This window comes from Anoplopoma fimbria, chromosome 9 (assembly GCF_027596085.1).
Source record: "Anoplopoma fimbria isolate UVic2021 breed Golden Eagle Sablefish chromosome 9, Afim_UVic_2022, whole genome shotgun sequence".
Taxonomy (NCBI): Eukaryota; Metazoa; Chordata; class Actinopteri; order Perciformes; family Anoplopomatidae; genus Anoplopoma; species Anoplopoma fimbria.
This window is the reverse complement of record NC_072457.1, coordinates 28,118,683-28,253,696: the sequence shown is the minus strand read 5'-3', so window position 1 is coordinate 28,253,696 and position 135,014 is coordinate 28,118,683. Positions and strand designations below refer to the sequence as shown.

The 135,014-nt window shown below is 41.2% G+C and overlaps 4 protein-coding genes across 4 annotated transcripts in view; 3 read left to right on the top strand and 1 right to left on the bottom strand.

The window, feature by feature from the left end:
• The window catches only part of coq7 (coenzyme Q7 homolog, ubiquinone (yeast)), a 4,447-nt gene extending 302 nt beyond the window's left edge, over positions 1-4,145 (top strand). Inside the window, exons 2-6 of the mRNA XM_054604839.1 lie at positions 1,242-1,420; positions 1,840-1,954; positions 2,340-2,479; positions 3,528-3,596; positions 3,808-4,145. Of these exons, the coding sequence (XP_054460814.1) occupies positions 1,242-1,420; positions 1,840-1,954; positions 2,340-2,479; positions 3,528-3,596; positions 3,808-3,885 (581 nt within the window). The 3' untranslated portion in view covers positions 3,886-4,145. The remainder of the gene's footprint in view (positions 1-1,241; positions 1,421-1,839; positions 1,955-2,339; positions 2,480-3,527; positions 3,597-3,807) is intronic.
• Positions 4,146-12,151: 8,006 nt separating this feature from the next.
• Positions 12,152-17,250, top strand: notum2 (notum pectinacetylesterase 2). Its single transcript, XM_054605117.1, has 12 exons — positions 12,152-12,323; positions 12,495-12,654; positions 12,824-12,876; positions 13,446-13,541; positions 13,662-13,722; positions 14,470-14,582; positions 14,677-14,779; positions 15,117-15,305; positions 15,476-15,576; positions 16,066-16,213; positions 16,329-16,376; positions 16,947-17,250. The coding sequence occupies exons 1-12, from the start codon at positions 12,152-12,154 to the stop codon at positions 17,248-17,250; spliced, it is 1,548 nt and encodes a 515-aa protein (XP_054461092.1).
• Positions 17,251-19,668: 2,418 nt separating this feature from the next.
• rps15a (ribosomal protein S15a) lies at positions 19,669-24,431 on the top strand. Its single transcript, XM_054604130.1, has 5 exons — positions 19,669-19,775; positions 20,939-21,076; positions 21,416-21,495; positions 21,846-21,931; positions 24,300-24,431. Exons 2-5 carry the CDS (start codon positions 20,944-20,946, stop codon positions 24,391-24,393), a joined length of 393 nt encoding a protein of 130 aa, XP_054460105.1. The 5' UTR covers positions 19,669-19,775; positions 20,939-20,943; the 3' UTR covers positions 24,394-24,431.
• Positions 24,432-53,459: 29,028 nt separating this feature from the next.
• Positions 53,460-126,368, bottom strand: LOC129096249 (xylosyltransferase 1-like). The gene is made up of 11 exons (XM_054604979.1): positions 126,090-126,368; positions 85,952-86,540; positions 79,502-79,674; positions 79,139-79,341; positions 73,395-73,475; positions 71,628-71,844; positions 71,033-71,209; positions 67,671-67,936; positions 62,682-62,880; positions 56,841-57,174; positions 53,460-53,815 (listed from the first exon to the last, which is right to left on the bottom strand). The coding sequence occupies exons 1-11, from the start codon at positions 126,366-126,368 to the stop codon at positions 53,493-53,495; spliced, it is 2,841 nt and encodes a 946-aa protein (XP_054460954.1). The 3' UTR covers positions 53,460-53,492.
• Between the last annotated feature and the right edge of the window lie 8,646 nt (positions 126,369-135,014).

Sequence of the window (135,014 nt, the reverse complement as noted above, 5' to 3'; positions counted from 1 at the left end):
GACTGTAACAATAGCTTTGTTTTGCATTACATTTCTTAACTGCTGTTTTTTTTATTATTGAGATATTGATATGATATAATAATAATATATATATATATATATATATATATATATATATATTATATTATATATATTATATATATATAATATAATATATATATATATATATATATATATATATATATATATATATATATATATATATATATATATATATACAGACACAGACAATAAATACACATATATACAACTACACAGACAATAAATACACATACTATACAACTACACAGACAATAAATACACATACTATACAACTACAGACACAGACAATAAATATATATAATATATATTTATTGTCTGTGTAGTTGTATAGTATGTGTATTTATTGTCTGTGTAGTTGTATAGTATGTGTATTTATTGTCTGTGTAGTTGTATAGTATGTGTATTTATTGTCTGTGTAGTTGTATAGTATGTGTATTTATTGTCTGTGTAGTTGTATAGTATGTGTATTTATTGTCTGTGTAGTTGTATAGTATGTGTATTTATTGTCTGTGTAGTTGTATAGTATGTGTATTTATTGTCTGTGTAGTTGTATAGTATGTGTATTTATTGTCTGTGTAGTTGTATAGTATGTGTATTTATTGTCTGTGTAGTTGTATAATATGTGTATTTATTGTCTGTGTCTGTGTAGTTGAGCTGCTGCAACACTTGAATTTCCCCATGGGGATCAATAAAGGAATATAATAATAATAATAAATATATATATAAAGCTAGGAGTTGCAGGGTAAAACAAGTTATTTGAAAGTGAGATTTTGTTTGTTAATTTGAATTATGTTTATAACACAGAAGAGCAGAAATGTGTAGCTATGTTGCTTTATTACATTACATCAGCTCACAGTACGGACATACAGTACCAGTCAAAAGTTTGGACACACCTTCTCATTTAATGGTTTTTCTTTATTTTTATTTTTTTCTACATTGTAGATTAATATTGAAGACATCCAAACTATGAAGGAACACATATGGAATTATGTGGTAAACAAACAAATGCTCAACAAACCAGAATATGTTTTATATTTTAGATTCTTCAGAGTAGTTGAATGAGAAGGTGTGTCCAAACTTTTGACTGGTGCTGTACTTTTAGCCGTAACGTTCTTAAAAAGGAGAAAAATATATCCTGCATGGCTTCAATGTCGTTACGTGTTTGTAATTATGTTGTAACCCAAACCTGTATGTAATAGTTCCCCTGCAGCTGAGCTCACGTGCTTACGGTGTAGTCCCGCCCCCACGCGACAGTGAGGAGAAGGAGATGTTGGACCAAATGCTGCGCGTGGACCACGCTGGTGAATACGGAGCCAACCGCATCTACGCCGGCCAGATGGCGGTGTTGGGACGATCCAGTATTGGACCTCTCATCCAGGTTTCTGCAGAATGCCACACATGAAGTCATCTCACGAGCAACAATGTTTACTTGATCTTTAAAATTCATAACTGGTCAATAACCTGCACTAGACAATAGTTGGTATATGGTCCCAAATGTCAACATTTTTGAAAATTGTTCAGTATGCAGATATCATAAGAGAAACTCTCACAACAATATAACCAATGTTGCTGGTTTGGGATGACTTCTCCTGAAGGATGAGTCCTACCATCTACAGAGAGAGGGACTGCTGTTTATTAAGGATATAAAATTCACTTTTAACTTTGATTTAACTCTGCTGAATGTTTAGATCTGACACTAGAATTTGGTTTGGGTAAGAGGGTGAATCGGAAGAGTAGTAATAAGTATATTTTGTGTATCTGCATCATTTAAAATACTCCATGTTTGTTTTTCTTTAGGAAATGTGGGACCAAGAAAAGAAACACCTAGAGAAATTCAATGAGATTCTGGCTGAGAACAGAGTTCGTCCCACAGCGCTGTTACCCCTCTGGAATATTGCTGGATTTGTATTAGGTTGGCACATACGGCAGAGTTCATAATCAAATTATGAGATAAATTACTTTGAAGAACAAATCACAGGCAAAGAAAAACGTTGTTGACACTGTACCTGTTTGGGAGTCCTTCTAAAGTAGCTTAGTTTGTTTTGCTTTGGGTTGTTATAATGCTTCATTTATTGTGAATAAAGTAAGAGCTCTATCTGCTGTAGAATAATCCTAAAATACCTTTGTTTCATTGGTGCATTTGTCCACCGTCACATTAGAACCTGATGTTAACAGGTGTATAAACAAATTATTACCCTATTTAGCGACTTAGTCTGCTGTACTTTTTAGGCAATATGTAGTCAGTTGCTGCTTTATTATTAAATCTTAAATGTGTATTTATTTTGTTTTAAATCTAGGTGCTTCCAGTGCACTACTGGGAAAAGAGGGGGCCATGGCCTGCACGGTGGCGGTGGAGGAAAGTATTTCCGAGCACTACAACAGCCAGATAAGAGCTCTGATGGAAGTTGACCCTGAGAGATACACTGAACTGTTACAAGTGAGTCAGCCACTGTTTTCTCTTTGACTCTGTCACTTACATTGGCATTGTGGTGATACATAAAGGATTCATGGTACAGAGTTTTTATAGTATTACACAGAAACAAACAAGCATCTTAACAAAATAAAGCATTAATGTCAAACATACATGTCACACAGGGGATCAACAAAAAAATGTCAAAATGGAGGAAGAAGCTCTGAATGTAAAACATGATCGATTAGGGAAAACATAATGAAGATATTTGAATGTATTGCTTAGTGGTTATAGATATTGTATATTTAGAGGGATGACCTGAAGACTGGAAATGTTCTCCAGAACAACTCCAGATTGACATATTTGCACAGTGAAAACAATGAGGTTATATCTGTAAAAAAGCACCGTATTTAGATTTGATTGTTGCTGCTCCTGCATGCTGGCAAACTTGTTGCCTTCAACCAGCAGGTTAAATGGTGGATTACATATTTTTCATTTATCTTCATTGAGCTGGTTCAGACTTTACTATAACCGCTATCTCCAAGGTTAAACAAGATTTTACACATTTTGTCTTCATTGTGTTTGCCTTCACTTACATTATCAGGTGGCTTTTGATATTTGGAGCTGGACATTGTCACAAGTAACAGTTTATATCTTTCTTAGTATGGACACATAACCTCAGCAACAATAGCATCGTGAATTTTTACACATCCTAGCACATGGCTTATTCCCTATTTTTTTATCATTTGTAGCGTCTCAGGATACTTTACAGATTGGTCAAACCAGAGAAGCAACAACGCATGAAGATTGACCGAATTCAAAGAGTGCCTCTTAAAGAGTTCATTCAGTTGTTATTATGCCTGATCATGTTACATACAATAATTGGGCTGCATGGTTGATTCATGCAGTTAATATGAATGGAAATTGTTACAATAGCATCAATTTAAACAGCAGTTTGGAGCAGCAAATATGAACCATGTAAATAAGACAACTTTAAAAACGAGGCGCTCTAAAAAGTACAATATAAGCTTCTTGTTGCTGGCCTAATGAATGGTATTGTGTCGCATTTTAACAGGTCATAAAGGAATTCAGAGATGATGAGATGGAGCATCATGATACAGGATTGGAGCATGATGCTGAATCAGTGAGTATAATTTACTTATCTTTCACTGCACCATGCACATAATTACTTTTCACAAAAACTTGATTAGAAGACGTCTTGTTAAATCAAAGTACACTACAAAACATTAATATCAGTAGTCATTTATACCAGTATTGAGCTCTCTTTGCATTGTTTAATTCATGTCATTTAAAGTACCATAATCTAAGCACGTTTTATTTGTTTTTTGTTTTAGGTTCCTGGATACTGGCTACTAAAAAATGCAATACAGCTTGGCTGCAAAGCTGCAATATATGTTTCTCAGCGTGTCTAACATTATATTTACAATAATTGAAAATTTGCTCCACTGTTTGATATGTTGACTCAGTTTGTATAAATGATTTGAATTTGAATTTGAATCCTGCTCCATTGTAAATGAAAACACTTTAAAGTATTGTATACAAACTTCATTCAAAATGAAGTTGCCTACAGGAAGCAAAATTGTACTTCTCTGTAAAGTGTATGATACACAGAATGTTTAAATCAGAGGAGGTTACTCTTCCTGATTAAATAGCAGATCTCTACACTGTTGTCTCAAAGTAAATGCTGTGTCACTTTTTCTTCACACTTCTTCCGTCAAGAGGCGGCTTACCTGGTAAGTGAGGTTAATGAGAACGTTAGAAAAACACTTTTGTAGTAGTGATTCAACTATTAAGAGTAAGCCTGTATTCGCAATTAGCTAATACAATATCTTATTGATTGCTTATTTTCTTCCTTAAGATATCTGAGTGATCTTGCACCTGCTAGTGCAGCAGTGGACAAAAGACAAAGATCTTACATTTCCCGTTCAACAATATATAAATACCTAAAATACATGTAATGAGGTAGTATTGTTACTAGCATAAACAGCCATCATACCCTTCAACAAACTCTCGTTTCACATGTAATGGTTCGTATATATCAAGCTGAGCAATGTCTTGTCATCCTGGCCTAACTGCTAAGCGTCCTCACACAGCTGTTCTGGGTACATTAGGTCACTGAGAAAGACGGATTGACAAGAGTGCTTGTCCAGGGGCCCCTAATCTATTAGGCCTTTCAGCAGGTTGAGCAAAGTGTTCATCCCCCTCTGAGTCAGTATTAGTTTGTCCTCACTGCACATAGAGTACTGACCCAAGGCCCTTTTACCCATCATGCACTGGGGACATATTGATGCAGTGATTTATGGCCAGTGGGTGGGGGGCTGATAGGACTCAAATCCTTTGATGGAAATTCGTCTCCTGGCTCCAGCACGCAGAAAGGGTGGTTCAATTAAAAACCTCATACTATACAATGTATGTGAACAAAGTTGGGTGACAAATTAAAGGAGAAAACAACAATGTATCAAGCAATTGAGTCACAACAGGTCTGTGGATATCTGGAGCGATGAAAACACCATTCTTACAAAATAAATTCCCTTATTTGGTGTGATGATGGTAGTATAGAACCCTTTGTTAAGCCACCACAGGTGTCCAATCTGCAACTATTCTGATAATCGGTTAATAGTTAATTTAAGAAATACGAGCGGCATTGCTCTATGGATGATATGTCGGTCGAATGGTCGGTCGGTCAGCTTATCAGAAGTAGGTTGAAATATGTCAACCACCTTTGGATGGATTGCCATGTATTTTTGTTCTTGATCACTTTTCCTCTTGATCAGCGTCACTATGAGGTTCACGTTTGTGGTTAGGGATGCACTAATCCAACTTTTCAGTCCTGATCCTTGACGGCAGCCTGTTATCGGTGAATAACCTGAAACCTGAATAAAATAGTGACTACCCTACTCCATATCTAGTAATACCTTAACCCCTTTATTTGCATTAATGATTTATCTGTTTTATTAACAATATATTTATCGGTTAGTTTTGCTGATCACAGCGATGCCCTTTTATGATCTCTGTGTTCTGCAAAATTTGTTTCTACATTTTCTAGCTATCAAAACACTCACTGTTTTACCTGCACTTAATAAAACAAGAACAGTTTTTCTTGTGTTGATGTAACAAAAGGGCACATATGTAACTTCAAAAGTCACAAGAGGTCATCCCACTATGCATGAGCAATATGAGACAGTGTGCAGCTTTGCAAATCAGAGGTAGAGGATCATACATTCTCTCTGCCCAGATTAATAGTGCTGACAGTTTAATAGCAAGGTGTAACTGTTTAAATAAAGCAACAAAAGTACAGCTCCATCTGTAGCACCATTTTAGGTGACGAAATTACTGGTAAATAAAAACAGGAGTGATGACTCACTAAACATGCAGGTGTTAATAACCAACTTTACATCTACATTAGCTGCCATTGATATAATACTTTTTAATAGCACCTGTAGTTTTAACTTTACTTATTTAGAAAGTATAATTTCTGTGTCCGTCTACGGCCATCAGGAGTTCATGCGAAGTGTTTAGGTTCATTTCTCAGAATTCAAAAGGAATCTGCTGAAACACTGACTGAGAAATTGGCAGCAAGAATTTTGAGAAAGGCAATAAAACTAAACTGGGTCTGTCTTGCTACCCGTGAAAAATTTTGGTTGTAAATTTTGAGCAGCACGAATAATACAAATCCTTATAAGTCATAAAAGCTTTCGGATACAGATTGAATTGCTTCTTGGCTATATGCAGACTGTCAGTCAGCAGCCCTCTTTCTGGGGTTTATGGTAACGAACAGATAGCACAAGGTCCACCTGAAGCGTTGAGTAGCCTCTGGGGATTGAGTTGATATTGTTTCACTTTAGAATCACTGTAAAACGGTACTGTGGTAGTCCCATAAAGTGCACAAACACACATGGATTTTTATCTCCAATTCGTCCATTTAAAATGATAGAATAAACAGAATAATCATCAAACATCTCCTGGTCTGTGATGACATATAAGCGTATATATCCTTTTTAAAAGTCAGGTTGGAAGAAAAAAACATGCGCTTCATATGCATAGTCCCATTGCAGAGTGTCCTACCCAACATAAATGGCTTTCTTAATGTTGGACCATCATAGTTAATCAAGGTTTAAGCTTTTAGACACTGGCAGGATTGAAGAGACTAGTTCAACAATTTGGGAGCTAAGCTTATTTGGTTGTTACGGAGAGTTAGATGAGAACATCGATAGTGATATCAATGTTCTCATCCAACTCTCAGCAAGAAAGCAAATAAGTGTATTTTTCAAGATGTCTTTATATTGCTTTAAAGTACTGATACTACATCTTTTTGTAATTCCCAAACCCCAAATCGCCTTAATATAGAGAATGATTGTCTTTAATAATAAGGGTCCACATTCAATTTCTCTGTTTGTCCATTATGCTGTAAAAGTCTGTCAACCTGACATGATATTGCTAATCATGGACATAATGATACATAATGCTCAGCCCAGTTGGCTGCCTGGGGCAATAAAGTTAACACAGATGCTAACTGTCATGTCACCATACATTTTATGTGCAAATCACGTGCATACTTATTAGAGTATGCATTGCCTTGATCCTTTAACAAGAGGTTCCAAGAAGTGAGGGCCCATTAAGTCGAACTGACTCACTAGTGCTTTTCATATACTTTTGGTTATTTAGGTCAACTATTCAAATACAGCATGGGCTGAAAAACACCCACACTTAGACAGGCAACTCTATAAATAGTAAACATTTTTACCGTTCCGTGGTATGTCTATACATATAAATACCTGTAGTGTGATGTCACTATCTGCTCTCAATTGCTGTGTTACATATCTAAACTTTGTTCTTGTTTTTACAGAGTTTGTTTTTTGCTTGTGATACATAAGTGAATATTTTAAAATTGTTCTGCTGAAATATGCATGTGTTCATGTCCACGTGCATCTGACTACTTAGATACATGATAAATCTTTTGGGTGACTGAGGGGTGTGTGGCCCGAACGAGCTGTAAACCATGTGTCCACATGTCTTCACAACACATCATGCAAAGGGCTGACATCACTTCAGCTGGAATGTCTGATTTACGGCCTGCCACCCTGTGCCATCTACCAATCGTTTTGAAGAAAGAAAAAACAAACCAAGGTCAGTCTTCGAGGAAGGTTCATCAGTACAACATTTTCAAGATTAATCTTGTGATGTTGCACCATTTTAATAATATCATCACAACAAACAAGCGTGCAGAAAATAAGCAGGACCACAATAATGCCAAAAGAGCCCTGATCATGTTATAGATATTTGACAAGTGCATGCATAATATGTTCTTTTTTAGCAGTTTTACTATGAAAAATGTAGAGCTACAGCAGACACATTTTGATACCATTAAATGTGGATGTAATTCTGCATGTGCACTTAACAAATCATTGCTACAAATCACTTCAAATCAGACGGCAAACAGATTTTTTTGGAGCGTGTATAGTATGTAAACATTTTTAGGGTGTGGCTATAATTTTTTTAGTGACGTGAGGAATAAATAATAAATAAACAAAATGACATGTAGACATATGGTCGGTCTGATCCACCACTTTGGTCCCAACTAAAATTTCCAAACAACTTTTGGATGGATTGGGACAAAACTTTGCTTGGCCTTCACAGTGTTCCCTTAACTTTTGTGCAACATTAACATTAGTGTTACCATTTGGTTAAAGTTGTATGTGTCCAAAACCTATAAAATTACATTTCCATCAGCCTCAGTTATATTTAGCGTTTAATGCTAATTAGCAAGTGCTAGTATACTAGCACACTAAACTAAGATTAAAATTGTAAAAAGTATACTTGCCAAACATCAGTATGTTAGCATTGTCATTAGCATTTAGCTCAAAGCACAGCTGTGCCTAAGGACAACCTCACAGAGCTGTTAGGATGGTTGTCCTGTTGTCACTTTAGTGGAGTAATAAGACATGCAGAACTATATTCCTCGCAAATCACAGCCACACAGCTCAGTTAGCAAGCTGATTTCTGATTTCCATATATTCCAATGTTTTTTAGGGTGTGGACTCTGAGGTATATGTAACAGATATCAAGGTGACATTAGTCTGAATCTTCTCTTATCAGATGGGGCTTGTGCAGCTTTTTCCACCTTGTGCTGTGCAATCATCGTATTGTTGATCAGGTGTGAAGAGATATGTGCAGACCTCTTGTCAAATCCTAGCATGGCGTGACCCCACTGCTGGTATCCATCACTGCACTGACAGGCCTGGTGGTACATCCCGCATGACTCCAAGGCCACGTTGCTGCTCCACTGTGTCACAAGTCCCAAAAGACAGGCTGATCACTCGAGCACAGTATGCACCCACCCCATCCCCCTCCAGAACCAGTGGCCCACTTTGGTAGGAGAAAAGTAGAGAACAAAAACCTTATGGAGAAGATAACATTTATATGCAGAAATTGTTTGAGGAAAAAACAGGGTAGGTACAAGTTGCATGACTTGATAAGTATTTAACTTGAGATTTAGGATTGTCATTGTGGCATTCATATTCGAGGTGGAACATATTTTGCCGGGATGAAGGTGCGTCTGGCATGCCGATAAGGTGGACAGAACGCATAGTTTGGTTGTGAGGGGTTCAGCAGAGTGAGCTGCAGCGTCTCGCAGCACACAAAACGTATTTGCTTGTCAGCTATCCAATGCTATGTCTGTTACATCACCATCCCAACCCTCCTGAGTCCAACACCTTGTATTCCTGCCATCGACCCCTACTCCATCTATCACACTGATGCATTGGCAGTCTGCAGAAGGTTACCACGCAAGGCCTCTTAACACCTGGTTTTAGGGATAGCTTTGCCCACCCCACCTGCTAGCCTCCTGCAATGGCCCAGCATTTTACAGCGATCCCGCTAAGACCCCGCCTGTCGTCCTCACTGATTGAATAGAGAGTGTTACTACAACCAGGTCTCATATCGCTCGCCTGAAGCTCATTTCATGTGGCTTGTAAAGATGCCACTCTTATCTCCTATTACTCATGGGCTTCTTTTCACAGCTATGCTCTCCACTGCTGGTGACAACATAGATTCAGAGGGATGCCGTTGTAGATTGTCAAATTACACGCAACATGGCAGCGGAGGCTGCAAGGCATGATTTTACGATATGGATCACAACCTCATGGAAGGTTTTATTGTTAAATTTTTCTACAAATATGTGTTTTAATGAATCTTATAACAAGAGCTTGTTGACTAAACCACTCTAAGGTCTGAATGTGTTGTTCACACGGTTGGATATTGGACTTTCTTCAGGGCATGAGAATCCAGCACATGACTGCTGTCTCTGGTTCGCTCGTTCTTTGAAGCTATCAGCCGACAAATATTCTAGCTCGCAGCCGGGCCATCAGCTCTTGAGGTCGGTGATGACACACATGCTCAGCAGACAAAGTGCCCAAACCACCCTGGCTTTAGGTGTCCTGACCTTGGAGGTTGGCTGTGAAAAATAACAACACAAGGGGAGAAAGAATGCCTCCTGTGCTGCACAAGAGTCAAGCTGTTGCCCCGGTCAGGGTGAAGTTCAACATGTCTCATAAGCCCCTTAAAACGTATATAAAATGTTTGTTTTCAAAGGTAAAGAGACAAATGTTATAGACTCCAGAAGTGTGTCAGGTCTCACTTTATATGTGTGTGCGTGCGTGTTTAGTGGTGTGTGAGTGTCTGTTGTAGATGCTACGACGGACAATGCTAGACAAGTTGGATGAGTTGAATCACTGGAGGTGTAGCACGCAAATACACTTAATTCCATTGATCTGAAGCCTTCTGTGAAAACTTATCATTCTGTCCAATCCCATATCAAAGAAAAACAAAATAGCAGCAATGCCATCTCTCTGTTCGTGACATTCTAGCGAAATGGTGAGAGATTTACAGCAACTTCTTTCGGTTTTCAGCTATTTGAGGTATCTGTTACAGATTGTTGCATTGATTTCTGGGAAGACAGATGGTGGTGTGCATGCTTCAAGACAACTGAAGGAATGAAGAATTGTTCAGCTCGGTAGATCAAATTCAGTATAGTTATGTCCTTAGAGTACATTTTATTGCGCGTAGGTGCATACGATCTCTCAGACATATTTTTGAGAAGCTTTGTTTTCTGTCTTGCCAAAGTTGAAAGTAGATAAAATAGCTTGAAATGCTTGAAAATGAGACAAAAATACTTATTTTTCTGCCAAAGCAATGAGACAAACCTTGATAAATCTGTCTGCCTTTTTTTGCAATTCTCTCAAAAAACTCATTATTGCAAACAACATTCTGTACAATTTGATTTTCTTCAGCCAAAATAGAATGACATCTTCAAGACACCAACAACAAAGACAAATATTTGATACCAATTTTACTTTACACCTTTGACTTAATCATAATGATTTTATTTAGATGTGAACTGAAGGTTTATTGTCTTTACTCTTTTCTCCTGCAACACAGCACTCCTCTCAGCCCAAGCAGTCTTCCAAGCAATCATTATTGGACGTGATTGACATGTCAGGATGGTGTGCATTTCATTGTTGAGAATTTTCGAGCCCTTGGCCTCATGAACCTTCAGCGATCAGCGGTACGTCACCCTTCAGCCATCCTACGGACACAAGGCTTGATTACCGACTAGGCAAAGTGGGCGACTGCCCAGGGGCAAGAAAAAAAATATTCTGCTTCATGTCATTTACACAATTAAAATCAATTTGAACCAGTGACGTAGATTATCAACTTAGATTATCAACTGTGATGGGTCCTGCATCTCATTGTTTACGAATCAAAATGTCACTGGCAATCATTTTTTGTTTTTTTCTGAGGCTTAAAAATATGAAACAAAATCATTTTTTAAGGAAGACTTGGGCTTGTTGAGTGTCTTGACTAGAGTGTCCACCATCTGTGCCTTGAAAGTGTCCGCTAAATTGTTGACCACGCAGGAAGCCTTATGGTACCATTCATTCCCATGTCGGAAAGTGTTTGAAGTGTGTACTCCAATGACCTCGGGGTCACATACCACACAAAGGGGCTATGCAGTTATGCTGACCATGTAAATGTTTAAATCAAAACACAAGCAATCAAAGATGGACGTTGGAACGGAGAAGGAGAGAGACAATGGGGGAAGGAGAGCTCGTTCTTTAACCATGGTCAGATGGGAGAGAGCTAAGTGGTGGGTGTGTGCAAAGACTTGTAATGTGTTGAAGAGACGCACGCGTGTGTTATCGTTTCTCCTCGCCACTGGCCATCCAGTACCTCCCCTCGCGGTGTGTCGTCATCAGTTTATCTCGGGGCCTGGCTGGAGCTGCAAGTGAAAATGGGAGGAAATCTGATCCATATGGTGGCACTATAAAGCTCACAGCTGATTTGCAGGCTTCATCAAAACCTGGTCAAGGCTTCATTGCTACTCATGACTGGCATCATCCTCTCACACCTGGTTACTGCGATCTGAACTTCTCACTCCGTCTTCAGCAGCACTATTTGTCTGCGTGACCCCTGGGGCGCCTCAGCTACCATCTTCAAAGCTGATTCTTCTGAGAGAAGTAAGTTAATTCCCCGATTGAAAAGTGATGGATTTTAATTTGAAGATTAGGAAGATTTGTTCAAATCATTTTTCATGTTTTTTATGTGCATGTATGATGCCAGATTAAGTATGAGTATGAGTAATTATGCATTGGGTGTGTCTGTTCTTGTGTTGTCTCAGATATGAAGATTCTAGGCAAATTTGCTTTCTTGCTTTTGCTCGGGGGAATCTTGTGTCAGAACAACCGTAATGCTAAAGCTGGTGGCAAGTCCACCAAGAAGTCTGGTGGGAACCAAGGAGGTGATATTGCCCAGTCACCCCCAGTGGTGGATCTGACTCCTGGAGCTGCTGGAAGCACTGTAAGCCCTAGAGGCACTGGAAGCTCTGGGAGGTCTGGAAGCACTGGAAGCACTAGAGGCACTGGAAGCTCTGGGAGGTCTGGAAGTACTGGAAGCGCCAGAGGCAGTGGAAGCACTGGAAGCACTGGAAGCTCTGGAAGCACTGGAAGCACTGGAAGCACTAGAGGCACTGGAAGCTCTGGGAGCTCTGGAAGCACTAGAGGCACAGCTGAAGCAGGGCGGGAGGGTGCTGCAGGACCTCGAGCAGCTGGACAACAGACAGATGGTATGAGGCTGCACTTCCTCAAGAACAACCAAGTAACATGTAATGATGGAACAGCAGCTGGGTGAGACATTCTCGATATTTTTTAGCAGGAAATTATGACAAATCTGCAATTTGCTTTATTTTTGCAGATAATACAGTGATTTTAGAAGCTACATCGAGCATCTGTGTGTCCATACATGGCTGCTTTATCTCCACCATCTCCTCATTCTTGTTTATTTGTGGTTCTGCAGGTTTTACCTTAAGGAGTTCAGAGGAAGCCGCCGATGGCTGTTATTTCTGGAAGGTGAGTTTTTAAAAGCCAACTGGTTAATTTGGTCCTTAAAGGTCAGATTGTTTTGGCGTGACGCCCCCATTGGAATTTTGATGGGGATGTCATCTTGTCCGGTCAACTTCTGTTTTTCTCCTTTTTTGGTTACTGCCTGTCACTTTGACAGACTTATAGTGGGAGACATTTATGTGGATTGTCCTCCAGCTTGACTTCTATTTACCAAGCACAAGCATTTTAACCTGTACTATCTATTACAGGATATATGATTCAGAAGGGTATTATTAAGAGCAGTAGAATCTAATCAATTGATTTTGTTGGATATAATCAAGTCAGATTTTTTTTATGTCAAACCCTATGCATAAGCTGAAAGCCAATCAACAAATGACGTGCTGACAGTTTGCAAATTAAAGGCATCATTCGTCGTTTTTGTCCAACTCTCAGTGAACATATAGCCTTGTTAGCAAACCAGGCTACAGGTGCATTCCTTTCCCTCTCCATTCCTCACGGGCCTTTGTGATGGGCTAACAAGGGTTGCCCTGCTGTGCCTGATGTGAATGTCTAATATTAGTCTCTATTATTTTTAGGTGGCTGGTGCTGCCACAGCAAAGATACCTGTGATTCCAGGTACCAAAATATACCCAGACTGATGAGCTCATCTAGTTGGCCCCAAACAAAAAGAGGTAGGTCAACCAGCCTTGTTTTAAACATACGTCATGCTGTTCTCATGATGTTGCTGGTTTTACGTAACCTTCTGTGAAACAAATGGACATCTGTGTGATCTCTGATTGGTGGATTCACAGGAACTGGAATTTTGTCTTCTCAAGCACAGGAAAACCCACACTGGCATAATGCAAACATTGTGTAAGTACTTATATATCCTCATTGTGTGTCTTACTGTGGCTACTGGATGTGTCACTGGCAGACAATCCTTATTTTTAAATGTTTGTGAGACAGAGACATCTCCTTATCCACAATTCTATATACATTAAAATATGATCTTATGGCTTATGCAAGAAATCTCTTTTGTTTGTGCCTATTGTTGTTTTAATTAATTTTTTACTTAAAAATGCATTCATTGTTTTTTTTGGCACTATGGGTTTTAAAGCTTTTTTAATTAATAGAAAACTGCCTGTTGTGCCTGGAAGAGGGTGGTGATCGTGAACCAAATCAGTAAAGTTGCATGCTGTGAAACCAAAACAATGAGATTAAAAATGTTATAACGCTCCACAGAATTGAGGGGAACTACAGGGTCTTTGTGGATTTAACATTGTGGGTTTGAGTGTCCCAGTTGGCACGATCACTTGATCTAGTGTTAATATGAATATTGCTTTAAAACAAGACTAACTTTTAAAGACGTTTTTAAACACAATCTTCCTCTTAAAAAAATCATAAGCAATAAAATGTACCGATGCTCTATACACTACGCTTTGGGATTTTGCTTCCTCAGCCTTACTTGGTTTACTATAACAAGTAGCTTACTAAGGTTAATACAGGGTTTGTCAATTTCTGATGTATGACAGAAGAGATGAATTTCATGAAGGAGAGGTGGAGTCCTTTTAATGGCCTCAAGCTTTCTTCTAACAAATGTCATTGTCTCCTTTTCTGCAGATTCATCCCGTACTGCTCCAGTGATGTATGGAGTGGCACGGGGGTTGCCCCGACCCCTCCTCCAAGGCTCCGGCAAAGCAGGGAAAAAGAGAGAGATAGAAATACAAATGCAAGTAAGTTTCTTCAGATCCTTAAAGAGTTTTTCTGTTGTTTTTTTCCTGTGTAGTATCGTACTCCCAATCATTTGATGTGTGTATTTGTTATCAGCTGAGTACACCTTCATGGGATCTCTGATTATCCGCGAGGTCATCAAGGACCTCATCCCCAAAGGAATCAAGCAGGCCAAGGTTGTCATGCTGTCTGGCACGAGGTGAGTTTGTTTTATGGCTTATGCTTTAATGCTGACCACAGGTCAGCCTGCATCCATCCCCTGTACCGTCTGGACCATCTCCGTGCAACATTAAACGAGGGAAACTCTATTTATGGGGATTCCTCTTATCAACGATAATTACATAATGTCTTCTAAAGGGCCTTGCCCTGTAAGGGTGAGATTCCTCCCAGGTTAGCAGCATGGTTGTTGGGACTCCCTTAAGACCTAAACCAAGATACACTGTCGGAATGGGAATAGCCGACATGCGCTGTCATTATGATACCCCCAACAAAAATGGCAGTCTCAGAGCCAAAATATTTATTGATTTTCCCTGCAGTGCTGGGGGAACAGGTGTTTTGCTGAACATCGAGAGGGTGGCCAGTCAGCTGGAGCAGCTCGGTGCGGAGGCTCATGTCCGAGGCCTCGTGGACTCTGGATGGTTTCTAGAGAGTAAACAGCAAAGATCACCCAACTGCCCCGAGACTATTTCCTGTTCACCCGAAGATGCTATAAAGATAGGACTGAGGTGAAGTCATGCATTCTTCAATCAGCCTATATGTAAAACAAAAACACATTCCCAGGCCAGATACAGACAGAATCTCTCTTTTGCTGCACAGTGTTGTTATATTTGGTTTTCTTTTTGAAGCGATTGAGCAATAGATTTGTGTGAATTGAAAGTGTGTGTTGTTTTCTCAGGTTGTGGAACGGGGTTGTACCTGACAGATGTCGGCAGCTCTATAAGAAAGGAGAGGAGTGGCAGTGCTTCTTTGGCCACAAACTGTACTCTACCTTGACCTGTGAGTGCTGGCTGGGGCCTAGTGCAGTGCCCTTTTGAACATGCTTGTTCAGAACGGTTTCGAACTCTTGGCCTGTAGTGTTGCTGCTTGCAGAGCTATACACCTGCCATCACATAGTTGCGTCACACATCTAAGTCGTAGCTATACCAGGGACAGATCTAACATATTAGAATTATTTCATATCAGAATTGAAAGCTCAACATTTAACTTTACTTAAGAAACAATTTGTCAAGGCAACAATGCCTTAATCAGAGCTTTTTTCAGCTGCTTGCTACACCTACATACAATCCTGATGAGAGCTGTGAGATTGAACCAAAATTACCGTAATTCTGCTGGTAGTAAAACTGAAAAAATGAGCTGAAAGAAGCTATAAAGCTCCATAGAGATGAGCGTCCGATATCTCATTGCACATAGTCATCTGACCCATTGTTTATATGAATATATTGATAAGAGCACCTTTAAAACTGATCTCTTTGTTTTTCCCTGTAGCCCCTCTGTTTGTTGTGCAGTGGTTGTTTGATGAGGAGCAGCTAAGAGTGGAGAACATCTACATGGGAGGACAGAGTCTGTCTGAGGAGCAGTGGCAGTACATTCAAAACTTGGGCAGGGAGCTCAAGATCTCACTGAGAGATGTCACGTAAGATCCCAAAAACCTATTTGGAAGAAAAGTGGTTATTTGAAACCAGGTGGTTCGAACAAAAGATGGACTGACGTTGAGAGACTGGCTGTATTCTTCTGTTTGTGTTTTTCAGGGCAGTGTTTGCTCCGTCCTGCCTCTCCCACACAGTGATTACCAAAAGGTAAGAATGGATACACGACTCCTGTGGCGGTAATGCACTTTCACGCCCCCCGACCCCTCACTTTATTCTCGACTCTACCAGTGGTCCTCTCTACCTAGTGAGCTCATGCTGCTGTTTGTGTTAGCTCGTTCATCATGCCACATTCTTCATGTCACCAAATGCCATTTCACACTTTCCCTAACCCCTCGGTACCCCTTGAACACACTCATTATTTTGCTGCACAGATGGATATTGATGGGTCAGTGCTCGGTTTACAGAGTTCGGCTAAGTTAGGTGCTTTTAATGAGGGTGAGGATTCCTTCTGTGAGGAGCTGAAGGTCCAGGGTTATGTAGGTAATTTTGCAGTTGCTGTTCTGTGAGGTAACACTTGCTGCAATAAAATAATTAGCCAAAAGTGGACAAAGCAAATTATGAAACTGGTGATCAATCCATGACATTACTGATGACACTTTCCTCGTCCTTACTTTGCTTTCTGCCACCCTTGTCCATAACTTTTTTTTCTTTTTCTTTCTCTACCCTTGCCTCTGTTTATTCCTAATCCCTAACGTCCCTGTCTTGTTGTTCTTCCAGCAACTGGATGAGTTTCCAAGTTAAAGGCACCTCTCTGCCACGGGCCCTGCACTGCTGGGACAGGAGTCTGGAGGCCACCCGCAACAACAGAACCCCATCCAAAGGCTGTCCCTTCCACCTGCTGGACAACTGCCAGAGCCCTCAGTGCAACCCCACCTGCCCGGCCTTGGTGGACCAGGCCACCCAGCAGGAGCTCACCTTTTTCCAGGTGCTGGTCGCCATGGGCCTTAACCTCCAGAAGCTGGGTCTGGATCCCCAGGGAGATGCAGGTTCTCTGGCCAGCATGGTCAGCAACGGTGGCTAAATGTCAAAGTGGATAGCAGCTTGAGAGATAGCCATGCAAAGGCTCAATAGAAGAAATAATGTGTTGAAATTTTAATGTAACCATAGAAATAGTAAAGAAATCTGGTTACTACGTCTCGTGCTGCTCAGCATTCCATTATGCTTCATGTGTCTGTTAAACTGGTGACTTGACTGGTGGGTAAGTGACCGAGTCAGAGTGGTTTGGCTGTCCCTCTACTGGACACTAGAGGAAAGAGCTTTGGGTCTAAATCAAAGGTGTTTCAGTTGTTCTGGTTGAATAGTTGTGAGTTTCAGCAGATGGCCAGACATACTGTAGGCTGCCTCGTTCAACACACTTTCATCCTGATCACTCTACAGGAAACTTTAGAGCAAAGCTATAGAGTTGAACATTTTTAATTCATAGAGGCTCCTTCAAACTGTCAGCACATGTTGCTTTGACAGGACTCATATAAATAAACATTTGCACACTATATACTATAGTAGCTTAGCATTTTAATAGGCTTTAAAGAAAGATTTATGTACCGGTAAGCACTTTCTACAAAACAGTCATACATTTCATACAATAGCAGTTATTCATGATGTGCCATCTTTTGAGTAGTCTGTTTCAGGATTCAACCTAGCCCGATCATTTCTTATCACACACAGTTCCAAAGACACTGATTGTGATTCCTAAGACTTAGGTTTAGTCTCCAGCTCCTGATGGTGAATGTGCATGATGTTCTTCTGTATAGGTTGGCAGGAGTTTAACTATTTGACGTGTGACGTCTGCATTGAATTTATAAAATTGCCTTAAAAACAACGACGCTGTGGTTATTTACCGCTCAGTTGTCATGTTCATCTATCTAGTGACATGCATGGACATAATACAGTATTTGTATTGCAATCCTTAATTGTTGTCAATATTTAAAACTCATGCCGCTTTCACAATGTAATGTTGCATGTTTTGAAGGCATTTTCAGATGTTACTTTAACTGTATGTTTTATTTTCATCGAGGTTATGTAATAAAAATTATTAATAATGTGACAATAATTGTACCTGCTGTTAACAATCTTCAGACTGAGTTGTTTCTCATGTTGAAACAGCAAATAAACATTTTAATTGACTCTGACAACATAGACTTGTTTGTGGTTCATCAAATTATGTTAGTTGATTTTCTTGAAGTCTTCATTGTAACAAACGATCATAATCTATATGTGAAAACTGAGCTAATTAGCAAACATACCTGAGAAGATGCATAAGGTATGATTGCTAATCTCAATTTGCACCAAATAACACACATTTTCTTCAATGGGTAAGGAACACTATTAAAAAGATTGCACAAATTCTGCATGGGGGCATCTTTTTTCTGACCCACCATGACTATACAGGTATTGTGTTTTTGGAAAATTTCACAACAAAGATACCCTAATCTACGATTATTATTCTAAAAAGATAGAAGACAAATTTAATTTGTCCACCTTCCTTTGCTGCCAAATCACATGGTCATATCCTGCCTGTAGATAAATTGACTGTGCATAAACTCACCTCTTCAAGAAGTACTACCCTGAGCTACCCTATTAGTTTGTTTCTGTACTTTTGCTCTGGTTTATGCTTTTAGATGCTTGTTTAAGAAAGGAGATGCACTTATGACTTCTGGTGACTAGTAGTTCTCTTGAATACCTATGTTGAATACACTTATTGTAAGTCTCTTTGGATAAAAGCATCTGCTAAATGACTGTAATGTAATGTAATGTAATAAACCAAAAAATAGGATTTGTTTTTTATTATGCTGAAGATAAATATTGGATTGCACTCTGCAAGCCTTATTGCTCTAGATTAGAAAAGGAAATACGATTGAAAAAAAAATCATGAATATATTTGGCACTAGCTAAATGCAGGGGAATGGTTACAAATAAAAACAATAAAAACCTGTGCAATACATTACACATTACACTGTGCAATAATAGTTAAAAAAGTTAAAAATAGTTGAAATAGTTCAGTTATTTTTTTTTTTTTCTCTGTCTGTAAATATAATATTTCAGTTATTGTTGTTTTTTCTACTGTTTTTTATTGCTTATTTATAATACTTGTTTTATTTTATTTTTATTTTTTATTTTTTAGCTTGTCTTCTTCTACTATGTCTCTTGTGTGCACTTTACTCTATGCTGTTGTAAGCCTAATAAAGGATTATCTTATCTTATCTTAAATGTATGCATGCAATTCTACATCCTTACCACGGGGGGCGCTGCTTTAAATTTGACACATATTTACTAAAGATCCTGCACGTATTTAATAGTAACACCGGGTTTCAATTTAATTTCCATTTGGCCTTTTAAAGCCCTTTTTGGAATGGGCATTAAATGTTCAAACATTCTCTTTATCGTTTAATATTAGCATTAGTGTGCTGTGCGTTACTTATCCTAAACATAAAGCCAGTCATTTCATTGCCGTGTGGTCCATCTCTACTTGAAAAGAGTCTTGGATGTGTTTCCCATAATGCATTGCGGTTTGCTTCCACTTCCTCTTTCCGCCATATTGCAGAACCGGTAAGAAGCCCTTTTTCACTGCCACTGTCAATCTTCTAAGTATCTTATGCATCTGAACGTTATATGTCCCATCTAAGTGATCATTTGAAAGCCAAAGTGCATATGAATGATTTTGGATGATTATCGCGTCGATTGGTGAGACGAGTTAAACACAACTGGACAATACATTTCCCCCGAGCAGTCGCTCTCATCGGCCCTGGGAGATGGTGCGTTCAAGGCGCCTGAGACTGTTAGCGTCGAAACCACATGAGTGTCTTTTCACCTCGGATAAGACGTGAACGCTCTCCGTTGATATGAGAGTGTTTTTACTCTTCTAGGTGGTCGACACTTGGTTGAACACTGTGTATTTAGGGGGATGCTTTGCCGCTTTAATGCTCTAGTCGGCTAGGTAAGGTTAGCCTGGCAGAGCTCATGAAGGACCATGCTTTGTGGGAGTCATGTCTGTTCTGTTACTCAATTAAATGATACAATACTTCACCTGCTGCGCGTAAAATTCAGCTTTTGTGAATGCAAGTTACCCAATGTAACTTACCAGTGTCAGCCTAGTTGTTACCTGTGAGATAAATGTAGTCGTGACTTAATTAGGACTACACATACTTCACTTCCTGTACATTCATTTCTAATATTTAAGAGGTCCCAGTCATATATTATGAAGTATGATGCTGGCCTAACTGTTAGGAAAAGGCTCTTCAGATGGCTGATCTATGTGTATATCACGTTGTGATATATGTATGTTTACTGCACTTATCCTATTCGTAGTAGTTTGTAGCACTTATTATATTCGTATTAGTCTGTTGCAATTATTGTTTTCGTAGTAATTTGCCTCTGCACTATACTTTTGCTCTGGTTTATGCTTTAAGATGCTTGTTTAAGAAAGGAGATGCACTTATGACTTCTGGTGACTAGTAGTTCTCTTGAATACCTATGTTGAATACACTTCCTGTAAGTCGCTTTGGATAAAAGCGTCTGCTAAATGACTGTAATGTAATGTAATGTGAAAACCCAGGTGAAGTCTGTAAAGCATGGACTGTAATGAAGAGGTTTGAGGGTGCTGAATAGTACTCCCACAGTGGGATGTGACTTTATGCCTGGCTTCATTTCTATGCGTTATGGCTCTCAAACATCACTCATCACCTCATGGTTCTCTCCCTGTGTGTCTGCAGGCATCATGGTGCGCATGAACGTTCTCGCGGATGCCCTGAAATGCATCAACAATGCTGAGAAGCGTGGGAAACGCCAGGTCCTCCTCAGGCCCTGCTCCAAGGTTATTGTGCGCTTCCTGACCGTCATGATGAAGCACGGTGAGTGTTTGTTTGTTCTTTGGTTTGAGTCTTGGGTGTTTTTGGTTTAATGAAACACTTAAGATAATAATTTGGCCATGTCAAAGTGGCAGCACTTTGTTCTGTTCATTATATGTACTCTTGTGAAGCTGGAAGGAGATGCAAGTTACAAAAGAGTTTATAGTTAAATAAATGGTCAACATCCAGCAGAAAAGTTTTTTTTTTTTAAAGAAAGGTAATGGCTGTTGAGCTTAGTGTCTCACTGAAATCTGAAACACTAAGCTTGATTCTGGTCAAATCGGTAATGGTTTGAAGTGAGTGTTCTTACTTAATGGTGGTGTTCTGTCATTTGTACCTCAGGTTACATTGGTGAGTTTGAGATCATTGACGACCACCGAGCTGGAAAAATCGTTGTCAATCTCACAGGCAGGCTGAACAAGGTAAAATGTCTAACTTGACCCTGCTATTCATCTGCTTTCAAGACCATTTCAAATAAATGCATTGTTTGATCAATTGTTGGCATTAGGTTTAATGTGAATTATATTAAGAAATTAAACATTTTAAACCTCTCTTGCTGTTTCAAACCAGTCTCTCAGGACATTAGCAAGCCCCTAGGTGTAAAAATGTTTTCTAAGCAGCTACTTTTATTAAACTCACTGTTTTAAAGAGAGCTTTGTTGTTTTTTGTTTGGGAGATGTTAAATGCCGGAGGACACAGATGGTGTATCTTACAGTTTTTAACTACATGTGTGAATGTGAATTGTTAACCAGCATGTTTTTATATCTTTCAGTGTGGCGTGATCAGTCCACGTTTTGATCTCCAGCTCAAGGATCTGGAGAAGTGGCAGAACAACCTGCTGCCATCAAGACAGTTTGGGTAAGAATTGTATTCACTAATATTTGTGTGTTTATATTGTTTTATATATATTATATGAAATACACATAAAATAAACACAACCTGAATGGTGGCAGTGATGTAGTGCTCAACCGACTGGACCTTTTTATGTCCTCCAGTCTTGATCAGTTAGTTGCTGCAGTGGCTTGGCTTCATGCTCAGCTTACCTGCTAGGATGCTTGCCTTGCGTGGTGGTCCTGTGTGGTTGCATTGGAAAATTTTATAAATTTAGTTTTTCACGGTAGTGTTAATGATTAACACTCAGAATCCCAATTTGCTGTATATTTCTATGATTTTTAATGTAAGAAACTTAGAAGGCAGGTTTTTTTTTTTTTCTTCAAATGGAAATGCCCATTCATTCATCTGTAATCTGAGGCAGTTGTATCTTCTGTCTTCAAAGCCAAAAACGGCATTCACAAAACAGAAATGTTATCCTAGAAGAACCCGGGAGTGGCGTGTCTACCATTGATCTGTTAGTTTGCATTCTAGTGTGACTTTCGAAGTCAAATTAATTTTGCCTTCACACAGCTCTTCATTACTTAACTTCATGCAGGTTCTATTGTCTGCAAATTGGGAGTATGCCGATTGCATCTTAGTAACTGTGTAACATTACTACAGACTTTAAGGATGTTTATATTTATACTGCATGTGTAGCAGCATCATCATGCACAAACCTCCGTCTGGTCATGTAGAAAAACATTTTTAGAAGGGCGTTGCAAAATAGAATTTTGATAAAACATTTGTATTTGGACCAAAATGATCCATCCCGATCATGTGCACCCACATACAGAGGCCGCATGCCTTCAAATGGCTCAAGCATCACTATTAACAAGCAATGTATTTCTGGATTTGTAATGGTTATGATTGAAGAAAATGACAGTTGTTACATGGATCGTCAGGGATGTGAATAATGTGAATTCCTGGTCCCAGTCCCACTAATTTTTAATTTTTAGAGTACTAAAGTAGCACATGTCAAGGGAGACTTAGAACATGACTGCAAAAAATGACCCATTTCTGAAGCATTTAAAAATTATTTTAGAAAAAACTATTTCGAGTAATCCTCACATTTTTATGCAACATTTTCTTAAAATGACCTATTTTTTTATAATTTACTTGCATTTGGCAGTCAGTTTTTTTTGGTGGCACGTAACCAGCAGTAACATTGTGACAGCCTCTTTACTGTGGTCCAGACAAAAACACAGGCGACTCGTTTCTTCCACTTTGGCAGTTTGAAAGCACCGATGCTGCAATGCAGTTAAAGATGACAGAAATCCACAGTTTTTTACTAAACTGTTTCCAATGAAGATGCAGTCAAGAGTTATGTCTATAGCTTGGGGCGTCATGAAATTTGACGGAGGCAGTTGCATTGTAATTCTCTATGCGAGAGAAACCTGAATAATAGACCTCGCCTTTAAGTTCTTAGCATAACTTTTTTTGTTGAAGACACTGATGAGCACTGTAGAAAAGAGGCAAGTAATTCTGTTCTCTACTCTAACTATTTTGATCAGCGGTTGAGTCAGAGTAGGTTCTAGTAAGAGGCTGGATGTATGCATGAATGGTGGAAATAATTTCTCAGAAGCAGTGGATATCATTCTGTATCTGCAGGCAGAGTTTACTGCGTTTTAGATACCGATTTTGAGATTAAGCCATGTTTGTATAACTGAAGCAATAAAATGTTTTTAGCAATTGGCTAAGTGTATGTTAATTTGAACCCATTTACTATTTTGGATGACCAGCTACCAATACGCTGAACACATTGAAGAGCTATTTTTTGTTTATAGTTTATCTGAAGAGAAGACGGGGTATATCTGACCTGCAAAAGCTTTTATCTTTGTTGGGGAGTGTGACGTGAGAAAGATCGCCAATAGCTGGTACTTGTTGAAAGTGGGTGGTTTTCTTCTGTAGATGGTCATCAAGGCAGTGATTGGTTTCACGATGCATATTGCCTTCCAGTGTTATGAGTTGTTACCTTGAAGTTGTCTGGTTCCACCCTACTCAAAAAGGCTTCATATCCATTAAATGTGCACTCCATTTAACCAATCTGTCTGGAGTAGGTTTGAGGTATCTGTTATTTACTTGTGGAGCCGTATATGACAAATGCCGTCTGAGATGCATTAAACACACTCGTACTCTGAGAGTATACTACCATTATTTACTTCTTAAATTAAACTGTCTTTCTTTTTTAGATGTAACATGTGTTAGCGATCCTATAGTTTGTACCAGTTTCTTATTGCTCACTTTATAATTGTGATCTATGTGAAGGATATTGAGTTGTGTATCTCCACAGCCTGCTGCAGTGTGATGGATTTATCTGAGTTGTATGGTAACGTGCTGACTTTTGTTTCCACAGATACATTGTCCTGACCACCTCAGCTGGCATCATGGACCACGAAGAGGCCAGACGGAAACACACAGGAGGCAAAATCCTTGGATTCTTTTTCTAAAATGTAAAGAACTGCAAATAAAAAAACACCAGATGAAAGCTTGAAGTCTGCTGTGACTTATTACATACAAATGGGTGTCTGTTTAGAGGTGGCTTCTGAAAGACGGCAGCTCTTGTCACAGGGTCAATAAGTCCTTTGGAAGAGACAGAAATCTTTGTAGAACACACTAAAATGCTGGGAATTTATTTCTCTAAGAATGCAATTTGACACCTGGAACAGCTGTTTGTCCTTAAGAAACCACACAGAAATACACATGTACAGATGTCATGAAAACAACTAATTAAAATTGATGAAACATTTGAAAAGTTGGTTGACAAGGTTAAACATGGTAAAAAAAAAAAATAGAATATGCTCTTTGCTCCCACACTATTTTTATATTAAAAAATGATGATTTGCTATGCAGGATTTTGGTCAGATCTTCATGGTACCAACAAACATCTTTATGGAGCAAAATATACATTTAAAGAAGTCTTGACTATATTTCAATAATGCATGATGTCGATGTGCAGTAGATGTCTGAACTGAAAAGCCATTGGTCAGAACACTAAGGAAAAATTTGGCAAATAAAAAATGAGCAATGGTATAAGCTAGTTCAAATACCATTTATACGTTTTAAAGATTACACAAGACACCCGATCTTGGAGACAAAAGTCCAAAATATTGTAAATTTAATTTGTTGGATTCAAATTGGGCAACATGTTAACATGGGATGCTTTTGAGTGTGAAAGCATATCAACTTTGTCTCCATCCGTGGTCATTCCTCCTCACGTAGTTCAGAGAACAAAAATCATCCTTGGGTTTTGCCTTGAAATGAGAAAATTATAAAATATTTACCTGTTACTCCACTGACAGCAGCTGCTGAAGTAAAAGGTATATGAGAAGCATGCGGATGCCCATTGAGACCACAAATCCATTACAAAAACTGCAAGTTGTTAATGTTAGCGACATGACTGACAGGTCCCTCAGAGAGTTACTTCCATAAACACCATATACCTGACTGTGAAGAGGACTTGTGCTCTGACTCCAGACAAACCTCTAATAAGGACATCCATGTTGCCGCTGAGGGCCCAGCAACCATTAAGCCACATCTTTGCAACACAACTGCCAGCTTGTAAAAAGCCTTGGCTCTTTGCCCCCTGCCATCCTCTCACCAGTGTGACCTTTTTCTGGGCTCCTCTGTGTATTTTGTCTTGTCCCTAACCTCTCTGGAGTCTGGCTGCTGACCTCACATTAGACTCTGAAGAGGAGAGGTAACAGCTTGTTAATGCAACATCTCTGTCCAAGTGCTCCTTGTGGGCTGAGAGCACACACACACACACACACACACACACACACACACACACACACACACACACACACACACACACTGCCTGCCTCCCTCATGGGTTCACAGCACTCAAGCGCTGCCTTGTAAAAGAATGAAAAAACAAACTCTTATGCTGCTGCTGATGCTTTCAAAACCAGGGATACCAGCCAGGATACGATGCGCAGAGAGATCAGAAGAGCTGGAGAAGTACGGCTTTCATGCTCTGTCAGCAGTGACATTTTGACAATAATACATCTGCGGTCAGCTGTCTTGGCAGAAATAAATAAACCACTTGATCAGATAGCTTGTAAACAGTTTGATGGTACTTGCAGTTTTTTTAAGTGGGGGGATTCTGTAAAGTATCAAAGAGCACAGACCAAAAGAAGCAGAGCCAAATACTCCCAAGGAGCAACTTATTGACTGATTTGGTCAAAGGCTTTGACCATCTTGTGAGTTTCAAATCTGTGTGGAACCTTGAAAGCCTCTAACACCCCCTCAATCCCATTTATGCTGTCTTTTTCTTGACTTTGAACTTCTAGTAAAAAAAAATCTGTGAAAGAGCCCTTCACCAGAAATTCATCCAGACTCCCGGGGAAGGACGCTCCCCTGGGGAGAAATTTGTGGAAATCTGCTTTTAAAAACATTTCTCTGGTGAGCTTTGGATAGTGGCATTTACATACCCTTTCAAAGGGATGAAAATAAATAGATTTGAATTTATTACAGCTTAACAAGATTAGTGTGTAACCTTATCTTACAATACAGGTATGAAATGAAATGCCATCAGAAACTGAAGAACTTTAAATATCAAATAGAAATGTAAGTACGACAAATATTTAAGAATTTAAGAATCGTCAGTAATTCTGTGTAATTTATTCTGCATCATTCAAAATAGTCCAGAAATATATGTAAATGTAAAGAAACCTGTCACAGTAATCATCCCATATTAACTCCAGCACCCTTACACTCTGCAACATTTTATAATGATAAAAATACAATTTAATAATATAAATATTTTTATGTTTCTATGCTTTGTTCAGCTTTGTTGTCCGTGTTTTTAGCTGTATGTACATTTCTGTCTATGTATATTAAGTGCAACAGAAGCCTAAGTCAAATTTATTGTATGTGTTCGCATACTTGGCCAAATAAGCTGATTCTGGTTCACAATTTCCAATTTTAACCATAAGCTGAACTGAGAACTGAACTGAGTGAATGAATAGAGCCAATTTTTTTTTTATAAAATCGTATTTTTAATAAAATAAATGAATACAAATTCAGTATAACAGTATAAACAGTATTTTATGTGGTTTATTTTATAATCCTAGATAATGAAAGTAATTTTTTTTTATAAATATCTAATATCAATACTCTCATATTTCTGTTTTTAACAGCATTTAATGAACACTATCTCCCGAAAGCCTGAGTCCAAAGTGAGTTAAATGTAACCAACTTCAAAGAATGACGCGAATCTCGGGTGTTTGCGTAGTTAAAACTGAGATCAGGAGTCCAAGTACCTTAAAAGTAGTCAGCTTCAAATATATTCTTAGATTCTGTAATCAGCCTACAAAACACCCACCATGTGTTATCATTCTTTTTGTTGCCATTTCTTACTGTAAAATTAAACTCCCACAAGGTTGCTTACGCCTGAAACACACCAAGCAGCAGTGAAATGCAACTTTACACAATAATTAAAATTTTCTGCAGCCTGGAAGTGTGTTTGTGTGTGTTAATGTGGGAAGGAATTATTTGTAACGTAGGTCAACATGTCACATGGTTAATGGACAAACAGAGATCATCAGAGATGAGTGGTTAAGGTTAGGAGAGCCTATTGGTCAGGAGATATGAGGCGACATGCACACAACGGGTCAAGCATCCATTCTGTTTACTGATTGGCTGCCGGTATTTTCTGGCTGCCACAATTAAGCGTAGATATTACAGTATGAGAAGATTTCAGATCCGTTTTAGCTTCCTGTGATAGCTATCGCCTTAAGGAGCAATAAGAGCAGCTCTGCATTAGTGCGTAGAGACCGAAGTCCTGAGGCTCTTTCAAACTGGAAATGGCTTGAGGAGGAAAACGTGAAGTCAGAAGGTACACATTCTGAAAAGGCATCCTCATTCCTGCGAACCTCTCACTGTTTCTGCCACAGTGACAGAGTCTGTTTGAAGACAATATGCCACCATACATCTGTGGATTGGCGTCCACAGCCTGGCAGCCTCCAACATGTTCCTCCAGTCTGCACCATATGTCAGCTGGATCTCTGAGATGTCCCTGAAGGGTTTAGAGCACCGCTGTGGAGGAGAGGAGGAGACGTGCAGCTCTCAAAAAACAAATAGAATACATTAATACGGAAACAAAAAGTCTGCTGTTTGGCTTACTTTGATAGAAAGAGCCAGAGGCAGGGGGAGCGAGAGAGCAACCCGGTTGTGTCTTTGTAGAACGTGCGATACTGAAAATATCAGTATATATATGTGATTAATAGTTTATTAATCTAAGAACTTAAGTAACTAACTAAAATAAAGATCGATGATCAATTTGATCCAGAAGGAAGCATAGAATTAACAAAAATTATGAGAAAGTTAAAAGGTCAGTTCGCCCCAAAAGAAACAAAAAAACCCCACATATCTTGTAGTATGTAGCCTAGCAGATAATTTTTAAATTAATTGCCACTATTTTATGTTCCAACCACCTAATAGAATCATGCACATAATCATACTTAGCAAATTGCAGGTCAAAAGAAACCATTGAAATGGATTCAACAACTTCTGCATAACTGTATTTACAATGTCAAGCAGGTTTTAGCCAAACTTTTAAATACAATTATTGGCTGTTAAAGCAACTGTTTAATGTAGCCACTATGTTTAAATACTTCCCCCATATTAAGCCGACTTTCAGCCTTAACGTCTAGTTGTCTTTTGACATGTATATCCTCAAATCAATGCTCACTAAGTTTTGTTTGTGCTTTTTTTTTAAACATTTAAAAGTCATTTTCCCCCTGAAACGTGTCTTAAACAGTGGTGAAGTTGCAATTATACTGCATAATTAATTAATTGATGAATTTAAGTGTTTTTCTTTTGTGGTTCAAAATAAAATGGCAAAAGTTCCAGTCTACATTTTCTCAGCGTGTGGAGGAAATGGGATATTTTTGGTGCTGTGTTTCTCCAGTGCTGCTCTATCCACATTGATTTTTTGTTCTACTTGCTAACCTCTGCCATTCCTGTAGACAAAATCTTCATTGCCTCAAGTAATTTCTGGATACGACTCGGGCTGAGAAATGAGAGCACTGTGAGATGTTTTGGTCTCTCTGTGTTCTTTCCCAGTGTGATGTTGATGGAGCTCAAGCAAAGCAATTCATTGCTCTAAATTCCTGGCAGGAAGAAAGCATTTTACAGTTGACACCGAGGTCCTTGTGCAAACATCACATCCATTACCACGGAAAACTGAGAGACAGACCATTGAAGTCTGGAAACGTATTAGCTGCTTGCTATAATGTCATCAGTTCTCACAGAGCTCCCTTGTCCAGCAGCACTGTGGATAATAGATGGTGTCAGTGAGGTCTAATACCCGTAGCTCTATTTGTTCTGTCAGTGACGTTCCCCGACTGGACACTTGAGGGCAGTAGAAATATGTCTTATCTACAGTATTCTTCCTCATACTGCATTCAGGCCAGGCTGGTTGGCAAGCAGCAAGACTAATTATGATTGATCCAGAGATAACAGAATTAATATTGGAATAGCAGTAAAAGTTTGAAATGTGGTTTCAGTCAAAAGAACGACATTTCTTTTTACTCCGCTCTACATTGTCTTCTGGCGCCATAAATCACTGAGTGGGCCACAGTGAAATGAGGGAGAAAAACAAAGAAGAAATCTGAAAAGTGAATGTGGATGTGCAAAGTGAATTGAGGCAATTTTCTTTAAAAGTTATACATCAGATATAGTTTTAATATCAATATTCAAACAAAGGGTGGGAAACAAAGTCTGATGGATATTAAATCTGACTGCTTGACAGAGCTTGAGTTGTTTCAGGAAACAACAAAGCTCAGTCAGGTTTTTTTTTCCAAATAAAATTGTAAAAAACATCAAGGTTTTCTTTCAGCTTTGATCAACGCTGTCTTCTGTCGCAATGCATCTGCATTTATGGGGAAAAGAAAAGGCGAATCAGTAACCACAATCAAAAGCAGACAAAACCCTTTTCATCAGTGTAAACAACAACATAAAAGTGATTTCAGTTTATACGGTTACACAGCCTTGTGCACGGCTGCTTCTTGTACCAAAGCAAACACATATTGCTTATGTTACCATATGGTGTTGCATGAGATCATACTTTGAATTGAACTTCTTCGTCCAGCCATGTGATTTATTCAACTGCCCAACACAGCTCAGACAGACTCCGTATCTACAAAGAACAGAAGAAATTCTGGTATAAATGGTGACCAGCTGAGAAGAAGATATGAAAATGTATCTTTTGTAGAGAGCCAGAGAGAGAAGGACTGTTCTCTCTTCCAATACGAATGAATTCACACATTCCAAGGTGAAATAGAGGGCTGTGCATTGTCATATGGTCATTTCACTGATACACTTATCTCATGTTTTTCACTCTCTGCCCTATCTCTGTCTGTTGCCTTATTTACTAGGACAAACCAGGGAGGTAGGAGGAGTGGGTGGGAAGTGTGCGTGTGTTGGTGTATTCATGGTGCAGAGGAGTCTGGTGTGCATATGATGAATGAGATAGTTAGGAAGCAGAGAATTTATGGCTGTGAATGCAGCCATCCATTCTGCCCTGCAGTCCCTGGCTGTCCTCAAGGGCATCGTGCTCATCCGGGTCCCATCTTAGGTGGATCACTGTGGATCCTACCGCTATATGCTGCAGTTGCTGCTGTGGAGAAGACATCGTTTACCAGCAGCCACCCTGCTCTGCCTCCCTCTCTGCATGTTGAGCAATGGTTAATTAGCAGGAAATGAACACAAGCTGCTAACGTACATATAATAACATGGAGGTCAAGAGGTGCCGGTGCCAGGCTACCGTTATTAATTAGGCCTCTCATTTGTCCGCTATAGATCACCTTGAGCATTATGGAACAGTTTTGGCCTTTTATATGGATGATGTACATTACATTACATTACATTGTACAGTATGCCCTGCAGTAAATTTGCAGCCTAGGAAGTGATTACTGTTAAGGCTTGAATAATAAATGAGTCAGAATGTAATGTTACTTAAGGCATTATATCCCATCCCATATTAATTACTGGACCCAACAAGTACTCCAAACTAAAGAAAAAAGGTTGCATTCCATTTCCTTTTAAAACGACCCAATGGAACATTTTCTAATCAGCAGGCGATGGAAAACCACCATTACAAACGTCACTGATGTTACTGGTTTCTGATCTGCCATCATTTGGTGAGGGTTATAACAAGAGTCTAAAGTTGTGCTGTAACCATCTTTGAAGGATGCTAACATTTGCTAGTTTTCTAGGCCTACTGCACTGCAGCTTTCTGAACTCTCTAGTTGGTTATTTAGGAGGGTTGCACTTCCAGTTCCAGTTCTCGTTCCTATTGTGATGGAATGCATTTAACTTTGGACAAAAGCATGTTGCAAATGAATGTGTTGTTTAGTGAGCACTAAACACAAAGTAGAGTTGAGGCCAAAGGGAATGTCAGCATCGTTATAAGTATATGGTCATAAACGAAAGTAAAATGGTCTCCTGTTTCAATGTCATACACTTTGTGCTCCCAACCATCCACCCTGACCTCCTCCCTAAAAGCTTCATCCATTGTTAGAACTACATCCCACAACTCCCACCTTAGCTCCTCACAGACAATAGTAGTAATTCACACAGCCACTAGAGGTTTTTGTTAGACAAATGGAAACAGGTCTTTTAATGCATTTGAACAAACAATCAATCAAATCGCACCCCTAGTACTATTGTATAGCGTTGCATCACATCTCATCTCTGCATTTCATTACATCATCAAATATTTGAATAATCAAACTAAACTAGAAGATTAGTGTAAAGCTGAACAAGGTGTCAGAAAGCTGCATCTCCTCAGCTTCCCTTTTGCATCATATACTTGATGGACAGTTTCCTGCTGCAGGCTACCATCTGCCAATATACGAAAGGCTTTATTATTCGCAGGTGGTGAATCATCCTCTTTTAGGCTGTGTATTCTCTGTATCCCAAAACCAAAACTTTCCTTTTTTTATTTTATGCCTCTCAAACATAAACATTTTGTTTACAAAGATTATGAAAATACCTCGAAATAGAACATAGTCATTTGAAAGCCAAGGATTTTTACAAAATGTGTTAATAGCTTTAACATCCCTCCAAGCAATCTTGGGATTTGGGGCCATTAGAGAATAAAACACAATCTTATCTAGAAAGGCAGTTATTGGAAAACTCCCATTTATTTCAGCTTTGCATTCCTCCTTTACTTTACCACATTGTCTTATCTTTGCTTTAGAACAATCTGCTGTGGCTTCACTTGTTGCTGTTGGCATATGCTGTATTTAGTCACAGTTATTGTGAAATTCGTTGATGCTTTTATTCAAATTTAATTCACAGTGAGCTTGGGTTTGGCGTCTGGTTCGAGGACTAGTTTCAACCTGACGTTAACCGACTCTTTCTCTAACCACTTAGCAACAGAGAGCACTGCTGCCGACTCTATTTGTGGCAAGGTTTTTAGGATGCTTGTGTAATTTGACGCCTGCACTGCTGTTAATGCCCTCTCAACACTCAAATGACATCACTTCCCGATTACATCATCCTATCTTCGCAGGCAAAAGAAACACGTAAATGTCGCCAGTAAAGCGGATGAATGTTTTGACTTTGTGTTTGATGAGAGTGAGGAACACTAATGGTCTGAGGGCCCGTGTGACCAAACGTGCACACATACACGCACGGCATGTGAATGCTTGTGCTTTTACGTTATTTCGTGGAAGTGTTTATATATTTGTGTGTGTTTGACAAACTACAGAGAGGTAGCAGCTGTAGGAGCCATGGGGGCCCCGGGCTTTATAAGACGTCAGGTCCAGCTGGACGCCTCCAGGGGAGGTCAGGATGTGTTGACAGCTTCCTGAAGCAGATGAGAGGGCAGAAGTGACTCTGCCTCTCATCCCCAGCTTATGTGGATGTCTCTGAAGATGGCACAACACATCACATCAGGTTTCATCTGTAATTAACACTTTTCAAGGGTTTGTTGAAGGGCAGGTGTGTATGATGGGGGGGCGTGTGTGTATGTGTAGGCACGTGTCATAAATGTTAAAATGGCCAGACGTCATTCTGTTAAAGTGTGTGCACGCAGAGCCGATGTGCATTTGTACTCCTTACAGTTTGAGATCTTATTCATATAAAACAAAAGCCCTGGTATTAATGCCTGCGTGTAAAGGTTACAAAGTCGACATTTCACATCACTCCCCCTCTCATGCAAATGGCCATTTTAAAAGACAACATTTAGAAGATGAGCTCACAGGTTTTATCCTCCAGTTCAATTATCTTCATGTCGAACCAGCTGAGTGATGACAGATTACCTCACGGTCGCTCCATCCTTCTCTCACAAAGAGATCTACAGGCCATCAGTGCCGCTGGCCCTCATCATTTACAGCCTTGAAAAACCTCCTCCAGGTTCAAAGGTCAGAGGCAGCTGTGATCCAGGCAGCCATCCCACGATCTAGGTGCCTTCCTCCTCGCTTGGCAGCTTCCATATTGATTTGATTAGCTGCTAATTAAAACTTGGCAGGCTGGGCCGGGCACAAAGGAGATCGCTCAATTAGCGGGGTGTCAGAGAATCTAATTCTCTCTCTTTCAGCCTCTCCCTCTGTCTTTCTCCCCCTCTCCCATCCTACTCTATCACACATCTCCATTCTGTTTAATGACTATAAAGGATGAGTGAATAGGGAGGGAGGATAACTCTCTGAGGAAAGAGATCGAGCACTCTCAAGGAGCTAAAAGCATCCAGCCCTGTAATCCTTAAACTAATCTTTGCTTAAAGATGCAGTTTGTAAGTTGTAAAGAAAGCGCTGGCTGCCAGTGGACGTTTGTTTGGGCATGTTGCCTCCAGCGCGCCGTGATGCCTGCTACCTTCTCTTCTCTTCTCCTGGCAAGTCACACACAAGCTGTTGCAGTTTTAGTGGTGTGCCTCAGGGAGAAAGAGTTATGAGCTTTAAGATCCTCTTTTTGAGTTTGTCAAGACACCACATTTCTTTACCTCTTTAGAAGGGAAGTATTCTATTGTGAAGGCTGTTTTCACTGAGGAGTTTCATGTGTTTATCCGGCTCATTTCATGCTAACATTTGACGTATTTCTTTCTGAACTTATGTCTCACAAACTGCGTCTTCGAGGAAATAGCTCTGATAGAATAACAAGCTGCGGCTCTGGGTCCTTTTGGTGCTGAATGTGCTCCTTGCTGAATTCATCCATTTAGCCAAAATGACTGACTGCCTTGCTATCTTAGACCTTTGTCAGCCTCTGTCTTCAGTCCACAGAGAGAAGAGGACAAGGGGAGGATTTAAACTGTAATACCATTGTTATTGAATAGAGTCCTTTGAGGCAGCAAATCAGGTCTATTTGAGGCTACAGGTGTATGAGCAGATTCTTCTCAACATTTTGAAATAAATGTGCTCTAATTCTTTCATTTTGTAAACCACACAGAGTGTAATATATGCTGAAGAGAGGGAGGCAAAAGGGATGTACAACTGGGACTATTTGTTTGTGTTGTTTTCAGTTAGCAGCAGGAGACTTGACTTTTTGGATTCTTGTTTGCTTCCAGCGACTCTGCGTCTCCGGAGTCAGCTCCCACGTGAACCCCATTGCGTTTTCGATCTGCTCCCCACCAACTTAAACTGGGGGAGTTATCATTGTCAAAACAGATTTTGATACTGTATTAGACTCTCTGATATATATCAAAATATACAAGCACACACACATCCATGGGCGATGTTCTCTATAGGAAGGAGGGCTGTTAAAGATTTCAAGATGGATAAGGAGAAACTTTTTGCTGCTGGCAACAGAAAGAAAGAGTCAGAGAGCAAAGGGCAGATGAAATTGTATAAAAAATCCATCGTATCTGGTTTATGTAAGAAATTAATTTAGTTTTGTTCACTTTATAAGCCCGTGAGGCTGCAAATGAAGAACACCTCCCAAACTCACACCCACACACACAAATACATAACAGCTCTCCTAAATGTCCGTATTGTTAAGCCTGGTTGTCACCATCCTCCTGTTCCTGCCAAACTGGACACTGCATTCATTAGTCAGCCTCATACTCTTATATAATTTTTACAAGCAGCAGCAGACTATATGTGACTGCAGAGACCGGCTACTTCCAGTTAAGCCTGGTCGGGTTGTTACTGCAGGAGAGCTGGCTCACCTCGGACCTGACTGACTCTGACTTTTATACCGTTCCTCCATTTTACAGTAGAGCAGTGCAGCCTAAAATGTCAGCAGTCACCATTTGCCAGTGGCAATCACTCATAGACTGGCACTGATTAGCTTTGAATAAGCCTGAATGTCACTCTGGTCTGTGGTGTACATAGTAGGCTATTGTCTGGTGCCTGGATGCACACTAGGAGGATATCCCCGTGACATGTGTGGATAATGTGGACGGATTAGTCCTGTCATTTATACAAAGGGACTCCTACAGATTATGCCCCTGCAATGTACCTGTGAAGCTGATGGCAATATACCAATATATTATCCATACTGTGGTCGGAGACTATATATCATCTGGGATTCTGTAATCTATCTTAAATTCTAAATTTTCTAATTTTAAAGGCCCAGTACACCTATTTTTTCAAACAGCTTTGTTACAATGAGCAATGGAGCTCAACACAAACGCAAATGTTTCTGCCACCATTTGAACAGTTTGTTTTTTTCTTGAGAATTTTTCTGCATTTGTGCAATTTTGTGCTCTTGGCTGGTTTGGCTGGAATTGGGCTTAGTTGGCAAAAGGGGGTGTTGCATACTTTCCAACACCAATCAGGTCTCCGCCATATTTGAATCCAAATGTGATGACAGCATGGACGTGTTATAAGAACTGGATATTGGACTCCAAAATAACGTTCATTCTTTTAAATGAAAATTGCTTGGCCAGTGCATAAACCAAGAGAGTTTTCTTGCTTCTGGGTTTACATCTGCTCTCTTAAAACCATGGATGACAGTTGAAGGGTTTTTTGCTCATGTTGTCAGGCCACTATCAATCAAATCTGATCAAACCACAATGACACAATGAAGGGTATTAGTTGACTATTTATATAATAATAAATTACACCAAAGAATGTTGTTTTACCCAAAAGTTAACACTAATTATTGCCTTTTTAGTCGTGAATATTTAATTTCAAAGAGAAATACTTTAACCTCTACTTTAACCTCTTGGAGGCAGCAAACACAACTTGGGAACACAGCAGTTGATTGAGGTGATAACAGATTCAGGTGATTATTCTCTGTACATTCATCAATACAAGCAACCACTTTCACATTGTCATATTGATTTCACATTGTCAAATTTGATACATTGGGGTCATAATTAGATTGTCCTAGCTGAAAAATCAAGAATATATTCATATCCAAATTAGGAGCCTCACAATCATTCCCAAAATATGATTTTTTTTTTTATATCAACAATATTCAATCATCTCTATTATTTTTGTGACAGTCAGCTACAGCCACAAAAGAGAGTGTTGTTGTACGACAAAAATTAAATTCGAATGGACAAAATAATTTAATGAAATAAAATAATTGAGTGGTTTCTAGCAATTAAAGGTTATGGGTTTAATTTGCCCAGGCGTTGAGACTCCTGCCTAGACCCCAATGTCCAAAACAATGGAGATGAATTCAGTCTCTTGTGCACACAGGACTGAAAAACAACAACATCTGTATTCAGAAGGAGTGACTACGTTTAAGTGAACAAACTATATAGACAATATTGCTACTGAGCTACAAGTTTAAATGGCTTTTTCAAATTAATATTCTAAATATAATTATAATAATAATAATAATAATAATAATAATATTCTAAATTGTTAACTTAGTTTTCTACTGGTGGCGGACTTGTTCCACTTAGCGAACACAACATCCCTCCCTCATTCCTTTAACCACCGTCATAAAATATTCGTATTGCAATATTTGCCCATTATCCAAAACATTTTTTTCATTTGCAAGTCTTTCATAATGTTTAAAAGTAGGTGTGTTCTCCGACCAGAAATGTGAGTTTTCTTTTGGGCATGTATCTGTACCCAAGCCTTGTCGTCTGCTGTAAAAACAATGAAACAAATATTCCTAATGCACTGTATATATTTCCAAAGAATGCTCCTAAACCTGGATAACATCGGCATATTCTATATTTCTTAATCCAAAAATGTTAAATCCAGAATAAAAACTAATAAAGAATATTCAAAAACTGTCAAGTATCACTCTGGATAATCCCCCGAACATATAATCCACACATTTCATTGGTACTACTTCTACAGAAAGCAGTTCCAAAGAAAACTAGCCACCATGAGGACTTTTCCTTTTCTATTTTCAGCCTATTGTGTGTAAATGTAATGGATCAGAAAAACACGGATCGGAACCCAAGCATTGTAATGCCACTCTGGGTGTTCATCATTTTAGCTTAAAAATACAATCTCTAAAAAAGTCAGAGTGTGTGTGTGACAGAGAACAAAAGGGCACGTGAAAAGGACAGAGATAAAGAGAGAGTGTGTGCGAGACAGACAGAGAGTCCATGCAGATCGTAAGAACATCTAGCCATAATACAAAAAGAGAAACTGAAAGCCCACACAGTGTGTTTGCGCGTGTGTGTGTGTGTGTGTGTGTGTGTGTGTGTGTGTGTGTGTGTGTGTGTGTGTGTGTGTGTGTGTGTGTGTGTGTGTGTGTGTGTGTCAGGTGACAGAGATGGATGGGGACATGAGCAGATCCTGTTAATGAAGGACTGATAAGTCCCTATTTCCTGGGCCTGGGTTAATTGTGCCTACAGATAAAGGGTAATAAATTGTCAAGGGGTAATGGCAGGAGCCTGGGCTGGGCCCTGTTCCACATTCATCATGACCGGCTGGATCTGTGAGCCTGGAGAGCAGGAAGGACTGAAAGACTGGTAGAGGCATGCAGGCAGGGAGGGAGGAAAGAGGGAGAAGAAACCTCACAGGGATGGAAGAGGATATGAAGCTGGTCTGTCTTACTTACAAGTCTTCTGCAGTGGGTCGTGCTGTGTTGGAGCAAGGACAAGAGATGACCTGGTAATGAAGCTTATGAGACAAATGAGAGGAAGATAGGGTGACTGTTCAGTGGGCAATTTAGGTATTCCACCATTAAAGGATTAATAAAACAGTCTTATCATAAAATTAGGAAACTTAAAATGTAACACAATTCCTTACTGCATACTGACTGTAAAAGTACGTCTGTTACTTAAAATGTCAATCTGAGGTTTAAATGATGGTCTTTTTAAGTCATTATCTATTGCAGAAGGAGGTAGCTATATTTCTATACTTGCTGTATTACGAAATGGGTGTCTATGGCGACATTCTTGGAAAAATGCTGTATTGCAGTTTTTCTTGATTTTATACTCACAAAAAAATGTACTGCACTTAGTTCTGAAAAGTTGAAGCATGTGTAGCCACAAAAAGACTCAACTTCATCGTTTTCACTCAAAAAGAAACTCTTGATCAGGAGGGTTGCCAAAGTTAAAAGCTACCAAACAGTGTGAAACAAACTCCATAACAAGAAGTTCTTAAGTAAAAATACTTGAATAACACGAGTGCTATCAGTAAAATGAACATTAAGTAGCTAAAGTAAAATGAGACATTCTGCAGAAAAATGGCCCCTGTCATATATTTTTTATACTTTCATATTTCAGACATTGTTAATACATATAAACTGCATTTTTCTGGTGTAGCTGGTTGCAGTGTAACGACTACTTTATATACATTTACTGAGATTAATATTTATTAATAATTATATTTTAATCTTGTATCATGTTTTCTTATGTAAAACTTAATCTTATCTAAAAGTAAGTAGTAACTATAACTGTAAAATAAATGCAGTGCAGTCAACTGTATATTAAAAAAGAAAATTTAAAAACCCAAATTAGTATAAAAATGTATTACTTAATATTCTTAAAACTGAGTAAATGATGACTTTTTGCATTAAGGCAGCAGTGGTGCACAGTATGGTTGCAGCTGTGGCGGACGATAATGGTCGTCTAATCTGTTCACATGTATTCTACAATGATGTTGCTTTCTGTTGGAAACCTTGTGTTTCCAGTTTCAGTAATTGTTTCCAGGTTTTTAGATATTATACAATCGCTTGTAAGAAGTTTATGTGACCCACTGTGCTCATAAAATCTTTCCAAATCTAATTTAATAATGTAAAAATTGCACTTTCATCCAAGTAACACCAAGGCTGATTCTTAGTTCCTGAAAGGTGGTTCTCGGAAAAAAGTGATGTGGAGATACATTGATATTACATTTGCTGTAACATGTAATATATTCAGATAAACAGTCACACATGGCATTAGTGAGCTGTAGTTCATTACATAAAGAAACACTTCAACAGTGCATGTTTTAGTGGGACTCAGCATGCCACCTCAGCAGCATGACAGATCACTTCTTCACACTGAGAGATTGTGGTGGTTGGAGGTTGGTGTTGTGGCTGAAGGATGATGCATCCCACACATTATACAGCCGAGCTGCTCCCACAGAGGACGTTGATGTCCCCACCATGCGATGATGACACTCAATGCGTTGTGACATATGATGTGTGTACAAACAGTAAGCACATAGGCTGGGTCCTTTTGACTGTTTTATGTGGGTCACACACGGTGTACTGGGGCGCAGCAGGGAAGTAAGGACGTTTTTCATGCAACCCATAAAGGAAGGAAAAACAATGCCCTTGAGATGTGACTGCTTGTCTCACAGGAAATCACCACGCAGAGTTATGTGGTGTACGTCCATGACATTGAACCATGAAAATAGTTGCGCTCCAACGTGTTCTTCCTTTTCTAGCCTGCATTCAGTGACCTTTTCCCCTCTGACTATTCTCTTCTCATTGAATCTCATTCTGCCAACCAGTAGAGTTACAAAAGCATTTGAACAAGAGTGAAAATGGTGCGTAAAGTAGAAGTGAAGTCACATTGCAAGTGTAGGGTTAAACTTCCCTGTGTTTGTTTGTGTTTCTATCCAGGGAATGAAAGAGGGTTAGGAGAATCTGTGATATTTGAAAATCTGTCATCACAACTTTCATCCCTTACAACGAGAAGTCTAATAAAATATAAAAATATTATGGCAAAGAAAAATTTGATCTAATTAATTAATAATAATACTTAATAATAATTCATTAATTAAGTCTTATAACAAGTATTGTTCATGTTGCCCAAGCCTGATATATCTTATTCCTATGTGCCACAGAGCTCTATTACTGACCAGAAACTACCAAATGCACATCAATGAGCCACACTGCTGCATTGACACGTTCCTTCATTGTGATGAATATGAGCACTGCAGTTTCTTTTGAGTCGATCCCACATACACCTTCCTGCTGCTGGAAATATTCACTAGAGCACAAAATGTGGATTTATCGAGCCCTGACAATAGTCCCCAGCAAATGTACTATTTATTCCTGTTTGTGTAACATTTGCCAAAAACAATAGTGGCCTGCTATTTGAGGAAATAACTCAGCTGGTAATAAAAAATAAAATAGAAATTTGTGAACAGTTTTTGAAGATTTAAATCTTCAGTAGGAGGTTTCTAAAGGGTTTTTATGGGGTTTATTGAGTAACAAACTTAAAGAATGTTGCCATCCTAATTCTTTAAATAACAGTTGAGGGAAAAGTAAAACATAAAATGCAAATTCTCTCTCATTTAAAAACAAGCATTAAAACATGCACATAAAAGAGGAGGAGAGAAGAAAATTGCTTTTGACTAGCAAAAAGAAGCAAGATGGGAGCGGAGGAGAATTTCACAGTACAGAGGAGATGACAGTGGATATCAAGGGAAGGAGGAGGAGATGAAAGTTAAAAAAGGGAAGCGAGGAGATGGAGAACCAATGACTGCTCAAATTCATTTGTTCTCTTCCCCCTCTCTACCTGGTTGCACACACCTTCTCTACGCTCCAGCAGCCAGTGTTCACAGCTATAAATCTTGGAGTGGCATTTTGTCCGGCGAGTCCCACGTAAACACGGCCAGCGAAATGTCAGTGCAGAAGGCAGACAAGCCTGACTTAGGAAGAGGGAGAGTAGAGGCAGTAATGTCACCACACTTTAACACACCCGCCATCAGTCTTCATGACATTTAAGAGATCTATTCCTCGATCCCTGTGGCCACGGCGCACAAATGAAAAGTTTGGGGAGGAAGATGCAAGGACCTGATGAGTCAGGGAGTTTAATAGGTTGATCTGATCCCAAACAAAAGGCTTTTTCCCTCAACTCATGTGTATTTTTTCCTGTTATACCAGTCAGCAGGTTTCCCAGCGTGACAACAGCTTCAAATAAAAAATGAGACGAAGTGTGCACTCTGGAAGGTAAATCCATGACGTAATATTTTATTTATACATTTTTATTTACACTCTCCTCTATCCAGGTAGGTCATTTAAAAGCACATTCCTCACAACACTCATGCTGTTTTGTCTTTCAATTGTCAGCCTAACTCTATCTGTGCAACAAAACACCACTGAGGACAGTCCGACCTCTCAGGACACAACATTCACGTCCTTTTTCTCATCATTTTTTCTTTACATAACTCGGGGCCAACTTGGCAGAAAGCATAGTTAAAGCTGTTTGGAAATAACAAGCATCCAAAGCTAAATAATTGATCACAAATTAAAAATGAAATCATATGAAATGCTATCATCTCCTCTGGCGTTCTTTTATTAACCTCCCTAGCTGCTGCATGGGGGTTGTATTGATTTCCAAATGAATAATTGAGAAAGTCGGCTTAACTGCCCTTTTCAAATCTCCCTGGCCTCCTCTCTGATTCACTTCACCTCCCTCCCTCTCGTCTTTCTTCCCTCGTGATCTACGTGTTCCCCTTATCATTCCATCTCCTCCCCTCTCACCTATTCCTCTTGTACCCTTTTCTGACCTTCTCCTCCCCTACTTTTCCCTTTCTCATCTCTCCTCTCCTCTTGCACTGCTGATGTGGATCCTGTTCTGTGACGGGTTGTCCAGGAGGGAATGGGTTGCTCGCATGGCTGGCCAGCCGGCCTCCGTGTATCATCCGTCAGCAAGACACACTGTTGTTTTAGAGTTCTGCTGGGAGCTGTCTCCTTGTCTCCGTCTCTTTCTCAGTTGCTTTACCCTCCTCATACACACACAAACACACACTCCTTGTCTTTCTCCTTCTTCGTCTCTGCTCCGTCCTCAGTCTCCCTCCGTTCCCTCTCCTGACTTATTTCCACTGTACATCTTAACTCGAACACACAGCTGATCAGCATTTTGAAATCGACCCAAGGCTCTTTGCTCCAAGTGAATCGATGGCTGAGACTTGGACTGAATAATCCTAATGTTTTAATTCAACAGAGGGGAAAATGTCTGCTTTGTTTTAGGATGAAGCCTTATTTTTGAAAACTGAATCCTTTTGTCTTTTTTTAATAGAGATGTTTCAATTTCATAAGTGGCAGTGGGTTTTTACAGGTATATTATGATCATTTCATTTGTTTACTGTCACGGTTGGTGTGTGGACCCAAGAGCAGTACGACGAGGATAAAGTTGTTTAAAACTTTCTATACATTCAAAACATTACCAACATATCCGTGTTTTGAAGAAAAAAGTAAAAAAAATCATAATATTTCAAGAAAATATCTACCTTCCCTATAATACCAAAACTAAAAGAAAACACCTCTGATCATCCAAAAACTCTTGTTCTAGTATAAAACTACATCCAGTGTTATTTTTGCTTGTGCTAGTGAGCCATAACTATCCTACATTCTTTAATGCTAGTTGGCTACATCAAATAACATTTAAGAATGGCACAACAGACCGTCAATAGTTTTTAATAATATCTTCTAATACTGTGCATATATCAGTTTTTATTTCATTTTGTGTAAAATTGCTTCAGTCAATGCGAATGTAGACACTGCGTTGCGCCACACACTCTGCCTTCTCCAGTCACCTCACCACCACAGATAGCTGTCATATTGATAGCTCTCAGTTTCCAGCTGTTTCACAAAATTTAGATGCAGAGAGATGGTGGGCTTTAATTACAAAGGTTTGAATCTCGTTGACCTCATAGCGGGCTATGGCTGTGCTGTACACATCAGAAAGATTATCCAAAGATAATGTGAAACAGTCAAAATAAGGTAGGGACATGTTGCTACCGTCCAGATGAAAACCTACGCCCTTGAAAATGATCTTGTAAACTTTTGAAAAAATCCGGTCAAACACATTTCTCAAATCCAACTTCAGTCCAGCATCTCAATTTACAAATCGGCTGTAAACAACATCAGCGCACGGAAAAAAAAGGTCTTGGCCCAGATATCAACTGGCCACACCAGAACCCCAGAAATGAAGCCCCTCCTGGGACTTGCAGTTTAGTTAACAAAAATATAAATCAACTAGATGATCAACGTAAAAGAAAGATACTGCTCATTTGTTCCCCTTGTGGTTTAGGGTGGTACAAACTGGACCTACTGTGAAAATAATCTGGGGGAAAATGTGTGATCTACAAGTGTTTGTACCAGAGAGTTGAACTTTCTGGGACACACAGGACAAACTCTGGTTGAAGGATAGGTAGACAGGGGGGAATTAAACTGCCAGACTTGTCTTTCTATGCTGGTTTCCCCCTCTGTGTTTCACGATTTGAGTCCAGACTTTGAAATGTATGACTAACACTGAACAAGGCAGCAAGACAATGAATGACAGTTTCCTGTATTACTTCAAAGAAAATCTGGTTCTTTGTCCAACATCTATAAACCTTCTCCACTGTTTTTATATTTTATTTTTCATGTCTGCTTTATGTATGGTAGATCTCTGTGGATGCTTTCCATTCTCCTTCTTCATACATACGTTTATGTAAACTGTGTATGAACTCACATTAATCTCAGTTGGGTTTCCTCACCTGAGGTCATGTTTTTTTTCCCCCGTGAGAGTAAAAGCTTGTCTCTACTGCTCACACACACCTTTTCTCAGCAGGTGTGTAAGAGGACACTCGACGGATGCCTTCCCCCAGCTTCTCTGATCAATATGCCATGTGGCCTTGGCCCACTTCTCGCTCTTAACGTTCCTGGTGTTGTTATCCGTCCGACTGCTGATGTTTTCAGACACTTCCTCATGAAACACTGGCACCTACCTGTCACCCTCACTGCTGCTCCCACAGCATCTAGCACCAAGCCCTGCTGCATCTCCTGCCCGCTCGCTCTCTTTCTTGCTGTCAGTGAGCTGTTATTGAAATATTTAGCACCCACTCCAGCTCACAGGCGTGTACTGCCTTTCTTCTGCCTGGCTGGAAATGTGTTGGCCCGGCAGTATAAGTTGGAACCGTGCAGCATGGAGGTGCTTCAAATCCGATTTGACTGTTAAGGATCTTTTTCTACCATTCGTCGGATGTGCAGCTGAGAGACTGCTGCTCTCCACGGAGTAGCAAGAGCGTGTTGGCCCTGAAAAATGATGTCATTATTCTGTCAATTAGAGAAAAGATAGGAGAGATAAGTGTCATTACCAGCCAGCTGGTGATCAAAGTCTAACCATTTCCATCTCGTTTAAATCTTTTAGTGGCTGGTGATAGTGGCTTCAAATGGTTGTTTCTAAGCCACAGTTTCAGATCGATTCTCATCTCAGCTTGAGTGTTTCACAGGCAGCAGTGTAGGTTTTTAAAAGTCACAAGGAAACAACATATTCAGTGGTGCTGCTGAATGTTGCAAGGAAGAATTGTTTAGGCACAACAGTAGGACCATAACAAGCATGCAGGGAGAGAGTCAGTGAAGCTCATCGCATATTCAGTGTAGCTGATAAAAGAATACATGCATATCCTTGAGCTGTCACAAATTATTTTGTGACAGCTATACATACTATACTCGACATACTATACTATGACATTTTTTCGACCTTTTTCGACATACTATACCAGTGATTCTTAACCATGGGGCCGCGGCCCACGATTGGGCCGCAAGCGCCACCTAGAGGGCCGCAAAAAACTTTCAGTTTTGCACCTGTGGGCCGCAAAGGTTATCAATTGAAGACACCAGAGATATTACTGTTATCCATTAGATGCAATATAGCTTCCCACCACTTGGTGGCGGTAATGTGTCAGTCAGTTGTTTAACGAGCTCCAGTAAGTCAGCCAGCCGCCAGAAAGCCAGCCACGAAAGTTATGGAGAAGTATTTTAAACGAAAAAATGAAGACGAAAATGGTGCCAAACCCCTGCAAAAGTCAAAATATTTGCAAAAGTACAATCCTGACTTCATTAAGTATGGCTTTGTGAACGGAGGTAATGAGGCAGAGCCGAGAGCCCAGTGTGTGGAGTGTGAGCTAACGCTTTCCAACGAAACACTGAAGCCTTCAGAACTACAGCGCCATCTGTTGACCAAACATCCAACGCTCATGGGAAAGCCGGTGGAATTTTTCAAGAGAAAGGAAAATGGACTACAGATGCAGAAAAGGTCTATCGTGTCACTGACTGGCAACTCCAAATGTGCTTTGAAAGCCAGCTACCTCGTAGCCAGACATGTGGCACAAAGTAAGAAACCGTTCACCATAGCGGAGGAGTTGGTTCTGCCTGCCGCTGTGGATATGTGCCGTGAGATGATTGGAGAAGAAGCTGCAAAGAAGCTGCTGACCATCCCACTCTCAAACGACACTGTGAGTCACCTTATCGGGGACATGGCCTCATTACATTACAGTCATTTAGCAGACGCTTTTATCCAAAGCGACTTACAGTCAGTAGTATATTACATATCATTCACCCATTCACACACTGATGACAGGCTACCATGCAAGGTGCCACCATCAGACTCTAACTAACATCCATGTAACATCCAGTCCACACCGATGGCAAGCCTTCAGGAGCAACTTGGGGTTAAGTGTCTTGCCCAAGGACACATCGACTGCCGAAGCCGGGTATCGAACCACCGACCCTCTGAGTGGAGAACTACTTTGCTCTCCACTACGCCACAGCCGCCTCAGACATACAGCATCAGCTTCTGGAAAGAATCAAAAGTAGCCCATTTTTCTCTTTGCAACTAGACGAGTCCACTGATGTCACGAATGCTGCACTGCTGCTGGTTTTTGTTCGCTATCGCTGGGACAGTAGTTTGCACGAAGACATACTGTTTTGTGGAGAGCTACAACAACACGGCTCAGGAATGTTTCCGCTGCATGGATGACTACTTCACTGAGAACGGCCTGGACTGGCAAAACTGTGTTGGGGTGTGCAGTGATGGTGCAGCGTCAATGACTGGCAGGCATAACGGCGTCGTCAAGCAGATACTTGATCGTGCACCAGAAGCTAAATGGACCCACTGTTTTCTCCACCGTGAAAGCCTTGCAGCAAAAAATATGTCACCAGAGTTGCATGAGGGTGATGGATGTAAGTGTGAAAACCATCAACTTCATTAAAAGTAGAGCTGTGAACTTGCCAAGCTTTGTGAGGACATAGAAGCAGATCATGTCCAGCTGCTCTATCACAGTGAGGTGAGATGACTCTCAAGAGGACTGGTCCTCAAGCGTTTGTTTGAACTGAGGAATGAGGTCTTCTCTTTTCTCACTGAGAAAAAATCTCCTCTGGCACATTACTATGCCAACACAGAATTCACAGCTAAACTTGCCTACATCTGTGACATTTTTTCACTGCTGAACCAGCTGAACATCTCACTGCAAGGAAGAAATAGCAACATATTTGTTGTTGCAGACAAAGTTCAAGCTTTCAGGAGGAAACTTGCTTTGTGGACTAAGAGGGCCCAGGAAAAGAGGATGGACATGTTTCCACTTTTGTCTGACATTTTTCCTCAGGTGAAGATCAGGGACTCAGCACCTCTCACAACTGGCAGAGAAATGTGATGAATACTTTCCTGAGGATCCCAGAGACGGACACGTGGATTTTGGACCCATTTTCTGTGGATCCCACTGAAAATGATGTTGCTTTGCCCTCACATCTGGAATCCCAGCTTCTGGAAGTTTCCACCGACAGCACTTTAAAGTTGCAGTGGGGCGAACTGGAACTGGGCTCCTTCTGGATTGCTGTCTCAAAGGAGTACCCATGTCTACCACTGAGGGCTGTGAAACTCCTTCTCCCATTCACAACTACATACCTGTGTGAATCAGGATTCTCCACTGTGGCCACAACTAAGACCAAAGCCCGAAACAGACTCAGAGCAACACTGGAGGCGACTCTGAGAGTGAGCCTTTCCCCCGTTCCACCCAGACTGGATCTGATCGTGTCTGAGAGGCCCAAGTGTCTCATTAAGAGGTGAACATAAAGAGGTAGTTGTAACTGTTGTGACTGTTGTTAATGTTCATTATATATAAATAAATGTATTTGTAATGATCACATTGTATCATGTCATTTATTTGACAGGGTTGTTGCTTGTTAAACTGTAAGTGGATTTGATTTAGTTATTGAATACAAATCAAACCAAGAGTGAGATCAATTAGTTAAACCAATACAGTGTTAACTTTGTACTTGAAAAGTTGGGCCCCGAGGTCAAAAAGGTTAAGAACCCCTGTACTATACTATGACATTTTTTTCGACTTTTTTTCGAGATACTATACTATGACTTTTTTTTTTTTTTGACATACTATATGATGACTTATTTTTTTCAATCTGGAATAGTTAAATAAAGATATAGCTCAACGGGTAGTGACATACTATACCATGACGTTTTTTCGACATACTATACTATGACTTTTTTCTGTTTTTCCGACATACTGTACTATGACTTTTTTTCTACTTTTTTTGACATACTATATGATGACTTCTCTTTCGACATACTATACATGACTTTTTTTTTTAGACATACTGTACTATGACTATACTATGTACTATTTTCAACCTGGAATAGTTAAATAAAGATATAGCTCAATGGGTAGTGAGCAGGTCTCCTGAACTAAAATTGATTTGATCACAGTTCAAATCCCACATGCATGTTTTTTCGACATACTATACTATGACTTTTTCTGACATACTATACTATTTTTTACATACTGTACTATGACCTTTTCAGACATACTATACTATGACATTTTTTTTTTAACATTTTTTGGACATACTATACTATGACTTTTTTCTACATGACATACTATACCATGATTTTTATAACATTTTACTATACCATGACTTTTTCTAGTTTTTTTGACATACTATACTGTCACTTTTTTTTCGACATACTATACTAAGAGTTTTTTCTACTTTTTTTTTTTTTGACATACTATGTTATGACTTTTTTTCAACATACTATAACATTTTTTTTTACATACTATCCTATGACATTTCTTTTGACTGTTTTTCGACATACTATACTATGACATTTTTTCAAGTTTTTTCGACATACTATACTATGACATTTTTTTAGACATACTGTACCATGACTTTTTTTCGACTTCTTTCAGTATACTCTACTATGACTTTTTTTAACATTTTATTCTCCGACTCTTTTTAACATTTTGCTCTGACTTTTTTTATATTTTCTACTATGACTTTTTTCTGTCTTTTACTATACTATACATATTGTAACATGACTTTTTTTTCCAACATACTATAACATTTTTTTTTACATATTATACTATGACCTTTTTTCAACTTTTTTTCGACATTATACTATGACTTTTTTGGACATATACCATGACTTTTTTTCGACATACTATACTATACATTTTTTTTGACATACTATACTGTGACTTTTTTCGACCTTTTTCGACATACTATATCTTGACTTTTTTCCATATACTATACTAGGAATTTTGGGGGATTTATTCAACATACTATTCTATGATTTTTGGGGGATTTTTTTCGGACATACTATACTATGAATTGTTTTCGACACACTATACTATAACTTAGTATATGACTTTTATGGGTTTTGCTCCCCGAATGACTTTAAGCCTGCAGACTTCCACCGATTCCAGGTAATAATAACACACGACACTAAGGTGGAGAATACTTTCAATCACACAATACAGCGGTGGTTGTTGCAGACACACCTGATGGAGATCTGCGCTCTTCTGAGTGCCCCTTTCTAGTTGTTAATGTATTCAGTGGTGACATCCCAGGCTCTCTGTGGGCAGATGGCCATGATATTGTGGTGAGAGAGATGCCTATTATCACTGTTATTGCAATATCGCTCCCTTTCAGGGGTGCTAATTAATCAAGCAGCATGTGTCTCATTGAGCTAGAGTTAAAAGCTGAAGCTGATCATCACTGTGTTTATCGACCATAAATCTGAGTGATTTCCTCCCGACATCGGCAGGATAGCTTTTACTGTTTCACATTGCAGCCGAACAAATGTAGTACCGCTCATCCTGCTGCGGGTGAACAAGGCCGCATATTTCTCTTCACATCCGCCTTAACTGGAACGCCCACACATGCACGCAATTATATTTGCTTTCTCACTGAGTGACTCACTAACTTGCTTACTCATGAAATACATGCATTCACATTTACACTCACAAGTGAACAAGCGTACAGCAGAGTAAGCCAGGACTAATTAGTCCGACTGTCCCAAGTCATGGGACAGTAAATGGGATCTGCTGCCACTGTAGTGTTCCTCTTTTCAAGGGCTGTCAAACTTTCAACAGCACTATATCGGGATTGTGAGCCTCTGACACAGAAACACACACAGAGTTAACAAAAAAAGTCAGCTGATGCCGTAATAAAAACGAGTGTAGCTGCACTTCATAGCTGTATTTATGGGTGAGTAGTATGACTTGGGTTGCCCTGTTTATAGGAAGCGATCATTGGTTTGTAATTCCCTGTGGCCACATTATAAAGAGCTGTGTTGTGAAGTGGGTGAGAATCTCTGTGAGAGGACAATTGTTGAGGGTAATTTAGTGGAAAACATATGGTAGCAACTAGCTGTACCCACAGTTAACAATTCAACTACCTCAGTTTGACAGAGGGAAATACTTGAGGCATGACGTGATGATTGAAGCACAAAATGATTTCCAACTGTGAGGCATACAGAGATTGGACTTCAGGGAACACCTCCAGAGTATTGAAATTAATATATATTTTTTAACTTATTTTCTTAATTTATATAGTTTATGCATTATTGTGGTTGCTGAAAACATGGGCATTATCTGATATGCTAACGTGTTTGTAATTTTTTACACATCCATCAGACACAACATTAGAGTCATGTTTCTCACCACCGACATTTATTTGCTCTCTACCAACTACTGAGAAAAATGTTTCTAGCTAATAAATGTTCAACTATGTTCTTATGAACATAGTTGAACATTTATTAGCAAGAAACATTTTTCTAACAGTTGCTAATGGTCTGTCTGTTGTCTGGTGCTGAGCAGGGAGTGTACAGTGACTTTATTAGAGCTTTTCTTTTTTGCTGCAAACGGCCCCCTGCTACAGCTGGACATATGCTGATGAGTCATGAGAGTAGGCCAAAACAGGAAAGTTTCCATTCAGAAAACCAAAACAATGAGCTGAAAGACGCTAAAGCACTCCTTTAAGCTGAGGGGAACTACAGAGTTGGATGACAAATGTTTGTCGTTTTATATGAGCGACACCTTTCACATTACAGTCATGCAATCCATTGTTAATATTAACATTAGTATTTGTAATTAACAATGGAACAATGGACTTGTACTTTAAATCCCATTTTGCAAATCCAGACTTTTTTTATAACCACAGATAATTTGATTCGGAACCAACTTAATTTCTTTCCACTAAGTATAAATTTGAATATCCTTCAAATTAAAATGCTGAGTAAGAATTAAATGTGATGATCTCCATGAGTGAATTAAAATACTGTATTAGATGTATTACATTACCCAGTTAAATGGACATGGGACTATATTTGCAAAGCAACTTGTATTTAATTTAACAGTAGAGTAATTGTGGAAAGATGCTTCAGCAGGCTAAATACTTTAAGTCCAAATGAGCTGTTTTTCCATATCATTTTATTTTCAAAAAGCAGTCAGAGAAAAGTAAGACAAGCCAGTCAAGTACAACAAAACAAATCCCCCATTGGGAAGAAAATAAAAAATAAAAGCTGATAAAGACAGAAGGCCTGATGATATATACAACAGCAGACATCTTTTTGGTGTTGCAGGACCAGTGAATCACTCGACAAACTCATGGTATTCTTCACATGAGATCAAAACAAATAACAAAATAAAGTTGTTTTTTTCTTTAAATGGACAGAGAAGGTTCTAAAAGTCAGCTAAGGCACACAGAGCCTCCCCAGAACAAAATAACGGGGGAAACGTCAGTTCAGAGAAATTTGTGCAACATTTGCTCAACATTACATTCCAGCAAGAACAACAACAATCTGGCATGTTATTTTCTCTGAGAGGCAAATAGGACAAGGTTGTTGTCACAGCTGTCCAAAACATTGAAACAGGTTATGTACTTGATCAATAAACACCATCAATTCACTCGTTGTGTCCAGTTATTGACACCTCAAAAACTCTTAATAATTCAAAAGTAATTTTTACCACATCTGTATTTACATGTACAATACCTTTTAAACAATATTTCAATACAAAATACCTATGTACATCTTCTTCATTTGTTAATCATTTTGTTACAAAATAGGACTTCCACATTGAGTTACATTTATTTTATTCACCTTTTTCCATAACCGTCATTGAGCTTACATAATAATATGTTTTGAGTGAAGTAGTTGTTCTGATCAGGGTGGCACTATAAGTTAAAAGGTGACAGCAGAGGCTGGCCAGTGAAATAACAAAATTGTCCTTTACAGCCCAACCCAGAAACAGTGTAGATTTGATAGTGAAGGACACCTCGGATCAGCGAGGCAAGGTGAACTTGACATTAATGAACATTAATGTCTCTTAATCAGCTTGTGCAGAAACACTCACTTAGCTCGTGTGGTGGCTAAACAATGTTGACAATCACAGATTGAACGCCTTATTGGCTCCAGATGAAACTTGTTTCAGAGTCAAACAAATATCTGATTGTACCTCTTGTGGTCAGGATGTGTTGTGGTACAGAGCTTCCCTCAGTGTAATTAACTTTGTCTCAAATGTCCAGAGATTGTCTTGATGGCAGAAAAGGTACTTCAAATGTCTGATAAAGTTGATCTAATAAATTATGCATTTTGCAATCAAGACACGATATAATATTCACGTGAAATTGTACATTATTGTCACAGCATGAAGATCACTACCACTCACTATCATTCTGAAACTGACAGGACCCACACAACACCAACAAGCACAGTTTCTCCTTCGATCCAGAGGTTGTCCAATGTGGTCGGTCGTGAAGAGTGTTTTTGTTCCCCTTCGCTGTTTGGTGAGGTTGTTAGGTATAGCTGACCTCTGACCTCACAGGTCAGGGTGACTCTCTCTTGTGATGCACTTGGCAAACAGCCATGTAAGAAACCAAGACAAGAAGATCTATTCAGACAGGACAACACTGACTAACACACAGGTGCGGGCCATAAAAAGGTACAGGATAAGTTTTGGGGTGTTGGCCTTTGTAAATAAAGGCAGCTTTCTTTACAAAAAAAATATTTATCATGCTGCCAAGGCAGCGTCGCAGTTATTTAGTCACTGACTAAAAATATCAGTATTAATATAAACGTATAAATAAATAGCGACTCATGGACTCACCCCCCCTCATTCACACAATTTTTGAGACTTGTAAAATCATGTAAAACAAAAAGTGTCACTGAAACAACTGGAATAAAGTAAAACATTGAAAACAATGATGGGATTTTTAAGGTCAGCTTGGGTTAACTGTGTTTCAAGTTTGAGGCAGGTTGTTAAGAAAACCAAAGACGTCCTCTGCCAGTCGCAACATCTGGGTTTTATTAAAATAAACCTAAACTGTGTGAATGTTAAGTTTTAAATTACTACAAATTAAGCATTTATCAATTTAGAACACTAAAATGTCTACATTAAATTGCTATTATTATTCAAATAGGTGTAATTATTCTGAAAAGGCCTCAGTATTTTGCATTTCTCTTTTTCTTTATTAAGGATTCTGCTGTTACTGATTTATTCTACTGAATGACAAACTGAGTCACTGAACTATCAAAATCTCAAGAGTTTTGAAGTAATTGGCTTTAATAATGCAAAAATATTAGGTTTTCAAAGTTTCTCCATAAATTTGGAAATTTGCTTTAATGGTGCTGCATTTGAGTTGTATCAAAATACTATTTTGAATGTTTGGTGCATCTGAACACTCCGGTATCATCTAATTTTGTCTATGTTGATACACACTTATGTAAGTTTAATTCAGTACCAGGCTACCTCCTCATGTAGGTCTTACAGCAAAGGCTTTTTTACAGCAGAACTTTGTCTGCTACCAGTGTCACATGATCGCTGGGCCCCATGCAGGGCTTTGAAAGCTGACTTCATATTTCATTGAGCAGCAAAATAAATGCTCGAAAATTGCAACGTTTGATCACAGTAAAACTCAGCCATGAGAAGAAAAATAAATACACTGAAAAAATGAAAAAGCAAAGCCAGCATACTCCCCTAAAAGGAGGAACCCCGTGGGAGGATCTAAAAATCACCCTCACCAACCTCCCCAAAAAATCCACTTTTTCTTTTGTTTTCTTCTTCTCCCCAGACAGAGGAAGAACATGTTTTCTTACTCCACCTGCAGCAAACCCCTTTAATAAATATAAATCAACAGTGAATCTCCTGTGCTGTGGCCTCCCGTCCAGCTGGAGGCCTCGCTGCTACCTGATGCGCCCGTCTGCGCGCGGTGTTCCCAGATGGGATTTGGGGTCTGGGCTCAGGGAGCTCCAAGGGTTCTTGGGGCAGGCCTGCATGACAGGGCAGGCGGTGAGGCCAACGGCGCAGACGTCGGCTGCCTCCCACAACTCGCCCACCAGGCTGTCTAGCCAACGCTCGAGCTCCAGGCCGGTCAGGGCGGCGTTCCTCTTGGCCTGCTCCACATATCCCAGGCTGACAGGGATGTTGAGCACTGGGTTGAGGCCGTGGAAACTCTGCTCCATGTAGCTGTTCTTTGCTGGCCCGTTGTGGTGCTTCAGAGTATCCTCTGGAGTGACGTGGGAAGGGAGAAAGAGAGAACAGATAAGGAGATAGATGATGTGTAAGGAGGTGATAATTAGAGGTCAGACGGAGAGAGAGGGGATTGCAGGGATGGGAAAGGGAGAAAAGGAAAAAGGGAGACTTGAATTTAAAAATATCAAAGCAGAGAACGTGATTTGCTTTATTACCATCTGAAAATATTTAATTGTTTGCTTATTCATTTTGATTGATTTTTATGACTGGAGTACCTAAATCCTATTGTTTGATGTGGTAAGTAAAGCCACTGTAATGCTGACTTTATGGAAATGGTAAGACGTGCCCTCATTCTTTCTTCCCATGACGGTCAAGCCAGGCAGAAAGACAGAAAACGTAGACACAACATCCCCTTTAAACACTTTCTCCACCCTGAGCTCCACTGACGCTGTAAATTCCTCACTGGTACTCTAACTGAGGCGCTAGCCATCCTTTCAAAGCCTGGCTGAGCAGACACCAGTGCTTTTCATGCACTGGTGACAGAAAAGATGCAGTCAGACATGAGGTGCTCCACCACCAGGCAATGCAATGTCCATACCATGCCAGCTAGCTTTGTGTATAAATGTGTGTGTGTGTGTGTGTGTGCATGAGTCTGCTGCTGCCAATGCGGGTAGAACGGCCACGTCATAAAGTTTTACTGGCACTGCACGTAGGAGGGAAACCTGGTGCCAGACATGGCAGTAAATTAAAGGCGGGTGGATGGAACAGCTAAGACGTAAGCACACATTAAAACACAGAGTAAGCCAAGCATACACAAGATTATTACATGATGACTATAATCTCCATTTAAAAAGTAGAAACTCTATACAGTGTATTATGTATCCTTATACTGTAAAATATGTGAAATATATGTTTATAATTTAACCCCACATAATGTCTGCCATTTCCTATGGTGTGTGAACTAAAGGCACAATCCAAATGTTAACAATGGGTAGAGCAAGCACCCGTATATATGATTGGAGCTCACTACCACTCCCTAATCCATTGGTATTTTAATACGCAGTCTATCACAAGGCAGCAAGGCATCTAAGTTATTATTATTTTTCGATGCACCAAGTCAATTGTATATCTGTTAAATGCTAAAATGTATTGTATCAGTAGTACATAGGGATTACAGACAATAATGTCAGTTATACATAAATATCTATCTAAAGTAAGCTAAGATGAATCCACTGGTCATACCAGACCAAGTGAGACAGGAGCAGGAATACTCCAGAGTGTGCTGAAATGAATAAGGGCTTATTTTAATACGCATTAATTAGTTTTTCATTTGCAAGAGGAAGATTCTGTTACTTCTAGATTTATGTGACTGACTCTCACTTTAAGTATACAATTACAGGATTCAAACAGGGTTTATTTTATACTAAAATCTGCTAAGAAACACAAAATCCTAATAACTCAAGGTACGGTACTTTACATTTTATATTATTTTAGACCCCTGCTCCTCTACATTTTTTATGGTATGATTGTACTTTTTACTCCACTACATTGATGATCATTGAGTTACTTGTTATTTTTCACATTAGGATTTACCGAACAAAACATCTATTGCTATGAATAACATATCATTGCTATGGACGCAGTACTTATCTCTTTACACAGCAAGAGGATTATTTTTGTGCGGAAGCAGGGAAATCATTATTTTTATCATTAAAATAATTTTCAATCAATACTTTCGGCAAATTATTGATCCTTTAGAAATTAACCTATGTTATAAGCGGGATTATGTACAGCAAGCAGGTCAGTATTTCAAAATGAACCCCCTTCAGGGTGATTCCTTCTCAACCTGTCGGGGTTTATTCTGCAATAATGACCAACAAACTGTAAATTATCCCTTAATTAATGCATCAGTTATCAAACAACATATACAGTATATTATTATCACATCTTGAAATGACATATAAGCATAATGAGCACTTTTACTTTTGATACTTCGAGTATGTTAAACTGGTAATCCTTAGCTACATCAATAGCAAGCCACAGCATTATAGACCCTAAACCCAGCTGAGACTCAGGTTGAAGACAAAAGCCGTTACTTTATTTGTTGCTTTCCTTCAACATTAAAACGGCTCAGTGAGATTATTAAACGGAGAAAGACATGATTATTCCAAAGCTTGCATCTCGACTCTCATGAGATTTCAGAGCAAATTGGCTGCTTACGGACTACAACAACGCAGTGTTGCCCCTTATCCATGCTGGCTGATTGATTTAATTGTGTCATTGTTTTTGGAGGGCTAAGTGCACTGTTGTTTAACATTCTGTTTACTGTGTATGAGCAGCTCGCTGGGTTATTAAGGGTGACTTGATGACAAACAACCAGGGTCTGCAGAGACCCAGCGGCTTGATTAGAAAGGGCATCACTGCAAATACAAGGCTCTCTCTGTGAGTGTGTGTGTGGCTGCACACATTCGTTATTTCACAGGAAATGCAAAGTCACTCTTTGAAACTGTGTTGGTGTCGAATGAAAAGAAAATACTGAAAATGTCTGTCAAACATAACCACTATGTGTATTCAAGCTCTGTATTTTCATTTTCAGAATCCTGTATATGAACTGCTTATCTTTTGTAAAGGTTCAGATTTTAAACCGAGTTATTTTATGTTACTGGATTATTATTATTACTGATACCTTAATATGTAGCAACATTTTTACTGTTGAAGCTCTTTTTTCCTCTGTGACTAGGTGTCAACAAAGTCATAAGCTTCACAAACACAGGCTTTAATGCAGGACTGTTGTATTGGATTGCCCACTGTAAGTCTCTTTATTTACGTGCAGTGCGAGGCTTCCACCAAATCTAGATAATATGTAGTGAAATGTTTAAGTACTTTTTTTGATGAATGATTATCTGTTGAGGAAAAGCACAGCACAGCAATAAGTCCAGTAAGGCTATTTGTACAAAAAAACACAATCAATAGTAATTTTGTGTGATGAAAGCTGAAACAAATGGGAAGTGCTAGTTACAAACAAGCGTCATGAGAGGCTGTGTGAATCTTTCTCTCACCTTGTCTTATGGGCTGGTGCTTGTTATAAGCCAACGGGGCAATAAGGAAGTGCATCTCGGCCACAGGGCTCCAGTGGTGCAGGATGCGGACGCTCCACACGCCGGGCCGCAGAGGCTGGTTGAGCGGCGGGCGGTAGTGGGTGAACTCTGCGCTGGCGTCGATCAGAATGTCATAGGTGGCTGCGATCACGTTGGTGGGGTCGATCCACACGACTGTGACAGTGACGTTGGGGCCCTTGCTCCACCTCTGCATGCCCACCGTCTCGTCCATGGGGCTCATCAGGCCGCCGAAGTTTCTGAACAACCGTTCTTTGGCGTCCCACTCAGTTCCGATCTGCCAGCGTAAAGGGAGAACGAGGATATGAGAGGGAGAGAAAAACAGGAAGACAAGAGTGAGTGACAGAATGAGGTAAGAACAAAGACAAGGAGAGGAGCAACAGCAAAAAAAGCGCAAGAGATGAGGGTATATAAACTCACTCCTGCTGTAATGCTAAGTGAACATAAATAAGTAACATCCTCTGTGCATGCATCACCATTTTATTTTACTATTAAGATAACCAATATCTGCACTGAGTTATCATGAGAAATAATCTTCAGCATGCATTTTTTAATCAAACAGCAGCACACTCCACTAACCCTCCACACAGCTGTTATATAATGTTGTAATACGCAGAAGCTGACAAGCCTGATTGTTTCTTCCTGCATGTGTGAGTCTATTTGTCCACACTCGCTGGTACTGAATGTCTGATGGTATTTTTCTATGCCTGAGTATATCTTTGACAAGGAACATGAGAGGCTGAGGAAGGCATATAACTAGACCCCAACCGTATCCCCTTGGGGTGAAGATCAAATGCATGCCTGTTTGCTCTCTGAACACATTTTAGAGAGACAGAAAGAAGGAAGGAAGGCAATGAACAGCAGGATCTGGTGTGAGCAGCATTTGTCCTAAACATAAACTGCAGTGGAGAGGATTACAACCTGACATCAGCGAAGAAAAACCCAAACAGAGGAAGACATTGTACATACTGATATTATACGCAGACACAGCCTTTTGACAGGAAAAAAAGTCTGTCTAGGGAGCAAACTTCTGTAAAAGTAAGGTATTAGTGCTACAACAAAGGCAGAGAATGCTGCATTCTCTGTGCCAATTTTGAGATAAATAAACTCAATATAAAAATGTGAGAGATAATGCCAAAGTCAAATATATCTCTGGTGAATTACGAGACACACAGTGCCTCTGGCTGCAGAACATGGAAATAGCTGCCAGCCTGCCGCACACTGGAGGACTGCCAGTGACACAGTGAGCCAATTTAAGATTATTACGTCCAGTAAGTTTACATAATTAACATTTAGCACGCACGTGTATGTTTGTTTAATTGAACTTTGAATTGAGGTTTATAGGTCATGTCTTTTGAACTCCTGACTTGACAATAGAGGACTTGATTCTGTGACTCTACAAAGATTTCCGAACTGAAATGAAATAAAGCAAAAAAAATATCAATATACATAGGTACAGCTAATTGCCTTTAATGTCTACTTTGCGGTCAAGACTGAAACCGAAGAGGCGTGATCTGCATGTTGGATTGCAGAGATTGCAAAACCGTGCAATATGCAAAATGAGACACATGGAGCGATCAAGATTGATGGGGGAGATGAGGTGATAGAGAGGGAAGCAAAACACACACCTACACACACAGACACACACACACACACACACACACACACACACACACACACACACACACACACACACACACACACACACACACACACACACACACAGACAGTGAAGGATGTCTGAGGTGTTGGCAGAAATGTGAGAGGGATAGCAGCTTTAGGAGGCGCTCATCCTTACAATAGTAGCTGATTAACACAGCCTCACCCTGCTGGACGATCAATGGCTGACTGGAATTTACTCATCTCATCATCATCCTTTGAGGATTGAGATTGCGATGTCCAGTATACGTAAATAGACATTACATGGATAAGTTATACAGTGTGTGTGTGTCTCTTGGCCATCTGTAAAAGACACCTTACTCTCATCTCAATTATTGGACTGAGCCATTTTTGTCCATTGGACCTTGGTTCTTTTTTCTTCAAATTACTAATCAACTCTCTTGTCTGGCACCTCTGTCGCTCATTACTTTACTCAAGGTTGACTCGCTGGCACACACTAGATCCCCGATTGATTGGCAGCACTCTCGTTCTGAGCCCCGGAAAAAAATGTAGGAAGTATTGACAGAGGAATCTTACTATAATCCACTGGGAGCAAAGCCTGCAGGAGGCCGACTAAAGTAAGAGTTGTGAGAGGAAGATTTTTACATATATTAATATTCACATGCTAGTGGAGGGGAAGCCTTGGGTCTGGTTATTGCCCAAAGTTTATTCAGCAACAAACATCAGTTCAGTGCAACGTAATTATGCACAACTGGTGCCGCAGTTCACGTTCAACTTTTATGAGCAGTTTAAAGGCGGATGAGTGGTTCATTCTCTGGACCAACACACACATGTACACACAGGTTAACATTGAGCTCAATACCCCTAGTTACCACAGAAGTACTGGGCAAAAGAAGGCACTTCGTACTCAACAAAGTGTAAAATACAAATACTCTGTCCTGCATTGACCTATTGTATTTTATGCAGAGAGCTTGAGGTCCTTATGCCCACGCAGATGCACCGCATTGTTTTCACATCAGCTAAAAGTTTGTAGAAACTACATTCACAGAGTGTGTGGCTTTAAATGTTGCAATTTTTTCTGTGTCTAAGGTATCACTTTTTTGGTGATTAAACTCAAGGGATATCTGCATGTTATTGACGAAGCCACCAGTAGCAAGAAATCCTTTCTTCCAGTATGACAGTAGGTCAAACAGGGATTAACTTGTGGCCCATTTCTGCTTATGATGACCTCCACACTTAACCTGTCCCTTTCCTCTTCTACCCAATAAGCTTTGGCTTAAGATCAACACTCAACCAAGCCTCTTGACCGTTCATCAAGTATGAGGCTTATGAAGTTCGATCGCTTATAGCTACACTTAGGAGCACCAGCTTTCATGTAAGTATTGCAGATCTGGCAACCTCATTGCGACCTCTACCCCTGTTTTTCAGTTACCCCCATCTCTCTATTGGCTTGTTTACTCACATTATTTACTCACTTGAATCAATAACTCGTGTTTTCTATTCATAACAAGCAATTACTGACAACTGCTGTTCATTTCAGCAGATTTGACCCTCGTTTTCTCGTCTTCTGTTGACCTGACAAACGGAAAGAGAATGGATCTGATAATGGCCCATACATTAAACATTTTACTTTTCTTCACATATGCCTCATCATTCCTGTCGATTGCCCATATTACTTCTTTCATGCTCTACTGAATTCCCTCCCTGATTTAATAGAAAACATAAAATGCTCCCATCTCATAATCCACCTCTATTCCATTCCTTCCTTCTGACCCGGCAACCCTGAGAACCTTTTCCTTCTGCAGCCCGGCTTGCCGGCGCCTAAAACCCCATTAAATAAGACAGGTCAATTTAATCAGGCAGGGGTACAGACAGTCCCAGTCTACATCTGGCCCTGCTGAAAACCATAGGGCACCAATGCCCCTAGAGGCCCTATTCAAAAGGTTATTAGTGGCACTTTTTGTGAGGGTAATCAAACACAGGTGCTCACAAGCAGCACTAGAGGACTCCCCTGGGACACGTTTACACTACTGAGGGACTATGGGCAAGACGGCTGGACGCTTGCTAATAAAGACACACTGTGGAGCGATGAGGGATGAGGAAGGAAGAGTGGAAAACAGAGAGTGCAAGACAGAGAACAGTACATTTTCTGTGATGCAGAAAAGAAGTGTGGTTACTCGCTGTCTTGCAGAGAGTTAGATAAGACGATCAATACCACTTTGATTGTCTGTTACGATAGATAAAGTATGAAGCTGCAGAACAGCCAGCAGATGCTTAGCTTAGCTTAGCTTAGCATAAAGACTGGAAACAGGGGAAAACAGCTAGCCTGGCTTAGTTTTGGAAATTATATTCCGAACAGCAACTTTCTTCTTGCAGATGAGACAGGAAGCGGTCACATTTAATTCTACGTCCAGGACATAAAAAATTATAATAATTGTCCACCTCTCCTCAAACTGTCTGAGCTCTAGGTAAATCTATCTTTTAGGCTTAGAAGAGGACATTTTGTTTTCAGATGATGAAACTGTATATTGAGGCTCAGTCTAAGAAAACCATGTGAAATAAAAATCCTATTTTTAGGGTTTGATTTCAGAGATTTGTCTGTTAATTAAATTATTCCTCTTAAATGAGAGACTTGGAATTATTTTCTTACAATAAATCCTAAACATGTTTGTGTACATTCCACTCAAAAGGTGGACAAAATTAAAAGAACACCTAGCAATATCCAATACAATAGTGTTGCACCATTTGGAAGCTCATAATGTAAATATTTTTGACACTGTGTCAGACATTGCACTCTTTCATAATTTCCGAGGCTGTAGGTTGTTCATAATGTGTTCCTGATATCCTCCTCTATCACAATATGTATGTGTATATACACTGTGGTAGAACAAGGACTAAACCATCAGTCAAAGTCAGCCATTCTACTGTAAAAGATTTGTCCAACAAAGAGTAATATACCTCTCAATGTCAGTCTGACTTGAGGTGAAATACTAATTTTAACTGTGTGGGCTGTAAGTGGCCCTCCACTAAATCATGCTGTAAAAAGGCCTATAAAGGCAGATGGCAGGCGGCAGTAGAGGAGTGAAAAGAAAGACATATCTGTCTTCTTTTATATCTAAAGGAGGACAGGGAACACATTGTTAAGCCAACCATATGGTTTATCTAGCAAACTCCAGCGTATAGCTGTACTATAATGGGTCATATCTGCGAAGTTGACAAAAAGCGCAGAGTTACTGCTGCTGTCTTATTCAAGCTCTTTCTGCTCGTGTTTTGAATGACAGCTGGACGAACTGACTGACTGGCAGCCACTGCACAGTGCCAGACAGTGAATGCTCTCTCGGGCTGAGCAACCAGATAAAAGCCACAACCCACATCACTTGTCTGTCACTCACGGTTTCATAGGCTAGACACACACATACAGGGCTTAGTGAGAGGGACCCAAATGGCAACCGGCTGAGTTCACGTTGAGACCGCTGGCAGTGATAAAACAGGGTCAAGGTGTGTCCAGGTGTACGAGTGTGATTCACAAGCACAAACACAGCACACAAATGAATTCACAAGTTTGTTGACATTTCTGCTTCCCACAAAACTGTGCGTGATAAACCGGAGAGAAAAGGTCAATTTACATTCACTCAGTTAATTTTGTCCCTTTTTAAAAAGGCACTCTGCTGCTGTCACATCACAGCAGAGCTGCTGTATCCCAAACAGGCGTTGTGGTAAACAGAAACACAGATTAACATAACAAGACAATCAAGGGAAGCATTCCAGTGTGAAGGTGAGAAGACGTTCTATTAGGAAACAACAAATAAACAGCACATGAAGCGCTCATCCCTATAAACTTGGATGAATTCAATCAATTTACATTTTACAAGGCCATTACAGGGACCAGTTTAATTGTGTCGGGATGTGCTGCTATGAGTCTTGGCAAGGTCGCCATAGCAATGAATGTAAGGCCACCATGGCAATGGGCTGTATGTCTCCTCTCTAATTATATGCTGAAGAGCTGTGTGTGTGTTTCCTATGTGGTGCTTAGGGTTTTAATGGAACTCATTTCCTGACATTGGCAATGGCTAACTGACTATTTTGTGACTCATGTCAAACTAATGACTTCGATGTAAATTAAAAAATAAGTGTTCCGTCATGCTGGCCAACATAATGACTCACCTCTGCAAGCTGCAACCTGCTGAATGTGCTGCTAGGAGGAGCGGTTAGCTTGAAGATCTTCTTGGGTGCCACCCAGGTCTCTATGGTTTCCAGCTTGCTAGTTGCCAGATTGGTGGCATGGTGCTTGACCAGGTAGCCCTGGAACTGGTCTGAGTGGAAGTAGAGATGCACCGACACCGGGTGGCCCATGGGGAAGTACCTGGCACAACACAGAGAGAGCGAGGATCCATTAGCAAACATGATACGTGCTGACTTTTTCGCTGTGCCGCTTTTCAGGGCCAATTGTGTAAGAGGAGAATATCTAGATTGATCTGGATAATGTCTGGAAGGAACCAGCCTTGGAGATGTTAATGTGTCTGGATGCTAATGTAGCCTCGCAGTGAAGATTAGTGGGGAGTCAATGTGCTCTCTGATTGTTTGATGTAGTGGAAATTAATTCAATGACCTTTAACAGGAAACCAATTGGTCAAAGACATATGTCGACCATTCTGATAATTCCCTTTTAGCATTTACTTGTTGGTTGCTATGCCAACATTAATGATGGTCCCATTTAGAGTTACATAGACAATAAAGCAGTGGTATACTTTAAGGTATGGGTACCTCCGATTAAAAGGTCGCTACTACAGCGTTTTCTAGTCTGGGAGTCGTTGTGTTTTCGTCTCAAAACTTAACCCTGCCACACTGAGTTTTCAGTTCATGAAAGTTAATTGTAACCTTTTTGGTCAGCTAAAATGTCTTATTCAGCATTTTTTTGTACTTGGCTCCAACCTCTTGTTTCATTTTTGTTTGCAAAAGACCTAGATAGTGACAGCCAATAAAACCAAGATGGCGAAGGCCAAAATGCTGAACCGATGCTTCAAAACCATTGTCCACAAACCAATGGATGAGGTTACAGTGACTATTTCAACTTCTTAAGTACAGTCTATGACTTTCACAGATAAGTAATAGACGAGTGAAAAGTTTATTAAAGCCCAAGTACCGCCAAGTATGTAAATAACAAACTTCTCCTTTGCTAACTTTTGCTTTGCTGTGTGCTGCGTGCTTCAACATGTGCTCTGGCTCTGAAGTGGAAATGATGGTTAAAGAACACATGTGACAGTCGAGACCACAGCGCTCTGCTAGCTACAGAAAATTACAGAATAGTCATGGGCGGTATTGGCAGAAGACTCAGATTAGTCAAAGTTCTGAAAACACAGACGAACCAACTGAACACATTAGTCCCCGGAAACAAAGTTGAACTGGGTCAATCCAGTCAACTGAAGCCGAATGAAGGTCTTGCCCCTCTGATTAGTCTGTTGTTTGTTTGCGTGTCGCTTCATACGTGGCAGAGGCTTGGCCCTCGGGGCAGCTAGCCCGAGTGACTTCTGGAAAAACAAAAAGGGGGCCAGGGTGCGCACTGCTGGAGAACAATCTGCAGCTGCTCTCACGTCCTGACTCCTTCACGCCCAGATTTCTCATCCTTTTGCTTCTTCTGCTTCCTTGAATTCGTCTTTCTTCACCCTCTTTTGCACACACACACACACACGGATTAACACACACACTGTCCCTCCTTGCTCCCCAGTGCCCATGGCCTCATCAGTATTCCACTAAAGGACCAGGAGTCAACCCGTCCCGGTAAATGCTACCCTGACAAGCAGAACAGCAAATATTTACACCCACAAGGATCGCAGAGCACCCTCCCTCCCCTCCTGCTCCCTTTCCCTCTGTCTGTCTCCCTTTCCCCACTTCGCCATTTTCTCATCTGCGTTTCCCTCTTTGCTCCTCTACTCTCCCTTCTTATGATTCTTTCATCCTGCTTTCTGTCCCTTGGCTCTCACCCCTCCGTCTTTCCCAAAAAGAGATGTGGCTGCCAGTGTGAGAGGCAGTGAGAAGGGGTCCGGGGTGTAGTGTGCACAGAAGCTCCATTCAGGCTTTAAGCCCACAGTCTCTCCAGTGGAGTCACAGCGGGCTGCTAAAAGAGCCAAATCCCTCTCTGCGGCCTATTCCTCTCCCTCGCTCCAGTCTCACACGGAGGATGACCCATCCATCTGTTGGTAGCACATCTGAATTCTATATGCATGCAAAATATGTGGCAACACACATGCTATGCCATGGCTTTTCTTGAGGCCTCAAACCGGGACTCAAATAGGCCACATGTTGCCAAAATGTGGACTGATTTGAATTATTATTATTATTTCTCCTTTTGTTCTTCCTGATCTTGACAATGCCTCATTGCAGATGTGACTCATTGTAGCTCATATAAGTGAGTTCCTGATTTTTGCTCAATTCTTCATAGTCTTGTATTATTCTTTTGTCTTGGAAAACATTGAGGATTATTAGCAATGCCTTTTTGTCCCTATATTACACAAAGAGAATAGTGTATTGTTCATGGCCTCCACCAAGTAATGGCTGCAGTGATTAATTTATCATAGACCAAGCAGGCTGTCTGACACTGTGTGTTAAATTATCACATCCTATTGTATAAGCCTTTAAAAATGTGCACTACAATATTAATTGGCAGCATATGTAGCACATAACATGGATATGTTGATTTAGCCCCAGTTTCTGCCTCTCATGTATTGCAATTACATCCAAGTCACAGAGCATCCGACTTTCAGAAAATAAATATCCATGTAATATAATATATTACTGAAGCTGACGGTATTTCCAGAATTCCCAAAGACTCTGTTTCAACATGTTCCTTAAGTTGTGTTGTATTTCCTTATCCAGATAGCTAGGGATGATATGTCTTTACTCATTTTGTTATTGTGTCATCTGACTTGTTGCCAGAAGACAACTGTGTAAACGTGAATAAATAAAATAGGTGAATAACAAACAGAACAGATCAAGCAAAAGGTAAAGACAAAGGGTTTAATTCTCTGTAAAGTCCTTTCCATAAAGTTTTCAGCCACTTATAATAACAATCCGAGCCTGTCAGTGGAAAAAACAAGCACTTTTAGTGAATGAACATTGACGTTGAGAAGTTGCCTTGCAGCCTGTTTAGCTGCTGGCGTCTACAAAGTTCTCGTTCAATATTGCACCAATTTCAGATTTGTTTTCCCCATTAGTTATTTAGATATAAAAACATAGGAAAATAGGTGGAAATACCAAAGTTACCCTTTTAATATTTACCAATATGGCTGTTGGCCATCACAGAAAAGTGGGCACATACCACCTACATCATTCTTTTTATTGTGAACCCACCTTCTCATCTGTGTTCAATTAGCTCCATCCCAAATAAAATGCAAGAATGTGGACTCAGCTTTGTAAAAACACTATAAAAACTGCTTGTCAAGCTGAATTTCTGACACCTCAAACACTTTATCCCGACCTGCAGTTTGCATTTGAGGACTTGAGACTTAACCAAGAGGCATAATGTTACTGGTGAAACTTCAATCTATGTGCATTTACTTAATATATGTTTACACGGATACAATAACTTGACAGAGAGAAGCTCATATAGACCTAAAAACTTGCAAGGACACCCACACACATAAGGTCCTTCAATTTGTTTGTATATGTTAATAGGAAGCAACACATTCACATGCACACACAGACACATCAACAACATCACTCATGAGTTGCTTGCATCAACACTCACACACATACAAAACTAAACACAAGCACACACAGACATTAACATAACTTATCTCTATTTCCTGCCTTTTGACCTATGGCCTCTCAGCTACCTTAAGTAGTTTTTACATGTAAACGTTTAAGACTGGGGTTTGCTTGTTTGCCTTAAGGAAATGTATATATTTCTCACAGGCCCATTTCCTGGCAATGACAGAGATTTGGACCCCCACCCCCCATATACAAATGCATGAATGCATTCCCTTTTCTCCTGGTCTGCTCTGGCTCTCTCTATTTAACAGATGTATGAGTAGAAACAGCTGTAGCCGATAGATGGCTTTGAGGTTTGACGGATGGAACATGCTTCCTTTCTCAGCTTTCTCGGCTTTACCCGCAGGAATATACAGAACACCCACAATGCAGCGGCATGGGGGGAGGTAAGCAATCATCGCAGGAAGCAAACCATCTCAGCTGATACGAGGCTATCGCTGTTGTGTTGCCTCCTAGATTTACTCCACAACAGCAAGTGATGCTGCACTCGAATAAGCAGTTTACCTAATAACTTCAAAAAACTGAAAAAAAACACAGCTGCTTTCCTTCATGCTGCGTTCTGTATATTTTACATTAGCCTGTCTCATGAGGCGGAGAGTCATGTTTATGTTTATGATGTCAATAAGATGAACATAAAGATGTCATCTTAATGTTTGCTGCTATTAAAAGTGTCGTGTTTGTTGTTCTATCTTTTGTTTCCAGGTAAGACGCCTTTTTATGAGATACACAGGGGTTTCTGTACACAAATTAGCAATTTATACCTCTTACACCTTGGTTCCAAATCAGCATGTGAAATTGTCAGTTTTATTCACTTTGCGTCAGGGTTTCATTGCTGTGCAAATAAACTGAAGGAAAGCTAACCTAAATTGCTCCTATACCAGATGCTGCTGGAAACATATGCTGTTCAAAACCTGTACTGAGGGACATTCGGCCTAAATGTTCCATTTGGCAATGAAATATAAAACATTGTGTGGTTTCCCTTTTCACTTTAACTACACACTGCATGTTAACAGCACATTTCCACTAATAATAAACTGGCCTGAAGGGACAGCTTTCCATGCTTTGACCCATGTAGCCTAATTATCTCTGGGATAAATTGACAGAGAGTCATATCATGTTACAAAATGAATAGCATTACCATGGAGTTCCCAGCTGCTATTTATTGTTATTCTATTACCAAGACATGCGATCCCAGACAGGGACGATGCATCGACACAAAAGACTTTATGTACAGTAGGTTGTGGTTTATCATGAACAAGGGTGTGGCGGGCTTTTGAGAGTGAAAACAAACTGAAGTGCACCTGTTGATGTCGGTGCAGGTGCGTCATAGTGCAATGATAAGCATAAAAATGTATTTGCATAGATGAATGTGTTTATGAGACTAACCTGCAGCTGTGATCATTTGGGTTTCCCTGCAGCGATGCGGCAGCTCTGGCCAGGCCCAGCCGTGAGAATGAGTGGAAGTACGTGAGCTGCGTGTCTGACAGGCTGGCCACGCCATCTGGCTCGTCGTACAGGTTCTCCCAGTACGAGTTGAGGCTCTGCGTTCCTTGGGGAAACGATCCAAACAGGTAGGCGTCCAGCTGGTTCACTATCTCCTGGTTCACGCTGGCTTCAAACTTCCTGGCAAAGAAGGTGGGCCTCACTGTTTGCTGCAGAGGGAGAGGGAGAGAGGGAGGGGAACATAACAGGAAACCAGGGAGGGAAGAGATAAAGAGGAGAAAAAAAGGAGAAGATTAGGAAATGGTGGTTTGCCAGGATGGCAGGGGAACGAATATGTGTTAGATGTGTGTGGTATTGATGTGTGGGCAGAGAAAAAAAAGAAGAAGGTAGAGCAGAGATGGTAGAAGGTAGCAGATAATATGGAGGTAAATCTTCCCTAATGGATACATGAATTAAATATTAAATACATTAAATCAAAATGGCTCTCTCCTCAGTCTCTCTTTTTCATTCAGCAGAAAAAATGCTCTATATGTATAACATCTTGAGTCCTCTCTTTCATTTGTCCCCACAAAGGGTTACATGATACATTGGGGGGGTCGTGAGGTGATTAAACAAGTTCTTCATAAAGTTAGCATTTAAATTCTATAACATTATCAGACTCACTTAAAAATTTTTAAAAAATTGATGCAGCACAATCAGAGATATTGTCATTTTTATTCCATACATTCTTCCTCCTTGTCCAAAACCTGGTGCCTACATTACCCAAAACACAACTGAGTCGCCAACAGTTTGGTCAGAGATTCTGAAGTGCTATGCTAGTAGCGGTAGCCACAAGCATGGATGAAGAGCAAGCTACAGAGGTGTGGTAAGCTAGCTTCTTTCTAACTCCACATCACTTGAGGCAATTTATCAGACTTCACACAGCTCCCTCTGTAGCTACAAAAGGCTTCATTGATTTATTATTTATACATTATAAGTAAGTTTGTACCCTCGCAGACCCGTAAACTGTAAAATTGGTCAGTTTACCTCTAAGAAAAGAGGAAAGCCGGTCTTACATGTCTTTGGAGGCACAAAATGACGTAATGACATAAGCATCATCCATCCATTCATCATCTCTTTTCTCAACAGCTCCTTTTATTTGTTGCTTTGTCCGGCCTCCCACACTCCACCCATGTCTCTCTCACCCTCTCTGTCCCTGCCACTCTGTTGCTAATGTGGTTGATGGTGCATCATGAAATCTGCCGCCTACACAGCCTGACCTTCCACAAAGACATCTTTTCAGTCCCAGACACGAAACTATTTGCCGACACTGTTACCCAGCACCAAACACCTCGGTGCTACCTGCTTGAAAAAAAGGCCTAATCAAGTACACTTTTTCTCACGCCGGAGCGATGACTGTGGGATGTTGGTACTCTGGACCAGATGCTTATGATCATTAACCCTTTGTGATCTGCCACGGATAGTAAATGAGGCTTTAGTTTTTACACATTACCAATTTTGTGTGTCCTGACAGGCCCTCGGCGCAGTCAGCTGAAAGTACCAACCTGTCACAACCTGTCTTTCCAACACACTTCCCAAATGCACCTCACTCTGTAGCACATTACTAAACAATGATGCTCTGAGACAAAAGGCACATCACCCCTCTCCTTCTCCAGAAACACCCCCTCCCTCCTGGTGAGTGCACTTCAAAATCACTACGCGGGGGAACTCGACAGTTGTACCTTGAATTATTCTTCTGATCTGCAAACCAAAGGGAAGCCGACTTTACTTGTCTGCATCTTCCCAAGTGTTAGGGTTCAAAGGGAAACTCGGATCGTGTGCTCAATGGGATATTAAGTCCTATTAATACCGCAGCCTGGCTGGCTTTTGGAAGGGCTGCTTTGTTCCCAAGGTTGGACTTCACTGATACCGGGATGCCAACCAGACCCGGCGGCAGTGCCAAGGACCCGGGGTAATGTGTTGGCACTGGACTGCCAGAGACTGAGGCGAGACAGGCGGCAGACGGGTCTGGCGAGGAGAGAACTGAGGTCAGCTTTGACTGGTATGTGAAGGACAGGAGAGACGAAGTGAGTCAAAGCACTTAGAGGATGAGACTCAAAGTGTTATTTAACTGTGGCAGAGTGTTTTCACTTTGTACTGCAGCTTTTACTTTTTAGGAGCACATTAAAAGTCAAACAGTGATACTGACTTTCTCTGGGGTCCTGGAGTCAGTGCCACTCATTCACTTTCATTTTGAAAAGCTAACTAACTCTCCTCTCCCCCTCATGCTCAGACAAAGAGGATCTAATTACTATTAATTTTTTTCCCCCTCTCAGTGTCATAATAATCGAGACATAATTTTGCACACATTGATTGTGAAAGCTGTGGGAACGGGCTGAAGGCTGAGGGTGGGAGGACAAACCTTGAGGCCAGATAATTTAAAGATTGACTGCTACTGATTTCCCACGACATCATCTTCATTTAAATGTGTTTAATGTTTGTAGGTTTATCTAATGTTTCTGACTGACATTAGCTGGAAGATATGGCCTTTTATCTGAATAAAGCCCAGGGCCTGTATTTATGTATGTTGAACATCATTACTTATAGGCAGTTTTGTCTATAGGTAAACTGCAGTTTATGTTAGTTTTATGTTAATCCTTATATCACACACTACTTGTTTTGCATTCCTATTACATGACTAAACTCCTTATTGATTTTATTTGCATTTGCCTGTCATACCAAGTGGTTTTTTCCTCTTTCCTGCAACATACTTTCCTCAATGCTTTCCTCAAGCTTTGTTGTTGATTCCATATATATATATATATATATATATATATATATATATATATATATATATATATATATATATATATATATATATATATATACACACATACGTCTGTCTCCTCACAGTTTAACTTGCCATTGCTGTTCAATCGTCCTTGGTTGGATGGTTTCCCTGTAGCTATTTCTGTGTGATGGCTTTCTTGCTATTATAAGAGTTTAAGTTTATCAGGGACTTTTCCCCTGGTATTATGCAACGAAAGAGCAAATTACTTCGGTTCTAAACATGAAAAAGGACACACAATTTTTTGAAAAAAAGATTGACAGTACTACTGCCAGATTTTGTTTGTCCTTCCAAATCCTTCTTTATAAATTTCAATTTAGAGAATAATTTTTGGGAGAAAAACAAAAGTATGACCAATGCAAAATATGGGCCCTGACCTACCAGTGCCACAGGCTCTGCTTTTGGCTTCTTGATTAATCATAGAGGGTAGCAAAGAAAAAGAGATATTCTCCACCTTAGTGTCGTGTGTTATTATTACCTGGAATCGGTGGAAGTCTGCAGGCTTGAAGTCATTCGGGGAGCATCCACACCAGTCCACGATGTGCTTGTACTGGCACTTGCATCCCAGTTTGCGGTTCCAGTTGGTGATGCGCAGGTTGTTATCCACCATGCTCTCACAGTGGGCGCTGTTCTCCAGCACCGTGTGGAAGAACGACTTGGTATTGAGAAATAGGATAGGCAGACAGAGGGAGAGAGTGGGGAAGCAGAGAAAAAATCAAATATCTTTTCATTTTAACACCATTAAATTCTCGGAGAGGAAATAGAGTCGCAGCAGAGACTGGAGATTCACAGCAGCTCATGATAAACATTCAATGACAATTCAATTCTCATGAAATCCTTGCATACGGTTGGAAAGTCAGCCTTTACATCTTGCCTTCACTTTATGATTTCATATCTGCCTCCGAGTTCTTTTTTCCCCGCACATCTAACACAGCGATGAACAGCAAACAGTGAATACTGTTTCTATACGGGATGCAGTATAAGTACAAAGCAGTGCTTACTTTGTCAGTCAAAGGTTAAGAAAGTGTGAACGGTTGTTTGTTTGCTTGTGTGTGTTTGTGTGTGTTTGTTACCTCGGCTGGCAGCAGAGTGTAGGCGTAGAAGCGCTTCATGTTGGTGACCAGGTCGTCCTTGGAGTTGATGACATACTCAATGAACATGCGGTTGAGAAGGAACCAGTCGGACCCGCCGTCCACCGAGATGCCTTCTGGGATTTTACGGTCACCCAGCCTCCACATGTGAGTGTCGCACTCAAAGAACAGACGATCCAGACCTTGCTTACGGATAAACCTGGTGAGCACACACAAACATATAGTTATAGCACCGACTACTAAACACAATTAAATATACAAAATCTTTGAGGAGTAATTATTTTTGTGAGACATGCAGGTGAAAATTAGACTTTAAAAACACAATTTACATAAAAATAAGCACTCTGTGGATCTTGTTTTATTTTTAGAGGGACACTTGCATATAATCAGAAGCTCATTTGTATTTTCTCAAAATTTTTGTCTTTACTTTTATAAATAGAAGATTTTGGAGGTGTGTTAGTCACAAGAGGCCTTTGTTGACTTCAATGAACGTTGTCCTCTTTCAGTAGGAAACAAACATTTTAGTTTTTGTAATAAAACTTGGGTGAAAATCTGGATCTGCTCCTTATAAATGCTTTGTTTTTTTATTGGGTGATATAGATAAAGCTGCTCTAAAAACACAATCTGTGGCCTAATGTAAGTTCAGTCTAATTCTCTGACCACAGCAGTTGTCTTTTCCTTAGACCTCATAATGTTTTCCATTGAGGTAAAGGAAAAGACATAGGGCGCAGGACTATTCAACCATTGTTTTTTGGTGAATGTCAAAATAGATGAGATGAATTATGCTCAGGTAGACTCAACTGCTGACTAAAGAGATAAAGGATTACAAATGATTGTGACTAGTTTAGTATGACAACAGTTGTGCATCCAAACATTTCTGTCCTTAAGCAGAATGTGTCTCCTATCCTTGGCCCTGAATGACTTGAGAAACGTGTCGTTCACACTTGTCACTACACACTTTTATCAGCAACAAGAAGAGTGACACCCTGCATACATTATGGATGGTGTTACTCCTGTGAACCTATCAAGTGTTAGATGGAGGAGTCAAATTCAAGTCAACCAGGTCAGACTGTTCCTTCTGTTACCTGAACGGTGTCAAACAGTGGTGATGTATTGACCTTGTGTTTCACAGGCGCACATGCACAAACATGCGCAGTGGACATTTTAGAAATGCATGCTATTTTTCAATTAGCTTCATTTTCTTCAATTAGTTTCACACATACGCGTATAGCTGTGGATTACCGGGATCATTATTGTTGTTAAAATCTGAATTAAATCAGGAACAAAACAGCTTCACTCTCATCAAACAGCACAGAATCAAATACTCTGCCTCAAATATAAAAAGGCACTGTTGAGTCATGCTGACTCATGCATCCATGCTGGCTGAATTTCTTTTTTTTGTATTTTCGTGTGTTTCGGGGGTATTTTTACCCAAAGTGTCAGGCGATGACTATTTTTACACGGGGGTGTGATGAGGCAGAAACTAGAGGGCAGTAAGGTAGAAGCAGCAGGAAAAGGGCGTTCTGGCACCGACCTCGCTAGCTCACCCCACCAAGAAGGTTAATTAATGAAGCCACAGATGGAAGCTAATTGTATTATGATTCAGTGACCACGCCGTGCTGGCAGGACTGCGCTGTGTGTGCACTTAGGTGCCGGTGTGTGTAAGTAAGAGAGACAAGCACAGAGTTAGCCAGTGAGTAAGAGAGAGGTGGGGGGATTAAAATGAAGTTAGAAAAACGTGCATATCACCTGGCATTGTCCCTGCCATGGGACTTGATGAAGTTCATGTCTCTGTATTTGGACAGAAAGGCCACCAGCTGGTTGTTGGGCCTGAAATTGAAGAAAAATACTTTTGAGTTGGAAACATATGGGGGAGATCTAGCTGGAACATTGATTCTGCAGTACAGTACTTGTTAAAAGTACAATGTGAGCTTTGGAGGGAAATTATGCAAATTAATCCATCTGTTACTGTTTGCTATAAAAAAGACAGTGTGAAATAAATAATACATTTTTCAAGTTCTAATCCAGTGTCCCTGTGTTAATTGCTCAGTTAGCTCGTGTTATATGCTAAATATATTTGAAAGTAAATAAAAATCCCTTATTTCACATTCTGTAAAATGTTAAAATACTTTTGATGACTTGAGCTTTAGGGTTTGTACAAAAATGTATCCAATAATGTATCCTTGCATATTTTAGTCTACTTCATATATTTCTCACTTGTCCTTCATCATATTACAGAAGCAAAAGCTTTAACTTTAATTTCTGTAACTTTTAAGTCCATGAAAATACATTTTCTCATTTAACCCCGACCATGAGTGATGGGATCCTGCACAAAGACACAGTTTTCTTCCAAATTTCAAACTGTTTTGGTTATTTCAAATAGGAGTTTTCTGTATTCGTGTTTTTTTACAGTATCTTTGCTTTTCTCACTGGTTAGAAGCGAGCAAAGCTCAGATGGCAAAAGGTAATGTCACATACTTCCATGCACCAATCAGGATTGGATCAAAATGTAATGAGAGTCCTTAAAAAATGGTTCAGCTGAGTTTTTGAGTGTAAAACTCTTAATATAGTATAACGAAGGATTGTTCCAAACTTTGTCATAAACATTTAAGGATCCTCTCCATACATGTTTTAAGACACATAAAATACTGTTGTGGAAAAAACATATTAGACTGAAGTTATATTCCAAGCAAAGTTCAATTAAATACTTAAAGATCTATGAAGACTTCATTCACTCCCTGCATGCGAGCCAGACAAACGCTCATGTTTTATTTGCTCTGGCAGATGAGTCTGGTCCTTCTCCACTTTGGACATTTTTACAGCAGCTTTAGATCCGACGGGCCAATCACAACAGTTTTGGGGCTTGTTTGAGACGATGACTGTAATCAGGGACGTCGTTTCATTTTTTGCGAAAACAACCAAGATGGCTACAGCTGATGTGGAACCTTAACATCGCCAGACCAAATCGCAATGCATCTGCAAAACCAAAAAAAACATGACCCCGTAGATTCTTCTGATTCCCAGCCAAAGTAAAAACATTGTAACTTTTGCTGGTCTATCCAATTGCGTCCAGAGGCATTTTGGTCTTAGCTCGTTGAAAACATCCAATTCCATTTGCAAATTGGTCTGGTGGTGAGGCTAATTTACTCCATCGCCTTCTTTGAAATATCCAAATATTTTTTGTTTCAAAAGCTAACATTCAGGTACAAGATGTCACTGAAATGTGTATTCTGATTGGATGTTAACTTGAGCCTTCAATTCTCCACATCACACTTGTGTAAATTGCATACTGGGACGGGATTGGCTCAAAACCAGTAGTGATGTCACAAAACATGTTAAACTCAGATGTCAGGTGAGCACAGAGAAACAGATGGATGTAGAAACAAACTCATACATACATCATTCTGATCAGTGAATCTCAAACATCCCAGTGAAATAACAATAAGCCAAACACACCTTTGAGTGAAGGGGGTCTTTAATGTTATTGAGAAACACTTAAAGACCTCGTCTGCTCTCAGTGTCAGCCCCTCACTCCCTTCACAACGTTAAAACTATTAAGGATTATACAAAAGATTGTGCTATCCATGATTCCAATGAATGACTTCATGCTGCTCTTACATTATAGAGCAGTCTACTCCCTCATACACAGGCCAGACAGGCTAAAAGCTTTGCTCCGCAGGCTATGCCACAGTTAATGGCTCTAACATCTCATCTGTGGTGGAGCTTTTCATGATGGCTTGGCTTGCCTTTCTATAAAGAGCAGCGAGGCCCTGGTGAAAAGCTCAAGGATCATTGGGGGGAGGGACAAGCGCATATTAATGTCATTTTCTCTTCAAGGAGCAATTTCACAGCCTGGGGGGCTTATCTTAGGAGGTCCTGAGCCATAAAGCCTAACTGATGATGTGCTGCACAGACACATGCAGCCTTCTCTGTCTCTACTTCCCACACACGCACTTACACACACACTCACTCGTTGTGTATCTGCTATTATGCACACAGACAATGCCAAATACATGCACAGAGACACACAAATGCTTGTAGGCAAGCAGCCACGCACACACACAGAGCGAGGGGAATTCATGTCAAGCTCCAGATTTGCCACCTGAGTGGTCACCCCGTCCACTGGGTCTAGTTTGCTTACTGTCAGCCCTGTGGCTGCTCTGTCTCACAGTGGTATTCACACGCACACATTACTGTAGCGCACGCACACACACACGCACACACACACACACACACACACACACACACACACACACACACACACACACACACACACACACACACACAGACACACAGACAGACACACACACACACACACACACACAGACACACACACACACACACACACACACACAGACACACAGACACACACACACACACACACACACACACAGACACGCACACACACACACACACACACACACAGACACACACACACACACACACACACACACACACACACACACACACAGACACAGACACAGACACACACACACACACACACACACACACACACACAGACACACACACACACACACACACACACACACACACACACACACACACACACACACACACACACACACACACACACACACACACACACACACACACACACAGACACACACACACACACACACACACACACACACACACACACACACACACACACACACACACACACACACACACACACACACACACACACACACACACACACAATACACCGCTGTGAGGTACTGACAAAATGTGCTCATTTTCAATATCATATCCATTTAAACTTCATCATTATCCCACTGTTTCACTTCCATGGTCTTACTGTTCAATCAATAATGTGCCTTTTTATACCAGACTTTAACTACATAATTCCAGGGGGGGGAACTCCAGTGGAGATCAGGTTATGAAGGCACACTCTGACAACACTCAAACAGAGGAGAGATGAATCATACATTCATTACCTTTGTCCTGAAAAAAATGTCAAAAAGTTCTCCAACTTAATTTTTAAAATCTTGCTAACTTTTTAATCATTTTTAATGTCAGACACTTTTTAAAATACATTTGCAAGCAAGATGGCTTAGTTCTAATGGGTTATAAATGGCTTTTTTTTTTTCAAACAACGGGAAATGACACCTATCACTAATGGAACAAAGCTCAAATATGAGATACAACTTTTTCTCAGAGACAGACTAGACAAAGTGAAAGAGATAAGAAGATATGCCGCCTGCAGCCAGTCACCGTCTCACAAAGCTCAGACTTCTTAAAAGCAACTGTAAAGTCTATAAAGAGGGGCTTTATCGAAAAAAAAGAGGTAAAAGCAAGGAGGCTGTGTAGATAAAAGCTGGGAAAGAGGGTTGCACTTTGACAAAGCAAGCGTGTAACTCATCCTCTGGCCTCTGGACACACAAACACGCACACACGCACACACGCACACACACACACACACGCACACGCACACAGAGAGCATATCTCCCCATGGACTCACAGCCCCTCTGCTGGTGTGAGGGGCTCTGGGTTTGCCTTTGAGAGCCATCCATGCGGCAGGACAGACATTATCAGGGAATTAGTGGGGAAATAATGCTTGTCTCCAGTCCCACTGATAACAACAGCAGTAGTCAGGGCAGTGGGGTAGGGAAGCCGCAGTATGGTCAGCAAGGCCAAACGAGTGCCATTTGGAAAGACTGTGACCAAAAATACTTTACTTAAAGCTACAAGAAGACTAGTGCATATTTACAATAAAGCTTTTTAGTGGAGTAAATGTCATCTAAATCACGTAGTAAAGTGGTGGTGAATGGCAGCTTTTGTAAGGTGTGGAGTCGGAGCAGTGGTTTTCCAAAGTTATACGACCATCCTACACGCAGTTCTGATGAAGCACGCTGGCAGCTTAACACATGGTTGCATTTGCGAGCATCTGCTTATACCAACATGATTTTCTGCGCCGTAGTGAGCTATGGTAAGTCCATAATGATAATGTAATGCTGAGGTGTTTATTTTTGGGGGAGAATGTCTCTTTCCAGCAGATTCCTTTCCCAAAGAAATCAGAGAGGATTATCAGCGACAGAACAGCTGAATGGGTTTCAGTTTCTTGCTTGAGGACACTCGAGTAGCCTGGATGCTCCCTCTCACGGGGGTCTGAGCCCAGGCCTGCCACTTAAAAAAGGACCACATTTGCCAGTTGAACTCAGTAAATATGCAGTGAGCAGACTTGGGGAAATGCAAGCTGTGGTTACAAATGCACTTGCTAAGCAGAGATACAAGATTTCCATTTCCATATTTCCATATTGCATGGATCCAAAACATGCGGTTCCCTCGTTTCCCTTCCGTAGCTGCTTATTCTCGCTCCCTCGCCACTCCCTGTCAATTCTGCCTCTCGGCTCCCTCTTTCGCTCCATCAATCGTTTCGTTTCCCAACAGATGGGGCTTAAAAACCTCCAGTGTCAGCCCTTTTCTCAACAACATCACCCTCATGCAAATGAGTAGGCAGAAGACGGGAGGAAAACCGTGTCTCGGTGCATGCACTCATAAATACCTTTAATCATGCAATGACAGACATACAGACAGCCAGGCAGGAGAAATATGCACACATGTACACAGGCAGGTGCTGAGATACACTGAACTGTGCAGACGATATGGTGAAAAACAAGGAAACACAACAAGACAGAACGCGTCTATGAGCAAAATCCAACTTTGCCCCTGAATCTTAGCTCCAGCTGTGGAGACATCAGATCCAGCTTCTTTTCGCCCAGTGGCCATTACAGCCTGTCTAAATTCAACTGGTGGACATCTGGCTGTGCAGAAGAGATAACTCTCTCCTTAATAGGAAGATTTTAATTGGCTGATGCAGTAGCTACATCAAAAACCCAGCAGACCCTGAACTCCCAGGAGGACTATAAACTCTCATAAAAAAAAGTACGAGTCACAAAAATTCTCCTTCAGTAGGCTATTTCCATGACTTCATGTCCAGTTCACGTAGACTTTGTGGCTTTAATTACCTTTTACAGCCTCTTAAAGGGGATGTTTTGGAGTGTACAGATGACTTTCGGACTGTACAGTACACAAAAGGCCTGGAAAGTCAATAGGTATTGACCCCGGGCCATTAAATTGTAATCAGTTCACCATGTAACCCATTCAATGGAGTGCAAGCAAGCAAATGGGGAAGAGAAAGTGTGAACGAATAGTGTTTGAGAAAAGCAGAGGTTCTACTTCATTGATCTGTTTGGTTTGGAGTGACTCTTTATTTAAAGCTCACAGTTAACCGCAGGAGCCCCGACCAGTGTGTATTGAATTTCTTCCATATTGGCTGAGAGCACTCTACTATTGTTGTGCACACCTGATGACTGCCTTTGTCACCTATATAACTGCAGATGGTTGCTCCTTCACCTCACTTTATTTCCTTTCAGGACAATTCTTAAAGAAATTACCCGACTGCCTCCCCCCCAGGTCTCCCCCACTGACCTTTACTGAAATCGCCCTCCTTTATGATCAATCTTTGTTACCTGATGGGGTAGTCGGCAGCACTGAGGTTGATGAAGAAATCCCAGCTCCAGTCCCTCATAGCCAGCAGGTCAGCCATGCTGCGAAGATACATGGTCAGCAGACTGGCACCCCCCCAGATGGTGGCCATGCGCCAGGGTGTCACCCTCACATTGGAATACTGGGCAGCCAAGGAGTGCACCTGTCTGTGCAGGTAGTTAGAGCGCTGAAACAAAGGAAATTATCACACACTGATTATGTGTCTGACACCAAGCAATTATATTTTATAAGATAATGTAATTTCAGTAATAAAACAAAGAAGTTAAAAGGCCTTGACTGGTTTCACATTGAAGGTAGATCCTGGTTGTAGGCTCTCTGTGGCTCACCTGGTCAACATGTATGTAGTAGTAGTGTGAGGTGTGGTAGATGGCTTTGAAGAGGCGGTGAAACTGGCGAGAGGCTCGTCCATGGACCACCAAGACAAACGCTATTCTGACTGGTTTTGATGGAAAGCTCTCAGCAGAGTCCTCATCCCACTGAACATTAGCGTTGGCTTTACCTGTGGGGTATAAAGACAACATTTTTGTGATGATACCTGTGAATATACATCTTGCATTTAATTAAGGCGACACTGCATGGATTCCTAATCAGTACCGTAATCAGGGTTTGTTTGCATGTCTGATTTCTAAATCTGTTATTTATTTGATAATCCATGCACAAACAGCACTATTAGATGGTGAAGCACCTATAAATATCTTCGAGGGACAAGGAAAGCAAATGCATAATGAATATAGTTATTAATGATAATTAAATGTTATTCTTTCATTAAACAATAAACGGAAATAGCAAAACAACAAGGTTGCCAGGCAACACCGTAAGTACCAGTTGGAGTGGTATGATTAGCATATTCATAATAATTAACTGATGTGTCACCAGTGAACATTCAGTAGGTATTTAACATTGTCTCTAAGTGTGCCCCTGTCTGAATTGAGGAAGTACTATCTGTGTTATGACGACTAATCAATGTGCTCTTCTAAATATGTACAAAGACTATAATACAGCAATAACGGCGTGAAAAACACTGATTATACCATTGGTGACTTCCCTTTGCTCTCGAGCGAGTCATTTAAACACATCAGAAAGGATGTGTAAGCCATGCTACAACTAAGATATTATAAAATACATTAATAAATAAGAACAAAAAAGTAAATAAGCTACCTCAGCTTCTGCTGTGGAACAGAGAACATAACCACAGAACCATAACTCACTTATCCATTTCCGTATGTGATTAAATTGGAACGATGACAATTTCAACCAGACAAAATACTATCCCCACTCAGATGGGAATCCTGTAAGCGATTCCTCTGGGGCTTTCAGGGTGGAGCACGGTTTGACAATGAGCCATCATTCCTCTTCGGCGAAATTCCCAGAAGATGCCTTGGTTTTTACACAAATGACAACAATAAGCATGCAGGCAAACATCGCCCGGTCGCGGCCTGCCAAGCCACTATCAAATTAAACAATTCCAGCAATCTCTGGAGAGCCATTGGCAACCTCCAATGGCCAATGGCTTGCTCCATTGTGTGGTTTTGCACCACCCTTAACCGCTCAAAAACAAACACTTGCACTTCAAACCTGAAGAAAAACCTTCCTCGAAGCAGCTCTTCACCATCAAGTCCTGCAACGTTATCCCAGACATTGTTTGTTTTAAAATCTTTTCGGTTATGACAACACATATCACACATATTTGTTCACAGAATGTGCCTTTAGGAGATGAATGACTATAATTTGTGACTTCAGTTCCCAAGAGCCGGCCTGTGCTATAGAAGAAGATGAAGCTGAGGGAATACCGAGGTGGGGGCTGTTTATTCCCCTGAGGTTATGTGTCCTCAAAAAGGCCCCTCCCGGCTCCTCTAACCGTCTGGCCCTAAGGTTCCTGTAATTACTCAAAATTTTAGGGCAAGTGTCAGACATGTTGTCTCTTTTTGAGTCGATGGGGACAGGCTAAGAAGGCCTGGTCCGTGCTGTTCAACAAACTCATTCAAATTTTAGGGCAGGTGTCCAACATTTAAGTTTGACCACAAGGTTGGGGTTAATGACACGCTCTCCTGGCTCCATTTGGCCCCAATTGGCTGTGGCTTCTGTCAGTCACTTATTTTTTCGCTTCTATTTCTCTCTCTCTCTCTCTCTCTCTCTCTCTCTCTCTCTCTCTCTCTCTCTCTCTCTCTCTCTCTGTGTGTGTGTGTGTGTGTGTGTGTGTGTGTGTGTGTGTGTGTGTGTGTGTGTGTGTGTGACAGCTCAGGGGGAAATCTGCTGTGGGCCGTATCAGATTGAACGGTAATTGGTGGCCAGCTAAGAAGGTTCACTGGTTTGCTTTGCACACGGATAATTGGCCAGTCACTTCACAAAGCAGTTCAAGAGTGTGTGCTATGCTAGCTAGCTGAACTAATGAGCACTGCTGTGTGTGTGTGTGTGTGTGTGTGTGTGTGTGTGTGTGTGTGTGTGTGTGTGTGTGTGTGTGTGTGTGTGTGTCTGTGTGTGAGAGAACTTAAATTTAACTGTCAGTTAGTCGAGCATGTGTGTTTATCCGTAAATGAGCTTCATGTGTAGTATTTTTTGAGCAGACTGCACCTGAAGACACCTCAGGCCTTTTTCTGAAAAAGAAAAAAAAGAAGCCCTCCTCTTGAACTCATTACTCTTCATCATCCTCACCCATCGCCATCAATCTTTTAAGCTACCTTTTCCCTCATCTGCTATCACCCTACTCTCTTCCTCCATCATCTTGTGTAACTTCGGGCTCTTACCCAGCCCCCATCTTGACGGCTCATAGGAGAGGGTTAGAACAAGAGCTGAGCTACAGTATGTCCCAAAGGGCTTGTACCAAATTGCATTTTGGTACAAGCCCTGGGGACGGCATCTGCTCCTTCAAACCATCCACTGACCTAGGCTTGCTGTCACATAAATCATATCGATGGGTTTGATTTCTACGAATGCAATAACACATTTCATTTCATTTTCTTTAAACCTGTAATGACAGGCCACTTGGGGGCAGAGCAAACACAAACCCCGAACACAACACTGACATATTATCACCTCTTAAATTCATAAAGCTAACTTGTTAACAAACTGTTGCCTCTTAACACATCCATCAGACACACAGCGACAATTGCATTTAGATCTAGCTAACCTCCTAACACCATGCGCTGCAAATTAGCGCCTTTCAATCATGCTGCTCAACCCACCAAGGAACTATCGAAGAAGCATCTCCAGCTACCTGGCAAGCAGCAAACATATCACGAGCAAAGACAAACAGCTAGCCTTCTGAGTGAAATATCATTCTCTCAAATCTCTTTGTCTGCAAAAAGCTCCACTAGGTTTACCAGCATAACTTACTTTGCCTGCCTTTTGGTGCTGGGCAGGAAGCAAATGAGCTGATGATAAGGCTGGGGGAAATTAATCCTGAATAACGTATCGTCTTTAATGGAATCATATCGTGATTAAATTGACTGAGATATTGTGATACATAATTGCATAATTTGAATTGATAATAACAAGCCCATGACACTAAATACATTTCTCAAAAAATCTGATGTGACGTATTTTGAGGGGATATCATTTGAAGATTGCGGTTTTCTTTTTCCATCACGCTTTACATTACCACTGAGTTAACGATCAACAAACTGGACTCAAACTGGCAACCTTCATAAGCTTTCCCAACCTTTTAGCTGCATTACCCCAGAATACAAACGTGCATACAGATCAGGACAGGGTTCTCTCTGCTGAATAATGTGTAAAGGTCCATTTAGAATCCATATGTTGGTTAAAAAATAATTGTGAGTAGTTTTTCCCAACATCAGTGAGTGGTATTTTCTTCATTCATACATTCATTAATTTAGCTTCAGCGTCTTAACTCCTAAGTGCCTACATCAAGAAGTCTGCTTTGAGGAATACCCAAAGTGTGGTTCAATTAAATTATTGTCTTAGTCTGAGTACTTCATTATCTAGTGTGTGTGCATGTAAACATAGTCAGTGTGGAGCTGTATTAAATGAGAAAATAGAAAATACTTTTCTAAGGATGCTCTTGTTGGACTTTTTCAGTCCCAATACGATACCAAGGCCGGTACCTTGGGTATCGGCCGATACCCAAGGTACCAATCCAAAACCAGTGTTTTGTCCATAAATTGCTGCCTCATAGAAGTGACTGGGATTATTATTTTATGTGTAAGAAACATCAGGCTTGACATGCATTGCAAACATTGCTTTCCTAACTTTTTCATACAACATATGATAAATAAATACATAGATATAAATGTACTGAAGGGTTATTTATTAAAACAATGGTAACTTTTCTAGATCGACAGATTTTAGCCAGTAAAGGTGCATCTTTATACTTTTCATTTGTCAAGTATTTAAATCACAAACTAATCCTTCACTCATAGATTTGATGGGGAACTTCAGATATCTGTTTTTATTTTGGTTTGTCACTATGAGCGATTGCATTCACATAATTATTTGATTGATTGTTATAACTATACTGATTTCAGCAGCTTTAAGTATGATTTATACACACATCCTTTTTCAGTACAAGCCCATTAGGTAAAAGCTACATGCCGGAGCAACACAGCCCAGTTATATTAGTCAAGTTAGCATATGGGAGGAAAAGAGATGGAACATGTTGAACATTTTCCTCCTGTATTCAATGATGCTAATGCTAGAGCTATCACAATAGCTTATGTAGCCAGGCCCTCAAGGACAGCATACCCATCAAATCAAATTGGCCAATTTTCTGCTAACAAGGTTAGGACTTGAATTGGGCTGGGGGAGAGAGGGAGAGATAACACATTGGAAGGCAGCAGGCAGGCAGACGGAGAGTCAGAAAGAAAAGTGATTTAATTTAGCTGTCGTGTTGTTACAGCCCAGCCACCAGGGGAAGGCCCTTTTCAATTTCTTTGTCTCCTTTGATCAAACTGTCAGTTTGAGTGGGATGGTGAGCTGCTGTGTGAGATGACAGGAGCTTAGGCACGGACAAACGATACTCCTCCTCTCGGGATGGGGAATGGACAAAAGTTGCTAAATCATGTTGTCTGCCCGAGTCCTAAAAACATGAGCGAGGTCCGGGAAGGTATCTGACTAGAACAGGCAGGATGTATAATGGCTTTTCTCCTCCTCCCCTGCTGTCCACACTGCATTCAGTCCACTCCTATGTGTGTGAATGCATCAGTGTGTATGTGCTGTTCATTTCAACATGGTAACTGATGCGTGCTGCCCACCGATGGTGGCAGGCGCAGCAGATTATGTTTACACAATCCACAACCAGACTGCAGATGTCCATAAATTCAAAGAGTTTGTGTGCGTCTGCTCGACAAAAAGAAAGGAGAACTTATGTTCTGTGGCCAGCTTGACAAAACAAATGAAAATTGGAAACCAATTTGGAGAGAATACAAGCAGCATCCCCATTTTCTTCAGCAATTATATATCAGCAAAAAAAAACCATTTCTTGCCTTTGACGAGAATTGCAATTATGAGAACAGGAAATATAGTACCGTGTACTAAAGCCTGAATGGTCACACCACACTCTTTGTACTAAGCTTTCCGGATATTATTTTTTTGTTTTTTTGCCATGAAAAAAAAGGCTTGTACAGCAGAGAGTAGGAGGTAATAATGTGAAAACAACAATGAAATGTCAAACAATACGAGGAAAGGACATTGACAACCTGTCTGCATTATTTGCAGGAGGTTTTTCTATGTATCTGGTATTTTAGTAAGTCTGCTATAATAATCAACTCAAGTTAACACTTCCATTAGCTTATTGATCTCCTGATGTTGAATCTTTTTGTTAATTTTTTTTAAGTCGTTGGAAATTTGGTGGAGCACAGCTTAAAAAAAAAAAATATCAAACTGTTACATGTTCAAGGCCCTAAAAAATGTTTTCTACCAGATTCTTACTATGAGCAACAAGGTCCTACATGGCCCTAAACGTTTGAATAGTTTTGGTTATTTTCCGTATTTCTCACTGGTTTAAAGTGGGAAATACAAGTAAAGGTCAGTTTGGGAAAGTTGATGTCATGAAGTTCCGTGAACCAACAAGCAACATTTTGTGGGGTTACTTGCTTACGTCACCAGCACTGTCCATCAAGTCTGGACTAGTTAAGTTTGTGAGTGTAACACGCTCAACAAATAGTTTCATAGGATGTTATTACTCCAGACTTTAACATTGATTGTTGGTATTTAGTCATGACTATGTAATGTTTTAGAGAACTACAGTGTTGTGGAGGATTTGAGAGTAGTTGAAAACATTGATCATTTTTGAATTCCATTCAGTCTGGCTTTTGTGTTTTGTAATTTTATGTTTTTTATTATTATTGCTTATTATTATGTCCAACTTATTTCGCTCTGGTTGTATTTTTTACAGTTTTACCATGACCATTTTATGCAGTGTTGTATCTTATTTAAATATAAACCTAAGTGCATTAGTTTTTTCATCTTCTCTCCATCTTCATCTTATCTTTCATCTTGTCAATCTTTTGTAAAGCACTTTGAATTGCATTTAATTTTTTTAAAGATGCTATATATAAAACAAATTTGATTGATTGATTGCCTGCATGTAAGGAGCCTCCATCACGGCACCAGATGTACAAAACATGGTTTCACATAACAATCCCATCTGGATCTCAACACTCAGGTGTCCCTACGATGGGCAGCTTGATAGATATCGACCCCATTCAGTGAGACATTATTAGTGCAAAATACAAAGTGACTGCACAAGCCGCACAGACTACCATCTGTATTGACTGAAATCAATTAATCAATGTAATTAATTAGAATGATGGACTCACCCTCGAGGGGGCAGTAGCGAGTGACCGTCTCAGGCATTAATTGCCCTTCCTTGTGTCTGCAGTACACCTCAGCAATCTGCTGCCGGCACTCTTTGCTCTTGGCTCTGGACAGAGCTGAAATGGCTTCCTTCCCACTGATCTCGCACTTTGGTGGTTCGTCGTAGGTCACCCCTAGCGGCGCTGCAGTCGCTTGCCTCCTGTTCGGGTGCTGATGTCTGTGCTGTGACTGGGCCTGCTGGGCCTGCGAGGCACGGTAGTGTTGCCGCGACACTCCCACTCCGCCTTGACCACCCGGATAGGAGGCATTGTTGCTGACCGCCAAGGGCTGGTGGCCTACAGGCAGCACTTCGTTTGAGCTGCGGCCCAGACCCGGGGAGTTGTCCCGCCAGGTCTGCTGCTGGGCGTGGGCTTTCTCCTGCAGATGCTCCCGCTGCTGCTTGCTGCTGGTGGCGCCTACAGACTGCCGGTGTGGCTGCGAGCGCGCACCAAAGTTACTATTGTCAATATTCTCAAAGTCTTTGGGCACAGAATTCTCGTTGTTGCTGTCCACTTTGCTTTTCTCCTTCGGCCTGTGGGAGTAATATCCGTCCTGCATGATGAGAGAGGGAACAGGAGGAGAGAGAGAGAGAAGGGAGGCGTTTGTTAAGTGGTGGGCAGCGAGAACACAAACAAGAAAAACAAGATCAGAATTGAGTGAGCACGGTGCATATCAAATGTCAGATTAACAATCAATGTGGCATGTGTGAGTGGGCAGCGCCGCATTGAACCGTGAGGCATGAAATGAAGTAGCAAGGCACTGTGTGTGGAGGACTACAAGGTGCAACCTAACTGGAGGTGAAGCAGGGCCGAGGGCTCTGCCGCTCCGTGCCATCATCAGATTAGCCCCGGTTTCAATTAAATTCTCCCTCAAATGGGCCCAGCACTCCGTAAACAGATTACCAAGACGGGATAAAGGGCCAGAACATGACTGCGAGTGTGTGTGGGTGTTTGTGTTTATGCGCTTGTGTGCATGCATGTGTACATTTCTCTTTTTTTCAGTGGAGCCACATGAGAATGTGAGGAAATTGTAGTGGTGAGGCGTGCGACTGGAAAGGCTGCATTTGTCAATGCTCTGCGTCTGCATATGTGAGATAGTGTGTGTGTGTGTGTGCGAACATACAATTCCCCTATCTTTCCAGCAGAATAGGCTGAAAGCAAAGGAGGTGCACAGGGGAGAGCAGAAAGAGGGGAAAAGGGTAATGAGTGAAAGTGGGGCGGGTAAGGCGACGGAGCGCTGACACGACGCATGAGTTCTGCTCCCAGGAAGCGCTGACTTGTTCCAGTGAAATGTGCCACGATGCATCAAACGGAAAAACTAAAGAAAGCTGCCTGGCTGCCACACCACTGTTGCACACCTTGCTAGACACACAAAAGGAAGGGGGGAAGTGAAGGTGGGGGAACGGAGCGACAAACAGCCGCCAAGGTAAAAAGGTAGAGCTCATTACAGGGATCCCAAGACACAGAGGAGAAGAGGAAGGAGAAGGTGGAGAGAGAAAGAGCGCTAAGTGCATCGTGAGGTATGGGAGACAGAATGGAAGCAGGAGAGGTGAGAGGCACACGAGGAAGCATGTGAGATGCTGTTGTGAGCTGGATGCGGCAGCATGGAAATATCTTTCCACCCCTAAAGCCAGGCCTGTTATCAGCCCATCAACCTCCCTTCTCTCTGCAAACACCTTGTACCAGCACAATTACTAAGGTGGCTGGATGACACACTTTCACACTCAGAGAGACAGATGGGGGGGCGGGGGTATCATATAAATGAAACAAGGAACAAAAAACAGGATGAAAAACCAGAGGACGCAAAACAATATTGTCATTGTCAGCTCCTTTTAAGCTGCTTCCTTGGCAGAGGTCTCATTTTCACAACACCACCTTCACGTATGCTTCTCCTCTCATCTGATCTCTTTGTTTCCTTACCTTCTCCTCCTTCTATACTCATTTCTCTCCATGCATCTCTGACTTCTCTTGACTCCTTCCCTTTTTCCCCCTCTCCTTCCCTTCACACTTCTCTTCACACATCCCGATTCGCTCCTTTCACCTCTCATCCCTTCTGCTCCGCATCTCGCTCTCCCCTTCCTTCATCATCTGTTCCCCCATTTCACATCTCTCACACCTCCTTTTCTCTCTGTCTCTCTCTCTCCTCTTTATTCTCAACCCCATCCCTGCTACTGGCTGTCATAACCTCTCCCCTTCCGCTCCCCGCCTTGTCTCTCTCCGCTTTCTTCACCCTGCCAGTTTAAACAGACCATGTTGTCTGAATGGCAGAACCTGCTAATCCTGTGCGTAACAGCTGCTTAGGCCAGTGATCACCTAAAAAGAAATCCCTACTTGCCGAGTTTCAAAGAGGGGGCTAATCCATGCGCTGTAAGTCAATGGATGTTTGCAGAGGTAAAATTAGTCTGTGTGCATTCATGATTATGTGTGTACAGTGAATGCTTCTTGTGGCTTTTTTTTCACTTCACTGCGTGTGTGTGTGTGTGTGTGTGTGTGTGTGTGTGTGTGTGTGTGTGTGTGTGTGTGTGTGTGTGTGTGTGTGTGTGTGTGTGTGTGTGTGTGTGTCTGTGTGTGTAGAGGCAGCATGTGTTTGCCCTAAAGAAATGGATACTCTCCCTTTGAGTCCTACTGTGAGAGACATGAGAAGATGAGGGACAAAGTTAAATTGGGAAAAAATTCCCAATGTTAAAAACAAATGTTAAAAACAACAGTGCCCAAATGCCCCTGAACCCATCTTGATGGAACAAATGTACTTTGCCTACAGCACATTTATACTAAATATAAGTTGATGAAGCATTCTCCATATTCTATTATCACGAAAGTCATACAATCCAAAGTATACAAACTATTTACAAAAGTATAATAAGGCCATTTTTACCCTTATTTTCTTAGCAAGACTTAATACTATTATTACTTGAGTCTTTAATGTATGTAGCAAAGAAAGGAACAATGTAAGGCAAATAATGATTATTTAATTATCAATGAATCTATTTTTCAGCTATCATTAAGTTTAGTTATCAGTTGTCTAAGATTCGAAAGCTGCACAGCAGTAAAGCGAGTAAAGCAAGTAAAGTCAGAAAAAATTAAGATTTCTTTTCAAATATTGGGCTTATTGAAGGAATAGTTTGACATTATGGGAAATATGCTTCTACACCTTTATGCTAAGAATTAGATAAGAAGAAAAGATGTCACTCTGTGCAGTGAATGTGGAAGTGGAACAAGAAGACAGCTAGCTTAGCTTAACATGATACCTTGAAACAGGGGGAAAATCGTTATCCTGGCTCAGTCCAAAGGTACAGTAACTCTGAGGTTCACTAATTAACACAATGTATCTCGTTTGTTTAAAACTTACAAAAACTAAGCGTTAAGCAACGCTTTGTGCCAGACTATTTCTGGTAACCAGCTGAGAAGTTACTGCTCCCAGTCAAGCTATGCAATGCTGAGCTACGCTAACCAGCTGCTGGCTTCGGCTTTATATTTATGGTACAGACATGTGTTATTATTATTCTGATCCAACTCTAGGCAAGAAAACAAATTCACTTATTTCTAAAAATGTCAAAACTAATTCTTCAAGCTTCATCAAAGGCCATTTATTGAGTAAGTGAGACGATGTTTTTTATCTTGTAACTAAACTGATTAGGAGTTATGATACATCTGATTCAGCTCAGCAGGTGACATTGATTGATTCTTCACACCATATGTGCAGTTATAATCAGAGCAGCACATTGCATTATTGAGAATTGTTTTGCAATTGAAGACAAGGTCAATCACACACGTTCAGATGTGTCAGCAGCCCTACCAACCCTCCAAATCCCAAAGATATTTGATTCACAATCACGTAAAAGACAGACAAAAGCAGCAAATTGTCACATTTGAGAAGATGGAAGCAGCAACTGTTTGCTATATTTGCTGGATAAATGAGTCGTCAAGAATTTCTCCACTACTAATTTTCTTCTAGAATTTGAACAACTGATTGATTAATCAACTAATATTTTAGCATGACATTTCTGTGTCTCAAACTACTTCTTCTATGCATCCCAGCTGGCTTTAATTGTTTTTAAGGTTTGCGGTGGAAAAAACAAAAAGCCTCAAAAAGATGTTGATTCGTTGCAAATTAATTGACATGGATGAGAGTTGAAGTTAGCCCCATTGGGCCCTGTAAATGGAAATGAGAAGTATTTGTAAAATTGGCTCTGAGGAGATTCCTCTGGATAAACAATCCTCACACTGTGCTCCCTCCTCCCTCCTCCTGTGAGCAAAAGACTCCAGTAGCTGTGTTGCTCTTTAATCTCAGGGACCGGGCTCTAAACAGGAAGCGCTGGGGCAACAGAATTAATAGTAGTGGCAGCCATTGATGATAGGAGCGGCGTTGGACTGCAGATGGAGCAGCTATCGATTGTTACAGGGGATGTGTTTTCTGCCTCCTGAGTGTGTCGGGGAGGCCATGCCAGGATTGCCTGGTATGCGGTGTGCTGGTTGTGCACACACACACAACACACACACACACACACACACACACACACACACACACACACACACACACACACACACACACACACACACACACACACACACACACACACACACACACAAACAGCCCTCCCTGAGCTCTGCTGAGGAGTGAGGAAAAAGCAGCGGGGGTAAACGTTAATACCATCCATCACTGGTAGGTACATTTAGAGGGAGGCCTTTGGGGCTGGGACTTTCAGCACCCCCTCCAGGAATGGTTTAGTCCATTTCTCAGCACAGAGCTGGCCCTTTCCACTTTCCCCCATTTCCTCTGCCACAGGGGGAAATATTTCACCTGTCTTTTTTTCCTCTCTTTCCCTCACATCCCTTTCTCTCCAGTCCCCCCCCAATCTCCTGTGCAGCAGAGAGAGAGAGAGAGAGAGAAAAAAGCACATATCTCTCTCTCAGCACCTGTCCAGCTTCATCCCTCTCCTCCCTCTCCTCCTCCTCCTCCTCCTCCTCCTCCCCTGGCCCACGAATCATCCCTTGCTCTAGGAAGGAAAGCAGTTCATCTGCTCCGCCCCCCTCCCCTCCTCCCTAATGCCATCATTTACTGTTGCAGTCCCATGGTAGATGTGAGAGAGAGCAAGGTAGCAGCACATATCAGTTTCACCCCACCCGCTACCTTTAAAAGACATCGTTCCTACGGGGCCGAGCTGAGATAAGCCACTGCGTGTGCCAGCGGACTCCGTCAACACGAGCTGGCGTACGGACAGCCATGCAGACAACCAGCATGAACATAAACATATGTAGGTTCATTAAGAGACGCAGTCCTTCCTATGTGAGCACAGTAGGTGGGTGTTGAGTCACCTCTGCAGCGTTCAGGCCAGCTTCTATTACGACCTACCTGCCATGTGGCTAACGAGCTCAGATTAATTACCTGGACTGCATCCCTGCGATACTCTGAGCAAGATGTGGCGTCTGGCATGACACGGGAGACTGATACACTGACAGACTTAGTTCACAGCTGCTCTAGCACCTCAGGACACCTTGCGAAGGAATGAGCCAGGGTAGAGCGGGGACGACCTAAATGCTTAGTGACGTCTAAGAAGTCCTAATTATCGTAGCTTATCAGAGTTTTGGGGGCGAGAGCAGCTGCTATATTGTGCGTTGTTAGATTCAAAGTTTAGCTATCTAAAACATACAAAGTATGGAAAAGTAGACTGAGCTTCTATTCAGTTCAATGACAAATGTCTGACAGTAAAAGTTTCAAAGGGTCTAAATGCTCAACACATTGCAAATGAAGAAACCTTTGCAAATAGATACAACACAAGCAAATGAAGAACCATCTTCACCAACTTGACTACGCACAGAAACATCAAATTGACAATGTATCCGGGTGACACTAAAAAGTGATGCACACGGCTGTGACACTCTCGAGCAATAGTCGAAAACCCCCAAAATGACCATCTAATGTCTATTCTTAACCAGTTTTCCTTGACCTTGATGGAAAACCTCATGAGGTCAATGGAAGATGTGAGGGAGAATTCACAAGGAGTCCGACTCCACTTTCACTAAACTAATTATGATGAGACGGTGGATGTCACTGAAGTAGGTCTGCAATGGCGAAACTACAAAAAAGAAGGACTTCAAAAAGTGCAACTAAAATATCAATGAAATCAATGCTATAGCATGCAGGCTTTATAAACAGCTCCTTCAATGTCAGGCTGCTTCACTTATTGTGTGAAGGAGAGAAACCTGAGGTCTTTCCTCTCTGCTGCTGTAACACTTAACAATAAACACTGCTTCCATTAGAAACTGACAATGAAACTGTTCAATATCAATAATTCCTTTGTGCAATAATTTAGATTGAACCGATTCTATTTTGCTTTTTAACAGTTAAATAATTTATCATAGGCCTAGCTTGTTTTGTTTTTTAATGTTGCTTCTTGTTATTGAGAATAAGAATTTGTTTATTGACAGTTTGCTTTATTTACTGTTCATTCTATTTTGTATTCTTGTTTTGTTTTTTACACTTATTTGTTACATGTAAATGTGATGTTAAGTTAACAAATTCCTTTAAAAGGACACAAAATGGTAGTCACTGTCTATTAATATATCCCATTGATTTTTTACTTGATGAAGATACATTTTGACCTGTGCAACATACAGTATTGTTTGTTTCCGTGGATTGCCGAATGGTGCGTCGCTTTAAATGTTTCTGCCACAAGGAATTGTGGGTCGGCATTCTCTCCTTTCCTTTTGGTAAAGGATGGTGTATTGAAAGGAAGCATTGAAGCACCTTTCTTAGCATTTAAAGAATTCAAACAGCTCTCATCATGGCGCCAAATTATATACTTCTGGGTCATTTCACTCAGCTAGGAAACTTCCTTAGTTTTCGACCGCAGCCGTGTTCTTGCCATGGTTTGTGGCCTATGATGTTATTAAAGTCGGCTCTGCGTCATCGTTTCCGTTGTGTTGTGAGCTTCTTGCAATGCTTTTTGTCAATGCTTAGCATGTGTTCATTCACTTGTGTTGCATCTACTTGCATGTGTTTCCTCATATTGCAGTGCACTGAGCTCTCAGTGTTCTACCTTCTAGTTATGAATATTTTCTGAGTTGCCGCAACCTCTCTCTCTTTCTTTTTGTCCCTTCGATCAATCCCTTCAGTTCCCTTTCTCCCCCAACGGCTAAAACTGGAGGAATGCTGGTCACATGTAATGTAAGTGTGTACGTGTGTGTGTGCACAAATGTATGATTAGCGGCAGCTCTGAATGAACAGGCTGGGTTTGGTATGCACAGAAGCCTCTTGCTGTATGCCCTGCAACAAGCCTCGGAGCCAAAGTGGTGAAAAGAGAGTGTGTCTGGTGCGTGTGTCAAATACCTAGAGGAGACTGAAATCGAGAACCTCTGAAAAATGCTTAACGGCTTTACGTAAGGGAAATGAAATTCGGAGAAAAGATGCTTTATATGAAAAAGAAGCAAAAATATGAAAAAAAGGAAGAATAAAAGATGCCTCTCCTTTAGGGAATCTTCTTAAACAAACAAATGGTTGAAATCGGCTTATTATGGTTGAAACCACTGAACAAAGATCAAAGTCTTCCAGAGACAATGACCTGAGGGTTGAGGCTCGTGGGTATTCCAGAGGGCAGAGGTGACTTCACAAGCTGCTGTTGAATTTCCACTTTTTTCGGATATTCTTCTGTTCTAATTATACGGCTTTGCTGACCATATTTGCGTGCAGGGATTTCAACTGGGCAGTGAGACAAAAAATCCAGACCTCTGCCATCTTAACCACAGACACAAGGAAGATAGAAGGAGTTCCTCTTCCTGTTAAACACAGCAAAGTTTTGCATGAAAAGCTCCGCACAAAGATACATTATGAAGAAGTGTATTAAATGTGGGGGGATTCTCTGAGGAGTTCAAGACCACAGTGGAATTAACAAATACGTCTGCTTCCCTCACCGCATGCCTTCACTTGCAATACTTCTGTTATCTCTCGCAATAGTTTTGTCCTCTGAGCTCAGATTACACTCAGCCCACTAAAAGCATTGTAAAGCCTGTTCTCTGACGGCCCGGTCATATGTGAACCTCACACCTGTGGAGTTCAAATCAATAACACACTGATGCAAGGTGCAGATCTGTCTATCTGGAGCTACTGCCTTGTCAGGAATCAAACTTACAACCTTGTCTAACAAATGACCCGCCCTACCTTCTGAGCCTCAGCCGTCATTAGATAAGAACTAGATGCACAAGTCTCATTTCCAAATTACTCAACATTACATTCACAGGCTAATATCGAAGCAATTTCATATTTCAACAAGGTGGAAATTTAAATCCAGATCATCATAACTCTGGATTATCTATTTATAATTAATACTGGGCTCGTGGTTAACACCAGCTTTCCAGCCTGCTGTAGTGCTAATAAGCCTTTCTCACAGCACACATTTTTGACACGTCACACTATAAAAAGCACAGGTGTTAATAATAAAAGGAGTGATGGCTGAATTTAGCTGCTTCAGTTACAGGGATGTCGTAGTGTTTATCCGAGTGACCTCAAGTCACTCGGATAAATGCTTGAAATTTAAATGAGTTACTTAATGGGACATAATTTGATCTACTGTAGAATCTGCTCACTGTTGTGGGAATGAACTGAAGAGAACGCTGCCCTGGAAAAACAAGAAAATACCCTAAGTGTGTTGATATCTTCCGGAACTTCCCCCCTAAATTGGATTAAGAGGAAACAGAGTTGAGAGTCGACCTCAAATAACCCCCAAAGATTTATTCTGAGTGTGTATTAACAACAAGGAAACTCACACTGTGAACAATGTTAGAGCTAAAATCCCCAAAGCATGTGGCAAAAAGTGAAGCCGAGCTGCCTGAGTGTCACAAGGTTTGGTTTGCCTTCTCCACTAAAAAACCTTTGCTCGGCAACCCAGAAGCTTACATAGATGGATTACCAGACACACACACACACACACACACACACACACACACACACACACACACACACACACACACACACACACACACACACACACACACACACACACACACACACACACACACACACACCTGCATTTCCAGACTCACTTGTCCTCTAATACACACAACATACACACACAAGTCTCTCTCACACACACACACGCTGGTCCCTTGTGAGACTGGTTTAATGCAAGTCACATTTATCCTGTATGTGAGTGAGTGTGTGTGTGTGTGTGTGTGTGTGTGTGTGTGTGTGTGTGTGTGTGTGTGTGTGTGTGTGTGTGTGTGTGAAATAATATATGATTTCTCTGATGTGTAGGCAGCAGAAGCCAGAACACAAGGTGGGTATTGAGTCTGAGGGTTAGTGCCTCAGTGTTTATGCACTGTAGAGACGGTGCTGTAGAGTACAAAATCAACTCTAAGAGAACAATTTGTTCACACAGATTTTCTCTATTCAATACATGAGTCTGACATGCAAAAAACAGGAGAGCATTCACATCCATTAATGCTACTTTCTCATCCATCACATGCACATTTAAATTAACAATAATTCTATTTTCATTAATTCACGCTTCAATGTTTGACATGTCCATGTGCTGGTGAAATAGAAATAGTCTATTTTGTGTTTGAAAGCTGAATGTATTATTAGGTTTTTTTTCCTGGAAAGCTTTTTGGCAGTAAAGACGAAAGAAAGGGCTATATGTGTATATAAGATGCATGGTGAATGAGGGAGTGATTATGGTCACAGAATCACTCCAGTGCCAGCGCAGATTTCTTTTGTAGATTTAAGGCAATTACGGTACATAGAAACCTAAATTTGGTTAAGTGAGAAAAAGTGAGTTTCCACAACAGAGTGCTGAAATATTTCTCTCTAACTTCATTACTACAGTAGTCAATGTCCTTTTGTGGAGTACAGTGCAATTATACTCCTTAAAAAACCATCCTCTTTGTTCGGTATTTTATTCTAAAAAAAACCATTTCCTGTCCCTCTGCCCTCCTCTGCCTCCCCGCTGGGTGAACCCTGGGAGTTTCCACATGACAACAGGAATCTAAATCATACGGCTTATATACAGTATATTAGGTCTGTATCTCTCAAGGGCATGAAAGCCCTTTAACATGCCATGAGAAGATACTGGCAATTCTCCTACTGTGTCCCTTTACCCCCTCCTCTCTCGTATACGGGCCTCTTATTTTCCTCCGTGAATAAACCCCAAGACTTTACATCTCCAGCTCTGAATGGGGCCCATCAGCCGATTTCTGAGCCATATCTCACAAGGGCATGAAAAAAAGGCTCACCCCCTCATCCCCGTCTCTCCTCTCCGCACACCTCCCCTGCTCAGCCATGAAATGACACCCCTATTTAATCAATTGTGAATCATGAAATTTTGCACAAGAGACCCCTTTTCTTTGCACTTGACAGTGATTGAACTGCACAGCCATGCAATTCCATTCACCACGGCGATGAGAAGAAAAAGAGAGGAAGGGAGGGGCTGCGCACTGTGCATTGTGTGTGTGTGTGTGTGTTTGTGTGTATGTATGTTTGGGAGATGAAGGTGATTTCCATGTGACATCATGGGCCCCTGTATCTGTGGGACCGCAACAGAGGGTCCCTTCTGTGCATTGAGGCCACATGGTCGGGCAGCATAGTGGGATCCTACAGCTGATCTATAGGGGTGCAAAGGAGGTGTGTGTGTGTTGCATGTGCTTGTGTGTGTGTATGTGCCACAGACAAAAAGCCCTTCACATAAAGATTTTATAGAGCCCCCCAAAAGACCAGGGGTCAAGAATAACAGAGAATGAGGATAAAAAGTGGGTTTTGAGAGAGAGATTACAAGTGGAGGAGGGTGGAGGAGACAGAGTAAGAAAGGCCTGAGAGAAATAGTGGAAAAGTGGATAAGAGGAGGAGAACGAGAGAGAGAGAGAGAGAAAGAAAGAGATGGGGTAAGAGACCCCTGACTGGAAAAGCCCCCGTCCCCTTTCTTTCTTCTGCATGAATGGACTGGTGGGAACGACATGTGAATGTGTGATGTAAGGTCTGAGACCAGTGTGTCAGGGAGCATAGCTGAGATTCCAGGCCTCTGTGTGACACGGCGTGACCCCAGCAGGACCCCGAAGCAGAGGTCAGAGTGAGTCAGCAGCTCTTTTATGTCACGGCAAGACAGAAAATGACAAGATGCATTCGTTCGCTGTGTCATTCTTGTATAGGATGAAGTGGATGTGTGTGTGTGTGTTTCTCTCGTGGGCCAGTGTTTGAGTACAGCATGCTAATGATGTGCAAATATATCACAGCGGCGAGAGCTTTTGGTTTCACTTCCACAATGCAACCACAAATTCTGCCGGCAGGACAAGCCTCCAAAAGAACATTACTGTGTAACACAAATAATATGGAGAAGTGGGGGGGAAGATTTACTGATAACTCGCTTGACTGAAAACAAATCTATTTTACATATTTTCCAAAGTAGTTTCATCTAATATGAAACTACCACAGGGGTGGCTATGGCGTAGTGGAGAGCAAGGTAGTTCTCCAATCAGAAAGTCGGTGGGTCGGTGGTTCGATACCCGGCTTCAGCAGTCGATGTGTCCTTGGGCAAGACACTTAACCCCAAGTTGCTCCTGAAGGCTTGCCATCGGTGTGGACTGGATGTTGCATGAATGTTAGTTAGAGTCTGATGGTGGCACCTTGATGGTAGCCTGTCATCAGTGTGTGAATGGGTGAATGATATGTAATATACTACTGACTGTAAGTCGCTTTGGATAAAAGCGTCTGCTAAATGACTGTAATGTAATATTATTAAGGTAATGGATAACACAAAAACTAGGACTAGATAGCACCCATAGAGTGTTTTTGTAAAAATATCATCAATTATCTTTTGTTAGGACTTACAAGAGCAATGTTGCTAACACTAAAATACGTGTTTAGCGCTAGTTGGCTTGTTGGCATGCTAAAAATGTTAATCCTTTACACAATTTCTGGATCAGCATCTGGATACAAATCTGCACCAAATCTGTCACCTGTTAACTGATTTGACAAGACAAACCCCAATCGATCAATTCAAACTGCTGATGAGGAGTGTGCAATATGGCCAAAAGCTCAGGAACAAGCGAGTGGACCTTGAGTTGGGATTGCTTTGTCAACAGCTATTTCCAACGGCAAGAATGAACTGTGAAGCTCTTTGAGATATTCTGATTACTGACGAACAGGAAAGAAACATTACCTCCTTATCCGATGTAAAACAGTCCAGGGGATTGCTTTAATTTGTTTTGTTGTATTTCCTATTAGGGTCTCTGCCGTCACGGGAATGGAAGGCACCTGTTAATTACATTTATTAATTAAGTTCTGATTTCCTAGTAGGTCTGGTGACTCAGATGCACAACATGCAGCTCAACATGGGTTGAAACTAAGCTCATTCCTTGTCGGCCTACAGCTCTCCCACTGTCTCATCTGTATGCAGAGTCAAGAAGAATTGAGCTTCTGGAAAAGAACACCTGAATGCATCATGCCCAGGCAATAACAAGAGGCACTTTTCTGGGAACACAGTTTTACAAATGACATAAACTGTTAGTGCCTTGTGTCACTCTAACAATACAAAGAACACACGTACTGTGTGCAGAGGTTAAGACCCTATCTGCTCTGTTTACACCTGCAGAGGAAATTAATTTCTGTGCACTGATAGATGGACACTGAGTCGAAAAAACAAGATAAAAAAGATGGTGAAGAAGCACAATGTTCTTAACCTGAGGCTTTGTGTGTGCAGACTTGAGTTTTTCCTATGATCCCAACGGCAAAGACAGCAGCAATTGACTTAGCAAGACACAGACTAGAAAGAGTTTGAGTTTACCATTATTAGAGTTGTGGGACACAATACATTGAGCTAAGATTACATGAGATGCTGATGAGTCTGGGCAAAACAGAAGGAAGAGACATTAAAGTTTCTGTGGGGAGCTTAGGATGGATGACTGCTCCAGGTTCTAGAAACATTATGAATGACACAAATTAATTGAAAATACCTACATTTAGAGCTCCTTTACAGACGACGTCCCAGGTTTGATTCCAAGTTAGGGACCTTGTAGTTTTTAACTCTACTCTGTTAAAAAAAGGCGTAAATGCCCAAAAATAAATAATCTTAAAAAGAAAAGGACTACATTTGTCAAGTTCTGTCAGCCTACCACAATGGGCGTGTGTCAATATGTGGTTATCTTACAAATGGATAACGAACTCAGAAAGAGTTAGGGAGAGAAGTTTAAACCCTGTATTATTTTAAACCCATGCAGACCTGGTCGGCTGCCAAAGTGCCAAACCACATGCCACAAAAGTTGGCATACCCAGCCCCTGAATTCTGATGTTGGCCATGGGTTGGTGGAGGAGGTTTCAGACACTGTTCGACAATTCAACAAGCATTCTGCATTTAATATACTGACGTCTTTTGTGAGATGTGGCCATAAAATAAAAAGGTAAGCTGTCCTCAATGCAATAAACAGTGAAATTGAGGTCTGTATTGAGGGGTATTCAGTTGGATGAAATCCGCAACCTCACTACTAGATGCCATCAAATCCTACGCACTGGTCCTTTAAGGAGACACTGTGGTAGCGTTCTTATGCTAACATACAGGCACAAGGCCAAAACTACAAATGCAGAGGTGTCATGTATGCATAAATGCATGATGCATTACAGTGTAACTGAGGAAGCCATAGGGCCCCAATTATTCCAGATGGGATTTTTTTGAATTTTGTCACAGTCTTATGATCACTTCTTCAGACAAAAACTGTTCAGGCTGTGTTGCAGGAACAAGGGACAGTTGTTGGTTGGGTATCCGCCCGAGAGACCTGGGGGTGAAAATCTGTCAGGATGCATCACAAACGTTTACTGAAGCAGAAACACGCAAAAAATGACTATTTAAAAAGCTTGAATGGTCCAGTTGTTGCATTTACATTTGCTTAATGTATTTTGCATGCTGAGCAGTTAAACATTTGTCTTGAATATAATCTTCCAAATGATTATAATCAGCTCATTTGAAAGTCACATCATGCGGTCAGATTTGCATTTAAACAACAAACGCACCCAACTAATGACTTTTCTCCAAACATCTGTGAGACTCCAGTGAGGTTGTACCATGCGACACGCTGCCAGTCATGCTTGGCCAACGCAAAATGAAAAAAAGGTAAACTCCTTTAACAAGCTATGGTTTCCGAGCAATGTATGTGACAGATTTCTAAAGTCACAAAAGTCTGCAGAGTTATCTGTGTGAACGAATGGAGGGGTGATAAAGATCAGAAGAAAATGAGTAAAGCGGGGGGGAGGAGGGGGAGGAGGGTGAGGAGTTCAGCACCGCAGCTAGCAATAACGAGTGGAGGTACGGCCGATACGATCTTTTGGTCTGACACCAGGATCATTAAAACATCTAAATGATTGAAGGCCCCTGACCAGCACAGTGCACCCCGAGGCAGAAAAGGAGATTTCTGACTTTAAGCTGTTTTTTGTTATAGTTATGAGAAAAACAAATGGATCCAAAGAAGAAACAACAGTCAAATGATAACATTTACAGGGTAGAAATATTAGATGGTCAAATTGCGACAAAACAAGTCTTTAGTGTGTGTGTGGCAGAATGAGTTCCTCTACTGCAATAACTAGAGCAACTGTGTTCATCAAAGGAGCTATTGATTCATTCTAATCCTGTTTGGAACGACTGGAACTGCCCGAGATTTCCCTGCTTGACCCCAGTATTCATTTTGGCACCAGTTACCTCCAGTTTTTTTAATGCACTTCTTGGATCAGTGTTGTCCAATCAAAGCAAAAGACTTCTGTGGATCAAGTTATTTGGAGATGATCTGGACACTGGTTCCTCATTGACAATGTGCTGCTAGATTTCAAACCACTGCATTACTGAAAGAGATGACAGGACAAAAAGGATTTTGTTGATTTGACTGGTTATTGAATGCAATGCTTTTCATCAAATTTAATGAAAATACTGTAGGTGAGTGATAATTCAGGTGTAAACCGAGTGGATATTAGTGGCAGAGAGAGAAAGGGATGAAGAGGTGGAACTGTTGAAAATCTATAAAGCTTTTATTCAAACACAGATGTCTATCTGAAACTGTAGCTAGCTGTGCCAAATTGATGTTGAAGTCAATATGAGATTATTAAGGATTTCAGATCCACTGCTGTGAGGCCTTAGGTACAGTAGCGATTAGATTAAAGTCAGAATGCTGACATGCTTTAGCAGGAATACTGTTAACAACTTTTCACCATCTTAGTTTAGGATGTTTAACAGGCGGTAACCTCCTCCATGTGCTCAGAGCACTTATTACGTCCAATGCGATGAAATTTTGTATTCATGCACCTGAATAATGGAAGAGTTAGCCTGCTGATCTTAGACTTGCTCTTAAATCCAAACTAAAGACCTTACTGTGTGTGTTAATGTATGAAACGATGTCTCTGTTTAATTTGCACAGTTTTCGCTGCCTTTTCTGTTGTGAGTTTGACTTTATCTAAAGTAATATGAACTGCTTTTGTACGACATGGTGTTCAAATACATTTGAATCTAATTTAATTGAATTAACATTTGGTAGACACGTTGTATAAGTACAACAAGAGCTGATGATGCTAGTGAGGGAAAAAAGCCAAGGGATTCCCAAAGTTAACCAAAGCCAATTCCATGGCAATATCCTTTCAAAAGCTGTTGAAACATTTCACCCAGTAACAGGAGACTGGAGAAGCCACTTAACTACACCAGACCAGATTAGTCCATTTCCTTAAAAACTATTTGCTACAGTGTCCCCACTGGAGTACAATAAGATGTAAAGGGGGTGAGTGTAGAGCTAGAATGCCAAATTCAACTAGGGGCCTAAAGTTGGGGGCCAGAGACCCCTATCTCCTACTGACTGGCCAGGTGAGGACAATTCTTGCTGCCTACACCCTGCTGTAATCTAACTATTCAGAAACAAAGTGACATCAGAGCGGTCTCCTCTTTCACTCTATTATGACTTTTAATCTCTTGGCAGCCGACAAGTGGACCTTTTACAAAAGCCCAACCCTAAAGGGACAAAGTGGATTGTCATCGTTTACCAGTGGGTCACATTGTTAACTTCTTCTTAACCAGGACTACTAGCCCAACTTTTTCTGTATCTACAGTACATCTTTTGGGAGCATTTCAAGGAGCAGATCTCATGAAAGATGGGGATATCGCCAAATAAAGAGTGCTGTTGTATAAGATAAAGATGATGGGAATATAACACATTAATATGGCCTCAATCATTTACAAACATTGCATCTTCTCGTGCAATCACAGCTAATCAGCCAAACTGCTGGTGTGCTTGTGTGAAAAACAAGCACAATGCGTTTCTGTCCTCATTGTTGACGTTCCGACACTAATCCCACCTCAGAGCAGCGTGAAGTCTCCCTAAAATCCCACCAAACCTTTCAACTCTGACATCAAAAGCCATTTGTTGCCAGCGGGGCTGGCGGACCAGGCCACACCTAAAAACAAGTCACAACACAATGTGGTCAAATTACAATGTTCACCTCCCCCCCTTTTTTTCTACCCTTAAAGGGCACCTTAATACCCCACCCCCACCGCCCTCAACCACCTGGCTGGCATCAAAGCCCAGAAAAACCCAGCGCTAAGCAGGGAGACACATCAGCAACATTTTTGGCTTTCATTTCCCCCTCTGCAGCAGGTCCCGTCTCAGAGTCAAAGAGAAAAAAGACGGAGATAGACAGAGAGTCTCTTTTGCAGTTAATAATGTCATAAGGCCCACAGTCACCACTCATTCAGCACATTTAAGCGCCTGTGTGTGTGACTTTGTTTGTAATTAGCAGCACTGCGTTATAGCTGCCTTGCTTGGCTGCAAGGTTAGTGGACACCAGGACTCCTCCTCCTCCTCCTCCTCCTTCATCACTCCCCAATATCCATCCCTCAGCTGCAGATGTTGGATTTGGCAGAACAATGGACCGACACAGAAGTGGACAGATGTTAACACGCAGATGGATATGTGATGTAAAACCGCACTGAATGTGATACCCCGCTCACTAAATCACAAATGGAAGAGACACACATGCAATCTCTTTTATGTCTCTCCTCCAGTCTCGCCTGCTGGCCTTGTGTGGCCTCTACACACCCACCATATGCTAACTGCTGGAAGAGAGCTGTAATTTGTAAATGATTTAACCTTTTAATAGAGAAAAGATGAGGTTGGCTACAGTTGAGTCCCTCTGGATGTGAAGCCGGAGAAGAAAAATAAGGATTGGAACTGTGATTTAGACATCATTTAGGCCCTGTTTTTGAAAATTGTGCTTAAGTGAAAAACTGTAATATGAGGTTGGCGGAGAAGAAAATAAGGATTGGAACTGTGATTTAGACATCATTTAATGTACTGTCCAATTATCTATGCAGTTCATGTATTGAAGAGATTTGTCTTTTGTTTGTGTGTGTGCACTTGTTGGTGGATTCTTACTTGAGGATAGATGTGTATGCATGTGTGTGTGTGTGTGTGTGTGTGTGTGTGTGTGTGTGTGTGTGTGTGTGTGTGTGTGTGTGTGTGTGTGTGTGTGTGTGTGTGTGTGTGTGTGTGTGTGTGTGTGTGTGGTTTTCAAAACAAGCTGGTGCCAAGGCTTAGCTGATAGGCTAATTAAGCTCACCACAGGGAATAAATGTTTCCTCTCTGCCTGCCATTTGTCACACCTGGCACGGAAATGTCACTAAGAAAAGGAACACACATACACGCACACACCTACACACACAAACACACACAAACACTGAGCGGACACACACAGCGGGAGAAGTGCTGAGACGACAGAGCTGCTGCATGAAAGTCAGTGGAAGCAAAAAGAAAGAAAAGGGAAACAGAAAGAGGAAAAAGAGACAAATGACACACAGACGTAGAGCAAAAGATAAAAAAGATGCAGGGTGTGTTGAACAAACGATGAAAAAATGATTAAAAAAAATACTAGTGAGAAAGGACAGGAAAACTGGAGGGAGAAACAAAAAGGCTTTCTGAGCTTTGCCAGACGACAGCATTCTGTTGAGCCTCACTAGCTTCATTACAATGAAATACTGCTGAATAAAATGTATGAGAGTATGTTTCCTTCGACTCCTGTTGAATTGAATATATTCAGGAGGACATCACAAGATTACATAATTAATTGAGCACCACTTACTCTGATAAATAATTCCATCTCCGTTTAACATCCAAGAGGGCATTTGTGTTTTTGTTTTTTTTAATGAATGTGATGTTTTTGTCAGCTGCAGTGGTGTTAAGGGAGTGGATTTGACCCTTATCCATACTTCTTATTCAGGTAAATGCAACGTCAATGTCAAAAACCATCAGCAGGCGTAATAATCTTTTATTTTATTAAGAGGTCCAGATTTATCTTAATACAATTTCCACTTTCCTAATGTACGTAACAAGAGTTAATTGTTTGTTCTGTAATGACTGAATCAATCTCATGTTGCTCAAAAATTCTACAAAATCCAAAGTCCTAGTATAAACCGCTTCAGCAATCCCACTTAGCCGAATCAAGTGGTTATCATCCAAAATTACATCAGTGTTAGTAAGAACTTTTCTCGTTGCTTTTCCTTGCTCAGCAGGGGTTGGAGGGATATTTCTGTATGTAGGTTTGTTGCCTGGATACAACACAGGTCATTAACCTAAACCCAACTGCCAGGACAAAGAAACCCATTCCATTTGCAAAACCTCATTTTTAGCTTTGCCTCAACTTTGGAATGTGTATTTGTGGACTTCACAGCCTGAATGGACAGGAAGAAAGATTACAGACGCCAGTAAAACTCTCTGGCGTGTAAGAATAACTCTTTAAGTTTAAGTTATTTAGTTTTTTTTGTTTATCATATTAACATTTGCAAAATAGCACTAAACACAACAATACAGCCACGCCGCTATCGTGGCTAAAACATAGAGATGCGCAGTTTTCGGACTGAAAAAATCATATTGGTGCGTCCCTACCAAAAAAATCAGCGCCTTTGTTCAAATGTACAAAGCTCATATCAACAGGCAGATGTTAAAAGACGACGTTAAGCCATCATTCAAACCTCCACCCGTAAGCTACAATGTCTGCCGCGTTACGCTTCAGATTGCCCTCTCGTTTTCTCTCTTTCAGACACACACACACACACACACACACACACACACACACACCAATAGATGAGCTGCTTCACACTAAAATCTGCTGTTCATTACAGGCATGACAGCTTAAGTGGAGTGTAGCCCCACAGCCATTGTTACACTATCACCAATAACCACCAACACAGACAGGCACCGCACAGAGAGCAGAGCATCACACACCTACACTGAGAGTCCACAGGAGATTTGAGGTTGGGATAAGGAGCGATGACACAAATTATGTAAAGCCTCCACCGGCTGACGCGACGCTTTGGGAAGAATTGAGAGAAGAAAAGTAAATTCCTCTATCTTTGTTGCAACTATTGTTAGATTGAAACAAACGACCTGCTGTTGTTGTTGTTGTGGAGTGCAGCGCTGAAATGGAAGACTTCTGCACAAATACTACACGCCTGGATAGCACAGTGTGGGTCGAGTGGGGACACGCAAGCGTTGGGGGGGGGGGATTCATTTTCATTTCAGCCTGCTTGAAAATATAAACTGAAACCGCTGTTCATTTGCAAGAGATTATTGTCCAATAGATTAGATATAACATCCTTTTTCAGTGCGGAAGTTTTTCATTGTTAAAACTTTGATGAAACTTTTCTGAATTGATTGCATTTGAAAGTAAAGTGGATGCTAATTGCACAAACAGTGCAGCGGGAAAACGCTGTGGCTGTGCAAGTCAATGTAGACTGTGAAGGCTCAGCATTAGGGAGGCTGCACCCGACTGGATCTTCACCTTTTTTTTTCTCATCCAATGCTGAAGTTCATGCATGCCACATGGTGTTATTTCCATGGATCACTTCAAAGGGAAGTGGAATCAAAGATCTTGTACTATATTGAAGCACACTGGCATCAGAGGCTCGCTGATACTTTTTCATCTTTGTTCCATGGAGTCCTCTTATCTGTCTCTTGTCAACATGTCACTTAGTCATCCTTAACTAACACCAGTCTTTGTACCAGCTGTCCTCCCTCCCTTCTTTCTTCTCCCTCCCTCCCTCCCTCCCTCCCTCTCATTGTTCATCCTATCCCTTCCCCTCCTCTGTGTTGACGATCGACACATTGCCGTTGCTTGTCATCTGCTCTAATAAACGCTACATGCAGCCTGACAGCGTCCGTATGGTTCCGTCCTGCCCAGCGCAGCAGTAACATGTTGGCCCCATATGGAGCTTCCCCACGGGGTGAATGTATCTGTGGCGGCTGGTGGAAGTCAGCGACGACGATAGCTACATGGTGCTAATAGACCCGTAGCTTTCATACTGCTACCGTACAGAAAAGATGTAGAAACCTTAAGCTGCTTAAATTGCAAGGTGGGACTATTTTTTGTTGAAGTTCTGAAGCTTCATGTCTCTCTCTTTCTTTTTCATGTTCTCAGATTTCCATTTTAATTTCAAAGTTTCCCCTGGAAGTCTGAAGAATAGAACATCAGCCGTGTCAGACTAGTTACAGCCCGCCCAACTTTCTCTTTTTTACAAGACACCTAAAGCTCAAAACTTTCTCAACTTGAAACGCCATTCCCTTTTCTGTTACACGTTAGTCTTTGCAAATTCTCTACATGAACTCCAGTGGTTAATATCTGGGCAACACCAACTCACTCTGTTGTTGTTAAAGACCAATGTTCCACGCCGCAGCGATAAAAGAGAGCAGAAATAAGACAGTATTTGAGCTTGCGCCTCTTAATCTCCCCTCCTCCGGCTCAGCCTAACTGACATTTTCTTAATTTATTCCTCTCAGGATTCCAACATTTTAATTAGGTCACTCTAAATCTCCTCCCACGCCGCGTTATTCCGAAAAACTTTTATTTCATCATGTTTGTCATTTGCCTCTTTCGTCTCTCATTCTCTCATTCCTTTCTTTTTTTTTGGGGCAATCATCAGTTTTGCTCAGCGGGTTATCTTACTAATGATGCACAGTGTTTTTTCAACCAAATCCTTCTGCTGCCACATGTAAATATTGAGGTTGTAAATACATTATTGAGTCGTGGAATTAAATAAATGGGCACTTTAAAAAAAGAACTAACTGTTTTCAGTGTCTCTGTGGTGGAGGGGAAATTACAAGATTTGTAACTGTGAAGCATCCTGTCAACTTCTAGATGTTCTGCCTGATGCCAGCTGACTAAGTGTCTGTACACATGTATGTTTATGTAGGTCAGTGTGTACAGTATGTAGGTGTAAGTTCAGATTCTTTCTTGATCATGAGACTTAATAAAAGGTTCTTACGGCGTATAACATTCCCACCTATGTGTGTGTTGTCTGTTTGTCCTCTACTCTAACAGAAAGTGTGTATAATCTGTAAATTGTTTCTCGGTGTGCCAGGCGTCCTGGCTTATCTCCAGCCTCAATAGAAACAAGAGGAAATTACTTTTCTACAAAGCGTCTGACAAAGCAAAAATCTTTTACAGGTTTTCCATTGGCACAGCAGGACATTTACTATGACTTAAGTGCTTTGCTTAGGGGGGTCTAACTCAGAACTGAGGTAGTACCTTTATGGTTTTAATTCTCTTTTATGATCAGTCAGTAGGTATAAGCGCCCCAACACATCAAGCTGACTGATGGCGGTCTTTAAATGTGTTTTGGACTGACTGTAGTTTTGGTGGTGTGGACAGCACCACTGGCTCTAGTTTGACTCTATTATTCATGTTGTTGATGTTAGTCTGCATTAAGAACACAGTCTAATGTTACTTATGCTACTTATGCGCCTGTGTGGTGTGTTTAAGTGTGACTTAAAGCAAGATATTCAAACCATAACACTTTGTGTGTTCTTTCTAAGGTCAGCTTGTTCGACATGCATAGCATGGATTTCAGTAATAACCTACCAACCAAGGTGAAGCGTGTAATCGTCACAGCAACACACTGTTTTTGAAGACATTTCTCAGAAACTGAGTAATTGTTTCTTTTAAGCAAAAATATGCTGCTTCTAGCTTCTCAAATGTGAATATTTGCCTGCATGTAGACATGTTGAAGATCTAAAGGTCCCTGGTTCTGTCCCTGGTTTTGGCATCAAATTTTGACCCTTTTCTTAGGCATCAGTAGCTCGGGCTATGGAGACTTGGCATGGGAAGTGGAGGGTGAAGTCCAACACGGACGAGTCGGTACGGACTGTCAACTGGAGACTGGAGAGTTGCCAAATTGAATTTCCCCAAAGGGATTAATAATGTAGTTCTTCTTCTTCTTACTCTCTTATGGGTTATGAACTGCTGTCCTGATGGACATAACAGGCAGTGCTCAACTCTTGCTCTGGAAAACTGTGATGGACATTTTATACACCAGACAATCAATTAATGAATCAATAGATTGCTGGTTTAACCTTTCAGGATGTATATCCTGATTTTGGTCTACCTTTGAAAAGTTAATGAAACATCTGAAAAATATCTGAAAAAAATTGTATTTCTGAAATTGACTCCTATAACAATTATATAACCTTGTAGTAAGTTATTGTTACTATAGGAACTATAGCACTATCAGGTAAGAAAAAAAAGGTTATCTTTCTGAGGTAAACTGATGGTGAGACAAAAAAGGGCGATTGAAATTAGAGGAAAATAACAGATTAATTATTTAGTTGACACACTAATCCAGTTCTTTTAGATCTCAGATTCTTTACAGTTCTTCTGTTACTCTGATGTACAGTGCATGAAAAAAACATGAGGCTTCCTATGTTTCATGAAAGACTGCACAGAGAGAAGTTCAATTTCATTATTTCCTGGTTGGATTATGTCGACTTCTTTTCCTGTTCAGGGGACAGAATGCAGACGGAAAATTCATGTACACTCATAGACATATACTGTATCAACAAATAAGGTATGAAAAGGCTGCACAGGCACTCAGGAACGCAGACAAACTCATATATACCTGCTAGTCCCATGCACCCCAAAAACTCATTCATTCACTTCCTCACTCGGTCTGGCTAACTTTCCTATGTTGGTCTAGCAGAGTGACTCCCCAGTCCTCCAGAAGAATGCCAGTAAGATCCAGTCCCACCACAGTCCGACCAACACTTTCCTCAATTTTCCTGCCACAACTCCGAGGAGTTCATACTGCGATACCGGTTTGTTGACTGCGTTCGATGCTTGAGAATGAGTCAGAACTACATGGCCCAAGGATTGCTAATCCATGACCTCCTGAGAAACGATAAGCTGAGAAAGTCGGCTCTATCTTCACCAAACTGCAGAGAGGGTTACGAGGGTTGAGCTCTAGCCTTGTAGTTCTGCGTGCTCGAGGGTTGGGCCAAAGCGGCTCTCTGCAACTGCGGGATCATGCTTCTGTGCTGCACTGAGAAGAGATTCGGCCAGATGAGTGCAGTAATTATGTGGTTAACCTTGGCACAAGTGGTGGAGGCTAGCTGATTATGGGTGCAGCTAAAAGCCCCGGAAGCTGAAGGCACGGCTAGCCGGCTACAGTGGTGCACTGTGTGGCAAACCGAAACCAGGCTGGAGCTGAATTCCCTCTGTCCGAGAGGAAAAGAGCCATACAGAGCACCCTCTGTGTGTGTGTGTGTGTGTGTGTGTGTGTGTGTGTGTGTGTGTGTGTGTGTGTGTGTGTGTGTGTGTGTGTGTGTGTGTGTGTGTGTGTGTGTGTGAGATGTAGGAGTAACTTTGCTGAGGAGTGTGAGGATAGCTGAGGTTCACTGGGTTCACTGTGAATATAAAGACGGCTTCATGTGTATACATGTGCGTACATGTACGGGAAGTGTGGCTGAAAGTGCCACACTGTAACATCTAATCCATCAAACATTTACCAAATCACAAGCCAATGTCCCCCCCAAACACACACACACATTAACTCCATTTGGATTAACTCAGAACTCTCTACATTGATGTCTGACTTCTTCTTCTTCTAAACCATTTTGACCTCCAAAACATCACAGACTCTTGGGTTAGGAGTCAACCGATCCTCTGAACAATCATTTACAAGCGAATAATCAAACAACACAAACTCTTCCTGTTCCCGCTGTATCGTGGGAAAGATTTAACGATTATTTTATCAAGTAAAACAAATTCTAATACAAAGTGACGGATCAAGCCCACTGCTTACTTGTACATACGGAAACCATATGGGCTTGTCACCATAGTAAAGACGGCTTCTGCTGTGCTAATCACTCCGACAGAGCAGATGCACAGACTGAGGCATTATTGGCAAAATTAAAGCTACTCTCCTCTCTTTTCACAGTGTGAAACAGCTGTCCAAAAATTGAGAGAGCTGGCTAGAGAGAGGGAGTGAAAAGGGTAAAAAGGGAGAGGAAGAGAGGGGGGCAATGAGCACTGGCCAATAGCCAGACCCAGCAGCGACTCAGATCGGATCCCCTAGAGTTGAGGATTTGGTTTTCGATCCAGATTTTAGCCTGGATTTGGCGCTTTTTTGCCCAAGCTGGGTCCATCTGAAATCCAGGGTTTGCTGATGATGTCATATTGTTTATATGTGGTTGTGGGTAACAAAGAGACAGAAAAGTGCCAAAGGCCATCGCTTGGTATTCAGACTACGTTTGCGGGCCGGTGCCAGCCACAGAAGGAGCAGTTAGCCAGTCCAGCAGCGTCACTCTGTCAGCATATCCCAACAAAAAATCCTCTGGGGCCCCTGGGAGCCAAAGGAGAGCACTGGCTGGAGTGCAGAGGGCTCGCCGTGACCCAGCAGGAGATAAACACACACAGCTGTACACTGATATGAAAGGCACACAAAGATGTACATATCAATCACGAGTGCATACAAATGTATGACAAGTGTATGACAAACGTACATATTTAGTCCCACTTAGGCAGCCCTCGCCCCTCATGGCATAAACAAACACACAGCTGCAGCGTTACATTAACAGCTGCTGTAGAGAAGGGTCAAAGACAGTGCACGTCATGCTGCCTGTGTCCTCTGAATCATCGGGCCTGCTGCAGGCTGGGACACCATGTAGAGCACAACACACACACACACACACACACACACACACACACACACACACACACAAACACACACACAACACACACACACACACTCACACACAGAACGAGGGAGAACTATCACCTTCCCTGACCTTTGATGTGCAATGCAGCGTGCACATTTCTCCTCACCCGCATACTTCTTCTATATACACACACACACACACACACACACACACACACACACACACACACACACACACACACACACACACACACACACACACACACACACACACTGATAAAGAGAGTGTAGAGCCACCAGCTATCATGAAATCATAACCTTGCATTAATTCAACATGAGTAACATAGCTCTGCTCTGAAATTTCTGTCCATGAATCTACATATATATCAATATATCTATCAATATATATAGATATATTGATATATATAATCATCTCTGACACTCAACACACATTTATAAATCAGTATATAGAGTAGTGCCGCTTCTCACAGGGATGATGTTCCTGCTCGATTTTATTAATTTAAATAAATGTAAAATTATTTGCCTTGGTTTAAGTGGTGTGTGTTACTAACACACATTGTAAACAACAAATCTGTGTTGAAATTGTCAGGAGAAAAATCTCTCTCCCAGCACCTCTAAGACTCACTAATGAACTAATGTTGAACTGTTCCTTTAATGAGAACTCTCTGTGAATGTAACAATGTAAGAGTGCTTCAATGTACGTTTACTTCTTACTGTTGCCTGGCACCATTTATAACTACAAACCTTCTCATCAGATGTCAAATGGAATCATTTAATCAGAAATCATATATAAGCTATATTCCAAGAATAAAGAGAAAGAAAAAAAAAGGTAGTACAATAGTTTTGAGAAGCTAATAAACCTCACGCTCATTAATCTCCATTGCTGCCACTGGACATAATGGCAGTGAAAATATAGTCCTATTCCTTTGAGTGTTCTTCCCACCTTAGAGCAACACGCTCACATCAGGCAAACAGTTAGCAACTCATTACAGTGCTCCTCTATTGCTGTTAAATTGCAGTCATTTGTGTCTTTTAGGCAAATAGACCGAGTGCCAAGCAAGCAGATGTGCCCTGGCTGAATTATAATTGCCTTGACCAAATCTTTCTCAGCGGTTAAGACAATTATGTGTGTATATTCTTTATACCTCTGGAACATGTGCATTTATGCAGGATGCTATTATTATTAAAACACTAACTCAGTCACACATCAGCACACCAGCTTGCTATCATTTTTGCATGTTCTTGTTTGGTATGTGGTAGGTGTACTCACATTTCAGCCCAACAGAAGCAGCCACGCCTTGTGCAGAGTTTACCTCACAAGACCATTAATGAAATGTTACTGCAGTGAGAACTACTTGGCCCACCATGAAAAAAAGCAAAAGGCGTAATCATTTTATCCTGTGGATAAACCGAGAGTTACATAAAAAGATTGTTGTAGGCCTATTTGCCAGAGTAAAACGGATTTCACTCACAGCGGTGAAGAAACTTGAGGACAAAGAGAGACGTCAAAAAAAAGGGCCTTACCCCCTCCTGAAAGCTAGACTGGCCATTTCGAAAGGGGAGAGAGAGTGGAAAAAAAGAGCAGTATTGTTCTTTGTTTGAGCTCTCACACACACACACACACACACACAAACAGAAATAGAGTGCTGACACCAATAAGCAGTCAATGATTTTCCTAATGGTTCTCTTCTATGGAACGGCAATTCTCATGAGGATGTTTAAAGCACTGAAAGCCATGTGTAAACTCCCCTCCTAGTAGCTCTCAAACACACACACACACACACACACACACACACACACACACACACACACACACACACACACACACACACACACACACACACACACACACACACACACACACACACACACACACACACACACAGGCATATACACAAGTCTATAACCCGTCTTGGCAAACACACCTCTTTTCTCTTTACATCTGTCTCTGTGTGTCAATTAACCCTCTGTCTCAGTTTTTTCCCCTTTAAACCTCAAAGCCTTTTTTTTTTTTACTTTCCCCATAATTTAACCAACTTTCCAAAATTACTCAGCTACAATTTCACTTTCTCATCCTTTCTCACATTTACATGAACAATCACACACACATTCCTTCACTTTTAACAAGCTGGCTGCATTAAGGGAAATACAGAGGCTTTCATGCCCTATGGAAGTTTAATGTGTATGTGGGAATGCACGAACAAGAGAATCTGTTGCAAAAGAATCGAGACGCTGAGAAAAAGAAAACGCTCATGGGTTCAACGTTCAAAGTGTTTAGATCGCTTTCCAAAAAAAAGTACATAAATGTAGCACAAAAATGAACAAGCTTTCCCCGTTTCCTGCCATAGAAGCATGAACGTCTTAAGTACGTAGCAAAAAGCCATTTGACATTGTGATCACATAATCACCCATCCTAATTATCTTCCCCCCCCACCCCTCCACTCCATCTACGCACTCACACACACGCTTTTTCTTCGTACATTGTAATTTCTGTATACCTCCGAGGCACGCCATCCAATCAAATGGAACAGAAACGGGAAGGATGGTTGGCGACGGATGAGAGGAGCGAGTAGTGGGGAGGACGGAGCAAGAGGAGAGTGAAAGAGGGAGGAAATGGGAATAAAATAAGTGGAACGAGTGCAATTGACGAGGACGAGAGAGGGAGAGAGAGAGAGAAAGAGAGAGAACCGAGTGAAAGAGCGGGTCAACTCCGGTGGCGGCGGCGTGGAAGCGTCTGCCGAGCGTTGCTGATGTGATGGCGCGATGATGATGGTGTTGATGATTCACCACTGGTATGAAATCAGAGAGAGGAACGTATTATTATCACGCAGCTCAATTACAGCGCAATTTCTCCCCGGCAGCAACAGCCTCTGCAGGGCTCCTCGTTGAAGCTGATTTGGGAGGCCTGCGGCGTCTGGAGGACCAGCAAGCGACTCAGCGGTGCGGTGAGACATCCCCACTCGAGATGGGAGAAGAAGAGGGGAAACGAGAGGACGACCGGGGGAGATGAGGAGCGGGAGCACGCAGGGATATGAAGAGGGTGAGGAAGTAGTCGACGAGAAGGATGCGAGTGTGTCGGCGGCGACGCGTGAGTCTGAGTTAAGGCCTCGCAAAGCTCAGCCCTCGAGGCGTTCAGTAGAGTGGAGACCAGCAGGAAGGACAGACAGGATGTAAATGTACTGCTGGTGGAGAAAACACCTGTTCAGTAATGAGCACGAGCTCCATTGGCTGCTCCTGGTGCTTCAACATGAATACAGAAGAGCAGCTATTCATGTGGCTCAGTGTTTTAGTGTTTTATTTAGTCTCAAAGTGTGTGTGTGTGTGTGTGTGTGTTGTGCATGAACCGTGGGGGGCAAAGGTGTGTGTTGTGTGTGTGTGTGTGTGTGTGTGTGTGTGTGTGTGTGTGTGTGTGTGTGTGTGTGTGTGTGTGTGTGTGTGTGTGGGAGGGAGATTGTGTGGGTGAGTATTTTTTTCGTGGTGCAGGAAGGAAGAGTATTTTCAGATTTTCTGCATTCTGTAGGTGTGCGCCTTTAGCGCCGAGTGGACGCTGATGAGTGCGTGGGTGTGTGTGTATCCACTTGTATGCATTTGTGTGGATGTTTGCAGGTGCGTAGAACTAACTAGTGCGTCCCGGCTGTCTGCAGCGTACCTCCCGACACACACACACCTCCCAACAGTGGCTGCCCTGAGGCGAAGGCAACCGCTCCACTGACCTCTCAACGGCTGGGGATTATTCAACAGGACCTTGACCATAAACCCCAAAACCTCGGTTCTCTCACACACAATGTACCACTAACTGAGTCATGAGTATGTAATGAGGGAAATATGAGGTAAATCTGGAGCTGTGACCTTTTAGGTCAATCACCATCTGACTACGACAACGATTAAGGTATTCTTAAGGGAGGCCAACTTCTAACGTTCCCTACGTTTCCTTTTACTATCATTTTAGGTTTAAAGGCGCACAAGTCAGCATTTTTACACAAACAATGGATCAAATGACTGCGAGTCAACTCTGCAGTTCCTCGTAGCTCTACTGATTGTTATTTGTTTGGTTTTACGTCCTGCACTTTTACTATTTTGGTTCAGTCCCTCACAGAGGAGAGTGAGTTTGATTCATTATGAGAGTGAATTATAATGTTGCTCCATAACTGATGTATGTGTGAATTAGCTTCTGTTTGGTGACAACTTGTTCACAATATCTTATAATGATGTCAGTTTTGCTGCTCAAAGGGTACAAATAAGACAATAACTGCAGGTTTAATGTTGTATTGAAACGTCTTACTTGTTTCTTTGAGACATTTTATATATTTCTAATCTACTTACTCCACATTGTGAGTGAAATATTTCAATCCAACAAGTATTTTTTTACAGCTTTCATTTCAAATTTCGGTTCCAGGGTTGGTATCAATACAAAATTGTACCTTTCTTATATTTTACTTGCATTTAACAATATGCTTTACTACAAAATGTTGTCCAAACACAGAAACATACAGAAACATGAACTGTAATAAATCAATAATAAAAAAAACAGACATTTGATGTCCAGCTACAGTTCTTGGCAGTTCGATACTTCGTGCTACTGGCAAGTATCAGTAGCTCCTAAAAAAGCATTGAGGTTCAATAACCTACCATTATATAAAATGGAAAACTGTAAAAGCCTCTTTCATCCTTTTGTCCACATTTTTATGCATTTATAATGATGATTATATATTTGGCCTGTTTTGCCCAAGTTCCCCTCATTTTAAAACATCAGCCCCTCTGAAATGTGATCCAGATGTGGACAATACAAAGACGTGTCTAGCAGAAGCAAGTGTCTATGAGTGCGTACAATTAAACCAGTGGAAACACAACCTGTTTCACGGTAAGCAGCAGCAGAGAAATGGGATTACTGAGCTGCTGTTTAGAGATGCTTGATAAAAAACCAGCTTGATCAGGGTCTTGGCATTAGCTTTCCTCTAAATCCTAAACTTCACCAACCGAGGGGAAAATTACAGACCTGATCCCTGCATGCTTGGAGACCATTTGGACTCAGGTTAGTTTCCAAAAAATGGTCTCCAACCACATACTCTTTGCCAGTCGTTGCTACACTAACAAGCCTTCAAACCAAACTGGGTTCCCCCCGAGGATTACGCTGGGATTTGAGTCAACGTCGGATTTGTCGAAGGGATGAGACGTTTATCTTTTTTTTTTTTCTTTTTTAAACATTTCTTCCTCTGGCTTTCTTCTGTGTCTTTCTCTGCCTGTCTCCGTCTCCCTTTCTTTATTTCTCCTCTCACTTTCTCTCTTAATCACAGATAGAGACAAGTCTTCTGGGCTGTTGGCATTCAGCTTCAGTGGTGAGAATAAGGAAAAAAAAAAAGGGAGAAGGAGGAAGAAGAAAAGCGCCGCTTGTCAGTTCCTCTCCTCTTGCTCCACGGGACTGGAAGGACAAAAGCTTTCCCTGACAGCCCGGATCGCCCCTATCTCTGCCCAGCCGACGTGTCACCGCCCCGCGTCCTCGCCATCCTACCACGTACTCTTTTTTTTCTGTTTCTGTCACAAACTCCCCTGTCTTATTAGAATAACACAATACATGGGGCTTAGCGTATGGTGTGTTGTGGAGGAGATAGCAAGGCAGTGGCTCATGCTCAGTGTCATTAGTCTGTGTGGGTGTGATTACATGTCCATGTGCATTTGGGTGTTACATGTGGATCAGCGTGTTGCATGTCAATGTTGCGGCACAGCAGCGACTTCAGAGGAGCGGACAATCTGGAGTATGCTTCCCCAGAGAGGAGGCTGTCAAGTGTTCTTCACTGTGATGTGACCATTATGGTTGAGAGACAAACACAGTCCCCACTGTCTAATGATCCCCTAAAGAAGTCTATTCGCGTTGAATGCTGCAGGGCTACAATAGAGACGCTATAGCTACAGTACACACTGTGATGGAGGCGGAAACATCAGCAACACAGAGGATATGTTTCTGCCACTCCAGGCAATGCAACCTAAGTACAAGTCTCAACATAATTTGTGTAGCAACACAATCAATAAAACGCTACATTTTAAACAACTGCTTGTTATAAATAAAGATTAGTGTAAGGTGAGGTTGTTTTTTAGTTTTTAGTAATTTTCATGTTTCGTGCTCAAGAGGAATCAGTAAAACTAACACTAACTGTCATTTTACTTTGATTTAAAAAATATATCACCACCTTTTTCCAACTAAGCCCCGCCCACCTAAAACCTGTGAAAATAGCACAGACAAAAACACAGACACGTAAATGGTTCTAACTTTGTCAGATTACTTTGTGTTCATGTGGGAAACTGTTGCTCATAATGAGAAGCTGATGGAGATTTAAGTTTCCAGGGGCTTTAAATTCTTCCTTTTTTAATTCAGGTTAAGCTCCAAGACACATGCTGGGTGCCTGGGTTTAAAATAAAAAGCCGATCATACTGGGTCTTACATATCACAAGATATTTCTTTTTTGTAATAGAAATTGTAGCTAAGGACCCACAATGACATCCCATCTGAAACCCAGTGGACTGAAAACTAAAACAGGTGTGTTCTTCCACATTCAGACACTGACTATTTAAATCTGTACTAAGAAAGAACCAGAGATAGATAAAAGTTTAGGACTACAATGAAACACAATAATCCGATTAACATTGAAACCACTGCGAATGAATTTGAAAGTGTCTTTTGAGTAAACGTTTCCCCCAAAAAATATTTTAATATGCAGTCCAATGTGATAATGATATAATCAAAGTTATGTAATTCAAGTAAAGTGTGTTAAAGCAATATGGACTGATCTCGAATTATAAAACACGGTAGATCTATTTAAAGGGATAAACCTGCAACTACTAAACACCAAGGGAGTTCGGCCATTGGCCTAATAACCCTTCCAGATGGTGATGGTCTAGTCTATGTGTGTGTGTGTGTGTGTGTGTGTGTGTGTGTGTGTGTGTGTGTGTGTGCGTGTGTGTGTGTGTGTGCAAGCTTTTAGCTCAGACTTAATATCAACATGGATCCCCGACTTCAGATAAAACTAATTCAGCTCCCCCACCAGCATCGTCTCCTATCTGTCTCTCTCTCTCTCTCTCTCTCTCTCTCTCTCTCTCTCTCGCTGTCTGCTAAGCCTCTTACCTATGGGATTATTGGCAACGCTAGGTATTATATGGCTTCATTCATCTGGATGATGCGTTATTAATGTGTTGGGGAATGAAACCATCTGTAACGGCGGGATGATGGGAGGATGAGGGGAATATTGGGTGGGGGGGGGGGAGACAGCTGGGCTGGAGTTGTGGTGATGATGATGTGTGTGTGTGTGTGTGTGTGTGTGTGTGGGGGGGGTGTTGACACGGAGCAATGCAACTCTAATTGGTGGTAATGGTGAGGTTTGTTTGAATGGACTTGACATGAACGGTACTTATGATCTTTGATTTTGCAGTGTTACAGACAAGGCACACAAAGGCATCAAGCTGAGCACAAAGCACACACACACACACACACACACACACACACACACACACACACACACACACACACACACACACACACACACACACACACGCAGTCTAACTGAGGAGAGAGGATAGTAAACTGTGTGTCTGTTAAGCCCCTCTCAGACATGCATATTACTCTGTGCTTTCAAGAAAGACCCTGAGTTGATTGTCTCTGTTCGTTGCCCCTTTCAGACATGGAGTCTGTTGTAACATGTATGGTCATGTATCTGTCAAAGTAATGGGATTTGGGCTTTCAAACAGGCAGACAAATGAACCTACATGAGAGATTTCGGTAGAACATGTGAGATGATGCTCTCCATGACTATCATTAAAAAAACCACAAATGAGGGGATGGCTTTAGGTTGATTAAGTCATTAGTGTTTTATGCTCATTTGTATCTCATCTGTAGGTTTCTGTTACAGAACAGCTCCATGTTGAGGCTGTTCAAACATGGCATGGCCATTGTGAATGGAGTTTGAGTGATTATTAATTAATCTTCAAGTCAATAAGATGTCAGAAAATAGTGAAAAGTCCTTGTCAGAATTTCCAAAAAGGGATATTTTCAAAATGCTTACGTCTGACCAACAGCGTAAAAGCCCAATATATTTTACAATACAATTATACAAAGCAGAGAAAAGTCCTCAGATTTGAGAAGCTGGAACCAATTGTTACTGATTAATTTTCTGTTGATTAAATATAGTGGCAACCCACTGGATGATGAGTCGGCTAAGAGTGACATTAAGAGAGAGAAGCGTTCACACAATCTAATTTCATGATATAATATAAACGTTTTGTTTTAGAATGTCTCACACATCACAATTCAGTCCTGTGTATTGGAACTCAAAATCATATCAGTAAATTACATAATTTGACAAAAAATCCCTATCCTCTGTAACGACGAGTATGAAAAAGAAGTGAAAGCTGAAACTTGGTCTGTCAGCTCTTGTGCTGACATTTTGAACAACACCGCCCCATTCCTCATGGCTGAATGACTTTACGAGCTATTTTTACATAGAATACTGTACATACTGTGCTGATGTGAAACCCTCAACACATTATGTCCTATTAACTTGATGATGCAGTTATCCATTTGCCCTATTAAACATAATGCGATAATGGAACTTGCTCTACTCTCATCTCATGAGCGAGAGTCAACATACGGTGCAGGACTGTGTGAGTCACGCAAAGGTTGTTTTTTTTCTGCTCCCGAGAGTATTTGTAGTATTTCCTAACATCCTGACACTTGTTGAATAGTTAAATGGCTATTCCCCCTTTACACACAGTCAGCAGCAGAGAGACAGAGGGGGACAGTGAGAGAGAAAGAGAGAGAAAGAGAGAGAGAGAGAGGCCGCTTCCCGTAAATGGATTACATGGATACCACACTGAAGAGGCCTGCAGTACTTTCAGCACCTGTGCTGGAAGGACTGCTTCACAGGTAAGTGTCTGTGCTGTGCTGTTTGAGCTGCCATGGATACCAAAAACTTTCAGTCCACAAACTATACATAGTCTGAAGTTTTAGGATTCCATACTGACATTTTTGTATATGAGTAGGATCAGCTCAGTGAAATGACATGAGGGCATACTGCATTATGATGATGATAAAACAGTTTTCTGTTGCAGGTTTTTTTTGAAGAAGGATGGTGTCATGTATACAAATTACACTTCATCATCAAAGAGTCTCGGGGTTCTCGATGCGTCTCTTTCAAGTCTGAGGGGAAATACTTCCTCCCTCAGATCTGAATATTTTCCCACCTCTCTCCGGGACTAACGGCACTTGAAAAAGAAGCTCCCTGTTTGCAAAATCACAACGACAGATGGACGGACTGATGGGCAGGCTTTACTTTACCTTTTCCCTCAATACAGGTTTTACAGAGTAACACTGTATTGATGTAATGATTGGGACATTTGAAATTTGAAATCACACAGTGCATCACCCTGGTGTCTCTGGACTGTAATTATGTATTTTCAAAGGTCTGTTTAAAGCAGGATGGCTCACAGTCCAAGATGATTTACTTTCGAGGAGTGACAATTTAACTGTCAATTACCAATTCTAAAGTGGCTTTGCGATGATACATAAACCAACAAAGACAGTGACTGGCACACGAAATAGCACTGGTTTTGTTGGAACGAACTTCACTGCCAAAAAACGCAATCTGACACATGTGGTGAGAAAGGTGGATATGTGACACAGACTTTGAGGGAATGAAAAATGAGAAGGCTGGCACTTAACATAATGTTACACCGCTCAATAGAGTACCTTTGAATTCCACCTCTATAACCTACTGTAGATATAAGGGCTGTCGTTAGCCCAATGGTTACAGCATATGACATGTAACCGCAATGCCGTGGGTTTGATTCCGCCTTTCAGACCTTTGTTATAACCCGTTCTCTCCCACCCTTTTCCAGTCTGCCTCTATGCTGTCATCTGTCGAATAAAACCAAAATAATGCCAAAGTTTAAATTAATATGAACCAACACATAAAAAAGTTCAAATGAATTTGAACACAACACACATGTACAACCATGTAACTTTACACTAATGTAGAATTGATGCTGTTAATGTAACTGTCAAGTTATCTATTGTGTTGGGCGGCTGTGGCGTAGTGGGTAGTTCTCCAATCAGAGGGTCGGTGGTTCGATACCCGGCTTCGGCAGTCGATGTGTCCTTGGGCAAGATACTTAACCCCAAGTTGCTCCTGAAGGCTTGCCATCGGTGTGGACTGGATGTTGCATGAATGTTAGTTAGAGTCTGATGGTGGCACCTTGATGGTAGCCTGTCATCAGTGTGTGAATGGGTGAATGATATGTAATATACTACTGACTGTAAGTCGCTTTGGATAAAAGCGTCTGCTAAATGACTGTAATGTAATGTAATGTGTTGAATCCAAGATACTTCCTCACATTACTTATCAAAAAAAGTTTGTTGTCACTATAGTTCAGCACGACGCATTGCAACAATTGCCACATACTTCTGCAGGCAGCAGGATGCATAATACAATAGATAACAGTGACAGTGCACTTTATGAAAGCCCCTCGCGAGTACAAGACAGGCCTGTTGTGCTTACATGTATATATATATATATATATATATATATATATATATATATATATACAGTACCAGTCAAAAGTTTGGACACACCTTCTCATTCAATGGTTTTTATTTATTTTTATTTTTATTTTTTTCTACATTGTAGATTAATATTGAAGACATCCAAACTATGAAGGAACACATATAGTCTTATTATATGAATGATTTATGTCATATACATTGAATGTGTTGTATCTCTGTTATGCTGTTCATTCTGTACACATGACATCTATTGCATTCTGTCCATCCTGGGAGAAGGATCCCTCCTCTGTCGTTCTCCCAGAGGTTTCTTCCTTTTTTCTCCCTGTTAAAGGGGTTTTTTAGGGGAGTTTTTCCTGTGCCGATGTGAGGGAAGGACAGAGGATGTAACGTGTACAGATAGTAAAGCCCTCTGAGGCAAATTTGTAATTTGTGATTCTGGGCTATACAAAATAAACTGAATTGAATTGAATTGAATATGGAATTATGTGGTAAACAAACAAATGCTCAACAAACCAGAATATGTTTTATATTTTAGATTCTTCAAAGTAGTTGAATGAGAAGGTGTGTCCAAACTTTTGACTGGTACTGTATATATATATATGTACATACTGCACATCATGAGTATGGAAGTTCATGTGGACACATTTTCGATAAACTAGAAATTGGAATTCGAACGGATCATGACAAACCAAAGCAAGATTTATGCCCAGGTTCAAACTGGGGAAAAGGAAATTGGAGCATGTGTCATGTGTGTAACTATAAATGTGTACGTGGGTGTGTTTGTGTGGAGCCGCTTCCCTGCATCTACAGTACGTAAGCAACAATACAGTACAAGACTTTGGGTGTTTGTGTGAGTCAGCACTGTGAGCATGGACGCTGTGGGATGAATCACATTGTGGTTGTGGTGGTTGGAGAAACAAAACTGGTAGCAACAAAGGATTTCAGAAAAAGCTCACAAATGAAAAACATATGTACAGTGCATTGTTACTTGTACTGTAGATGATTGAAAACAGAAAACAGAAAGAATCCCAGCATGACCGAAGCATTTTTGCAAAGTTTCATTTTCAATCCTATTAATGGTAATTCTTCGTCTAAGAGCTCATATATTCTAATTCAATCCAGATAACAGTTTCAAAGACTTTGATTGCGGTTAGAATAAGTTGCCAGCACCATATAAGAATAAATGCTTTCTAAAGTTATATAGGAACATTATTATCAGGCTATTCACGGTCACATTTAGCAACCCCAAAAAGAGGATTTCCTCCACTTTTAGCTTCTCTTAATTCAGTGTTTAACTGTGTCAGTGTCAAACTGTTCGAGTCAAATATCTGCTGGCACCATTTCTTTGCATCTGAAGCGCGACAAAATCAAGTGAGCCACTGTGTGAAAATAATTGAGGTGAACATCTGTATAATACAATATCATGTATGATATTTTGTGGTTCAGTATGTCATGCATGTATCACTAAACTGTGGAAATGTGTAGAAAAACCTGTGGTAAATGTGCGTTCTCAGATGGATTGTAATCTTTGCCATAGGAAACCATTAGGAGCACCCAGTGCAATGGAAAAAGTGTATTTCAGAGGTAAAGTTACATTACCATGACTAACAGGAAAACTCTTTACAACATGTGGGAGCTGGACACCCGCGGAGCACACGGGGATCATGACAGTATATGACTACCAGCGGCAGATGGAAAGAAACCACTGATGACCAGATGTGAAGCTTGGAGCCAGACATTTTTCAAAAAAGTCTGACTCAGCCTTCTGCTGGAAGAAGGTTGCTGTAATTCTGGCATGTTAACCGTTTTTCACCCTCGTAACCAGGACCGCCTTAATAAGCACCTATTAGTAATAATTGTGATGCTATATCTGCTGTAATAAACCGATGTCAGGCAAAAACAAGACAGACTAATTAAGAAGTGTAGACATTTGTGATGGGGAATCTGCGACAGGTACAGCCCAGACTTAAAGGGACAGTTCACTCCAAAATCATAGATACATATTTTTCCTATTACCTGTAGATTAAAAAATCCAAAACCTTCATTCACAAGAAACTGCTGCCGACAAGGCCTGTGGATAATCTTGAGTAAAGGGAGTTTAATTTCTGAAAAGAGTTATCACTGTTTAGTTTTTTTTTGGCGTTTTAAGCACCAGAATCAGAGTGCCATATAGTCCATATTTATATTTGCAGAGAAGGCACATATCTCCAAAACTAAAGCCAACTCGCACCAAAACAATCAAGATTGATGGATATCACTACAGGTAAGAGGAAAATATGTATTCAGGTTTTCGGGATGAACTGTCCCTTCATCAATCACAGCTAACATAATGTCATTCATGCACTTATATCCAGATACACAAGGCATGTGGAAATGTGAACAACAAGCTGTGGTGTCTGTTGAACATCTTCGCTCTCTGACAGCGTTTCCCTCAAGAGACACAACAGGAGACCACTAATGACAACTGTAGCCCCTGTCTGCCGGGATGACACATCCGAAGCTATGCATAATGATTCCATCCAAAAACAAGTCATTACATAGAAATTCTGCCATTGTCATAGTGTAGCTTCTGGCTCCTTCTATTCTAGATCAAAGTGCTGCTCTCCCCTCTCTCAGGCGTGGTGCCTCATATAGGATCAGTTGGCGCTTATTCGTCACCCTAAGGCTGGACAACTCTGCCTTGCCAAGCCACACACACAAACACAGAAATGCACAAACACACACACACACCACCCGAAATGGGGTAGAAAGAATGCAAATACAGTGATTAACCATTTGAGGGGAATGCACGTTGCCCAGGGCGATCCGTTGGATGTGACGAGTCCGGAGGGCCACAGAGCTGCATGGAGCTGGTTGACAGTCTGACAGGCAGCCGGCGAGCTGACTGACTGGTGGGACTGACTGGCATACAGGACTGTGTGAAGTGCCTCTAGGCGACGAGGGGGGAGATGAAAGCCCTTCTTTAAAAGGTCACGAGTGCAGATCCACTGTGTGTTTTTAACAGTGAAACACATTTAGACAAACCGGTGTTGACGCAGCGTGAATAGGTTCTGACACAACTGATCCCCGGCTCCAGTTATGTCACTGCATTACTAATTTATTTTATGTACAATCCTTATAGGAATATTGCAGCGATCACATACAGCAAATGAAAACGATACCCCAAAGTGTTCTAATGTAAACTCACTAATGAGTCCCTGCAGGACTATTACAGGGATATTACGGTGATATTTCTTTAGAGGATTCTCCGACTGTCGAGGAATAGAAACGTTACCCGCACTAAGCACGACTTTGCGCTGTGGAGATGCCGGCAGGTGGGACAAACAGGCCTACCAGATGAAGCAAGTGAGTCACTGTAAAATGTGCGGAGGAGACAGATGATACAGTGCACGGCTCCGAGTGACTGACAGAGCGCGGAGGCCACAGTGTATCATGCTACATCAAAGCCGGTTATCTACTGGTTGCACGGTGGCTGAGGAGTCGGCTCTACTTGAATGGCTGGCAGCTTTGTGAGGGGGAAAGCGCTGCACGCTTGCCAGGAACAACTGCGTCCAATTTCTTTAGGGCAGCATAAGTGCTTGAGCAACCACGCGAGCAAGAAGCTACATTTTGAGAGAATTTTAATTGCATGGATCAGATTTGTAAAATGAATCACGTGCTGCACAGAAGCCCCCCCCGTACAAATACAGAGCCGCTTGGTGTGCATCCTCCAGGGCACGGAGACCAGTCGTGGAGTCTACAAATACACGTTTTGGGAGCTTTTGGGAGCCGATTCCTAAATGTCCAACGTTAAAACATGCCATTAGCTCCTCTGCTTCTGAACGGACACAGTTCCACAGGCTATCTTTAACTCAGCGTATTCATTATGCCGGTCTGTATGTTTGGCTCTGGCTCCACGATCACTATCTGTCTTGACCTGTGTGTCTCATGCTGCCACTAGCAATAAAGCCCTTTGTGCTTTCACAAACAACAAGATGACTCTGATCTTTGTACACTCATCAAAAAACAACTCTGCTAAATTAGGTTATGTTCCAATTTGGCCTCTCTCAGTCAGTGCTGCTGAGCCATGCAGCTACTGTATTTGACTTTAAATACCAAATAGACCGTGACAGGCAATGGGCTTCAACCCCAGTCAGTGACTCTGCTCTTCATGCACCCCCCCACCCCCTTCAGCTACTATCTCTTGGAAGGATTTGCCCTGTTGTGCTATCATTTTTGCCCCAGGAGTGAACTACACACTGAGTTCAGATTTCATACTCTAGCTTTTGGCATTCAAACGGTGCAATGTGGCTCCTGTCCTCTCCGAGCATCCAGCTGAGGATGCTCGGAGTACAACCAGGGGCTCTCTTGCATCTCTCTTGCTTTAGACATCCTATCGTTTCCTGACACACAGTCAAAAACATTCATTCATTCAGAGGCCCTGAGATGTGCTTTTTTTTTTTTTTTTTTTTTTTTTTCCCAAAAAAAATGCGCAATCTGGAGATGTTCTGACCTGTCTGCCAACCTCTTTGGGGTTTCATCCCCTGGCGAGACAGTTTTTGGGTTTTTTTCTTTTTTTTTTTTTTTTTTTTTTTGCATGGATATATGAATACATCATCTGTCTTACCGGCTGCTGTATGTGTCGAGACGTCCCCTTCCCCGGCGGAGGAGGAGGGAGATGCCTCTGGACCCCGTGCTGGAAATAGTCGCTGCCAGCTGCTTTGTTGCCCGCGACCCGGTCCCTCTTCTCCCGCACGCTGGAGCCTCCGTTCTCCCTGTCTTCTCCGGAGTCCAGGCTGCTGAAGTTCCACACGATCAGCGTCTGGACCAGCAGAACCGTGAGGGCGACGATCAGGGCGGACCGAGACCGACGGGCCAACCTGCGAGCACACAAACCGACAACCATCTTCACAGAGAGCCGCACGGAGCTGGAGGAGCGTCTGTGGAGCTGCGCAGCGAGACGGGAGGAGAGGAGGAGGAGGAGGAGGAGGAGGAGGAGAGGAGGAGCATCGGGGAGGAGAGAGAGGCACAGGGCCACCGTGTGGTAGGAAATGTCTTGTGATGCACCAGGCTGCTGTCTCTCTCTCTCTCTCTCTCTCGACAGTACATCTCCATCCTTCCAAGAGGTGGAGTCTGATGATGACAATATACTTGCAGATGTCGTACTTGCCATGCTTGATATGCACAACCAGCTCTGCTCCCAGCAGACCACATGACCACATGACAATAATAACCTGTGCAATACACTACACTGTGCAATAATAGTTAAGAAAGTTAAAAATAGTTAAAATAGTTGTTGTTGTTTTTTTTCTCTGTCTGTAAATATAATATTTCAGTTATTGTTGTTTTTTTGTTTTTTTCTACTGTTTTTCTACTGTTTTTTATTGCTTATTTATAAATACTTGTTTTATTTTACTTTTATTTTTTATTTCTTTATTTTTTATTTTTAGCTTGTCTTCTTCTACTATGTCTCTTGTGTGCACTTTACTCTACGCTGTTGTAAGTCTGCAAATTTCCCCGCTGCGGGACTAATAAAAGGATTATCTTACAAGGCAGAGACCAGCAGTAGTATTTGGCCTCCAAGGTATGAGAGGCCGTCTAGGCCATAATTCATACGTGGTTTTACATACAATGACATAATCTCACACAAACACTATACTCTTTCACACACATTACCATACCTTCTTAAATGTACTGTCATACTCTCCTTCATTTACTGTCATACTCTCATACATAAATGACTATTCTCTCTAACACACACAAAAACACTCTCTTAAATGCACCATCATACTCTAATACACACACTACTATTCTCTTTTACAGTTGTGTGTGAGAGAGTATAGTAGTGTGTGTGAGAGAGTATGATTGTGCATGTAAAAGTGCATAGTAATATGTGTGAAAGAGTTTGGTGGTGTGCATGTGAGATTTTGGCATTGTATGTAAGACCAAGTATGAATTATGGCCTAGACGGCCTCTCATACCAAGGCTCACACACACACACACACACACACACACACACACACACACACACACACACACACACACACACACACACACACACACACACACACATAGACTAGACCATCACCATCTGGAAGGGTTATTAGGCCAATGGCCGAACTCCCTTGGTGTTTAGTAGTTGCAGGTTTATCCCTTTAAATAGATCAGTCCATATTGCTTTAACACACTTTACTTGAATTACATAACTTTGATTATATCATTATCACATTGGACTGCATATTAAAATATTTTTTGGGGGAAACGTTCAAATTCATTCGCAGTGGTTTCAATGTTAATCGGATTATTGTGTTTCATTGTAGTCCTAAACTTTTATCTAAGGGGAGTAGCCAAGAATCCTGGGTCCCATGATGTAATATGGCCTCAAGCACCTTTTAACTAATTCAAACATCACCATAGAATTATTTTTAACTTAGGAAAGATTATTTCCATTTTACGCCCCACTAGTTGCATCCCAACTGAAATCTAATAGAAACATTAACCTCTCCTTCTCTGCCTCCCAGCTGTAAGTGACAGCTGGGTGGTGGAGCTGGTGTGATTTCAGAGGCCTGCCTCCTGCTTGGTTGGTGCCTGCATTTGTTCTCGCTACTTTGCAGCTAACTGTGGAGCTGTTCACTCCCAATGCTCAGAGCTACTATAAAGATGCCACTACAGTCCCCAAAGAACAACTCTCTGTTGGGTTTGGTTTCCATATTGTTCTTTTCCTAAAAATAATCTTAAACTCATGAGTCAAGAAATTCTTTGTAGAAATATGACCGAGGCTTTTGCTCGGAAGAGCTAAAATAAACTTACAGCTAAATCTAAACCTGTGACTCAGGTACTGAGTCACAGGTTTTAAAGTGTGTTTTAAAATAAGGACTAAAGTGATGTCTACCAAGAATGCTCTCCCTCAAGCACTGAATCAGCCAATCACAGGCCTCCAAAGGTTATGTGTCAGGGCTGCATCACCCCATTCATCCTTGTTTAGTGCAAGCCCACTCACCCCCCATTATATCCAGTGTTACATGTCCTTCAGTATATTGAAGGATTTAAACTGTATGATGGGACATTTGCCCACGATAATGATAATATTAGACTTGCTATTTGAAATACAATTTATAAAAATAAAATGTAAATAAAAGTGCTATATGTCTGTAGAGGTTGTGCCCGAAACTTGCATGAATAAAATATTTTTCTACATGGTTGCTTTTTTCATTTAAGTAACACATTTATGAAAAACACATTAACATACAACAAGCTCTGGTGGTGAGACTCAGAATACAAGGAGCTTTCTAGAATAAGCTACTGTTGCTGCACTTCAGGACAGTGGGACCTAATTCTGTACTATTGCTCCAATTTTCATCCAAGTCCACTTTTTATTTTGTCTTGAATTATCCTCTGACTGTCACACACACAAAGCAGACGGGTGTCTTGCCACCATTGCCCATTGAGATATTCCATAATTATCTCTTAAAAAAACCTGAAAATTAATTTTCTTAACCAGCTTTTTATAATGAGTGATGGTTCTCCACATTAACACAAAATAATCTGATCGTGTTCGGTTTGAAGTTGGAGAGGCTCTGTTGGAAAAAAGTGATGTAACATACCGTGCACCAATCGAATTTAAGAAATATATGCAATTTAAAATGGGGCCGACACTTGCAGGATTGTTCATTTTTTGCAAGGCCACTGTCAATCAAGTTTCATCTCACCACACCCACAGGGTCCTGAAGAAGCAGATCAGTTTGGGTTTTAATAAATAAAATATTAATAAAGATGTGTTTTAAATCGTTGCTTACTTAGTCACTAATTAGTTGGAACAGGATGTATTTTCCAGCACCTGCAGTATGTTAATACCTGTTGTACATGTCCAAAGGAGTTGCTCTGTCACTTACTTCTGGCTGCATTTGTACACTAGTACAGGGGTCATTTGGATTTGACCTGGTGAATTAAGTCAAATATTCACACTCCATTTTGCTCTGTTTTGGTCTAGTCACCAAATGTGTCAGTTGTTTGGTTCTTGTCAGGTAGCATACAGTTAGTCAGAAAAAGTAAAACACGACGCTAAAATGCTCGGTGGAGCTAAATGGAGCTCCAGAGTCGGGTTATTCTCAGTTGGTTCGTCACTAAGAGCGACATCTTTAACATAATCTGTTGTCATGTGATCCACTTTTTATATGAAAAATATTATTGAAGTTTGAAGCCTGAAAATAGTACACCAAACCTGCCCGATGAGGAAACCATAGTCCTTCTCACTACCCTGATCGACAACAGCGTGATATTGATCTAAAGGCTTTGAGCATGCTAATGGTAAAGCTCCAACAACTGTTCCAACGGGACCATTGGTTTGTCTTATCGCTCAAAACAGACGTCTGTGTGATGTTAAGGTTACAGTTTCATCTGCCTTATATTCAAACAAGAACTGAAGCTCTTAATGAAGCTGCTGTACTGTGAGGGGGAGCGTTTTCCAGTTACCGAGATCTGACACACAAGGGATGGTTACATCAGACTGTGTGTGTTGGTAAATGAAAGAAGCCTACACCGAGGCATTTATCATGTTTACTCTGTTGTGTTGAATAAGTGATTGAGCTTTGGGCTGCTAAAGTCTGCAGATGAGATAAATGACAATTATAATACAAAAAAGAGATTTGAATTGACAGTAGAAGAACAACTTTTAATTTATGTGCTCCCTTTTGCGTTTGTTTCGTGTTTAACCCTCATAGGGTGTTCGTATTTCTGTTACACAGGAGGTGCTGCTGGGTCTGGTGGACCCATTGCCTTTTAATTCAACATAATCATTTTAATATAATCTTTTTTTTTTTAAATACTCACCAGATGGTTACTTCAACCAAATTGCAAGAAATATAAACAACACATATGTTAAATTTGTTCCCTTTCCCTTTGTTAAATCACATTTATGAAAAGAGGTGCCACTCGTTTTTCTTTATTTTTTTATTAAAATGTAACAAAATAAGGAAATGCATCATAAACAGGCATAACTGGGAAACATAAACATAAACATACTCAATAACATCTGTCTGAACAACAAATTAAGGCATTTGAACATGGCAATTATACTTATATCAGACTATACCACACATGAGGGGCAGAGTCTCACTGTATGTGCATTGCATATGTATTTTTTGCACTGCTTGCATGTATATTGGGTTTTTCTGTCCATCATGGGTCCACACGCTTCACAGCGTTTCTTTTTGGTGCTGCCGGCCACAATCTAGAATAATGAAAAGATAAGGATATTTACTAACACTCCTCATCTCAGAAACATGAATTATTATACTACAACCTCATCACGCACTTACCTCAGGCTCTGCAGATGGTGGTTCTGTAATTTGGCAGGATGTGGCACCATCATGTTCCTCCTGAATCCTCCTCACAATGGCTGCAGAGACTGGAGTTCTTGGAAGATTTTGTCTCCTTGCAATGTGAGGTCTCACCAACGTTTTCCCCAATTCCTCGAGAAAGAGACGCCTCTTCTGCAGCTTTCCCCTATTCCACTCTGGGCTTTGGGCTCTCCAAATGACGAAGGCGTTGTATGCGGAGATATCCAACATATCAAAAAATATCACCAGAGGCCATCGTAGGGTCTTCCTTTTGCAGCTGTAAGCTGTCACCAGCTTATCGAGGTTGTCCACCCCTCCTTTTGTGGCATTATAGTCCATGATCATTTCGGGCTTTTGATGCTCCTGGCTATGGATTCTCACCGGCTGGTCCTGCGGCTTGCTGCGCCACGGCTGGCCCTGGGGCTGGCTGCTGGCGGGCTGGTCCTGGGGTCCCTACGGCTGGCTGCTGGCGGGCTGGTCCTGGGGCTAGCTGCTTGCGGGCTGGTCCTGGGGTTCTCTTGAGTTTCGGAGTAGGCTGACGGGCTGGTCCTACGGCTGGCTGCTCACGGGTTGGTCCTGGGGCTGGCTGCTTGCTGCCTGGTCCTGCCTGCTCATGGGATGGTCCTGGGGTTGGCTGCTTGCTGCCTGGTCCTGCCTGCTCATGGGATGGTCCTGGGGCTGGCTGCTCGCAGGCTTGTCCTGGCTGCTGAAGGGCTAGTCCTGAGGCTCTTCTACGTTTGGGAGCTGGCTGATTCTGATCCTCCTCTTCGAGCTCAGTGTCCGACTCGGCATTTTCGGAAATGTTGTCCTCACTTTCTGACACTATTTCCTCTGCATCACTATCAAATCCCTCTGTCTCTTCAAAAAACATCTGCAAGGCAGTCTGAACAGAGAATCGCTTTGCCATCTTGATCAGTCGTGATATGGAACCACGCTGACAGAGCCTTTTTATAGTGTCAGGTCCCCAAACTTGGTTCCCGCAAGTCAGAGGGTGAAATGTGTGGGAATATGGGTGTAGATAGTGTTGGGTTCTCAAATTTTGCCACAATGTTGCAACCTTGTGCGGGAACAGTGGGCGCCCACTGTGGCTTCTCGCACCAAGGGTACGAGAACCTGCTCTACTCTCCTCTCTCACACACACACACACACACACACACACACACACACACACACACACACACACACACACACACACACACACACACACACACACACACACACACACACACACACACACACACACACAGAGAGGAGGAAGGGAAAATGAGGGTGCACAGGACCTTTGATTTCCACACTTAAACTAGCTCCGGGTCCACTGGACCCGAACACCCTGTGTGTAATATAAATGTGATGGGGGGTATACAGGGGGGGGGGTCATTGAAAATGTTTTCTGATTCATGTTCCTCACAGAAAATGAGCCAAAGCCAATGAATCTTAGTTCAAAAAAATAATTATTTGTATCACTTTGATTAAGCTAAAAACTGAAAACGGGTCCCACAGACCCGAACACCTTATAAGGGTTAAAGGTAGACCTTTGCTGACTCAGCTCCCTCTGAATTGCAAACAAAAGCTCAGAAAGCTTTGGGACAGAGGATATGTATAGTAGTATTTAACACCAAAGAAGGCAATGCACCCAAAACTTCATTTAATTATGCTGAAGAAACGCAGTGACAACCCAATAAAAGCTGTTTATGGTCAAAGTAATTACTGGTCTTGTTTTGTTTCTGAGCAACAAGCCGTTGAGGTGAATAAATAAGATTGTAGTCCTGACACAGACAGCAGATACAGCTTTCTGACACTTTGATAGCTGGTTATATTGTTGAATGACGGGCAAAATAAAGTAATTGGGGGAAGAAAACAAGAAAATTGCTGGATGCGACACCAGACAAAGTTTAGCATATATCAAGCCTTGAGTTGGGAAGTGAATTATATACTGTAGTGGCTGCTGAAACACAGAAAAAGAAGTTATCATTTTGAGAACCACACTGTGGTTTTCATCTCCAGGAATGTCTCCACTGACACGCAGACAAAGCAGAATATGCAAAGCCCAAAACAACCGCTCTGTACGAGACAAAGGCAGACATTTCTCTCAGAGTGCGCTGACCTTGTGGTTCTCAAGTCGACAAGGCAATTAGACATTCCTGCCATTTCCAGAATTGCATCCGGGCTTTTCACAATAGCAGTTCATTTTAAGCTTAACTCTCTGCTGAGCTGATCCCTGTACTCTTCTCCCCGATCAGAGAGTTTTGATCAAGAGGCAATTGAGCATGTCTATCCAAAACGTTAGGCAAAACGAGGGGGAGCAATTTGTTCATGTCAACAGTTTTGCAGCCCATCACATCATAGGAATATAATACTGTTGGATCGCAGCATTTCTCCTAAAGACGATTTGCTAAAGTATTCTGTCATTCCCGTGTTAATCTGTATTCTCATCACACAGCTCTTTTAAAGTGTTTTAGCATTTCAATTGCAGCACAAATTATTAACTTGGTGGTATTTCTGCAGGCAAACAGAGCCAACGCTGCAGAGATAAGGCTGCAGACCACAGTTGCGTTGAATTCCAAAATGTCTCTATATATGCTCACAGACACTCCAAAGATATTTGAGCATCAGATACATGGTAATTCTCACTTCATCAGGGAGATTGAGGGACAGGAGGAGAAAGAGAGAGAGAGAGAGAGAGAGAGAGAACCTGCCAACGAAAGAAATGTAAAGTTGCTAATTAAGGTAGAGATGAGAGAGAGGAAGAGAGGAACGAGGGAGGAGATGCATGTGCTGCCATAAATGAGAGCAAAATGAAAGAGGAGCAAGATGGGGAACAGTTAAAAGACAAAACTTGATGTAATTGGAAAGAAGGTGTGAAGTCAGAAACGAGAGAGAGAGGATAGAAAACATAATGAAAGTGCGGCAAGCCCGCCTATAGGTCTACTAAATTAGTAAAGAGTTAAAAAGAGAGATGAATGAGGACTGAGTCAGAGGAAGACAGAGAGCAGAAAAGCAAAACCATTTATAAACTCAATGTAAAGAGATTAAAAACTGAGAAAAATAAAATAAAATGAGACGGAGAGCCAGCTCATGCTCCTCTGGAAGCAGAGCCTCGTCTTCTCCTCTCATTAGCTGTAGCTCCGTTGCTTAGGGGACCGAGTGGGCCGACTGTCGCCAAGACAATAGTAACCGTTCCCTGCGGCTACAAATGCTGATTTTAATTAGAGCCGACCTCTTTGTCACTCAGACAGACGGACACGCGCACATAGACTGACCAGAGTAGCTCCCTGGATGATTCAAGCGAGCATGCAGCTTGCTAACACTGTGGTCGAGACGGAGAGGTAGATGGCGAGACAGATGAGCAGCCAGCTGGTGGAGAGAGTCTGGGACCTGAGAGAGAGAGAGGGAGAGAGAGGAACTCGGGTGGGAGCTGCGCAACATGACTGCAGCCTTAGGCGTCCCGCTGTAGGACACTCTCATGCATTCAGTGTTTTATGTAATCAGGCGGCGTGCTGACTGGAGTGCAGTAGAACACAGCGAATCACAGCAGCAGACAGGTGTCCTTGACAGCGATGCCCCAGGGGAGCAGAAGGAGCCTTTTTTTTTTTTTTCTCCCACTGTGATACGACAAGAGACGAGAGCAGCAGACGGGGTTCGTACATGGCTGATGCTACTGTAGGGAAAAAGATTGGTTGACTTAGTTTTTTTTTACTTTACTGCAAATAGCTGCTAAGAGCTCATGCAATATTTAGCTGATATAATATAAGGCGGCTCAGAGCACAAAACTTGTCTGCAGTGCCTGTGTCAAAGACTGAAAATGTTGCAGTACTTGACAGTTGAAGGCCTATTGGTTCTGGGGTAAAGCGGTTTAAATCTAAACCCATAGAAACAGTGGAATGATCATTGAACTGTTCTCTGTCGACATTTCACTAGAACAAAATAAAATGGTGATTGTTGTTAAAGTGTGGTCACAGCCCGCCGACGCTCTGGCCATACCTGCTACATTGATTTGAATGGGAATGTTCGTTCTATTTCTATGGCTAAACCCCTCCACCAACAACAATTATCCATTCATAGCTAAGCAGCTGTAGCTAGACATGGATTTCTCCCAGGCGGTGGTAACCTTTGGTTCTGAAGAGTGAAGTCAATGTGGAAGTGCCTTAAACTTGCTTTCTTTCAAATGGCCAGCAGGGGGCGACTCCTCTGGTTGCAAAATTACCCTACTTCTC

Coding starts and splice junctions, on each gene's coding strand:
- notum2 (XM_054605117.1), top strand. CDS start 12,152: ATGAAGATTCTAGGCAAATTTGCTTTCTTGCTTTTGCTCGGGGGAATC. Junction 12,877..13,445: donor ATGGCTGTTATTTCTGGAAG/GTGAGTTTTTAA, acceptor TATTATTTTTAG/GTGGCTGGTGCTGCCACAGC. Junction 13,723..14,469: donor TGGCATAATGCAAACATTGT/GTAAGTACTTAT, acceptor CCTTTTCTGCAG/ATTCATCCCGTACTGCTCCA.
- rps15a (XM_054604130.1), top strand. CDS start 20,944: ATGGTGCGCATGAACGTTCTCGCGGATGCCCTGAAATGCATCAACAAT. Junction 21,077..21,415: donor GACCGTCATGATGAAGCACG/GTGAGTGTTTGT, acceptor TTTGTACCTCAG/GTTACATTGGTGAGTTTGAG. Junction 21,932..24,299: donor CTGCCATCAAGACAGTTTGG/GTAAGAATTGTA, acceptor TTGTTTCCACAG/ATACATTGTCCTGACCACCT.
- LOC129096249 (XM_054604979.1), bottom strand. CDS start 126,368: ATGGTTGTCGGTTTGTGTGCTCGCAGGTTGGCCCGTCGGTCTCGGTCC. Junction 73,476..79,138: donor GCTGCCGACTACCCCATCAG/GTAACAAAGATT, acceptor CTTCAATTTCAG/GCCCAACAACCAGCTGGTGG. Junction 53,816..56,840: donor GCACCAGCCCATAAGACAAG/GTGAGAGAAAGA, acceptor ACGTCACTCCAG/AGGATACTCTGAAGCACCAC.